We start from the raw sequence: 144,179 nt of genomic DNA, 5'->3' as shown, positions 1-144,179 counted from the left end.
CTGGTTTCTGTGACAGATCTGACTAACATATTGTGTCTTGCATTTAAATGTTGTTTATATTTTTAAAAAATTCAATATGTTATGGATTTAGGTTTTCATATTTTATAGGACAAGGTCTTTTGTGTCATTGAGGCTAGCCTGAAACTTGCTGTGTAGCCAAGGCTAGCCTTGGACTTCCTCAGTCCCCCTGCCTTAACCTCTCACTGTTGGGATTATAGGCATGTGCCAGCCATATCTCTCTAATGTAAGAGATTCCTTTCCCATACTTCCTTCCTAGATTTAGTGCTTCAGATTTATTTATTTGACTTAAGGTCTGTAGCCCAGGCTATCTTCAATCTTGTTATGTGTAGCCAAGGCTGACAGAGCTCCTGATCTTCCTCTCTCTACCTCTGAATGGCTGACTACCAGCGTGGGTAGTCCTGCCTGGCCAGACAGTGTTGTGGCACTTCTTGACCTTCAGCCTCCTCCACTCCTGCCTTTCCTGTCTCCCTTCTCCATCTCTGGTAATCATGTTGACATTCAGATTGACTTGTAAACACATCTTCCACGTGTGGAGACAACATGCTGTCTTTGGGTATTTTGTATTACTCAGAGCATAGAGGTGAACTGCATGAAGAAGGCGTGGCTTCTGTCATGTGCCGCTTGTGATTGAGTGTCCCCTGCTGCACTGCAGGTGGACCTCGCTGCTCTTGCCTGCTGAGCTGGTAACTTCTTCACTCTGAGCAAAGTCACCTCGTTTCTCAGATCTTATTTTTCCCCATAGGGAATATTAGATTAATATGAGCCAGTCTAACATTAAAACTAGGAAAGTATTATTTTCGGTTGATAGACAAAGTGCTGGCCATGTTTAATTTTGACTACTGTTAACACAAAAATATTTGAACATGCTAATATCTAAAATTGTATGTAACTTTTATTTAGTAATTAACTAATTAATTACAGTATTAACACATTGAATGATACTGGATTTTTTTGTTTTCTTTTTTTCTTTTTTGTTTATTTTAGATAAATTTTGATGTAAGAGAGCAGGAGGCACTGGGCTATTTGTTCCAGGAAAAGGTTGCTTTATTTTCTTTACTTAAAATTAATGTGCTTAAGAAATCATTTCTGCCTGTATTATTTCTTAATCATGTTATGTTAAAGCTGCTGGTTAAATATATGTTCTGATAAATAAATTGAATTTAATAATTTAAAAAACCTAATGTCCTGTTCAAAACAATAACTAATTTTTATTTTTTGATCCGTGTGTGTTTGTCTCAATAACCACTCCTGTATATTTTTGGTTTACTTGAATAATTGACAATATCTATGTAGAGACAAAAAATTCATTCTGTGGGCTCATATAGAGAGAAAGATATATGTATGTATATATGGGCATCCTTTTTATCTTTTATAATTCTTTATAGTTTTCTTTAAATTTTCTCAATTTTTTTATAGGTTTGCTTTAGAATTTTCTCTATACACTTTCTACCATTTGTGATTTTTGTTGTTGTTTTGTCTTGCTTTGTTTTTTGAGACAGGATGTCTCTTTGCAACAGCTCTGGCTGTCCTGGAACTTGCTCTGTAGACCAGGCTGGACTAGACAGAGAGATCTGCCTGCCTCTGTCTCCTGAGTGCTGGGACTAAAGGCGTGTGCCACCACTGCCCGGCTTTTTTTTTTTTTTTTTTTTTTTTTAAGACAGTTTTATTTATCCTTGGCTAGATTCGAACTTACTATGTAGCAAAAGATGACTTTCAGTTTCTGATCCATCAACCTTCTAAGTTCTGGGATCACAGCCATTGGTCTTCTTGGCCAGATATTGGGTGCTGGGAATCAAACCTAGCACCTCATGCAGCTAGACAAGCACTCTACCAACTGAGCTCCATTCCCAGCCCACATTTTATAATTTTTTGAAATCTATATTCACTTTCATATTGATTATTTTTCTGAGTACTAGTTAAAATAGAAAATTAATAACTAAGTTTAAGGCTAAAATTATTCTGACTTCTGGTATACTAAAAGAACTATTGGTGTGATCATTTAAAACTGTTTTTATGTGTATGGGTGTTTGGGCTATGCTATATGTGTACCATGTGTCCCTGGTTCCTGCAGAGGCCGCAAGGAGAGCGTTAGATCCCCAGAACCACAAGTGTGGATTTATTTCTGTGTTGTTTGAGCTGAAACCTAATTTAAATGCTGAATCCTGGCAACTTAAATGATGAATCTCAGTCAGTTGCAGACATAAACCCCTTATTTCAATGAAATCCAGAATTCTCATTTTTATACTTTTGTGGAAAAAGGATGTTCCAAAGCTCAGCTGACTTGAAGGAGCCTCTTAGCTATAGATAGAGAGATTTCCTTTAGGAAATGTCAGTTCAAGTAGTTTTAGAGAAAACAGTAACAAAGTGAGACAATTATAGACTGACATGACTTTGAGCTGAGAAGTAGAGTGATTAGGCTTTTTTTCCTTAGGGTCTTTCTGTGCAGCCCTGGCTGGCTGGGAACTCTATATAGACCAGGCTGGCCTTGAACTCACAGTTATCCACCTGCCTCTGCTTACCAAGTGCTGGGATCAAAGGTGTGCACCAAGACTGGCTGATTAGGCATTCTTATCTCCTTGAAGAAATCCAGTGTATGCCTTTTGACCTGTGTAGCTATGTCTCCCTCTCCCTCTAAAATATGCCAGTGCATGGTGAATTGCATTAGTTATCCTGGCTCTAGGTTACAGTTTATATTTCTTCTCTTTTCTTTTCTTTTTTTTTTTTTTTTCAGGGCTGAGGACAGAACCCAGGGCCTTGTGCTTGCTAGGCAAGCGCTCTACCACTGAGCTAAATCCCCAACCCCCAGTTTATATATCTTAATCATCAGTGAAGTGAGGATGTCTTAAAAAGAGACTCATGCTAAACAGATGAGGGCAAGAACATTTTCATCTTATGTGTTAGTAAGATTTAATCTTTCTTATATGAATGGGTATTTCCATGCTAAATGGTAACCCATGCTTTAATTTGGAAGAAAATATCTATCAAACTTTTAATTAGTAGGAGTAATGTAGTTTTAGTTTTAGATGTTTAAATTTTTGTTTTGTCTGAGTGAGAGAGTGAATATGTGTGTGTGTGTGTGTGTGTGTGTGTGTGTGTGTGTGTGTGTGTATAAGGTACTGGGATTCAAACTGAGGGACTCGTGCATAGTAGGTACCTTTCACCCATTTTGTCAATTTTTGCATCGTATATTTTAAACTTTCTGATGAATTGTTCTGATCTTTATTGTTTTAGATTTGTTTTTCTTTTTTTAATAATTTATTTTTATTTCATGTGCATTTATGTTTGGCCTACATGTAGGTCTGTGTGGGAATTAGATCCACCGGAACTTGTTACAGATATTTGTGAGCTGCCATGTGGGTGCTGGGAATTGAACTCCAGTCCTCTGGAAGAGCACCCAGTGCTTGTAACAACTCGGAGCCCTCTCTCCAGCCCCTAATTTGTTTTTCTTTTCTGAGGGTCTTCTCATGTAGTCCAAACCGACCTCAGATTTGTTGCAAACTTCTACCTCAGCCTCCTAAATGCTGGAGCCACAGGACTAGGAGACCACAGCTGCCTCTGGTCCTCTTGGTCTTAGTTTGTGTTGTCTGATATAAACGTTGTCAGAGGGGCTTGTGGTTGTGCTCTCTGCCTCCCCTTCCCCTTGTCCGTCTGCTTCAAGTTCATGTCTTAGAGACAGCCTGTTGTAGCATGTTTGTTAGCTAATCTAACAGGTATTTTCTATTCTTGTTCATTTGCCTTTAATGTCACACAAATGTGGATAAATTACACAGTCAGTGTAAAAAAAAAAAAAAGCTTAAAAAATAAACCATAAACACTCCATCAGAGTTCATCAGGGACCTTCCGGAATGTCTAATCTTCGCTCTTCAGGGGTCATGCATTCCCAGAGTAGGTCATCATGTCATGCCCTCCCCGTGGGCCTCCATTAGATGCCCAGTGTTCTCTTTTTCAGTGATGACACGTTGGACAGGGCCTTCTTGGTCTCCTGGCAAGGGCAGCCGCGCAAGCTTCAATTCAGTGGGCTCTCCTGAGCCTCAGGTCGGGTGGCGGGTCTTGCAGTTGCCAGATCTTAGCGTCTTTCCCTCTAAAAGCATAGACACAAGTGAGTGTGGGCTGAGCTCCCAGGCCTCAGCTAACCTGAGCTTCCTGTTCCTCCTTCTGCGCTTGCTCTCTTCTTCCTTTTGTGAAACTGGTTACCTCAGCTGCTCTTGAACTTATTATGTAGCCTAGGCTGGCCTCAAACTTGACGTTCCTCTTGTCTCAGCATCCAGAGTATCTAAAATTGAGGTTTGGCTTTTGAGTAGTTCTGCTTCAGTTTTTCTTTCAGATACCTTGAGAATGGGTGTAGCACAAATTCTAATTGATCTTAATAATGAAAACCCAGAGTCAGCAGACATCAGGGTGAAGGCTGAGAGATCAGAGAAGCAGAGCAGCAGCCACTAGAGACTTGTTACCTCTAGGATCCTCCACCCTGCCTCATCAGTTCCTCTCTTCACCCAGCCATACCTCCTCCTGTTTCTTCCTCACAAGTGCTGAGATTAAAGGTGTGCACCACTGCCTGGCCTCTAGTGCCTAGCTCCACACTCTGATCTCCAGGAAAGCTCTATCACCTCAAATGAGCTAGACCCTCTGATCTCCAGCCTGTCCTCCGCTAGTGTGTACTAAGTAAGATGCGGGTAGGCAGGGAAGTCTGGTGAGTAGGCCACTCACCCACAGCCCCCTCAGCTACTAAAGTTTGTCCTTTGACTACACAATGCACTGTAAATGGGAGTCCTGCATCTCTGCTTGGGCCTTGCCTGGGGTAAGGTGGTCCCTGGTTTTGCTCGCCTAGCAGAGGCACACATCTGGAATTCAGTACTTCCCGTGCGGAGGCACACATCTTCCAGAATTAGTACTTCCTGTGCGGAGGCACACATCTTCTGGAATTCAGTACTTCCCGTGCGGAGGCACACATCTTCCAGAATTAGTACTTCCTGTGCGGAGGCACACATCTTCTGGAATTCAGTACTTCCCGTGCGGAAGGCACACATCTTCCGGAATTAGTACTTCCCGTGCAGAGGCACACATCTGGAATTAGTACTTCCCCTGCAGAGGCACACATCTTCTGGAATTCAGTACTTCCCGTCTGTCTGCTTTTACACTGCTTTGATGTCTTCATCTTAGCTCAAAGACTGGGAAACAAATTTTGATGTCTTTTTTATTTTATTTTTGAGATTGTAATGTAGTTACATAATTTCTCCCTTCTCTTTCCTTTCTTCAGACTCTTACATATACCCTGTTCTTGCTCTTTTTCAAATTCATGGCCTCTTTAGTAGGCAGTCATGTTGGTGAAGCTTTCCCTTTCTGGGTTTAGCATCCGATGTTCCTAGGAGACAGGCACATCTTACTGCGAACTCCCTGGTCCTCTGGCTCTTACCCTCTTCCACATGTTGCCCGAGCCGTAGGAGCGGGAGTTGGCTTGTCGATAGATGCATCTGCTAGGCCAGGGCTCCACAGCTCACTTTGGTTGGAGTAGTTTTCTGTAATGGTCTCCACGTGTTCCAAACAGCAGTTAGTTTTTGTTGTTGTTGTTGTTGTTTACCCAATTTTTTTTGGGGGGGGGGTTCTTTATTGGTTTTTTTTGTTTGGTTTTGGTTTTGTTTTTTTGTTTTCTTTCGAGACAGGGTTTCTCTGTGTAGCTTTGCACCTTTCCTGGAACTCACTCTGTAGTCCAGGCTGGCCTCGAACTCACAGAGATCTGTCTGTCTCTGCCTCCCTAGTGCTGGGATTAAAGACAAAAAAAAAACTTTTTGTAAGTTTTCATCTCTAAATTAGAAGTGGAATTCTGGGCACTTAATTGTATAAATCTTTCAAACATACAGTAGGATAAATGTGGTAAACAGAATTTGGGAATAATTTTGAGGGTATTATTTTTCCAGGGTTAGTATAGCAGCTGCAGTAAAGAGTGAAGAGTCACCACCCGGTGTAGGAATAGATGGTGGTTTGCACCTTGTTCACATAAACTAAACAGCACTCCTGCAGCTGGAGTAGTGTGCTGGCTGTCACTGTTAGGTCTAAGCCATTTCTATGTCAGGCTGACTGACTTTAGGTATGCACTCCAAAGTAAAATGTCACAAGCGTTGAATGAGTGCTATCATGAACAGAGCTCTGTGTTAGGTGTATTTTAGAGCAGCTTTAAAAAAATAAGTGTATCATCCTCAGAGTAATTATTGTCAGGCCCCTTTTGTTCTCTTGGGGTATAATTGTGTGTTTGAGGGAAATATTTTTAGTTGGCACGTAGGTCCGTAAATTTTAGTTTTCTTCTATTTCAGGAAAAATTAAAAACATAAATCGTGACCCCGAAGTTAGCACACTGCACCCTACCCGTCACAGTAGCCCCTCATCTTCATTCAGCGGTCTGTATTTTGACAGTTAGGAGTCTCTGGACTTCGTTTTTGATTTCTGAGGAACCTCTCTTCTGAAAGGCCTTTAATTTTGATGAAACCTCTTTTATTTTCATGTTTCTTGTGCTTCTTATATCATATCTGACAGTTCATTGCTATATCTATGATCATGAAACTTCTATGTTTTCTTCTAAGATACGTTGGTGATGATAGCTCTCATATTTAAGTTATAATCTACTCTGGGCTAACTTTTATGTATGTTACGAGGTCAAGGTCGAGCTGTCCTGCTCAGTGGTTTGTTTGGTTTTTTCCAACTTGACAAAAGCTAGAATCATTTGAGATTAAGAAACCTCAATTGAAGTCGGGTGGTGGTGACACACGCCTTTAATCTCAGCACTCGGGAGGCGGAGGTAGGCAGATCTCTGTGAGTTCAAGGCCAGCCTAGGCTCCAGAGTGAGTTCCAGGAAAGGCTCCAAAGCTACACAGAGAAACCCCATCTCGAAAAAAAAAAAAAAAAAAAAAAAAAGAAAGAAAGAAAAGAAACCTCAATTGAGGAAATAGTTCCCCCAGATTAGCTTGTGGGCAGGCCTGTGGGCCTTTTCTTGATTGATGTGAAGGGCGGTGTCACTACTAAGCAGCTAGTCCTGGGTGTATAAGACAGAAGGCTGAGCAAGCTAGTGAGCAGCACTCCTTCCTGCCCCTAGGACCTGCCCCGCCTGCCCTCAGTAAGGGACTGTGACTAGACATGTAGGATGAAGTACATCCGTTTCCCTCCGAGCCCAGTGAAGACACCAGCCCCACACTTTTGCATGTGAATGTCCAGTTTTCTCAATACCATTTATTCAAGACTGCTCTATTTCTTAGGCTAGTCTTGGCAGGGTTTTCAAGAAGTAATCGGCAAAAGAGCAACAGAAAGTAATTGCATATCCCTGTGTGGGCTTATTTCTGGTCTCTCTTTAGTACTGCAGATCGAGTCCAGCCTTGTGCATGCTACCCAGGTCCTCTGCCACATCTTCAGCCCTTGCCTGGCTCTCAGTCCTGCTCCATTGTCTGGGTTTCTGTCTCTCTGCTGCTGTCATACTGTCCCATTATTGAAGCTTTGAATTAATTCGTGAAACTGGGAAGTATGATTCATCCAGGTGTTCTTTTTGATGATGTTGTATTCACAGCCCTTACAATTTCAGGAGAGTCACAGTCTACCCAGACTCCTCCTGAGTGTCTCCTTCTGAAAAGGAGTCAGCAGCTCTTATTCTTTCTTTTCTCATTTATCTGGAGCTTGGGACTTTTGTTTTTGTAGAATTCTGCCTTGAGTGAATTTATTCTCTAATTAAAACTATCTGTTGCTAAGGAACCAGTGGCTCTTTTATGCTACAGCTTTAGAGTATGATTTATTTTCAAGGTAGTGTTCTGTGTTCATGATCTGTCAAGAAATATCACACTTTGGAATGATTTTACAAATAATTTCCCCATTTTCTTCACAGGTACCTTTTTTAGCTCCTTTGGAAGGTCATATCTGTTTAAAAATCAGCTGTCAAGTGAATTCAAGTGTTGAGGAGAAAGGTTTCCTAGTGAGTACCATCCATCCCCTGCAGGAAGAGAGCCTGTGTGATTACGTGGTCAATTGGTTCTGTAAGGACTGCTGCCTTTCCCTCTAGGCCTCTCACTGCTGATGTTGGGGTACAGTCAACACAGAAAAGGGTCTCTCTACTTGCGAGAGCTTTTCTTTTCTTTTTTTTTTTTAGCTGAGGATCGAACCCAGGGCCTTGCTCTTGCTAGGCAAGCGCTCTTCCACTGAGCTAAATCCCCAACCCCTAAAATTTTTAATTATACTTATTTATTTGGGAGGTGCACATGTATTCTAGTGTGTTTGTGGAAGTCAGAAAACAACTTGCAGAGATTGATTCTCTACCATGTGGCTCTAGGGTCAAACTTAAGTCATGAGGCTGCCAGTAAGGGCCACCATCTTGCTGGCCCAGGAAGAGCTGAGTTTAGTGTGGAGGAAGGAAGTGAGCCAACCAGAGCTGTCTTCTTACAGGAGACAGCGTAGGGCACACTGCTGTGAGCTGAGGGCAGAAGCCGCTGGGTACTAACTCCTAACCTGCTCAGTAAGCCAGCAGTGTCCTGGGAAGGAGGAGAGAGTGCTGGGTATTTCAGGGTAGTAAAGGCCTAGCCTGGGGACCGAGGGGGAGTGAGGAGAAGACTGTGTGTGGTCAGAGAAACGCTCCAAGAAGTTTAAAGAGATTGGACTTCATCCGGAAGCCAACGAGTGCCTACTACAGAGTTTTACCAGAGACAATAACCACACTGTGACTGGTGTGCGGAAGGTAGACTAGAGAGCAGAAATCCTGAAAGATGGGCTAGCTCTTAAGTCTGAGCCACTCCACACGAGAGATGAGAGAGACCAGCTGGGATGAGAGAAGGCTAGCCCTGGTGACCTGTCTGCAGGGATGAGAAGGGAAAAGGCAGGAGAGTGCTCAGACTGATCTTGCCTTACACAAGTTGGGTGGTGGATGCTGCTGAGAAAAGACCCTGTGGGGACTGAACCTGCTTCTCTTTCTGACACTTGAAACAGAAGTGGTGGGTTTCTTTCGACATTTTACCATGAGCTGCCTAGAGATGTTGGCATCCTTTCACAAAGAATACACATTGGCATCTCAATTTGCCGTCACTCTCTTGTATTCTTGTTTGGTTGCTTCGTTTTCCTTTTGAAAGACTTCCATAGCACTAGTCATCCTGGAACTCACTAGGGGTCCGCCTGCCTGGGCCTCCTGAGAGCGTGCGCTAACACACTCAGCTCCATGCTATAATTTTTGCTGTCACTGTTTGATCGCATTTGATAATCCAACCATCCTTTAAACATTACTCAATCTCTTATCTTTTTTTAAACAATTAAAAATTCATTATAAAGACCTTGAAAAATAGACATCACATAGTGAGGTTCACCAGGTCTGAAGTCTGTACATCCCAGTGAACTTCTATACAGTTTGGACAACCATTTGGAAGTTCACACTTTCACTGTGAATTGTCTCTGAATAGCTCTGGCTGACCTTGAACTCACAGTGACCACAAGCACCAAGCCCGAGGTTTTTGTTTTTGTTTTGTTTTTTCCTTTTCTTTCTATTTATTTATTTATTTATTTTGGTTTTTCGAGACAGGGTTTCTCTGTGTAGCTTTGCACCTTTCCTGGATCTCGTTCTGTAGACCAGGCTGGCCTTGAACTCACAAAGATCCTCCTACCTCTGCCACCCGAGTACTGGGATTAAAGGCATGTGCCACCACCCCCCACCGCCCACCCCTGCAACCATGCCCAGCTTGATCTAGATATTCTTAAATGTATTTTGATAGGGACTATCTGACTTACATTACTGAATTAAAAGATACAATAAACTCATACAAATAGATTTTCACATAAAAATGTCACAGATATGGACATTTTTCTTAATTTTCTAATGTGAGTGTTTCAATTGACTTGTAGACAATATTTGAAGATGTTAGTGGCTTTGGTGCCTGGCATCGAAGATGGTGTGTTCTCTCTGGAAACTGTATCTCCTATTGGACCTACCCAGATGATGAGAGGAGAAAGGTAAATTGACAAGCTGTAGCTAGTCCTGCTGGGCTTTGTGGTGCTCCATGAACAAACTACTGTTCATGATTTCCTTCTGTACCCTCCTACAACCCAAAATATAAATAGTGATGATATATGCATCTATGAATCATTTTCCTTGTCCTATTCCCTCCTAACTGGTGCTGGAGCCTGAGCCTCAGCCTTGTATTAGTATACTTACTCACTGCTTCCCTGGATCCCCAGACTCTTCTTATAGATTTGTCTTTTTCAAACCAAACAAGCACTTTTATAATTAATTTTTATTTTAGAAGATATCCAGATATCTTCCTAAAGCAATAGACATAATGTTTTTAATAGTTGCTAAACAGCATTACATTATACTAAATAGCATTACATTAGTCATTAAAATTATCAATTTTTAGAAAGGATTTATTTATTTTATGTGTATGAGTGTGTTGCCTGCATGTATGTCTGCACCAGATGTGTGCCTGGTGCACATGGAGGCCAGTAAGAGGGCATCAGATCCCCTGCGACTAGAGTTGTGAGCCACCATGTGGGTTTTAGGAACTGAACCTGGGTCATCTGTAAGAACAGTGAGTGCTCTTAACCACTGAACCATTTCTTTAGCCTCTAATTAAAATTATTATTTAAAAAATATATAGTCTAAACATTTAAGAGATTCATGAAAGCATAAAAAAAAAAAATAGTCAACTCTAAATAGAGAGTCCACTCCTGTTACCAGTCTAGATGGGGCTTCCTGTATGACTTTCTCTTCTACTGGTGAGATTGTCCATGCTAAAAGTGTGGTGCACATAGCATTTTAGTTGTGTTATTATAACTGCGTGTTGTTGTTAAACATTATATGTATTATTGTACATCTTGCTTTTGGGGGTTAGCATGGGATGCAGAGCTAGTCTTGGTTAGCGAATGTTGCCCTAGTTTGTTCCTTTTCCTTGGAAGTGTAGGATTCTATTGTGAGAGTATGTCACAATGAATTGATTTATTCTGTTTGTGCACACTTAGATTTCTACATTGCTGTGTTTAAATGCACTTGTGTGGCTTTTAATAGGGCCAGTGAGGTTGAAGATAGAGAACATGGGGAACATGAACTATTATGGTTTTGGAGCCAAGGTCATGGGAGGTGAAGAAATTAATCTAAGCCACACATCACAGGATTGGCCTTTCTCAGCGAAGAGTGTATATGTGGAATGCACAGAGTATTATGCAAATCTAATTGGTTTTTCTTTGCTGCTAGGAATTCAAGTGATGCCATGGATGTTGAAATCAGTTTGTAGTTGCTGTCAGAGGTGTAGAGAGGAGCTAGGACTTGAGCCTTAGTAGGTGAATCAGAGTCAGGCGCACACTGAACATACTTTTCCTCTCTCGTTAGCTTTGTTGACAGTTGAGTCCTGCAGTTGGCACTACGTGCTCTTAGAAAAGCTTTCTGTTCCCACGAGCACTTGATATAGCACTAACTTTTGTCAGTATGAGTGGGCTGTGCAGACTGTTCTTTGTCATTTCTGTCTCGTTACTAGAGTAAGCATCTTTGCTTCTGGGTACGGCCATTGTGATGATTTGAGTGAGATGGCCCTCCCGTAGGCTCACATATTTGAATGCTTAGTCTCCAGTTGATGGAACTGTTTGGGAAGGATTGGGAGATGTGCTGGCTGGTTTTCATATAAGCTAAAGTTATCTGAAAGGAGGGAACCTTAATTGTGAAAATGCCTCCGTAAGATCTTGTTATAGGGCATTTTCTTAATTAGTGATTGATGGAGTGGCCACAGCCTATTGTGAGCGGTGTTATCCCTGGGCTGGTGGTCCTGGGTTTTATAAGAAAGCAGACTGAGAAAACTATGGGGAGCAAGCCTGTAAGCAGCACCCCTCCATGGCGTCTGCATCAGCCCCTGTCTCAGGGTTCCAGCCCTATTTGAGTTCCTGTCCTGACTTCCTTCAGTGATGAACAGTAATATGGAAGGGTAGGCTGAATAAACCCTTTCCCCCCTAAGTTGTTTTGGTCGTGGTGCTTCATCACAGCAGTAGGAACCCTAACTAGGACAGGAAGTGTGGCCTTTTTGGAGGTGTGTCACTTTGAGGTTTCAAAAGCCCATGTCATTTCTAGTTAGCTCTTGGAGATGAGAGGATGTAAGCTCTTAGCTACTGCTCCAGTGCCATGCCTGATTGCCTGCTGCCATGCTCCTGGTCATGATAGTCATAGACTCTACCCTGCGGAGTCATGAGCCCCTCCCCTCCAAACAGTTTTCTGTTATTAGTTGCCTCGGTTCTGTGCTTTGTCACAGGAGTAGAAAAGTAACTCAGCCAGCCACTTATAGACTTCTCTTACATTCACCAAGTTCCCTCTGTCTTTCTCTGGGACCCAGAGAGTCCTAGAACTTGATACCCTCATAGCCCCCAGACTGTACCCGCTGCTTCTGCTTTTCAAACTCTGGGATGGCAGGCATGCACCACCGTATCAGGCACTAACTTTATCTACTTTTTACCTTTTTTTTTTTTCTATCCTTTTTTTTGGCAAATTGAAATTACATTTTAGCAGTTTTTGGTTTGACTTACCTTTTGGGTTTCTGAGTGTTTTTCACAAATAACCTTTCACTCACTGTTAAGGAAATTGGATCTGTCAGTCTGTTACAACGCTTGCTTGTGCTTCTTTTGTCTTAACAAACAAAAAACAAAACAAAGACCACTCTTACCTTGCAGTCCGAAAAATTCCTCTTATACCGTATTCCTTCTAAAATCATGGAGTACAGGAGTCATGTACTTTAATTTACCTGGAACTGATTTTTTCGCCTGTCTGGATGACCAGTTGTGCCACCATTGTTGAGTGGTTATTCCTTTCTCCACCAATCACACTAGTATTTCTGATGTGTGTCATATTTATTAAGTTGAGCATGAGGTCCACATCTGTAATTTCAGCCCCAATAGACTGAGAGAACAGGCATTTGAGGCTGTCCTAGGACATACTGAGTTCCTGTCTAAGGGTAGTCATGTGCATCAGATATAATTCCATATAGGAAACAGGTGTAGCTTAGTTGGTAGAGTGCCTGCCTAGCATGCATGAAGCCTTGGGCATTCACAGGCAGTCCCAGCACTGGGAAAGTGGGCACAGAAGTACCAGGAGTTCAAGGTCATCCTTGGCTATTTTAGTGAGCCTGAGGCCTGAGTACAGGAACATTTTTTACTTTCAGGCCTTCTATTCTGCTTCCCTCAGGCTGCATCTCTAACCCAGTCTTTGTTACTTACTTACTTCAACATTAAATCTTAACACTAGTGATTCAAATCCTCTGATCTGTTCCTCTTTGGTAATTAGGGGTGTCCTTGGCCCTTGCCTTTTACACACATGCACACTGGGAATGTGTGCATTGCTTTTCAAACATGAACAGAGAGAACTGTGTCACAGCCCCATTCTTTATGTTCGTGTTCACTGACTTGCATGTTTGAACACAAATCCCAGGCTTCCGGGGTCATTCATCTGTGTGACCTTCTTCTAACCCTGGCAGTGCTCCAGCGAAGACAGTTTCCTTGGCTGCTGTTTGCCTTCTCTCTTCCTCTCTGACTTTAACCTTTGACAACTTCTTACTTGCCCTTTGAGATCCTGTGCAGTGAGGAGCATTATGTATTGTTTAGTTTGCAAGATTTGCAGAAAAATCACTGTTTACTGATGAACTCCCACAGTACTGTCATGTAGTGTTTTGAATTTTTAATGCTTATGTGTATATTCATGTATTTCCTTAGGATAAATTTCTTCCCGATGGAATCATAGGATCAGAATATGCTCACTTGTTTCTTAATTGCTGTTGTCATCTTAGCAACCAGTAATAGATCATTTTTTCATTATCTTTGCAAATACGTAAAACATATGAGCATATGAAGTAAAATAGTCCTTTTATTGAAAAGAGAATAGTGTATATAAAAGGTAATTAAGTTGAATACGTGTTCCTAATTGTTGAAACTGAAGTACTTGGGGGGAATGTTCATTATACTCTTTGGTTACTCAACTGTATGTGCACCACGTACAGCCAGGTGCTGAAGAGGCCAGAAGATGATTGGAATCCCTGGCTGCTGTGAGTCCCATGATGTGGGTGCTGGGAACCAAAGCCAGGTCCTCTGCAAGAGTGATAAGCACCCTTAACTGCTAAGCTATCTGTTGTTTTTTGAAGTTTTTCATAAAAGTATTGTACATTTTTTTTTTTTTTTTAGATGCATGGAATGGCTGACAAGGGCCATCAGTTGGTAATTTAGTTTCTATTTTTATACCCAACAAAAATAAAAGATAACAGTGAATTTTTTTAAAACATGATACAAATTTTAACTTATTTTTAATTACAAATCACTTTCTGGTTCTGTGAAAGATTGTTTTCAGGTCAGATCCAGTTCACGTCCTCCAAGACCTTTGTCCAGAGTCCATGGTATCTTCAGCAGTGGAGACTCACTTTTCAGCTCTGTGAGGCACCCAGGAGCAACCGCAATAGCCCATGTTGTTTTAGGAAGTCTCTTGGACTCCCCCGAACAGCAACTCCAGAGGAGATGCCTTGTACTGGGGCTTTTGTTAGATAGTCTCTGGCTTTTGGGAGAGGCGTTAGCATTTCAAATGGCATAACTTCTTTGAAACTGTCTGCCTGTCTTTCTGTCTGTCTATGTGTACATACACAGTAACATTTATTACATGCAGTTTTAGGTAGATATAGTATGGTTCTCTGGTTATTTCCCATATTCTTAGTGTTGTCTATGCTCCTTCCCCACCTGTTCTTCACCACACCCCCAATTAAACCTCCCGCCATTTGATCCCTCCCCCTTCATGTTACTTGCGTCTGCTATTCCTCTGTCTGGAGGTCTTTCCTCACTCCCACGATCCATCCCCTTTTACTTTCTTGGTTTCTGTATTTACTTCAGGTCATATGCTCACAGCTGGATTTAGAGCTAGGAGCCACAGAAGAGAGAGAACATACAGTGTTTATCTTTCTGGGTCTAGATTGCTTCACTCTATATTTTCTGATTCCATCCATTCGTCTGTGAGTCTTGTGATTTCATCATCTTTACAGCTAAGTAGTCTTCCATAGTATGTATGGACCACATTTTCATTATTCATTCACCAGTTGAAGGACATTTGTATTGTCTCCATTTCCAAATTATTGTGAATTAAGCAGCAGTGAACATGGCTGAGCAACTATCTGTGGATAGAACATTGAGTCCTTTGAGCACATGCCAAGGAGTGGTGTATAGCTGGGTCTTGTGCCTGATTTATCTGATTTATTTCTGTTACTCTAATATAATATCTTCTAGCTTCATTCTATCTCATCCTTCACAAATCACAAAGTTCTGGGGTTTGTTTTGGTTTGGTTTGGTTTTTCAAGACAGGGTTTCTTGGTGTAGTTTTGGTGCCTGTCCTGGATCTCACTCTGTAGACCAGGCTGGCCTCGAAATCAGAGATCTGCCTGCCTCTGCCTCCCAAGTGCTGGGATTAAAGACGTGCACCACCACCACAGCCTGACAGTTCTCTTTTTTAAAGGCAGAACAAGAACCCATTGTATATGTATGCCACAGTTTTTAAATAATTCCTATTTTAATGGATCCTTAGGTTTTTTCCATATCATAACTGTTGTGCATAATTCTGCAATGAGATTTCTTTGACACATTGATTTTATTTCCAGAGTAATCCCACTAATCCTAGTACAATGGTTCTCAACTTTCCTAACGCTGTGACCTTTTAATACTGTTCTTATGTTGTGGTGACCCCATCCACCCAAAAATTATTTCATTGCTACTTCATAACTGTAATTTTGCTACTGTTATGAATTGTTATGTAAATATTTGGTATGTAGGATGGTCTTAGGCAACCCCTGAGAAATGGTCATTCAATCCCTAAAGGGGTTGAGACCCATAGGTTGAGAGCCATTGCTGTAATGGGACTATAATGGATCATATGGTAATTCTAGTTTTAAAAATTTTGAGGAACTTTCTGTTGTCTAAAATGAGTTTTTCTATATTGGTTTGTAATGATATACAATGCTTTTGGATGTGCATAGTGTATGTATGAGAATGCATGTTCAAATGTGTGCACATGTATATATATGCATATGCATACATAGTCATAAGATGATAAATAGGGGGTTTCCTAAAAGTTTACATGGGGACATAGATTTATATTATTGAGCATGCACCCAAATCCAAGTGGGCCAGATCAGTCTGTTGCCTGTAGTTCCTGGATTGTTTTCTTTTGTGTTTGAATAGAAACTGGCTGTTAGCAAGTGTTTGATAAGGAAAAAACTTGTTCCCATTGTTTAAAGCAGATATATGTGCAGCCTGGTGCAGGTGAGGGTCCTAGGGCTGCCAATGGGTTATTAAGTTCATTGATCAGAGATGGGTGTGTGTGATCCAAGCCTGGTGAAGTCCCAGGTTGCTAAGCCATTTCCCATGCTTGGCTGCTTCATGCCTATTTGTTTCTGGTTGTTTAATATTAAATTTTAATTAACTTTCTAACTTTTTGCAAACTTAAGCACTGCTTAATGATTACTGATTTAAATAACCTTGCTTGTTTCCTACTAATACTTTCTATATTTTATTTTTAAAGAATCCCATAGGAAGGATAAATCTGGCCAATTGTATCAGTCATCAGGTAGAACCAGCCAACAGAGAATTTTGTGCAAGACGCAACACTCTGGAATTCATTACTGTCCGACCACAAAGAGAAGACGACCGAGAGACTCTTGTTAGCCAATGCAGGGACACACTCTGTGTCACCAAGTATGTACTGGTCCTGTGTTATTTCTGTCAACCAGCTTTATTGCCAGCTTTATTCTTAGGCTTGTGGGAGATATTGTTGATGGTCTGGTTGAAGGTCAGCAAGCTAAACAAAAGCAACTTGAGGAAAGGATTCCCGTTTCTCAGATGACCCTAGTTGTGCCAGGTTAGCAAAAAGACTGCCCAACACAGATGCCCAAGAGAAGCCTGAAGGTGGTCTTCAGTGAGCAGGTTGTGATGAGGAATGGAGACTAGAATGTGACACGGTCTACTCATCCTGTTGTTGCTGGATAGAGATACGCGGATGTGTATAAGAAAATCAAGAACACTAAGGAATGAGTGTGAGTTATGGTTAGTTCACCAGACCAAGAGCGACAGTGCTCTGTTGTGCTCTTCCTGTGGGGCTCCTGTCTTGGTTTGTAGGGATTTGTGTTTTCCTAGCAAGGATGTGGGGGCATGGAATGGTGGGAGGGAGGCTGACTGACCTCTGCTTGTCCTCGCAGGAACTGGCTCTCTGCCGATACTAAGGAGGAGCGGGATCTCTGGATGCAGAGACTCAACCAGGTGATGGTTGATATTCGCCTCTGGCAGCCTGATGCTTGCTACAAGCCCGTTGGGAAGCCTTAAAGTGTGGGAACTCCGCATCATGGAGAGGCTTCGATAGCTGTGTCAAAAAGTGTCTTAAGAAGACATAGTTAGGAGCATCAGATTTACAAGTTGTATTTTATGCTTTAAATATAAAAGGGTCTGTGCAAATATTCACTACATATTAGGCAGTATTTATATATTTTCTATGTAAAACTTCACCCAGTTTCTCTTGCATTCAGAAGTATTTAACAGTCAATTCATGAGTCTCATTTTCTAGAAACCTAATTAGCCAGTTATTCGTGACCAAAAAAAAAAAAATCTTAATCAAGTTCTGAGTTGTCCTTTGGAGCTTTGCTTTTGAGGTCTCAAGGTCTCCTGTAGGTCACACACAGAAACCTCTGGTTTGGTGATTTTTTTTTTCTCCAACCTCAGTGGTTTTTTAAAAAGGTTGTGATCATTCATGGCTCATGATATGGCTTGTTGCCATAGTACTGAATGCACTCTCGAAGGGTTTTGCAGAAACATGTTTAGTGATAGAAATGAGAAAAGACAACAAAGGCTTATTAGTTTAATATGGACTTGGGGCTACTTTCTGAAGAGATGTGGAGAGAGTGACACTATGTGATATTTGGAGCTAAGTATTTTGTATAGAAGCATTAAAAATCACATGGCTTGCATTCACTCCTTTCCTATTTATGCAGTGTGGTGCACATTTTCATAGTATTCAAGCTTTATTAAATAGTTATTTCTCACCTAGTTTAGGGATTCCTCATTAACATATTAATTTTTCCTCTTATCATAAGAACAAATGTAAATTGAAGAACATTTACATAAAAAGATTTAAACTTTTACCAAGCTGCTGTGAACTACTACTTTGCTTGCCAAAGTGCTTGTCTTTTTCTTTCCTTTCATATTCGTCTATGACAGTTTCTAGAAGTGTTTTGAGATCATTGAAAAAATAGTAAGCCATATTACCCCAAAGCCCAATACCTTCCTGCAATTTAGAAATGTTGAAATACATGGCTGTAGTTTTTAAATGCAGTTTGAATTTCTTCTCTGACTTTAATTATTGATGGTTTCATTTATAAACACTAAATCCTATCACCTGCCATTATATTTCTTACTCATCTAAATGTGGTTTTTCTTATGTATATCACAAAAATATTTTATGACTGCCTACATAAATAAATAATTGTAATTGGTCAAAAGAATCATTCATTTAAGAAATGCTGTGTGTGCTCTAATTGCTGGGTATGTCTTGGTTGTGCTTGGAGCATTGTGTTGACAGTACCCATCCGTGTTCTCCTCTCTAGCCTAAGGTCTCTTACTGAATGTATTTGGTGGTGGTGTTAAATGAGCAGGGATTCACAGAATGTGGTGATGGAGTGTGTTTTTGGAGAGGCAGTTGCTGTGGATGATTGATTGATAAATAAAGTGCTGATTGGCCAATAGCAGGCAGGAAGTATAGGTGGGACAAAGAGAGAGGAGAATTCTGGGAAGTGGAAGGCGGAGGCTGGACATGCTGCCAGCTTCCAGGAGGAGAAGCATGATGTAAGATATGGGTAAGCCATGAGCCACATGGAAACTTATAGATGAATAGAAATGGGTTAGTTTAAGATAGAAGAACAGATAGCAAAAAGCCTGCCACAGCCATACAGTTTATAAGTAATATAAGCATCTGAGTGATTATTTTACAAGTGGGCTTCAGGACTGCCACGCTTGGCAGGACCCGGAGAGAAACTCCAGCACTGTAGGCAGTGGATGAGACTGACAGTGAGCAGCAGCTAGAACAAGGAACAAACTGAATAGGACTGGTGAGGTGGTTCTTCATACTACTGTTTATTTTCAGTCACTGCCCACTGTGGTACAGAAATGCAAGAGACAGCCGGCGTTGGTGGCGCACACCTTTAATCCCAGCACTCGGGAGGCAGAGCCAGGCAGATCTCTGTGAGTTCTAGGCCAGCCTGGTCTACAAAGCGAGTTCAAAGCGAGTTCAAGGAAAGGCGCAAAGCTACACAGAGAAACCCTGTCTCGAAAAACCAAAAAAAAAAGAAAGAGAGAGAGAGAGAAAGAAAGAAAGAAATGCAAGAGAGACCAAACAGACGAAATGTCCTCTCGTTCTCAGACCCACTTCTTCACTTTGTAAGTGTGTGTGTTTGCTGGAGCCTGCCAAGGGTCGGCTGGGTATCTGGTTGAGGGTGTGCGGACTGCAGAGACAATGAAGACATAACAGAGTTGAGAGGACTGCCAGTCAATGCCGGACAGCCCCGAGTTTATTTCATAGCCAACTTATGTAGTCTTGAAGGACAGAGGTAGACAATGCACAGCACAGACGTCCAACCACCATCTATCCTGCCTTGCGTCAAGGAGCAGGCGGTTTCATTTTCTATCTCAATGTACCTCTGGCTGCCATCAGCAGCCTGCGCCTAGGTAGATAGTATATTCTTTCCATGGGCTAGTCAGGACTTTCTCACAGCCCTGAAGCAAACAAGCTTGAACTCTATTGACTCAGAATAGACTTCAGATTCAAACTGGGAAACTGAGTCAGTTGTGGGCTCCCACATGTATTGCATGCATATCCATTACAAATATGTATAGTCTTTTTTTTTCTGGAAAAAAAAAACCCAAAACACTTTAATTTTTAAGACAAGTACAAGCACCCCAAACAAAGGATTATTGTTACAACACTTGTTAGCTTTTCACAATCTAATTATTGCAAGTCATATGGATACATGTTAATGGACAAAGTCAAGAAAAACGAGGCACCTTAATGGATAAAAATTTTTTAATAAAGGACATTCAATCCACTGACTTCTAAGAGGCTAAATATATATTACATTCTAAAATTGTATTGCCTACTAATGGTTCATATCCTGGATTCTACAATTAATTTTAAGGAAATGCATAAACTAAACTGTATGCAGGCTGCATAGGGAAAATTATTTTCTCATTCATAGAAAGACAATGAAAAGGCATGTATAGTCTTTTGTACAGAAATGTTCCATATATACTGTTTATGAAGTAAAGAAAAACAAACCAAGTATGTCTTAAAGCTTGTCTGACTTTCATATATATAATTTTATGTATGGAATTCAGTTTTAGAAGTTTAGTGTATATGTTGGTTACTTTGAATGGTTAATGAAACAGTCTAAAATCACCTGAGTAGGGAGTCTTTTTGATTTTTCGAGACAGGGTTTCTCTGTGTCATAGCCCTGGCTGTCCTGGAGCTTGATTTGCAGACCAGGCCTGGCCTCAGACTCACAGAGATCCACCTGCTCTGCCTCCCAAGTGCTTGGATTACAGGTGAGTGCCACCACCTCCTGGCTTGAGTAGGGATTTTTTTTTTTTTTTAATTTGGTTTTTCAAGACAGGGTTTCTCTGTGTAGCTTTGCGCCTTTTTCCTGGAACTCATTTGGTAGCCCAGGCTGGCTTCGAACTCACAGAGATCTGCCTGGCTCTACCTCCCAAGTGCTGGGATTAAAGGCGTGTGCCACCACCGCTGGCTGGAAATTTTTTTTTAAATTTATTTATTCATTATATATACAGTGTAATGTCTGCATATATCCTTGCAGGCCAGGAGAGGGCACCAGATCTCATTACAGATGGTTGTGAGCCACCATGTGGTTGCTGGGAATTGAACTCAAGACCTCTAGAAGAACAGCCACTATTCTTAACCGCTGAGCCATCTCTCCAGCCCGAGTAGGGAATCTTAATGAAGAACTGTCTAGATGAGATTGGCCTGTGAGCATTCTATGGGGGACATTATTTTATTTGTGTGTGTATGTAGCTGGAGATCTCTCCAGCCCCCGCCAAACCCTGTTAGTCCAACAACCCACTTATAAAATAAACACACAGACGCTTATATTATTTAAACTGCTTGGCCATTAGCTCCAGGCCTACCATTGTCTAGCTCTTACTCTTATATTCAGACCATTTCTATTAATCTATACTTTGCCACGTGGCTCGTGGCTTACTGGTACCATACAGCTTCCTTGTCCTGGCCACTGCTGACAGTGTCCCCTCCTGCCTTCCTGTTTTCCCAATTCTCCTCTCTCGTAGTCCTGCTTATACTTCCTGCCTGGCTACTGACCAATCAGTGTTTTATTTACCAATTAATCATCCACAGCGCGCGTGCGTGTGTGCGCGTGCGTGTGTGCGTGTGTGTGTGTGTGTGTGTGTGTGTGTGTGTGTGTGTACATTAGTGTAAGTATGTGCGTGCACAAGAGAACATTTGATTCTCTGGAGCTGAGTTGCCAGATGTGAGTGCTGAGGATCAAACTTGAGTCTTATACAAGAGCAGCAAGCACTCTTTGAGGAAAAAAAATTAGAGATACATTTTACAATTGCAAATTGCTGACTTTGCTTCTGTAATCTTGCTTGCGTTAGACACTGACCCATCCTCTCCCTGGAAATAAGTAAAAAGTTTCAGAGCCCAGCCGTCGGCCTTGGGACAAGGTCTGCAATTATAGATTAAAATAATAAGTCCCTGTTTAAAAATTCCTCAAAGGGAACCCAAGATAAGGACCATCTGGCGAGTCAGCAAACTAGGTCAAATGTCCGCTAATCACAAGCCTGTAACTATGCGAACTCCCTTCCAGAGTAACGCTCCCCCTAGATCTCCCCTGAGCCAACCAGTTTGTGATGAATGTTACAAAATTTCCCGCGTAACAAAATGATTGCTGAAATATATGATGATTTTTAAATTGGGCCAAACCCAGGGCACCTGGTATCTTATGCTAAGTTTGTAGTTTCTGCCTTTAAAACTGCATGTAACCACTGCTCAGGGCTCTCTGACTGACCAGGACAGAGAGCCCACTTGCGCCAGTGCTGAATACATTCCTCATGCGCGTTGCATCTGCTGGTTTGGAATCTTGGTTTCTGGTGGGGCAGACGAAAGTATCCCAGGGGTCTGGGGTCTTTCACTCTTGACCACTGAACCATCTCTTTAGCCCTGCGAGTGTCGTTAATTTGGCTTAATTGAAGTGGAATGTGGGGCAGCACCATTTCACATACATGCTGGTCTCTGGACTGAATAAAAGAGGCAGCTGAGCCCTAGGGTTCAGGAATTATTTCACTGCGCTCTCTGCTCTTGACTGACTAGCTTCTTCAAGTTCTGCAGCCTTGGCTTCCTAGCAGTGATGGACTGAAACCTGGGATTGTGATCCAATAAATTCTTTCTCACTTGGGTTGCCTACGTCAGGCTGTTTTATCACAATAGGAAACAAAACCAAAACAAGGTGGTTGTGGAACATCAAGTTGGAAACATTAACAAGCAGCAGAAAATATGACTGATGATTCATTGTTTTCTGCTTAGAGGTTCTTTGTGAAGCAATTCAACAGACAAGAACATTCTGGAAGTATAATGTAGAAAGAGAAGCTATAAGAAAAGAAACACTGTTCTTCAGGTAAAACATAAAAAGGAACAGCCAACATTTGTTTTTTGTGAAAGAACAGTAATTGAGTCTGGAAGATGAAAAGCACCTCGAGGTCCTGACCAAACTGCTAAGGTAGGCTGATGGAAAGGAGAACTCCCTGAGCAGCCAGTTCAGTGAATGGTTCTGACAAAAGTCTGTTACAATAACATCCACAGACGGAGAGATGATAGACTTGATTGCATTAATAAAATACCTTTATGAGAAGTAGTGGAAAGGTAACAAGATTTAAAAAAACGTATGTGTGGTGTAAGTGTGTGTGTAAGAGAGGCCATGTATGAAAATAAGTGAAACCCGCTATTATATATGTTAACATATGCTAATAAAATATTTTAAACCTCCTTCCTTACAAATACCTGTTGATAAGGTAAACACAAAAGGTGATTATTCACAACATAATAAAGAATTAATATGCAAAATATTAAAGACGGGCTATCATTGAGCATTTATTGCGTATCAGATTATCCTTGGTGTTGCAATGCATTATTTTACCAACCTAAAAAATGAACATTAACACTAAATAAACATTTCTAGAACACTGCAAGTGACAGATATATGTAACCCTCATGCTCTGTTCTAGAATCCACATGATTCACTATTTCATTGTGATAGTTCTCAAATTAGTGAGGAAAAGAAAATTTAACCTAGGTAAATAATGTTATTGGTAAGTGAACATACACAAACAAAGATCCAACAAATGTAAAAATAATAAATTAACAGAAAAATACAAACTTAAATGGCCATTAGTTGGCTGTAAACTCTTACACTCCTGGTGAGAATAGAAACTGATAGAGCTTTCTTGATAAGAACTAGTAATGTCGGGTTAGAGAGATGGCTCAGAGGTTAAGAGCACTGGCTGCTCTTCTGGAGGTCCTGAGTTCAATTCCCAGCAACCACATGGTAGCTCACAACTGTGGTGGTATTGTGTTCCCCAAAATATTGTGTGTTCCGTGAAATAAACATATCTGGGGATCAGAGAACAGACAGCCACTAGAACAAAGCCAAAATTGGTGGCTAGAAAAATGGGAAGAGTAAGCTATAGCAGAAGTTGGGCGGTGGTGGTACACACCTTTAATCCCAGCACTTGGGAGGCAGAGCTAGCTGGATCTCTGAGTTCAAGGCCACTTTAGAAACAGCTAAGCATGGTGACCCACGCCTTTAATCCCAGAAACACAACCTTTAATCCCAGGGAGTGGGGGCAGAAAAGAGAAAAGTATATAAGGTGTGAGGACCAGGAATTAGGGGAGAAAAAAGCATGAAGTGAGTAAAGCATTCGGCTAGTTAAGCATTCAGGCTTTCGAGCACAGTTCAGCTGAGAGCCATTGGGATGAGGATTCAGAAGCTTGCAGTCTGAGGAAACAAGACCAGCTGAGGAACTGGTGAGGTGAGAAAACTGTGGCTTGTTCTGCTTCTCTGATCTTCCAGCAATCACCCCAATACCTGGCCTCAGGTTTGATTTTATTAATAAGACTCTTTAAGATTCCTACTACACACAACCATCTATAAAGATTCAAATTCAAAATAATCTACAAAAATTAAGAAATTAAGGTATACTTTTTCTGCAAAACACTGCATAGTGTTTTTAAAAAAAGACTGAATTAGGCCCATATTCATACTGATTTGAACATTTTTCCAGGACATCTGGAAAAAGGGGTATGTTGTCGACATGGAAGTGGGACACTGACAACCAATGGGAATATGGGGGACCCACTGCAGCTTTCGCATGGGAAAGGGTTAGGGATTTGATTCGGTATCAGGCTGTACTTCTAGGTTGTTTCATATAATTACAATGAGAATATTATAATTGTATTGAGTATTTCCATTGAATATTTTGTACATGGATTTGGAAACACTTTAGAAATTAGAATGAAAAATTGAGTGTAGAACCTGGCTCTGGCTCTGGCTCTGAGGGATGGAGCCAACTGGAATTGAGTGGGCAAACACTGAAGGAAGGCTATTTTTGGAAGCAGAAATGGCTGTTACAGTGGTGACAGGAGAGGACCAAAAGTAAAGGAAAACATGAAAATACTGTTGAAGGATTAATGTGGGATGCAGGATATAAAGAATGTTATGACTCGACCGGGTGGTGGTGGCAGCGGCAGCGGTGGTGGCGCACGCCTTTAATCCCAGCACTTGGGAGGCAGAGGCAGGTGGATCTTTGTGAGTTCGAGGCCAGCCTGGTCTACAGAGTAAGTTTCAGGAAAGTCGCAAAGCTACACAGAGAAACCCTGTCTCAAAAAAAAACAAACAAACAAAAAAAGAATGTTGTGACTTAAGAAGTAGGTAGAGTCCAGACCCAGTAGCCACCCTTTATTGAGAACTGGGTACCCACACTCAGAAGTCATGAGGGCCAGGCAGCTGTGGAATGAATGCTCTGTAGGCCCTACTCTTCCTGGCCCATGAAATGATGGGAACCACCTCGAGGCAGGGAGAACTGCAATGTGAGATAATGCACATCTGTTTGCAAGTACAAAGTCAGGCACAACCAACCTCAGCTGGTAAAGAGACTGCAAAGTCCTCTAGGTCAGAGATCTCCAGTCCCTAAAAGAAATTACACTCTCAAGAGACCCTAAACCTAAGAGACCATCTTCTACCTTCCTGTTTTTCCAATTGATATCTGAATCTTTCATCAAGCTGAGTGTGGTGGTGCTGAGACAGGGAGAACATGAACTAGAGAACAACCTGGTCTGCAAACCCAGCCTCTGTCACAAAAATGTAAAGATTTTAACACTTCAACATACCAAGTCATGTAGGATGTAATTCCATCGTTTTGGAAAATTAACATTAAACATTACATTCTTTTGCTCAAACTAAAGTAATCTAAGTGCAATTTCAATTTGATTGTCCCAGCACCTACTTAAAAAATACATAAATGGCCGGCAGTGGCTGTGCACGTCTGTAATCTCAGCACTCGGGAGGCAGAGCCAGGCAGATCTCTGAGTTCGAGGCCAGCCTGGGCTACAGAGCGAGTTCCAAGAAAGGCGCAAAGCCACACAGAGAAACCCTGTCTTGAAAAAAACAAAAACAAAATATCTCTTTCTAAAGAAGAAAGGGGATATCATAGATATAATAGGATGAAAGGGTAGATTATTGAACTTACTTTTAAAGAGCAACAACTTGTTTAAAATGTTTCACATTGGCATAGATTTTAGTCTATAGATACAAATTTAAAGTTAATTTTGTTATACTATATTATATTTCTACTCTTGTTTAAGGTAGTATGTTTGTGCAGCTCATTTAAATTATAATGGATAGTTAAGAAATATAGATTAATAATTAGTCTTCTATGATAGTCATGGTAGTTAAGTTTTCTAGGAATACATAGATATATTTCAGTTAGGTAGATATTCTTCAAACACTTCAAAGACGTACAGAATATGACATTTAAAATGTTTTAAAAACTTAGTCTGCTCCTGGCAACACTGATTTACTTCAGAGAGGAAGATGGGAATCAAAGACACTCCATATGGAGTTTATCTTCTTGGCAAAAATAGCCATTTGGGCAAGAAACTGTTTTTGCCTGGACTGCTTGACAAAATGTTATTTTGACATGCAGGACCCATACGAAGGTGACCACTGAACTTTGCAAAGCAAGATGGTCCTTCAGGTTCCTGCTTCACAGAAAAAACTGCCAGACATTCTACAGGACACAGAGAAAACTGACTGAGAGACTCTAGACCTGTGGGCTGAAGATGGATGCCCCAACGTTACAGAGGAATTTCGGATGACTGTCCAGGCAGGCAGCTGTCTCTGTCATTCTAGATTTGTGGAAGTTGCTTACAATGTTTTTCCTGTTTACTTAGGTACTGTTGTATCCTTCTGAGTCAGTCTTTGATGTAGTTGAAGATTAGATAGTTATAATTTTCCTTAGTTATGATAAAAGATAGATATGAAACCTTAGACTCACAAATATAGAATAGATAGAAATTTTTTCTTTAATTTTATAAAATACAAATAGACTAGATATTGTAACTAATTCTTGCTTGATAACTGTTTTGTTATATGTAATTTTAATAGGTTAATGTTAAAAAATCTTCCTTTTGTTTAGACAGAAGACAGGAAGTGATGGGGGATTGTCTTTCTGTACACTGTGAATCTGTGTTGCTCTGATTGGTTGATAAATAAAGCTGTTTGGCCTATGGCAAGGCAGCTTAGAGGCAGGTGGGAAATTCAAAGAGAGAACCAGGAAGAAGGCTTGTAGAGACACTGCCAGCCGCTGCCATGAGAAGCAAGATGTAAAATACCACATGGCAAAGTATAGATTTATAGATAGAAATGGGTTCATTTAAGATATAAGAACTAGATAGCAAGAAGCCTGCCATGGCCATAGTTTAAAAATAATATTAGCCTGTGTGTTTTTATTTGAGTCAGAGCAGCTGCGGGACTGGTGGGTGAGAGATTTGTCCTGACCACAGGCCAGGTGGGATGCAGCAAAACTTTCAGCTACACCCTGGAGACACTAAAACATGGATTGGACTGCCATTTTCTATTTCATCTCTAGGTACCCTTGTGATCCACTTCTGATTATTTGTGTTTATGTGGATGGTTCTGGGGATGAAACCTAGGGATTTGTGCATTCTGGGGAAAGTACTAGGCCACTGAGCCTCACCCCAGTCTTCCCAACAACAACAACACATTTTTATTCTGTAAAAGGGTCTAACTCTGTAGCTCAAGCTGGCCTTGAACTTGTGGGCCCACTTTAACTGGCCTGTCATAAGGATGGGATTCTAGCCCTGTGATTCAGACTCCAAGTCCTCATGAATTCTCATACTTCCTGATATCTTGAATCTTTAACTTCCCTAATACCAGTCTCCATAGAAATCCCATTTCTGTATTGGCTGAACCTACATAGAGGGATATCAAGAATTCAAGTTTTTCAAGCTCAAGTGTAGGTTCTTTATATTGAGAGAGCAGGAGCCAGACAGATCCTTGGCAGGGACAGGGGCTACAGATAAATCATAAAGATGACAAACTTCTACCTTCTTTACCATCCTGACCTAAGACAAAGGCCCTGCAGGCTTTTCCTCCTGGCAATGGGGCCTCCTTTCTGGCTTACTGGTCCAGGCCACTTGAGCATCCTAAACATGTTCAAGACCAGTCCTGAACAAGTTAATCTGATACTGTGGGCCTACCCAAGCCCCTTTCTTCTAAGTGAACAAGTTGGAAATGAGAAGAAGAGGATCCATTCAAAGCAGCTTAAAAACCTCCATCTGTCTGGGAAAATGGACTTTGGTTTCTAAGTCCCCTCTCTGCTCTGTTGGACTCTCTTTCTGTGTACTTTGCTGTGAGTGCATTTCTTGCCTTTTAACTCTTTAACTGGTGAGGAAAACAAACCCAATCAAGACTCCTAGATGGAAACAATAGCCCTGAACATCTGGTTCAACCTAGTTTATAATTCTGTGCCCCTGGGATGCCATAGTCTACTGATTCTCTAACACACATATTGGCACCATTAGACACTGTTCCCTGGCTTTCCATTGCCTGTACCATTTAGTGTTTGTCCTCTATACTTCAGAACCCTTGGTCCCAAGTTGCAGGGATCATCATATCTGGGTTTCAGGGTGCTGTAGCCTATATACTAGTAGGGCTATCTTACATGTATCACAGGAGCATCAAGTTCTTTTATGTTTTCCAACTACTTGAAGCCCTGTCTATATTTTGAGCTCTCAGTGACCTTAGAAGTCCCTAACATGGCCCTAACTCTTGGTGGTTTACTCACCCTGGTAGTAAGTCAGTTCTGGCCTGACCTTGTCAGGCCATCTTGAGTCCTGGGGACCTTAAGGATGTCACAGTTGATGCTTCTGGGAGCCCATGTGAATGCTGGGGTCTTCATCAGTGTCATGCCTGCCAGGGTACTCACTGAATAGTAGTAGAAAACAGCAGTTGCTGTGTACTTGGGCCAGGACTCGCAAGTACAAAGGACCTTGTCCTAGTTAGGGTTTCTATTGCTGTGAAGAGACACCATGACCATGGCAACTTTTATAAGGAAAACATTTAACTGGGGTGGCTGATATTTTCAGAGGTTTCGTCCATTATCATCATGGTGTGACATGGTGGCATGCAGGCAGGCATGGTGCTAGAGAAGGAGCTGAGACTTACATCTTGACTCACAGGCAACAGGAAGTGGTCTGAGACACTGGGCATGGCTTGAGTATATCTGAGACCTAAAAGCCCATTCCCCCACTATGAATGACACAATTCCTTCAACAAGACCACATATACTCCAGCAAAGCCACACCTCCTAATAATGACACTCTTTATGAGCTTATGGGGGCCAATTACATTCAAACTACCGCAGAACCCTATCTTCGATTTTTGTCCACCATGGAATAGCCAGAGATGGTGGCCAGGACTTGAAAGGCTGCCCATTGAACTGAGGGGACTGTGGTCAGCAAGGACAGTAAGGGGTACTTGTACAGAGTTTCCTCTAAATTTAACATTCCTTCTAGGATAGGAGGGAGGCTCAAGAGACTTGAAAGGTAAACCCAGCCAGTGAAAGAAACACTTTATCCCTGAACCCAGAAGCAAAGAAACATGCCCTGACTCTGAAACCAGTGCCAAAGAAACACACTTTGTCCCTAGAATCAGAACCAATGAAAGAAATATGCCCTTAAAGAAAGGCCAGTGGGAAAAGAACAGTTTGGCTCTGAGGTCAGGGCCATTTTTGCCCCTGACCAATGAAACCAACCAATCCCTGAGCAGGAAAATTAACCAATCTCTGAACAGAAAATCTTCTCCCTGGAGAACCTCCACCCCTAAGAAGCCCTATATAAACCACCCTGCCTCTTCAGTTGTGGGCTGTTCTATCCCACCCTGGTAGAGAAAGCCAGTCTTCTGGACTCCTCCTTCCCAAATAAATCTCTTTCTCAAAAGAATCTTGTGTGTGGACATCTTCATTTACCGGCACAGAGAAGACCCTTGCTAAGATGGCCCTTAGGGAACTAAGCAGAAAAAAACCTTGCAGAGACATTCTCTTAGAGGACTGAGCAAGGTGGAGCAGAAAAAGCAGCAACTTTTCTCCAGAGCCAGGGAGATTGCTACATTTCTAGCAGAGTGAAACAAAAGAAGCAACATCTTGAGCTGGAAAGAAGCAGAGCTCTACTGAGAAGCCCCCTTAAGTGGGGGCTGAGCGAAGCTAAGCTGTAGCGGCTCTCCAGGAGAGGAGCAGGATTGCTATATCCTGTTGGGAGACCATCCACCACTGCACCCCAACTCAAGGTATAGCCTGACTCCCTGAGCAATCAGGACACCTTTCCCTCCAGAGCAGAGTTGCCCCATTGCAGCTCCAGCCACCAGAGCTGCCCCATTGCAGCTCCAGCCTCCAGAGCTGTCCTAGCCTGACTCCCCAAGCAGTCAGGACACCTTTGCCTCAGAGTTGCAACACTCACTTACAGATTACCTCTCAAGACAGACAATAAAGTAATTGGTTTTTTCTTTATAACTAAAATTTACAGCCTGTCAACAAAAGGGTTGGCTGAGAAAATGTGCTCTTTGTTTGCTCATGACAAGCTACTTGATAAATATACTAGATATATTTCATGTGAGTTGTTGGGATGGCTCTTTTTTTAATCATGTCTTTACCTATAATCATTCACTTGAGAAATGGAATGTGACCTCTTTGTGACTCCTTCATTTCCTGAAAGAGTTTGTTGAGGGTATGTGAGCTATAAAAAGACAAGAGAGAACGGAACAATGAAGTAGAACAACAAAGATGAACAGAGAATAAGAAGAATCCATCTGGAGCGTGCGTGAGTGGCTTCTTTCCCTAAACCCCTCAGATAGGAAAGTCTCAGTCCTGCCAACGCTGTGGATTCCTTTCAGCCTGTGTGCTGCCTGGGGGCTGGTTCCCTCAGACCATGATAGTGCCTAACTTGAGATCTTCACTGGCTAGACTTGAGGATGTCTAGTTGCTTGAAAGCCTGCACCTAAAATCAGTTAGCATGTGCTTACAAGTGGAAACAGACAACCTGAAGAATTTAATAAATAGGTGCCCTCCTCCCAAAGAAAATAAATCAAATTGTAAGGCAATATAATATTATAATTGACTTTTTCTGCAGGTCATTTATTTTATATTCATTTCTTTTATATTTTGCCAGCATGTAAGTATGTATACCAAATACGTGCCTGGTGTCCCTAGAAGTCAGAAGAGAATGTTGAATACACAGAACTAGAGTTATGGATGATTGTAATCCATTATGTGAGTTCTGGGAATCAACCCCAGAGCCTCAATATCCAAGTTTATACTTGGAACATGTGAAAATGTGGGAAAATAATATGTGTTTTGATTTTCAAGTTTAGGGCACAGCCTTTGTTGAAGATATGTGGCTACTCATCTACCTGACCAAAAGAAGATGCTGTAGACATCTCACATAACACTTGTGACTCCTCACCAGTGAATGGGGCATCCCTTGTCTTCCATCCCCTCTTGAATGACCACAAGGGAAGGAGAAGCCTCTTGGGTTGGTTGAATTTACCAACCTAAGTGTGATTCCCTGTATCCTGTCCTCCTTCATGAGTGACCATGAGAAGTGAAGCTCATCAGACTAGTACCATTTACCCAGCTCTGATTCCATATCTTGAACTCTTCCTGCAGTTGCCTGAGAATCACAGTAGCATGCACTGCTCAGCTTGGAGTTATTCGGCAAAAACCAAGGCCCCAAAGTTAATGGGAATTGGAGTAGCATGTTCAACCTAACTCCAGAGTTACCTTGGTCAGTGAGGACTAGTGTTCTGGCTGTGAGGGTCAGAGCCTGTGAGGTTCCTTGACTGGTGTCATCAAGCTTTAACTTTTTTTTTTTTTCCATAGAAAGGGAATTTTTGCCTCTCATAAGATATGGCATTAATTTCCTTTCTGTAAAAAATTGGAATGATCAGAAGGAAACTATAAAGATGGAGGTACACATTCTGGCCATAAGACATTGGAGGCTCAATGGCTGCAGGGGAATCTGTGTTCCCTTCAGAACTCAGTAGATGCCTTATATAAAATAATGCCTCAAAATCAGAAGAACCGTTGTTGAGGTCAGCTATGACTTCCTTAGTATGATATAGGAAATAAAATGACCCTGTCACGTGGCAATGGGAATACTCAGAAAACATTATACAAGCATGGTCACCCCTTTTGGTAAAATAAAATTTAAAAAATAGTACCTGATTTAGGTTGGCCCAGATGTAGCAGGACAGAGAGGCACACACAGAGAACAGTGAGGGGCAGTGGGGCAAGGCACTGTGTGGTCCTAAGCCAGGGAGAGTCCACGCCTCCTTACCACAGCAGTGAAGGAAGCTCAGCGGCCATGGAGAGTTCCAACCATGTCATGTGGATCTCATTTTGATACAAGCTGCCAAAGGGCAGAACTGAGAGGGACAAGGAAGGATGTTGACTTGTATTGGTAGCTACAGCGGAACTGGGAGGGAGAAAACATCCAGAGAGAGGCCTTGTCCTCACGTGAGACTTGGGTTTAGTGATCTCATGTAACTTGAGATTGGATTATTTTACAATGTCCTAATCATATTCACTGTGTACTCGGTGGTTAGCAAGTTCTGGGGTCTAGGATGCTCTGTGCATGATATCTCTGTGCGCTGACAGCTTTGCCCATTGCTGCTGTGGTCCAGCCACAGCCTGGGTCCAAGTCCTAAGACAGGAAGGGGCGTCAGCACAAAGAAATGAAGTAGTGTCCGACCACAAGTGGCCAGCCCAAATAGCTTGAACTATCTTCATTTATACTTCAAAAACAAGCATGTTTTTCCCCACCCTCCAACATTAACCTCCGGTAAAAACAAATATGTCAATTATGTTTTTTCCCAACTTTTACATCAAGACATCTTTTAAACCAAAAACAATTGCTCAGCATTTTGCTAGCTTGGCTAAATATCAATCCAGGCACATCCTGTCTTTACAAAGCTAAAAGGTGACAAACATAGGTACACATTTCCAGGAACTACAATATTGTTCAAAACTTAACAAAGCGTATTTACAGAACTAGGGTGATTTGCATAAGCTGCTTACATACAGTCAGCTTGTATTGCTTTAACTGCCCGCTAACTTTTGCTGCCTCTGATCCTGTCAGCACTGAATCAGGGCAAGTCCCAGGGTCTACAGTGACAGCTGGACCGTGGGGCAGTGCAGAATACTGCCCGAACCGCCCAGCGTGTGTGTTCTCTTCTTTCTCATAACGTTGATAATTCTCTTGGTGGTTTTTAGAGTCACTTTGTCAGTCACGCACGGACAGATGTGATCATTCCTGGAAACCTCATTTTTTTTCTCGAATATTTTCTCCTAAAATTCACTGGGAACTGATGCTTCTCAGGTTTCTTATCTGGGGTCACATGCTTTGCAGGTTACATGAGATTTAAGAAACAGAAAATTTTTTAGATATAAAATTACTTTTGTAAAGTGTGGAGGTTTAACATAATGGGCTCCTTAATTTGCAAAGTATGTGGCTTAACACAATGGGTTCCTTAATTTGCCAGGTTGTTGCTCCTGTTTGGGTCTCACAATATCTGCGATGAACAAATTGTCATTCTGAAACCATGGGAATAAAGTTAGCGTTCTTGCTTTATCCACCCATGGATTGGTGCCACCTCCTGTCACTCAGGGTCTGAGCCGGGTGAGAACTGAAGCCCTGTCCAATCGACGGCGCCGGGGTGAGCAGCGTGCAATCAGGCGAACAGACCGAGGGTAGGGGGCGGGCTTTCGCCGGCTTGCAGGCGCCTTTGTCCCTGACGTGCCGGCGGACCACCATCTTGGGGTCTGGAGCCGGCCTTCCAGGTCCCGGGGACTCTGTCGGTACCGGCACGGTTCTGCGCCGCGCAGCGAGGACGCGGGGTGTCCGGACTCCGCCATGGTGAGCGCGGCGTCCCCGCGGAGCTGGTGCCGGCGGCGGCAGAGTCCCCAAGCCCGAGCCCTCGGTCCCTCCGGCTGCGGGGTGGGGGCGGGGCGGGCTCCCGGCATCCCGGCGTCCTGTGGCATCCCTGGTCCCAGCGTGGGGACTCCCCGCGCTGGGGCAGGGCTGTGCCAGGTCCAGGGGCGCAGGTCCTGGTGTTTGGACGAAGGGCCCCCGCGGGGCTTGGGGCCTGCGGCACTTCGCGCAGCCAGCTGCTCTGAAAGGACTTTTGTCGGCTGGTCAGTGCCGGCTCTCTGGCCCCAGTCTCTCGTTGCCCCAAGATTTTCCTGGACCTGTGTCGCTGCACGGCCCCACCCCGCTACCCTCTGCCCCGTATTCCTCTTGCTTTGTGTCTTATTCCCGAATCTCTGGATAGCTCTACAGGACTAGCTCTTTGACGGTACTGATTTTAGACATGTCTTTTCATTTCTCGCCATCTCTTCTTCTCAGGGCTTTTATTTTCTTGAGTCCGGCTCTCTAGGGCATGGGTTGGAATCCGGATTCCCACTTCCGCGCTGGGTCCTACCCTGCCCCTCTCTGTGATGGAACCTGGGGAAGGCATACCAGGGAAGCTCTCTGTCATGAACCCAGCCCCCATGGAACAGGAGTGTCTGATGCGGTGCCCAGCAGCCCAGGTGTCCAGGTTCTTCCCAGAGGCACACAAAGAATTGAAGTAGGGACTCGGAAGAGATGAAAACAACCATCTCTTGAAGTAGAAAGCAGGAAGGGTGGGGTCTCCAGAACAGGGAGACCTTGAAGTGGTCTTTGGGCTTGTCATCGGCCCCTGGGTTTAATCCCATCTCCCTGTGTTCTGTCTCTAGCCTAGGCAGCCTTGATCTGGATGGGGATAACCAAGGCAAGAGGCCCTGGTCAACGGATGCCTTGTTAAACACACACACACCAACCACCTTAAGTGAGACATTACCTCATATCTTCCCTGTCAGCTCTTCCCTGCTGGCCTGCCCCTGTCATCCCTGACACCCAGTCTGGTTGCTGTCTCTCACTGTCTCTGTTTCCCTCTCTGTCTCCTCCCACACACACACACACACCCACATCTTTTGAGGCAGGGCTTCTCAAGCTGTAGCCCAGGCTGACTACAGCTTATGGTGGCCCCACCCCTGCCTCTTGAGCACAGGAGCCACCCACCACACCCCTTTTCTCTCCACCTTTGTCTCATCCTTGTTAGCCTTTCTTTGAAATCCTGAAAGTGGGTGTGAAGGCCTGGGCTGGGAAAGGACTTTTGCGTCTCTGAACTCTAGCCAGGCAGATGGGGATGGGGGGCCAGGACGAGGGCTTCCAGAAGCAGCTGTGTACAGAGGGCTCACCCTTCCCTGCCCTCCTTTATGTACATGCTCCTCGGTGCCCTCTTAAGGAGAAAGGGGAGAGGGCTTTTAGACCTGGGCTCAATCTCACCTTAAAGTCAGACATGGCGGTATAGGCCTGTCATCCAAGCTACTCAGGAGGCTGAGACCAGCTTAAGCTACAGACTGAGTTCAAGGCCATCCTGAGCAACCCAGTTAAGCCCCGTCCTTAAGAAAAGAAAAATCAACAGGGAACCAGTTTAGTGGTAGAGTGTGTGCAGAGGGTGGGCCCTGGGTTCCAATCCCAGTCACCTCTTTGTGGGACTTCAGAGATGTCAATACTCCCTTCTTGGAGATTGGGGTGATGTCACCCCCTAACTCTCAGTATTGTGGGCCCACAGCCAGGCCACAGTGGGGGATTGCTTTGGAGAGACCATGCTGCTCAGAGCTTACAGTCCTCCCTACTGGGACCCTCAAACCTAAGGAAAGATAGGACAGGGCTCTGACCACTGTACAGAAAGGTAAGTTGAGGCCAGGGAATGGGGCTTAGTAGAGATGACTCCCTCATTACCTGTCACTGGGCAGCCAGGGTGGTCAGGGGATTGACCACCATAGGAATTAGATGTCAGTGTCTACTAGACTCTAGGAGGGTCGCCTAGGGATGGAAGCGACAGTGTTTGCTGATGCTCTCCAGTCTCTGAGGTTGGATGAGGAACTGAAGAGTCTGTAGGAGGAAGAAAGATTGAGGGGTGTGAAGGAAGAAGGCAGGGCGTGGTGCAGAATGAAGGCCTGACAGAGGAGGCCTGGGGCCTGAGGGAGGAAGTGAGGGTCTTCGGGAGAGGATGCCTTAGTCTGAGAAAGAGTTGAGGGAAAGGGTTTAGGATGAGGTCACCGGAAGGAGGTCTGATCATGGAGACCAGTTAGAAGGGAGGAGAGAAGTTTGAGACTTGAAGAGTGAAGGCATGGCCTGTGGATGGGCTGACCAGACAGAAGGGAAAATTAAGGGGGTATGAGACAAAGAAGGAAGCCCTCCCTCTGGAGAACCCCCCCACTCTGGAGGACCCCTCCCTCTGGAGAACCCCCCAACCCTGGAGAACCTCCCCACTCTGGAGAACCCCCCCACTCTGGAGGACACCCCCACTCTGGAGGACCCCCACTCTGGAGGACCCCCCACTCTGGAGAACCCCTCCTTCTGGAGTCTGATGGAAGTCTCTTGTCAGCTGAGAGTCAAGTAGAATGTTTGCTGTGAAGTTAACATAGAGGGTTACTGCTGTGTAGCAATATCTTCAGTAAGAATGTTAACATTTCTGGGGTGAAGAGAGAGATGGCTCAGTGGTTAAGAGCACTGGCTGCTCTTCCAGAGGACCCAGGTTCGGTTCCCAGCACCCACGTGGCAACTCACAACTGCCTGTAACTCCAATTCCAGGGGATCTGACACCATCACACAGACATACATGTAGGCAAAACACCAATGCACACACAACACAAACAAACAAATAAGAATGTTAACATTTTAATGAAGCAGTCTCTTTTGCAGATGCAAACTTGAGTTTTCCTGGGAAATCTTGGTGACACACTACTTTGAGAAGACCTTAGGGAAGACATTTTATCCCCTGGAAGCTGGAAATGGTGAGTCTGTGGTCTGGCTTCCAGATCAGGGGCGGGAAATCTGTAGCCTGCATAGTTAGACTAGTCTAGGTCCCCACTGTGCAACTTGACTGTGGGGTACTCTCCCCAGGGTCTCGACCCCCAGCTCTTGGAGCCTTCATATTCGGTTCTTGTAATCTGGGATTTCGATGCTTTTGTGTCTTTGCTTGGGACATCAGGTTCTGTTCTGCCCCCACAGCTACCCAGTACGAAGTCTGTGTTTGTCCTGAGCTCCATCTGTGGGTTCTGGTGAATTTAGGAAGCCAGCCAGCACCTGGCCCTGGCCTTCTGGAGGCAACTCACCCTGACCTGCCCAGGCCGTCAGTGGGCTTCTAGGACCACCAGTGTGTTTGAACTGCCAGACAACAGCCCAGGAAGACATTAGTCCTGCCAGTGACATCAGTGGCAGTGGGCTGTGGCTGTTTTCAGTGTCTGGGCATTGGCAGTTTTGTGCTGAAGCCTGTGAAGACGTTGGTCCTGGTATAAGGCCCTTTGTCTCTGCTGTTTCTGAGTCCTGGGCATGCGTGTGGGAGCTGGAAACTGTGTGGAGTGGCTTAGGAAGCTGAACTTAGAGGACGTTTGTAAGCCTGGGTAATGATGGCTGCGAGTTCACCCTAGGGCTTTCCTGGGCCCATGGCCTGGAAGGCCAAGCTGGTGGTGTTTGTCCTGTCCCTCCACAGGCTGCCTGCCTGTGCAGTCTGGGTGGTGCGTTTCTGGCTTGGTGGCTCTGGCTGACTAGCTCTGAAACTTGGTGACTCTTTTTGTCTTTCCAGGTCCAGGAGTGTGAGTGTCACTCTGGTTGTCTTGTCTTGTCACTGACCCATCTTTTTTTTTTTTTTTTTTTTTTTTGGTTTTTCGAGACAGGGTTTCTCTGAGTAGCTTTGCGCCTTTTCCTGGAACTCACTCTGTAGACCAGGCTGGCCTTGAACTCACAGAGATCCGCCTGCCTCTGCCTCCCGAGTGCTGGGATTAAAGGTGTGCGCCACCACCGCCCATCACTGACCCATCTTTACCTGGTGCCTCTTGGGTCTCTCAGTACTTCTCCCCCGAGGCCTTTCCCCTCAGGCGCTGGGGGTGCTTAGGTATAGACTGGAATCGGGATTCCCACTTCCTGAGTTGTTGATCTTGATTAGCACCCCCTCTCTTCCTCTCTCCCTTCCTCCCTCCCTCCCTCTGTCCATCTGTCCATCTGTGTCTGTAACTAGGAGTTGAACCTAGAAATTTCAGCACCCTTGACAAGCTCTGCCACTGAGCCATATCCCCACTGGGATTCTTGGTCTGTTTTGAGACATGATCTTGGAATCATGATCACAAGCCTAGTCTAGTCTTGAATTTGGGATTATCCTGCCTTGTACTCCAAAACAGCCAGGATTACAGGCCTGCTCCATTAGGGCTGGTTCCACGTCCTTTATAGCAGTGAAGAGAAAACCCCATTCAATGGCACATGGCAGGATCCTTGTGCAAAACGTACTTTTTTGCTTCCCAGGTTCTACCTTGTCCTTCTGGACATGCCTCCAGCAGCGGGCCGTGAGGTTGGGGTTACACAATGCCCGAAATATATCTTTATCTGTGGGGTCCATGCACCCAGCCCAAGCCCTTGAAGGACAAGATGATGCTTGTGGAATCCAGATGCATATAGTTACAGGGACTTGGAGAGGTGCAGATGTGCTGAGAGGCAGATGGAGACAGACACAGCAAGGGGCAGACAGGCCAGAGACCATAGTCAGGGCCCAGGCTCCGAGACCTGTGTGCTCTGACTCCTGCTTTGCAAAGGAACAAGCCACAGGGCGTGGGGACATGAAGCACATGCTCACATGGGGAGGCAGAGCGGAGAGTTCTTGTCTCTGCCCTGAGGTGGAGCCCACAGTTCCCGACTTTCAGTGTTTTCCTAGGGTTGATAACTGAGTCAAAAGAGACAGGTTAGGAGGCTTTGGAGACTCAGAGGGTAGGGAGATGCAGACTGCACCCCAGACCTGTAGGAGGAAATGCAGAGTCCTAATGTTAGTTACTGTTCTGTTTCTGTGATAAAGCATCAGGGCCACGGTAACTTAGAATATAGCTGAGAGCTCACATCTTGATCTAAAAGCAGGTTGCTGAGAGAGCTGCCTTGAGAGGGTGCAAGTCTTTGGGAACCCCAGAGTCGGCTCCTAGTAACACACCTCCAACTAGGCCACACCCAGTCCTTCTCAAACAGTTCCACTAATTCAAACTTATGAGCCTATGGGGGCCGTTCTCATTCAAATCACCGTGGCCCCTTGTGCATCCTGAGATCCCTCCCTCCTTCCCACCGTGTGTCTTCTTGTTTTTCTGCAGCTCAGGCTAGCCTCAGGCTTATGACGTCCTTCTGCTCCCGCTTCCTATGTGGTTTATAGGTGTGATCCACCAACCCTAACTCTCTGTACCCCTTTCTCTTCCCATCTCTGTCTGTGTCCTCCATAGTATCTTTCTGACACCCTTAAAGAGAGCAAGAAGACCTTGTCTGGAAAGGGACTTGGGCCAACTCCCAGCTGGGTAGATAATTACCCAGGATTCCAGGGCAGCAGCGCTGGTTTCCTCAGTCTTTAAGGTGGAGAAGGGGCTCAAGTGTCTGAGGAAGGAGGACCTGTGGGTCAAAGAATGACTTGAGAGATAAAAAGGGAGAAAACAGGGTGTGAGTGAGGAAGTGGGAGTCTGAGGGAAGAGTAATTAATATAGAACTTGGCAGCTGACGACACAGCATGCTGCTCCACTTCCTTTCAAGAAAGGATTTGTGGCTAGGTGTGTAGGTAGTCAGCTGCCTCCAGTAGCAGCATAGGACGTGTAGTCTCGCTGCAGGTTTCAAAAGCTGCACCATTGTGAGTTCTCTCTCTGCTTCCTTTGCTGTTTGAGATGTGAGGCCGCATTCAGCTCTCAGCATCCACATCTGCCATGCCTGCCTGCTGCCACATTTCCCTGCAGAGATGGTGGTAGACTCCTGTCCCTGTGGGACAGACAGTCAGGCCAACATGAAGTCTCTCTTAAAGTTGCCTTGGTTGTGGGGTTTTCTCACAGCAATAGAGAATTGACTAAGATGGCCTGCCTTCAGAGTTTGTTGATAAGTTCTTGAAGCCTTTGTTGAAAATCCTCTGGACAGGCCGGGTGTTGGGTGGCACACGGCTTTAATCCCACCACTCGGGAGGCAGAGGCAGGAGGATCTCTGCGAGTTCGAGGCCAGCCTGGTCTACAGAGTGAGATCCAAGACAGGCTCCAAAGCTACACAGAGAAACCCTGTCTTAAAAAAAAAAAAGAAAATCCTCAGAATGATGTATTAGGAAGCTTTTCATCACAGCGACAAAATGCCGAGGATAAACATCGTAAAAGGGGGAGTGGTTTACTTTGATGCATGATTTTCAGAGCTTTCAGTCAGTGGTTAGCTGGTCATGTCACACTGATCCTGCAGAGAGAAAGAACATCTTGGCAAGACAGTCGTGGTGGAGCAAAGTGGGTCACCTCATTGCAGCCAGGAAGCAGGGGTGGGGCATCGGGGTGGGGATGGCGGTGAGTCCTGACATCTCAGTCGCCCTTCTAGTGCATGTCCCTAGTGACCTCATTTCCTGGCCCTGGACTCTATCCAAAGACTCTATCCAATAGTTCAGTAGACTATTGACCAAGACTTTTGGCCTGGACTTTGGAGTGTGGTTCAGATCTGGACTTTCACCTGAGTGCATGTGCTTTTATTTTGAGGTGGTTTGTCCTGTACCAGTGGTGTTTGTGACCCTTGTACTGCTGTTTTGGTCATTATGTCCCCATGGTGCTCTTTGGAGGCAGGTATTACAAGGTTGTTTTGTCTTGTTGATTTTTGAGACAGGTCTCACTATGTGGCCCTAGCTAGCTTAGAACTTGCTCTGTAGACCAGACTGGGTTTAAACTCACAGAGACCCGCCTGAGTACTGGGATTAAAGGCATATACCACCATGCCAAGCTCAAGTATGCTCTTTTTTTCTTTTTTTAAAGATTTATTTATTATGTATACAGCATGTATGCTTGCAGGCCAGCAGAGGGCACCAAATCTCATTACAGATGGTTGTGAGCCACCCTGTGGTTGCTGGGTATTGAACTCAGGACCTCTGGAAGAGCAGTCAGTGCTCTTAATCTCTGAGCCATCTCCCCAGCCCAAGTATGCTCTTTTTAATCAAAATTACATTGACAGGTTGGGGCCTTTCGTACATACATACTGTCTAGGACAGCATTTTTGTAGTGACCGTCTTTTGTATTAGGATGAGTATTTTATTGAATTTTTAAATCTCTGTGGGCAATTTGGATTTCTAGAGTTAATTTTTACAATCTGTGAACCTGAAATCTGAGTGTGTGTGTGTGTGTTCCCTGAGGTAAGGTAGTCACTGAGTGTCCAGGATGGCCTTGAACTGACTGTGTAGCCCAAGCTGGCCTAAACGAGTAGCAGTCCTCCTGTCTTGGGTCCTGGGTCATGCAGTCTTTCCATTTTTGAATGGGGGTGGTGCCCTCTGACCTGTTCCAATGTTCTTGACTTTTCAGGACAGTCGTCTTTCGTGTGCTTCAGCTAGTCAATTATAAGATGAGCTGGGTGATAAAGCTCAGTAGTGAAGAGCTTACCCAACATGTGCAAGGCCTGGGTCAAGTCCCCGGCACTGCAGTACTCTATAGATAAGTAGATAAATAAATAAAAACCTCCAGCTCCATAATGAGTGAGTACATAAATAAATTAAAGCTATTTAAAAGAGTTTGAAAATATTTTAGTAGTTACTGTGAATTTAGTAGTTACTAGTTTTTAAGATAGAACCTCATCTTGTTATACCCACATCTCAGGGAGCCCCCCCCCCCCAAAGACCACCATGGAGTCAAATCCCATATGTAAAAGCAAAGAGCTTGGAGTTTGGTCTCTCTGTCTGTCCATGCAGCAATGAGAGCAGAGGGCCCCGAGCCCAGGCGGGGTGAAGTTTTTATCATAGCAGAGGTTGGGGTGAGAGGATTTCAGAGCTCAGGGGGTATAGGGACATTTGTCAGGGGGTATAGGGAATGTTTAGAATGTCAGGTATTTCCCCCTTAGATGCAGCCCTCCCCAGGTAGGGTCAGTTTATAGCTTTTTCTGGGGACCAGTGAGCCTGTCACGGAGCTGTGTCTGGGCCTCTAAGTCTATGATGGCAGCTGTGTGGTCAAGCTGTTTGGGGCCCCCACAATGTAAACCAGGCTGGCTTTGAACTTACTGCATAGCTGAGGAGGACCTTGAACTTCTAATCCTCCTGCTTCCACTTCTCCAATGTGGGGATTAATCATGGATGGCACTGTACTCAGCTGTAAGGCTAGGTAGCAAATCCAGATTTCATGCATGTGGGGCAAGTCATCCACCAACTGAGCTGCATTCTCTGTGCAGGAATGTTGTTACTGATGCATACACAACCCTGTATTTGGTACACAAGTAATTTGATCCATTCCCCCTCTCTTTGAAGTATGTTTTTCTCTTTTTAAAATTTTATTTTACTTATTTATATTGATTGTGTATATGTGTAGACAAACGTGTCACAGTGGACAGAGGTCAGGGGAAAACTTATAGGAAGAAGTCACTTCTCTTCACTCTGTGGGTCCCAGGGTTTGAATTTAGGTCATCGGGCTTGGCAACAAGGGCCATTACCTCCTGAGCCATTTACTGGGCCTTTTTCTCTTTATAAAATCGTTTGTCCTGCAAATAAAAACACTTTTACAACCTTCTTTTGATTGAGAGCCTTTGTTTATGTCCCTACGTCCATGGCTGAGACTTCTATGTAGTGCATCGAAGAAGGTGGGGGGATACTGTTAGGGTCCGAGAATCCGAGAAGAATCCACCAGGAAGACTTGGTTCGAGTGAACAAAAACTTAATGGAAAAGGCTGGTATCTCAGGGAGGTGGCCCATGTTGGGATGGAACCAGATCCCCAGGGTAGGGGAGGAAGCAAGTACTTTAAAGGAAGAAGAAACCCCTGCAACTTCAACCAGTCATAAAGAGCAGGGGGGGATGTGGTGAGGGACTTTCCAGGGCAGCAGATTCCCAGCCTATTTGGGGGAATTTGGGGTTTGTGGTTCTGCCCTAGCTTAGTACCAACCAATCAGGGTGACATTTTTGCAGTTAGGCTATTTCCTGGACATTTGGTGTTAGGCCATTTCCTAGACATCTGAGGCGAAATAATTTTTAGGGGAGTAGTCATCTCCCTCCGTTGAAATTGAGGCCTAAGAGAAAATGGAGTCCCTGTTGCTAGATTGGACCTGATAGTACTAACTACGTCTTTGTCTTGTTGTAGACCTTAGAATAAGTTTCAGGCTTTTGTCATTCATAAAGTTGTAGGTTGTGGCTTCATTAATCATTACTATATGCAGCTATGATCTTGTTGTCTATTTATTGAGAGATTTTATTTCTTAAAATAGGGTATTGAAATTTGTTAAATGCCCTTTGAGAATCTGTTGTAACCTTCATATGCCTTTTATTGTTTATGTTGTGGATCTGGTGTCTTATACATGTGAAATTTTATATGGTAAATGTTGCAAACCCTGATATGTATCACATGATTATAGTTTATAATTTTCTTTCTTAAAGACAGTGTCTCATGTAACCTGGACTGCCTTTGAACTTTCATATTGACAGGATGAAGCAGAGCTTCTGATCCTCCTGCATCTGCCTCCTACTGGGTCCTGTTTGCATAGTGTCTTAGGGTCTCTATTGCTGTGAAGAGACACCATGATCATGGCAACTCTTCTAAAGGAAATCACTTAACGGGGACAGGCTTACAAGTTCAGAGGTTTAGTCCATTATCTCATGGTAGGAGGCCTGGTAGCACACAGGCTGACATGGTGCTGGAGAAGGAGCCAAGAGTTCTATATCTGGATCAGCAGGCAGCAGGAAGAGAGAGACACTGGGCCTGGCTTGAGCGATTGAAACCTCAAAGGCCAGTGACACTCTTCCTCCAACAGGGCCACACCTACTTCAACAATTCCCCACCTCCTAATAGTGCTACTCCCTATGAGCCCTTAGGGGCCATTACATTCAAACCACCACATGTAGTTTATAATCTTTTTTGTCTTTTTTCTTTCTTCTTCTTCTTCTTCTTCTTCTTCTTCTTCTTCTTCTTCTTCTTCTTCTTCTTCTTCTTCTTTTTTTTTTTTGAGACAGGGTTTCTCTGTGTAGCTTTGCGCCTTTCCTGGAACTCACTTGGTAGCCCAGGCTGGCCTCAAACTCACAGAGGATCCGCCTGGCTCTGCCTCCCGAGTGCTGGGATTAAAGGCGTGCGCCACCACCGCCCGGCAGTTTATAATCTTTATGTGCTGTTCCTCTTGATTTTTTGTTTTATTAAAAAGTTTTAATAATAACTTTTTCCCCATTTATTTATTTATTGGGGAGATGGTGTGTATGCTGTGGTGAATATGTTGAGGTCAGAAAACAACTTCTAGGACTTGGTTCTCTCCATCACATGGGCCTCAGACATCACATCAACTTAGTCATCAGACATGGTGGCAAACGCCGTTCTCCACTGGGCCATCTCTCCAGCCCTTGTTAGGAGATTGACATGTGTCTTCATCAGTAGTACTGGACCTGTGATGGGACTACAGACAGTTGTGCCCATGACTTATTTATTTATTTACTTACTTATTCACTTATTTATTTGTTTGTTTGTTGGTTTGTTTGTTTTTGAGATAAGGTCTTACTCTGAAGCATAGGCTGGCCTGGGCCTCGATTGTGTTGCATGGCCTGACCTTGATCTTGCAGTCTCTTCCCTCAGCCTCCAGAGGGCTGGGATTACTGGCGTGTGCCGATACATCCCCCAGTGTGTACCCTCGCCACCACCCCAAGATCTTAGGCTCTATGTCTGTGTCTGCCTTCCTCACCAGGATCTTGCTGGGTAGCCCAGGTTAGCCTCAAACACGATGGAGCTTCCTGAATGTAGGCATTACAAATGGATGCCCCACTCTGGGCTTGAGACAGGACTTCACTCTTTGTCCAGCCTGGCCTTGAGCTCAGTTTTCTGTCCCAGCCTCTCAGGGAGCTTGAAACAGGCACACATCACTGCACTCACCCGAGTCTCCTTCAGCACCCGGTAGCCGCCAGGATATCCCTGCCCCTCTGTGACCACAGTGCGTGCCTTCTGAAGTGTGAAGCGCTTGCTCTCTCGTTCAGAACCCATGCCTTGTTTCCTTTCTAAGAACTGGCAGATATTCGTGTGCCATTAGGGAGCCTGCATTTCCCTCTGTTTCTTCCTCTTTTGAAACTGTCTCCTGTAGCCCAGGCTAGCCTTAAACTTACTTTATATAGTTTTAAAAGCATCAGGCAAGCCAGGTGGTGGTGGCGCACATCCTGTATTGAACCCCTGCCCCCAAGACAAAAGCATTGTAATGCTGGTTGTAAGGTTATAGCTGGGAAGCCCAGGGCCCCTGCTTGCTGTTCCTTTGTAAGGCGCTTTAGGCTTACCTCTTGAGGGGTATAGAGTCCTCTAAGAAGAAGTTAGTTAGTTTCGATGTCTGGCAGAATTGTGCAGATCTACTGAGGATCCTTGAGTTTCTTGAGTCTCTCTGTGTATATCTCTCCTATGATGGTAAAATGCCCTTGCCGAAACTCTGTTTGCATGTGCTTTCTCTTCTGGAACATTCCTAGTGTGTGCTTCCTTATCGTCGATTATTATATATCAGAAGGTCAGTTACTCCTCCTGTGTTTTCCATTCTGAATCTGCTGAGGTATTTAAGAGTAAAGTCATTTTGCTTTGGAGTTTCTCTGTGTCATCGGCTCAGCTGTGGAATCTGCTCTTCACTGGTTTTCTTTGTGTGTGTTGCTTTGGAAGGTTGTTCTTCCTTTTTTCATTTTTCTTTGGAGATGGGTTCACGGGCCTCGAACTCACAGAGATCTGCCAGCCTTTTCCTCCCAGGTGCTGGGATTAACGGCCTCTGTCACTGTGCCTGGCTTTGTTTTTCCATTTTTTAAAACTGAGTTCTTTGCATGCAAGTTTTCTCATTTTTTTTCTTTGTAATTATCTCTTTCTCCTAGTTCCATGTGTCCTAATGGAGTTGCCTGTCCAGTTGGGTTGTATTTCCTCTTTTATTACCTCCTGCTGTCTTAAAGGGTCTCTAGATCTTTATGTGGGGTTGTTTATCATGCTGTTGACTGGCATTGAGTGTAATAGTCCAGTCGGTGAACAATGTGAGTGAAGGCTGTCTTGTGAAAGTTCCTGATTCTCTTGTCACAGTGCTAAGTGAGGCCACTTAGCACATTAGCAAAACTGATGTATTATTTCCCATTTGCAGGACAGTGCATGACCAGACCAGAGCACATCTCTAAGTGGGAGCTTAGATTCAGGCCATGGACCACAGCAGAAGCCTCAATTCGATGCCTCCCAGGTCAGTCTGCAAATGGCACAAGGGGTATTAGCAAGAAGAGAGCGCATCAGATATGGTTTTGTGGAGGGGTTTTTGTTTGTTTGTTTTTGTTTGGTTTGGTTTTTCGAGACAGGGTTTGTGTGTAGTTTTGGTGCCTGTCCTGGACCTCACTCTGTAGCCCAGGCTGGCCTCGAACTCAAAGAGATCCGCCTGCCTCTGCCTTTTGATTGCTGGGATTAAATGCGTGCACCACCACTACCCAGCAAGTGTTGAGGTGTTTTTATACCAAAACTGTTCCTATAGATAGCTAGTCCTGTGACTCAGACATGTATTTTATGCAATTTCTGAAGAGGGTTATCCATGTTAACACATTGCCCAGTTTCTGTTATTGAGGTATATTTTCTTAGATTTGTTAAAATTTCAATCCTATATACTACTTAGATCCAGTGGTTTCCAACCTGTGGGTTGTAACCCCCTGGGGATTTAGTCACCCTTTCACAGGGGTTACCTAAGACCATTGGAATACACAGATATTTACGTTACGATTCATAACAGTAGCAAACTTACAGTTTGAAGTAGCAATGAGATAATCTCCTGATTGGGGGTCACCACACCATGAGGAGCTGTATTAAAGGGTCACAGCATTAGGAAGGGTGAGAACCACTGGCTTAGATGTTTTTATTGGTTAGTCACTCTATCTAAATTCTCTCTTTTTTAATTTAAGCAGTTGCTGTTCTTTTAATACTTGCTTTTGATCCTGATTATTCTTTATAACTGTGGTGGTAACACCAATAGTAATCACACAGACAACTCTTTTTTTTTCTCTTCTCTTCTCTTCTCTTCTTTTCTTTTCTTTTCTTTCCTTTGAGACAGGGTATCTCTGTATAACAGCACTAGCTGTCCTGGAACTCACTCTGTAGACCAGGCTGGTCTAGAACTCATAGAGATCCACCTGCTTCTGTCTTCAGAGTGCTGGGATTACAGGCGTGCGCCTCCATGCCCATAGATGACTGTTAAAGTTTTCTTACATTCATTGTAAGAAAAGTGAATCAAACCTATGAGGATTATGGTGACATAGAGCTCAGAATATTTACTAGGAGGAGAAAAAAAGTAGGTATGAGGTTTTATTTTAAGAAGAGTGTAGGGGTTGGGGATTTAGCTCAGTGGTAGAGCACTTGCCTAGCAAGCACAAGGCCCTGGGTTCGATCCTCAGCTCCAAAAAAAAAAAAAAAAAGAAAAAGAAAAAGAAAAAAAAAGTGTAAACTGAACTCGGTGTTAAGGAGTTGTTTATTTATTTCAGTTGGACATAACTATTCTCCAAATTTGGCACATCATGCCTGATTCTTGGGTGGTAGTATTTTTAATACCATTTTCTGTGTTTATAAAGTGAATGCCAGGGTTGACACCAGCCATGAAAATCCAGAAAAAGACTTGTGGCAAATAGGAATCAATCAAGCAGTACATCAAATGAAGACTTGATTTAGGTGGAACATTTATTGTGAGCTCTCTAACCACATTTCAGATCTGAACACAAAGAATGGAAACTCTTGAGGAGCTGCAGGCTGGAGAAGAGCCAGCCTTTTTCTTTTTTAAACTAGTTGGAATGAAGTATAGATTGTAAGCATGAGGGTGAAGAGAAAGGAACCTGGGAAGAAAACAAGACAACTGAGAACGTGTGATTGGCATTTCAGAGAAGCGTCACCAAACCTGGCACTTTTATAGTCAGGAAGTCCTCTGACATCCTTACCATCTTGGTCTCCATAGCAAGATACAAGATTCAGGATGTTATAATCAGTATATTTGATGAGGGATATCCATCAAAATCAGTGTAATCTTACACATCAAGAGAGTTTATATTCAAGATGCCTCTAGTAGATTCAATAAATGTTAGAAGTCCTTTTTAATGCCCCAAACATGAAAAAAATGTAAGGAAGCAAACCATTAAATTTAATGCGTGAGGGATAATGTTCTATTACCAGATGGAACTGAAAATGATAAGTACGAATGTGAGAGAAATAGTATAAATATAGTTATTCTGAGAAATCTTTTATTAAGTAGTTATACTTCAGAAAACATTAGGATGTATGTACTAGGAAAGGCCCAGTGAGTGCAAGGAATATAAATATTCTTTATGTTTCAAGGCAAAACTAAAAGTTCAACAAAAAATCCTCTAAGGGAGAAAATCCCATGAGCATAAAGCATGTGTGAAAATGTGTAACCAGATGTCACAGCTCAGCAAGAATCAGAAATCTTACACTGTCTTTATTCTGAGACAGGGTTTCTCTGTGTAGCCCTGGCTGTCCTGGAACTAGCTCTGTAGACCAGGCTGTCCTCAAACTCACCAGAGATCCACCTGCCTCTGCCTCCTGAGTGCTGGGATTAAAGGTGTGAAATTCTACACACTTTAAAGAACCTTACATATATATAAATTATAGGAAAGCTTTCTATTGTAAGTCAGCCCTCACTCAACATCAGAAATCTCAGAGTGGGGAGAAGTCTATGAATTTACAAATTGTTAGGAAACTATTCGATTTGAAGTTGGTCTTCATTTTTCATCAGAGAACACATTCAAGAAGAAGCCTTGTAAATGTAAAAATGCAAGAAAACTGCTAACTTCAAGTCATAATTCACTGTACATTAGAGAATTCACACAGGTTGGAAACCTTAATATTGTGAAGACTGCAAGAAAGCTCTCTCTTGCAGGTCATAGCTCTGTGCATCAGAAAAATCACACGGGTCATAAACCACATGAATGAAGCTTTCTTGAACAAGTCAGACATCATTTGAATTCAAAGAATTCATAGAGGTGAGAAGCCTTATGAATATGAAGAATGTGAAAGTCTTCATCCACAAGTCATGTATCTATACATCATGGACTGCACATAGGTGAGAAACTCTGAATGTCAAAGATGAAGGGAAGCTTTCTCTGTAAGTCAGAACTCATGCATCAGATAATTCATAAAGGTGAGAACTCTCTTGGATATAAAAGGTGCAGGAGATATTTCTCTCTCGGGTCAAAACTCTATCAGAGGACTCATACAGGTGAGAAACCCTATGAATACAAGGACTGCGGGGAGAGATCCTACCAGAAGACAGGCTTCACCCTACATAGGAGAATATGTACATGGGAGAAATCCTTTACTGTAAGGAGTACGAAAGCTTTCTGCTCAGTCATAATTCACCTCATATCAGAGAACACACACAGGTACCCTTTGAATATAAATAAGAAAAGCTTTCTTTTGCAAGTCACAACTTACTGGATATCAGAGATCCCATACAGGTAAGAAGCTTAATGAATATGAAGAATTTAAGAAAGCCTTCTACAGCAAGTCCCAACTCACTGTACTTCAGAGAGCTCATATTGGTTAGAGACCATATGAAGCAGAATACAGAAGGCATCCAGCTCAGGCCAGGCCCAGTGTCTCTTTGTTCCTGCCGCCTGCAAATCCAGTTGTAGAAATCTCAGTTACTGTGTCTGCCTGCGTGCTGCCATGCTCCCAAACTTAATGGGAATGGACTAAACCTCTGAAACCGTAAGCAAGCCCAAATTTAATGCCTTTATAAGAGTTGTGTTGGTCATGGTGTTTCATCACGGCAATAGAAACCCTGACTAAGACACCACTCGAGCAAAGAGTATGAAAATATTTAATAACATTTGCATGCAAAGGAATATGCAAGAATTGTCAGATAACATGAAAATGCCCTATTTTCAAATTATAGGCTTAGATGAAAGAGAAGAATCCCAGGTCACTGGCATAGACCAGATCTTCAACAGGATCATACAAGAAAACGCGGCCAAATTAAGGAAAACCACATTCATACAGATACAAGAAGCACACACACCACCAAACAGACATGACCAGAAAAGAAGCTCCCTATGGCATATTACATTTCAGACATTAAGCATACAGCACAAAGAGAAGTGGGTACTGAAAGCAGCCCAGAAAAATTACAAGTCATATATAAGGAAAGATCCATCAGAAAAACAGGTGGTTTCTAAATGGAAGATTTAAAAGCCAGAAAGAAAATCCTGGAATAATGCACTTCAGTTCTCATGGATCACGAATGCTAACCTCAGTTACTCTATGCAGCAAAACCATGTACTATAGTGGAAGGGAAAAACTCCATGATATAAACAGGTTAATGGAATTCATCTCCACAAAACATGTCCTTGCATAGAACACTGGAAGCAAGACTTCACACTGGAGAGAGGAGTGAGCAGAGCCAGGGACCACAGAACGAAAACACACAAAGCTATAATGACTGAAGCACAACATAGAACTCACAACACAAATAGAAATAGTAACAACAAAAAAGTGTAAAAACCCAGCATGACAGCAGTCAACACACCATAGAAAAATAACGCTAAATATTAGTGACCTCTATTCCTCAGTCAAAACACACAGGTTAGTGCTGGAAAGATGGCTCAGAGCTTAAGAACACTGGCCGTGCTTCTAGAGGTTCTGAGTTCTATTCCCAGTAACTATATGGTGGCTCACAACCATTCTGTAGTGGGATCTGGTGCCCTCTTCTGGCATGTATGCATAACACTGTATAAATAATAAATAAATCTTCAAGAAACAAACAAACAAAAAACACAGATTAGTTTAGTGGATTAAGAAACAAACTGTGGGGTTGGGGATTTAGCTTAGTGGTAGAGCCCTTGCCTAGCAAGCGCAAGTTCCTGGGTGCAGTCCTCAGTTTGGGAGGTGGGGGGTGGGGTGGGGTGGGGTGGGGTGGGGTGGGGTGGGGTGGTGGTGGTGGCGGCGGCGGCGGCGGCGGCGGCGGCGGCGCACGCCTTTAATCCCAGCTCTTGGGAGACAGAGGCAGGCAGATCTCTGTGAGTTTGAGGCCAGCATGGTCTACAAAGTGAATTCCAGAACAGGCTCCAAAGCTATACAGAGAAACCCTGTCTCAGAAAAAAAAAAAGAAAGAAAAGAAAAAAAAAAAAAAAAGAAACAAACTGTTGATCTGTTGTCTACAACAAACTCATCTTACCTCCAAAGATAGTACTGGTAAAAGTATTCTAAGCAAATATGATCAAGAAGCAATCAGATGTTGCTCTGCTAATATCTGGCAAATAGACTTCAAGCTAATACAAGCCAGAAGATATAAAGTACTCTACATGTCAATCACTGGAACAATTAACCAAGAAGACGTTACATTCTTGAACAGAAATGCACTGAACACTGGCACACCACACACAGTTTCATAAAAAGCATACCACGGAACTTAAAGATTAACTCCATTCAGAACACCACTTTCTCCAGCAGACAGGGTGTCTTGCACAAAAATCAACAGAAACACCAGAATCAAATGACAGCAGGCATCATATGAACCACTCAAGCACCAAAGAATAGACGTGTCCTCAGCAGCTCATGGAAGCTTCTCTAAAATAGACCACAGTGCAAACTGACACATCATTGAGGAACTGGAAACAGTGAGGAGAAGTCCTCTACAAAAGAGAAGCCCAGGCCCAGATGGGTTCACAGCAGGATTCTATCAGACTTCCGAGGAAGAGCCACAGCCGGTCTTTCTTTCTTCACCAGCTCCCCTTCGAGACGGGGTTTCTCTGTGCAGCTTTGCGCCTGTCCTGGAACTCACTCTGTAGTCCAGGCTGGCCTCGAACTCACAGAGATCCACCTGGCTCTGCCTCCCGAGTGCTGGGATTAAAGGCGTGCGCCACCACCACCTGCTCACAGCCAGTCTTTCTTAAATTAGTTTTTTAAAAAAGAAAGGAGATGGGAGGAGCATTACCAAATACCTTCTAGAATGCCAGTATCACTCCAGTTCCCAAACCAGGTATAGACACAGCTTCCACGCACTCACTGTACAGCAGTTAGACAGCTCCCGACCACATTAGATGATGTCAAAACAGAGCAGTTTAACTGAAATGGGAAGAGTCTGACCAGCATGAAAACTCCGAGCAGCAGCTCACATCTGCTTCACTAAAGAGAAACCCACGAGAAATGCTTCTCCAGCAGTTTCTGTCATCTGTACTTTGCACCTCTTCAATTTTTTCATCTTTCCCTTCTCAGCAGAAAAACTCCCCCAAGTTTCCAATCCTGGAGCAAGGATAAAGCCTTGAGCATGGGCACAGTGTGCAAGGTACAATGGGACTGGCAGGAGGGGTGAAACTGTGTTGCATAGTAGGAAATGGTGAAACTGTGTTGCATAGTAGGAAATGTTGAAAATGTTGGACAGTAGGAAATGGTGAAACTGTGTTGCACAGTAGGAAATGGTGAAACTGTGTTGTACAGTAGGAAATGGTGAAAATGTTGGACAGTAGGAATTGGGTGAAAGTTTGTAGGAAAGTGGGAGAAGGGTGGAACGAATGTTCTACAGTAGAAGTGGGATGAAAGTTTTGAACAATAGATGTATGGAAGTGTGTTGTAGAGTACAGTGGGTAGAAGTGTATTAGAGAGTAGGGGTGGGTAGAAGTGTATTAGAGAGTAGGGGTGGGTAGAAGTGTGTTGTAGAGTAGGGGTGGGTAGAAATGTATTAGAGAGTAGGGGTGGGTAGAAGTGTATTAGAGAGTAGGGGTGGGTAGAAGTGTGTTGTAGAGTAGGGGTGGGTAAAAGTGTGTTGGAGAGTAGGGGTGGGTAGAAGTGTGTTGGAGAGTAGGGGTGGGTAGAAGTGTGTTGGAGAGTAGGGGTGGGTAGAAGTGTGTTGGAGAGTAGGGGTGGGTAGAAGTGTGTTGGAGAGTAGGGGTGGGTAAAAGTGTGTTGGAGAGTAGGGGTGGGTAGAAGTGTGTTGGAGAGTAGGGGTGGGTAGAAGTGTGTTGGAGAGTAGGGGTGAGTAGAAGTGTGTTTGACAGTGGGAGATGGCTGAAAGTGTATTCTACAGTGGGAGAGGGTTAAAGTGTTGGAGGAGGAGGAGATTGGACAGAAGGAGATGCATAAAAGTGTTGAATGTAAAAAGATACTAAATTTAGTACTTCTTGCTGCATCCTCTTCAGAGAGGTGCACAAGAAGAGAGTTCTGTTTTCTATATCTGTTTGAAAATGAGAGGCCAATTTCAGTGGGGCAATGAGAGTCATGTCAGGGCTTTTTCCTGAGGCATTCCAAAGGTGGTAATAGTAGGAACAGTGATAATTTTGTGAAGCTGAGCCCACAAGTGCTGCAAACCACAGAAATATAAAGTAGGAATTCAGCTGACAATGGCAAAAGCTATTACCTGGAAGAGTCAAGAGCTTTTCTAGAGGATAAAGTCAAAACTCAAGGAGTCTTAGCGATACTGGATTTTGAGTATATTAGCTGTTTCCTGCAGTGAGTCTCTTGTGTGTATTGTAGCTTTCCCATTTGATTCTTTTCCCAAGAACTTCTAACAGTGTGGTTGATCATCCATTGGGCACAATTTCCTCTATACTATTGGGGTATTTGAATAACATCCTCCAACTATGTTGACAACGGTCACACAGTGAAGACCCCTTTTTTCAAGCCTTTTAGCATTAGACTCAGAAGTCTGCCTTTCTGTAATTATCTTCATTAGCAAACATCTGGCCAGGGCCATCTCTGGACAAAAGTATGTTATCCGAGGTACTTCTCAAACATCCAAGGACAGACTACAGATAGATGAGCATTCAAACCATCTGCTAGTTCCTGAGATAAAATAAATATTTTCACTGAGACAACCACCAAGGCCAGGCAGATGTTAGGTACAAAGCCTTGTTTCTTGTGCAAATTAAGCTTAATGCCTTCTTTTCTCCATAGCCCAAATGTTATCCTTAGTTCTAAAGATTCCCCCTTTAGCATTAGCTCAGAACAAAAGGGCTTTTACAAACTAGGTGCATCATGCTGTGACACAGGTTGCCTAGCAACCCAGAACACGTCCCCTGCCAACAGATAGGAAAATGCTGCCTCAAACTAACCTTGAACTGACAAATTCTTAACTCCTTTTACTTTCACCCTGGTTGACTAATCAGCTTACTCTCTAACCACATGCCCCCCCCCCAGCTGAGGCCCAAACCCAGGGCCTTGCACTTGCTAGGCAAGTGCTCTACCACTGAGCTAAATCCCCAACCCCAATTATCTAACCACATTTAGGAATGCAGTATTACAATATGGATCCCTCATTTTCCCTTCTTGGCTTTTCCCTTTAAGAGTTCATCCTTGAGTCATAAAGAAAGCCTGGCAGTCATTGCCTGGTGTAAACACTTGTCTGCTTTTATGACCCTGATAGAATTCAAGCCTTATGACCTTGCTTAGCCAGAGAATTGCTGATTGTATGGGTATGTAACTGGAAACTTCAGAGACTAGGGGACAGAGAGAGAACTAAGAGCAATGAGAGAGAATAACCTAGATAGGACAATGAGGGAACAGCAGAAGGTGGTACAGAGAATCAGGCAAGAGAGGAGCTAAGCAAGAGAGCAGAAAAGAAGCTGTGTAGAGAGAATTGACTTAAAAGAATAAAGTGAATGGACTAAAGAGCTTGATGTACTTAGAAACATTTGACATCCCTCAGATTAATTCTTCACTGCTGGTAGTGTCTTTTCTGGAACTCTCGGGAGAATCCCCTCAGGGCAGGTACCTGGGGAGAATCTGATACCAGAAAAAGGGAGCTGCAGAAATATGAAGTAGGAATTCAGCTGACAATGGCAAAAGCTATTACCTGGAAGGACTCTTCCACACAAGCAGGCTTTGAGGTAGATGTAGTTCATAGCATCATTTCCAGAGCAGTAAAGACTCTGGAAGGTTGGGCTCTAAGCACAAGAGAATGCCAATGGATTGTTGGAAGTAAGCTAGAATCTGTCAGAATGTATTGAAGTTGATGCAAGCACAGTACAAACTAGCTCTAGCCAGTTCTGCATGGCCTGGTGGGAAGAAACAGGGCTGTAACTGAATGCAGGGAGAACAGTCTCACTACCATTTCCCACTCTGGCCAGAGGTTGTTCTCCTTGATGGTCACTGGAGAGAGGAACCTGGAGATTTCCCAGAGGGTGCAGTGGCAACAGGAGGTTGTGTGTCTGTACTAGTGAGGGCTCCAGGGAGTCAAGACAGGCTTCTTCTCTTCCCCCAGTTATAGGCCTCTACACAAAGCCAACATGGAGTCTTCCTCCAGTCCTTCCCTCTTTTGCCATAGTGCTTAAGATGACTCCATTAGAGAGACCAGAGGAAGAGACTTGAAGATCGGGGCTCAGTGTGCTTTGGGGCTAGAAGCAGTGATTTGAATATGTAACACTGAGACATGTTAAAATATTATCATTGGCCAGACAGTGGTGGCACACACCTGTAATCCCAGCACTCAGGAGGCAGAGGCAGGTGGATCTCTGTGAGTTCGAGGCCAGCCTGGTCTACAGAGCTAGTCCAGGACAGGCTCCAAAGCTATAGAGAAACCCTGTCTCGAAAAACCAATAAAAAGGGTTGGGGATTTAGCTCAGTGGTAGAGCACTTGCCTAGCAAGCGCAAAGCCCTGGTTTCGATCCTCAGCTCAAAAAAAAAAAAAGAAAGAAGGAAAGAAGGGAGGGAGGGAGAAAGAAAGAAAGAAAGAAGGAAAGAAAGAAGGAAAGAAGGAAAGAAAGAAGGAAGGAAGGAAAGAAAGAAAGAAAGAAAGAAAGAAAGACCAAAATTATCAGGAAGGGGCTGGAGAGATGGCTTAGTGGTTAAGAGCATTGGCTGTTCTTCCAAAGGACCTAGGTTCATGGCAGCTCACACCTTTCTGTAGCTCCAGTTCCAGGGGATCTGACACCCTCACACAGACACACATACAAGTAAAGCACCAATATACATAAAATAAAAATCATTAAAATATTATCATGGACAGTAATAAGGGCTCTTGGAATTCTGTTACTGCAGCCATGTGGTGAGAGATTTGGAGGCAGATAGCTGTGGGTCCTAGTGACTCCAAATGAGACACCCAGATGGAGGGTCCAGGAAACAGGCTAATTAAACATCAGTTTAGCCTTTGGACTTTCAGTGCTCATCATTACACTACCCTGATGGTTCAGAGTTTCACTGTCTTTTGTGGCATCTTCTTTACTGCTGACCTGATGATGCTGAACACTGTCATGAATGATTATGTGGGTATGAATGATGCTGGGATCAGCAGCTTTGGGACAGTAGCTGATTGCTTGGGAGCAGGGCCACTACACTGAGCCCTTGAACTCAGCATGTGGAGAACCTCCCTTCACAAGGACTGAACTAGGATCAGGAACAGTCAGGTCATTTTATGAGTCATAGTTTTGACTAGTGATGCTGCTGAGCTGTGTGGAGAAGAGTGTACTTAGGACCTGCCTGGCCTACCAGAAACATGAGTCACTAGTACTCTATCTCCCATCTCAGCTTGCCAGTTTCTGGGATTATAGGCATGTGTCAGGCAATGCTTCCATCTTTTCCCAGGACTTGAGACCCAGAAACCTTTATCTAGGGCTGCAGGTCTGCTAGAACCAAACCCTCAAATCCCCAAGGAAGCTGGAGACTATTGTACCTCCCATTTCTGCTAAAGGCCAGACACCCAGCCTTTTTCACCTGCTCAACTTGTAGAAATCTAGGGGCCACCTTGCTTCACCATTGCCATGTTATCCTGGACCCCAGAATGGAAGAAGCCTGATGGGGTATGGGCACCATCAGCGATATGAAGGGCTGGCCAGCATGGGATTACTTTTGAAGTATCCTCACATTCTGGCCACCTCTCTTCACCTGCCTCCTTCCACCATAGAGCAGCCACCATTGGCTTCTTCAAGGATTGTTACAACCCTCTCCTCCTTGGCTGGCCTCCCATCCCACCTTCCCATTGGCTCTTCACAATGAATAGAAGGATCCTTTCTGATCTCACCTCCTCCAATCCAAAGATGTGATGTCATTTCACTGTATTTAAAGACATGGCATCACTGTAGCTAAGGCGGCCTCAAACTCAGCATCCTCCTGCCTCTGCCTTTCATCTGTGTCTTCTTGCTTCCATGTCTTCTGCCTCCTTTTGCTGCTGTCCACGCTCTCTTCACTTTGCTCTGGTGACATAGGCCTCAGTCGGAGTTCTTTATACTTACTAAGCATGATTGTTTCCCATGGCCTTTGCATAGGAAACCCCCAGCCTGCAGTGGTCTTGCCTAAATAGCTGCAGGGCTTGATCCAGTCAATTCTGTGTCTACTAAAACTCTCTGGCCTCCGATCCCTTGCCACATTTTGCTCCATATCATTCATTCATTGTGTGGTTCTCGTGTAATCTGTAGGGGCTTTCTGTCCAAATTGGCCATGCCAAAATGTTTCCTTCCTTCTCAAAGTCTGATGAATGTAGACTTCATTCTCTCATTGGTACCTAGAAAACAGTTGATACATTGTATGTGTTCAGTGACCGTTAGCCAACTGAGTGAATTCAGCTCAGTAGTCACCCTGTTGTGAGCCATGGCTCTCTCCGCTGTGAAGTGAAGGATGGGAACTCAGTGCCGTCAAGGTCTCTGCCAAATGCACGCCAAAGTCAGTCTCCAATCCAAGACCCTCGAGGGCTATATATGGAGCACAAGCTTTGGCTGAAAGGAGGAAGGGACTAAGTGGGATGGAGACATTGCTCTAGTCCTTTTTAGATGGAAGGGTTAATCTCCCAGCTTTTGGAAAGGCCTTTGATTTCAGACAACCTGGGAATCACCCTCTGTTGAAGACAGATGTTTGCTCATGCATGCCTGTGCTGTGGGATGAGGGCAGCATCTTTACAGTGCTACCCAGAGGCTGGTCACCACCAGTCTCTTGACTCTCACTATGAAAGCTATATATATGACCCCAGCATTCCCTGTGGGGCAGTTGGTTCCCTGTTCAGTTGACAGTCCTTTCATTGACCCCTTTTGCCCACTTCCAAATGATCCCAAGCTAGAATAGCCATCCAGGGTCCGTAGCAAAGCTGAGAGCACTGTAAGTGTGCATTAGTGGGTGTGGAAGCACGTGGTGGCCTGGGGAAAGAGCCGAGCACAACAGTGTTGACTTTACACGTGATGCATGGCCTTCATTTAAAGTCACTTAACCATGGCTGGAGAGATTTCTTAGTGGTTAAGAATGCTTGTTGCTCTTGTAGAGGACCCGGATTCAGTTCTCAGCACCCACATGGTATAACCAACCACCCATAAATCCAGTTCCTGAGGCTCTGGCATCCTCCTCTGATCTTTGAAGGCATCAGGCACACATATAATGCACACACACCACACATATGCACAAAGAAATAGTTAAAAGATACTTTAAAGTTGTCTAGCCTGGTATGATGGTCATACACCTGTAATCCCTAAATTTAGGATCCTGAAGAAACAGTATTGAGTTTGAGCCTGTCTTTGGCCATGTAGCCCTACTTTGCCTCAAAAACAATTTCAGACATAGCTCAGTGGAAGAAGAGTTGCCTATAATTGAACATTTAGGAGCAGGGGGCATGGCTTGGCAGTAGAGCACTTGGCTAATTCTTGAAAGGCTTGTGTCCCATCTGTCACTGCACTAGAACAATGAAGAACTGACTGTCTCACCTGCTAACTACCCTTCACTAGCCAGATTCTTGCTAAGGCACAAGCTTGTAATGATAATCCAGAGTATAGTTCCAACCTCCCGTGTGATTACAGTGGCAAAATCCTGGGACCAAGGGACCTCTGGAAGGGCTTATTCAACTGTTTTAGGATTACTGTTACTGTGATGAAACACCATGACCAAAGAAACTCGGGGAGGAAAAGGTTTATTTGGCTTACATTTCCACAGCACTGGTCATCATTGTAGGAAGTCAGGACAGGAATTCAAACAGGGCAGGATCCTGGAGGCATGAGCTGATGCAGAGGCCATGGAGCTGTGCTATTTACTGGCTTGCTCTCCATGGCTTGTTCAGCCTACTTGCTTATGGAACCCAGGACCACCAGCCCAAGGATGGCACCACCCACCATAGCCTGGGACACCCTTCCCCCCATCAACCACTAATTAAGAAAATGCCTTACGGCCGGATCTTATGAAGGCGTTTTCTCAATTGAGGTTCCCTCCTTTCAGATGACTTTAGCTTGTGTTAAATTGACATAAAACTAGCCAGGACACCAGCCAAGGATGCAAATTGGACAGCCACACTGCTTAGCAGGGTGTCAGCTCAAAGGTGATATGAGCTCCTTTTTGTCTCCAGTAAAGTAGTGGGCAGTTGCACTACATGCCAGTACAGATTAGGGCAGTTCAGGACCCTGACTTGAGTTCTGATTTATGGCAGCCAAATGGAAATACTGGGGGAGGTCCGCTCCTCATTTTGCTATGTCTCCCTGGACCTCACCTGCAGTCCTCTGAGGGTGGGCGGTGTTTATGGAGGGCAGAATAAGCCAGTGATTTCAGAGAAACCCTCCACGTTAGATGCCTGTGACGGAGCAAGCAATGGGACAGGCTGGAGCAGGAGAGCTGGGGGCCTACAGCTCAGCCGACCCATTAGGCATCTAGTAAAGGATATAGCGGAAGGCCCTCTGTTTCCTTCTCCTAGGGAAGGAACCCACCCTGCTGGGGAATGTATCTGGCCACAACAGCGCCCCAACTTCTAACCTCCAATGGATTAGGGAAAAGATAACCCAGCTTGAAACCTGCCTACTGGGGAGAGGGAAATCACCTCTGGAGTTCCTCCAGCTGGTTCCTGGTTCCCTTTTCCTGACATCCATAGCAAGGTCCCCTGGGACCGTGTAATACACTGCCGTAACTATATTATAAGAACAAGGACCTCTCACTTGGGCAAAGTGAAATATTTCTATAGTCCGAGCACTTGGGAGTTGAAGGTAAGGTTCATGAGTTCAAGGGTAATTCTCAGTTCCATGGTGAGTTTGAGGTGCCAGTGAATGGCTCAGGGGTAAAGGCACCTGTCACCAAGCCTGATGACCTGAATTAGATCGCCTGGACCCGCATGTGGAAGTAGAGACCTGGCTTCCAGGAACTGTCCTCTGACTTCCTTGGTTGGGTTTGTCTTATTCTTCCCTGAGCACCTCTCTCCTCCCTCCCCCCCAGCTCTCCCTCTCTGACTAACCCTTGTGTTGAAGGTCTGTGCAAACTGTCTTTTAATCAATCTCTAGGTCTGCTTCATATTGGCTCATCCTGGAATTCTCTTTTGTGGTTGGTGTGAATCCCAGTTTTGAATCCTAGTCTTGCCCGAACAGAGTCCCCTGACTGTTAAAGAGGATGGAGCTGTGCCTCTGTCCCTGTCACAGGTGACATCATCATGGAAGGTCTTTCTGGGATTTCATCTGAAGCACTGTGGTGAGTTTCCTCACTGTGACTTGCTTGGTCTGCCCTGTTATGCAGGGTGTGGATGTTAACTTGGGTTTTCCGCTTCTGTTTTCTGGCTGGAGAGCTGCATAATGTTGAATGAGGGCCACTGGCAGCAAAGTCAGAAATGACCTGGTGTCATCCATATCTCATTCCTGGTCAGATCTCCATGAGGTCTAATCTACCAGTGTCCCAAGCCATGCTAGCTTGCCATCAAGATTAGCAGCCAGAGTCCCTAGGAGAGCTATGTGTAAAAGCCGCACATCTGTCTCAAATTACCATGGCGGCTCCTATACTCTCCATCCTAACGGCCTCCTTGATGGCACTCTCTACGGTTTCTTATCAGCTGCTTTCTAGTGGCTCTTTGTTTTCCTGTCTTCTTTCTAAGGACCCTTGCTGTTGCTCACCATGGATATTTGAATTGGTCTTTGTAAAGTTTGCACACGGCCCTACAGTCATCGGTTACTCTTGTTGGAGCAACAAACACTATGCATCCTATAAGTTTCCAGAATCCAAAATATGTAGTTTTTCTCTCCCTCCACCCTTCCTCTTCATCTCTTATTTTTCTCATTTTGCACTCCTGGGTCTAGAGTCCAAGTTCCTGTCCAAGCTAGGCCATCACTGTATCGGGCTTTTTCCTCAGCCATTATTAGAAATGAATTTCTGGTTGGTGATTTTTGAACGAGTGTGTTAGGAAGCATCAGAACGTAAAAATCCTCAGATACTCCGAGGAAAATAAACTCCTGTTTCACTGACACAAGGAAATACAGTAATGGTTTCCTTAATGTTTAGATGTAGATTAATAGTATTAATATGCTCAAGAAGTTGGATCAAAATTCCTAATGCATTTTTATAGTAAGCTGTTTATTCACATTATAACACACATACTCTTCAGTGTCTGCCTGTAGTGAGTACGGTTAGATGGTTTTCACTTACACATACTCATCATCAAAGCCAACTTCAGAACATTCTCTTCACGCAAAACACAACAGTGTACTGTAACCATCAGCAGTATCTACATCACCATCTTATTTCCTTCACACCATAAACACAAATCTGCTTGCTCTCCAGATGTGATTCCTCTGTGGACTTGTATGAAAGTAACTAGATTGTTGTGGACGTTGTGGCAGGAATCCTAAAGAGTCTTATTAATAAAACAAACCTGAAGCCAGGTATTGGGGTGAATGCTGGAAGATCAGAGAAGCAGAACAAGCCACAGCTTCCTCACCTCACCAGTTCCTCAGCTGATCCTGTTTCCTCAGACTGGAAGCCTTTGAGTCCTTATCCAAATGAATCTCAGCTGATCTGTTGCTAAAAGCCTAAAAGCTTAACCAGCCAAAAGCTTCTAGTTCCTGGTCCTCAGCCTTATATAGCTTTCTACTTTTTGCCATCACTCCCTGGTATTAAAGGCGTGGGTCACCATGCCTGGCTCTTTCCAATGTGGCCTTGAACTCACAGAGATCCAGAGGGATTTCTGCCTCTGGAATGCTAGGATTAAAGGTGTGAGTGCCACCATTTTCTAGCCTCTGTATCTAGTGGCTGTCTGTTCTCTGACCCCAAATAAGTTTATTAGGGTGCACAATATTCTGGGGAACACAATACCACCACAGGACATAATGGTTGCCTTTATTCAGTGGGCATAGGTTTCTCAAGTGACATCAGTATTGTAACAGGTATCATTATTATTGTTCATGATGGAGAATATTTAATTCTGTGGTAAGCCACACTTTTAATCTAATCAACAATGAATACTTTACCTTTATATATTCCTTTGGACATCATAAATAAATGTTTTCTTAATATTCAAATTAAAGTTTAATGACAACATGTGATTTATATTTCTCTTGAGTCCAAGAATCTAAGGTCCTCTTAGGCAAAATCGAGACAGAAATCCTTTGGCGGCAGAGGAGCTGAAAGAGAGAATCTAAGCCGTGAAAATGATTGCAGTGGGCTGGGCAGAGGGCTCAGTCAGCGAAAGCCTGCCACAAAAGCACGAGAAACTGAGTTCAGATCCCTAGCTCCCACGTAATAGGGACACCAGCACACATCAGTAATCCCAGCCATGGGGAAGGCGGTGATGGGAGGATCCCTGGAGCTTATTGACAGCCAATCTGCACAAATCAATGAGCTCCAAGTGCAGCAAGAGACCCTGCTTCAAAATACACATTGGAGAGCAATACTGGAAAACACTCCAAGTCCATCTCTGGCTCCATATGCATGCACCTGAGTACACATACCCACATGAACACACACACACACACACACACACACACACACACACACACAAAATGGTCCTTTCACAGATATCACTGACTATAGTTTCATGGGTTTAGGTTAACTTTATTGGTGAGAATTCATATTAATGTTAATGACATATTGAGTTTCATAGAATTCGGTGCAGGTCAAGCATGGTAGCATATGCCTATGGTCTCTGCATTTGGGAGGCAAAGGCAGGAGGATGTCTGAGTTCCAGGCCAGTCGGAACTATAAAGTGAAACAAAAACCACCAGGAAAGGATCCAGTACAGAGAAATTTCTCTCTTTTTTTTTTTCCTCACTTTTAAAATTTATTTTTCTATGATCAGCTTGATACAGTATAAATTCTTATCTTAATTGTGCAATGTTTCATTGGGGCTTGCCCAGTAATTGAGTAAAACCAAAACTTATTATAAGCCACAGTCATCCTAGGGTCCTCGCTGCTATGTAGCCTCCCTGGATCTGTGGGTTGCAGTCTGATTGCTCTTTGCTTTATATCTAGTATCCACTTATGAGTGAGTACATACCATGTTTGTCCTTCTGGGTTTGGATTACCTCACTCAGGGTGATATTTTCTAGTTCCATCCATTTGCCTGCAAATTTCATGCTGTCATTGTTTTTCTCTGCTGAGTAGTATTCCATTGTGTATATGTACCACATTTTCTTTATCCATTCTTCAGTTGACGGGCATCTAGGTTGTTTCCAGGTTCTGGCTATTACAAATAATGCTGCTATGAACATTGTTGAACATGTATCTTTGTGGTACGGTTGAGCATTCCATGGGTATATGCCCAAGAGTGGTATGGCTGGGTCTTGAGTAGTTTGATTCCCAATTTTCTGAGAAACCGCCATACCGACTTCCACAGTGGTTGTACAAGTTTGCATTCCCACCAACAGTGGAGGAGTGTTCCCTTTGCTCCGCATCCTCTCCAACACTGACTGTCATTAGTGTTTTTGATTATAGCCATTCTGACAGGTGTATGTATTTTGAATATTAAAAAATATTTCTAGAGCTGGGCAGTGGTGGTGCACACCTTTAATCCCAGCATTCGGGAGGCAGAGGCAGGTGGATCTCTGAGTTCAAGGCCAGTCTGGGCTACAGAGTGAGATCCAGGAAAGGCCCAAAGCTACACAGAGAGACCCTGTCTTGGAAAAACATACATATATATGAAAGCTATGGATGTTTTGGGAAAGCAAGAATGCAGTTTTTAATACCATACAGTAACACGCCTGAAAACATACTGACAGGCAAGCAATGTGCATGATGTGAAGAAAGGCTTGAGCTTACCGGGGGGAATGGCCACTGCTTTCACCCCAACAGAGTTCTTTGTGACTGTTACATTGGTGTCAACACCACAGTCACTGGGTGTCGGGGGGGAAGAAGGAATTAACTTGAATTGAGCTTTTAGATGAGTTAGGTGTCAAGATGAAGTAAGTCCATGCTTCATAGACTATCCCAAGCCTGGAGTCTGCCATGACTTGCCTCAGGACTCATTAATGTTTCCTAACTACAGAAGTGCACAGTCTACTGAGTCTCAAACACTTTCCTTTTTCTTTTTTTTTTCTTTTTTCTTTTTTTTGGCTGGAGCTAAGGACCAAACCCAGGGCCTTGTGCTTGGAAGGCAAGTGCTCTACCACTGAGCCAAATCCCCAACTCAAACACTTTCCTAAGTAACAAAGCTAGAAGGGGTAATGAGTAAAAAAATCTGATTTAAAAATCACAACATTCACTTGACTCTATGGCAGGAAAGAATTGCCCTTGGAAGAAAGAACACAAGATTTTTCTAGAGGTTATGAAATATTTTTAAAGGTTTATTTATTTATTATGTGCACAGAAAAGGGTATCAGATCTCATTACAGATGGTTGTGAGCCACCATGTGGGTGCTGGGAATTGAACTCAGGACCTCTGGAAGAATAGTTGGTGCTCTTAACTTCTGAGCCATCTCTCCAGCCTGAGGTTATGAAATATTAAATGTTTGCATACCTTAGTTTGTTCTGTTTCAAGGTGAGCCTGGTTAAGAAGGTGCCGGGCTCACAAGTCTGTAGTTTCAGCACTGAGAGGCACAAGAAGGGAGAATCACTTGAGGCCAGCCTCTACCTGGCCCACAGTGATGCTGCAGGCTGTCCAGAGCTGGGAGCACTGACTTAGATAACTGAGACAAGAACTTGTCTTTCTGGGTTCATTCCCCCATGAGTTTGTGGCGTCTGCTGTTACTCAGAGTCTGAGGGGGTGAGGACCGAGATCCTGTCCAGTCCAGCACTAAGGTGAGGGATGTCCAGTCTGGGGTACCGACAGCCCATCATAGCCTTTGTCTGAACAAACCATCATGTGATCTGTCATCAGGGTCATCTTGGTCCAGAGGCTCTAATGCTGCTTCTGCTTCCCAATGACATGCTGCTGCTCCCTTGAGAACCACAGTGAGGACGCTGGGTGTCCTGGAACCCGGAAATGGTGAGTCTGTGGCATGTGCCTATTGAAGAGCACAGGTCTGATCATTCTGTGGCTTTCTTGGGTCCATTACACAAAGGATAACATTTCATCGTGGTTTAATGAATAAATGAAATTTGGAAAATCGGTCTTCTTTGGGGTGGGGCCCCTGGTAGGTTACCCCATGCTCCAGTGGTGGTACCATCACCATGCACATTGGGAGTCAGTAGGTTATTTAAGAAAACAAAGGACATGAAGTTGGGATGGAGCATTCAAGGGGATTGAAAGGGGTTGTCTGGGGGTGGATAAAATACGTTGTCTACAGCTATGAAATTTTCAGAGAATGAAAATATTTTAAAACTTAGGTAAAAAAGGTAAGCTGGTTTATGTACTTTTCTAGTCCATGAAAAACAAATCTCTAACTTCACAGAAAAGACTCCAAGTGATTGATCATGGCTTGGGAACATGGATTCAGCTTCAGGCCTGGTCCAGAGCACATATTTATACACCATCCCAGCCTGACAAATCCCTGGAACCTTTGCCATCCTCAATCCTTAGACCTTGCTTTAGTCACACAGCCTGTATGCCAGCCTTACGTGCAAGCGCCTGTCTTAGGATATCTACAGCTGTGATGAAACACCATGACCAAAAGCAGCTTGGAGAGGAAGGGGTTTATTTCAGCTTACATGACCTGATCACAGTCCATCATGAAGGGAAGTCAGGGTAGGAACTTAGAGAAGGAACTTAGAGACAGGAACTGAAATAGAGGCTGTGGAGGAAGTTTGCTTACTGGCTTGTTCAACCTGCCTTCTTGTAACACCCAGGACCACCAGCCCAGAAGTGCCACCATCCTCAGAGAGCTGGGCCCTCCTCCATCAATTATCAGTCAAGAAAATGTACCACAGTCTTGTTCACAGACCAATTTGGTGGCAGCACTTTCTTAATTGAGGTTCCCTCTTCAGAAATGATTTTAGCTTGTGCCATTTGACATAAAATTAGCGAAGACACTTGACTCCTTGTCAACCTGACATATAAGCACACACTGTTAAGCTATAACCTTTCCAAAGTGTTAGGTTAATATGACAATAGAAAACACTCTGCCTTTTTTTCCGAGGCAGGCTTTCTTTATGTAGCCCTGGCTGTCCTGAAAACTGGCTCTGTAGATCAGGCTGGCCTTGAGTTCAGAGATCTACCTGCCTCTGCCTCCCAAGTGCAGGGATCAAAGGTGTGTGCTGCCACATCCAACCCAATATGACTTTTTAAAGTTCTATGGTCTTTACTAATTCAAACACCTTTAAGTCTAGCCTTTTTCAAGTATCCTAAGCCTCTAAAATATGCAAAGTCTCTGTGGGCTTCTGTAAAAGAAAAATGAGTTAAATACTTTCTTACTCCAAGAGGCAAGAACTAGAGCACAGTCACAGTCCCATCAAAGCAAAGCCGAAGTCCAACAATACAAAGCATTTGGTGCTTGGCATCTGGGATTCACTCACCATCTTCTGTTCTCCAGTGGGCCATGGCATTGCCCAGATCTAACCTTCCACAGCAAACACAACTTGTTTCCTAGGCTTAGCTTGTCACCTGGATGTAATCAATTTTTAGTTAAAAAAAAAAAAATCAGAAGTAATAAAACATCAGAAAGAATTAGCACAAATAAATCACTTAATTATGCAACTCAAGGATTTGGAAAAAGAATAACAAACCAAATCCAATTAGAATCAGAGCAGAAATTAATGAAACATAAACAATGAAAACAGTATGAAGATAGACAAATCTAAGAGCTGATTCTCTGAGAAAATAAATAAGATTGACAGACTCTTGGCCAGTTAACCAAACAAAACAGGACCCAAATGAGCAGAATCAGATTGAATGGGACAACATTCAAACAGACACCGAAGAAACTCAGAATATTGCACTTTAGAAACTTGTACTCCATTAGGTTAGAAAACCTAAAAGAATGGATAAGTTCCCAGATTCATCTAAACCACCAAAATTAAACTAAGAAAAGATCAGAGAACCTAAACAGACCCATAAAATTAGGCGATTGAAAGACATTAAAAAGACATCAGACTGAAACATGCCCAGGTCCAGATGGACTCTGGTGGTTAGAATGAGAGAATGAGAATATCCCCCATCGTCTTGGCGTTTGAACACTTGGTCTCTGGTTGGCAGTGGTCTTGTGGACGTGGAGGTGGTGGTGTAGCCTTGCTAGAGGAAGTATGCCACTACCTGCCTGCTTCGAGTTTCCTCTCTCTGAAGATGTGAGCCCTCGGGTTCCTGCTTCTGCTGGCCACCATTGCTGTCCTTACCGTTATGACCTCTAACCCCCTGGCACTGAGCCAAACTAAACTATCTGTATGTTGCCTTAGTCATAGTGTTTTGTTACTGCTGCAGAGAAGTAACTAATACAGATTAATAGCAAAATTCAGCTGGACTTTTAAAAAAATCTACAACTAACACTTCTTACGACTTTTTTTAAAAAGTAGAAGCAAAAGGAATGCTTCCATACTTCTTCCAAAAAGCCGGCATTAATCTGATCCTAAAACCAGGTAAAGAAACAGAAAAGAGAAACCTACAGACTATTATCTCTGATGAGCACAGACACAAAACTTCTTAATAAAATACTTGTAAACTGAAGGCAGACATATATTAAAAGATCATCCACCATGATTAAGTTGGCTTTATTTCAGAGATCTAGGGATGGTTCAGCATATATAAGTTAATAAGTTCAATAAGTATGTAAGTGGATGGATCATCTCAGAAGATGCAGAGAGGCCTTTGACAGTAGCCAGCATGCCTTCAAGATGCAAGACTAGGACGAGCGGAAACATGCCTCAGCGTGAAAGCTGTGCGTGACAAGCCCACAGGCAACTTCATTCTGATGGATTGTGGGAGCAGAAGGAGGATACAAAGTTAAAGGGATATAAAGAAGAAAAGTAGTCAAAGTATCCTTATCTGCAGATGATGTGACATAACACATAAGAGACACCAAAAATTCTACCAGAAAATTTCTACAGCGATGACACTTTCAGCAAAGTGGCGGGAAGCCTGGGGTCCAGGCTGCAACCTGTGTGGCCTTGTTGGTGTCTGAGGGCCGTGCTGCCACTGGAACCACACTGGTCTGGTGGCCTGTGCTGCCACCCAGAGCTCTGGTGTCATCCATGCCCAGGCTGTTGCCGAGGACCATGTCTGGGGCTGTGATCCTACCTACCGTGGCCGGGGTCTGTGTTGAAGGAGGCTCATGTTGCTACCAAAGGTCACATGGAAGCCCCAGGTAGGCACTGCAACCAGTGGCCTTGTTGTCACCTGGGGACCATACCTCCACCAGAGCCATCCTCATCTGAGTGGCCAGTGCTTCCACCTGGAGCCAGGATGCTATCCAGGCACAAACTGCTGCCATGTCTAGGTCCATGGTCCAGCAACTGGGGTCTGTGTTGATATCTGTGGCCTGCGTCACCTCAGGGGGCCATAGGAACAATGTGTGATGAAATCAAAGGGCCATGCTAAGCCAGACCACCCTTTGATGGCCCTGGGAAAGCTGGCCCCTGTACTTGGGAGAGATTGCCCCACCCTTCATCAAAAGCAAAGGAGAGCTCACCCTGATGGCATAGGTGTAGGGGAGCTAGCCCTGCCCCCTCCCCTGAGGTTGGCTACCACCCAAGCCCATAGCCGGGCCTTGGGTTGGCCCACCGTAACATCTAGGACCTTCTAGAGCTTGTGAAGGGACTGGTCTTGTTGAACGATACCCACAGGATCTCCATGACGCAGGGCAGCTGTGGGATGTCTGCGAGGAGTTTCGGTGAGGATCCAGTGATGATGGTGTACCAGAAACCAAAGGCCTTGAACCAGACCAGTGACTCATGGCAATGAACACTTGCTAGTAAAGCTGATCGGACAAACGGGTCTACTATATGACACACCACTCCCAGTGCCACCAGGGCGAGTGAAGAGGTGTGGAGAGGAGGGAAAGATGGAGATGTGAAGAGGGTTTTATTTTGTTCTTGTTTTTGTTCGTTTGGTTTTTTTGTTTGTTTGCTTGCTTTGTTTTGTTTTGTTTTGATTTTTTTATTTTGATTTTGGAGGGCACTGCAGGGATGAGGGGACTGGGAAGTGAGCAGGATTAGGGTGCATAATGTGAAATTCCCAAAGAATCAATAAATAAATTATGCCTAAAAAAACCCCAGTAGATTCTCTACATACCCACCACAAAGAAGCCAAGAAGGGGTAATAGAAATGCCCCCATTTACAATAGCCTCACAAACCATATAAAATATCCAGGAATAAACCTAACAAGGAAGCAAAAGACTTCTACAATGAAATCTTTAACAAAATCTCTAAAGAAAGACATTGAAGAAGACCCTAGAAAAGCGAAAGACCTCCTATGCTCAAGCATTAGGAGAATGTAGCATGAATCTTAAAGGGTCTTATTAATAAAATCGAACCTGAGGCCAGTTATTGGGGTGAATGCTGGAAGGTCAGAGAAGCAGAACAAGCCACAGCCACCTTTTTTTTTTTTTTTTCTGAGTTAAAAGCCCAAGAGATCAGAGCAACAGCTAAGAGCTGAAACCCTTTCTTACCCTTCACTGCCACTGCTGTTCTTCCCCTCAGCAAGAGACCCACTTCCTGTGTCTGTCCTTTTATGGACTTGCTGTTCTGTCTTCTCATTGGTTGTAAACCCAACCACATGACCTGCTTGTCACTGCCTGTCTGTACAGACCTCCAGGTCTTCTATGGTTGGTATTGAAACTGTGGAAATGACCATTCTACCAAAAGTAATTTATAGATTCAGCACAATCTCAGTCAAAAATCCCCACAGCATTCTAACACACACACACACACACACACACACACCAAAACCAAAATCAAAATCCTAAAATTTACAGGGAGCCACAAAAAACCTAGATAGGCAAAGTAATCCTGAGCATAAAGAACAGTTCTAGATTTCAAGCTATGTTACAGAGCAATGGTAATGAAAACAGCGTGGTACTGGTACAAAACAGACCTACAGGTCAACAGAACAAAGCAGAAGATCCAAACATGATTACATGTAATTACAGGCATCTCTTATTTGTCAGAGATACCCAAAAGATGCTTTGGAGAAAAGACAGCATCTTCAACAATGGTGCTGGGAAAACTGAATGTCTACATAAAGAATAAAATTAGACCCATATCTATTACCCTGCATGGAAATCAACTCTAAATGGCTCAAAGGTGTCATGTGGAGCCTGAAATACTGAAACTGCTAGAAGAAAATCCAGGTGGTACCCTACAGGATATGGGTATAGGAAAGGACTTTGTGAATATTTCATTTCCCAGGGACAAAGGCTAACAATTGACAATGATTAATATCCATACTACACAAAACTCTCAAAAACAGAGAAAATAAAATGGATCTGAACAGAGTTTTCAAAAAGAGAAATAAAAATGGCAAGGAATACCTCAAAAACTGTTCATCACCCTTAGTAAGATGCTATTTAAAACTTCTTTGAGTTTTTATCTCACTCTGGATCAAGGAAACAGCTGACAACAAATGCTGGCCAGGAAGCCGAGAATGGGGAATCCCAATTTACTAGAGTGGAAATGCAAACTGGTGTGACCAGTATGGAAGTCAGTGTGGTGAAGTCTCAAAAAGCTAAGAGCAGATCTCCTAGATGACTCAGTTATCCCACTCCTTGGCATACATCCTGAGGACTTATATATTATTGATTGAGTTATCATTAGGCTAAGAATATCTCTTTTGGAAATTTTGTTGGCTGTCTGTAAGTTTGTGACTCCCTGACAGAATGCAGAGCGAGGGCCTTCTTCTTCCTGTGTCTGTGAATCCTTCGTCTTTTTGTGTTGCCCCACTTCTCCCCTGTGGCTCGCCTGTTTTCCCCTGGGACTTTCATATATGTAGGAGGCAAGCTGTCAAATGCAGAGCTCTGACCATCAGCTCTAGCACTTCCTGTGTCCGGGAACAAAATCCTGAGATTCTACCTCCCTGCCAGCATTCCCATGCACTGACTCCTTCTTCCCACATTATTATCAAGTGTTTGTTCTTCCTGGTGCATTTTATACAGTTGATGCTTTGTCTTCATTTTCTCAGCACTGGAGAAAAGGGCTTGGAAAGAATGTTATAACTGCTCATGAGCATTCCACATGAGAGCCAAGCTGAGGACATTTGTTGGCTTCCTTCCATATAGTCTGTGCTTTTTCCTTCCATAGACTCAGAACCCTTGTGAGAAAGCCTGTTGATTGAGTTCCCCCTTCAAACCTTGCAGGCATCACAACACCACCATCTGCAACATTCACGTTCAAGACCCACACAACTGAGCCACCAAAGAAATCTCAGTGGTCTATGTCATTGTCTCCTTTTCAGTAATACTGCTAGGGAGTTGAGACCATGGAAATGGTTACATGATCCCCTGAAACCATCTGTTTCTCTGAGATCCAGGGAGATTGGCATGTGCTAGGTCCCTTTCCTCCAGAGCTTGGGGGTTTAGCCTGTATCCCCTCAAAGTGGCTCTGGTAAACCCCACCTCCTGTTTCCAAAGCTGAAGACTTGGGTTGAAGAGAAATGTGTCATTCTAGGTGCTGGTGTCATTTGAGGACGTGGCCGTGCGCTTCACCTGGCAGGAGTGGCAGGGCCTGGATGCTGCCCAGAGGACCCTCTACAAGGACGTGATGCTGGAGACCTACAGCAGCCTGGTGTCCCTGGGTGAGTGGCTCCTGTAGTTCTCAGAGGTACCAATTGTAGAATGGTTGCTTCCTTTTAATGCTAATTTGATATTGTACATTTTAATTGACATGGCAATGATATACATTTATGAAGAACAGTTTAGCTTGGTAATGCTCACAGTGTATAATGATCTGATTGGTGTTAGCTGATGGTGTATCAGCTATGGAATCACTTGTTTGTATTGGGAGCATTTACAATCTCTCTGGTATTGCTTTGAAATATTCAGTTGGTGTCATCCGTATGTGGACAATAGTACTGTAGAACTTATGTTATTCCTCACTTCCTAATATGCCCCGTTAATACTTACCTTCTCTTTTCCATCTCTCCATCCCCTGCATCTTTTCCTCACAGTAGGAGCTATTGTTTAACTCTGAAGCCACCTTCAGTGTGTAAATATAATGAGAACATGGAAGACTTTTCATTTTGTGCCTGACATATTTCATCTTCATATTGCAACTTTCCTGGAAAGACATAGGAAAAATGTATTTGCTCCAAATATGGATGGAGTTTTATTACCCAAAGAAAGATTTAATCAGTGTTTGGTGAATATATGAGTTTATTGGGTTTATTTAGATAGTAAATGTGATTCTCAGATATACAAAAAACAAAAGAAAAGAACCTCCAACCCTAGTTAGTTTTTACTTATAGTTTTACCAGCCTACAGTTGGCAAAAGTGCCCTCAGGTTGGCTTCTGAGCAGAGACATTCATGAAAGTCTTGTAAGGGAATGTTCCCAATCCTGTGCCATCCGTAGCCCTAGAGATCTGCTGCATAATTTTCATTACATTGCCATGACTTTGTGCCAAGATCATCCTGTGTATTAAGATGGTGCCAATCATTTCAAGCCAGAATAATAGCCACAGTATAGCATAACAGAATGCCCTGTGTGCCTGTCCCTATGACAGAATGTACTGTTATTTTTATTTTATATGTGCCACATTTCTCTACTGACATTCCTTTGTTGGAGAATGCTTTTGTAATGAATTCCACCCAAGTGCCTGCCTTGAGGGGATTTCTAACTGGGTCCAGAATAGAAGCTACAAGCAGCTAAGGATTCTAACCTGAGGGATATTCAAAGAATCTAAGCACACTGAGTTCTTTGGTCCATTCACTTTATTCTTCTGAGTAAATTCTATCTGCAGTTTCTTTTCTGCTCTCTTACTTAGCTCCTCTCGGTCCCTCCTTATCTCAGTCCCTCCTGCTGCTCTCTCATTTCTACCTAGTACTCTCCATCTCCGTCCTCATCTTTGTTCTTCTCAATCATTTCTCTCCAGTGCTCTCTGAGAACCAGAATATATACATATGCAGTCATTCTTTGGCTTGCAATTTTTCAGGGTCACAGAGAGAGGTGATAAGGATCCACACATAAAGCAATAATTGTCAGCTTCCAATTACACCACAAAAGGCCAGTGACTAAAGGGGAGTTCTCTGGCAGGGTCAACTAAAGGCCAAGATCAATTAGGGAATCTAAGAATAGCACCTGGCTGAGGAGAAATAAAAACTTAGTTTGCACAAGAAAGAAGCTTGGCACTATCGCCTGCCTGGCCTTGTAGGCAATCTCCTTGGGTCAGTGGGAAGCAAGTGCCTTAACTCAGTAACTAGCAAGTGGCTAAAACATCATCCTAAGAATGTGAGCAGTAAATCTCTTAAATTAGAGTCTTGTGTAAATAACCAGGGGTGAAGGTAAGGAGTTGAGGGTTTAATTGCTAGTGGTTCTTTTCTTTATCTATAAGTGAGAGGAGCTAATGTTTATCTATGTTCAGTTTTGTCCCTGGAAAAAGGTATCTTTGCTGAAACACTTTTGTCCAGAGAATGGCCCTGGCCAGATATGTGTTATGAAAAATAAACACAGTTGGGGACAGTTATCCAATTACTCCAAATGTATTGGGAAAGTTGTGCCCAAGATTGAGATGCAATCGTGAGATTACATGTACACTAACATGGAGATGCACGGTAAATGGGGAGACTCATATCTGTTATAGCACAAGAAGTTTACAAGAGTCAGCCAGTTCAATCAAAAGGCGGCAATTCCATAACACCTTGTGTGATGAATTCCTCTAACAGAACCTTAGTTCTGACAGGTTGACCTTCTGAACACTAGCTGTCACTGCTGGGTACTCCATAGACTTCTGCTACCAGCGGCTCTCAATACTTTTGTGCAGATTTCCCTGTTACACGATGTCATTTTTTTGGTATATGGCCCAGAAGTGGGACAGTGCTGATGTCATTCTGGGTCTAGTTTTTAGGACCACCATTCTGTATTTTCACATGGCTGCACTAATACATATTGCTACTGATATGAAGTCACAACATGCCCACATTAGTTATTTCCGGTTCCAAATAGCCATTTCCGGGTCAAAACATCTTGCGTGACTCGGACTCCGTGGCTTTGCATGGTTGGGTAAAGCGCGCACAGCCATGTAATCTACGCGCATGCGTGGAGTAGCCACATGCATTCCTGTACACATGCGTGGCCCACCCTTTAAAAAGCCAGCGCTATATTTGCACCGGTCTCCTCTCTTCTCCCCTTTCTCTTGACCACGTGTGTTTCCTACCCTCTGTTTGTGTAAGTCTTTAACATGTTTTATTTTGTATCATAAAAATAACATTCTCTCTATAGTTCAGTGATAAGTCATTTTGGGAAAATCTCTTTCGTTTTTTTACTTGTAAACATATTTGTATGCTATGTTTGGGAAATATCAATTTAGGTATTTGCTCAGAATTAAAGCGCTTCTTTTCCTTTTCTGTGTTTAGTAAGATCTGTATATATTCTAGAAATCAACTGCTTGCTGAGTAAATACTTTGCCAGTATTCTCATTAGGCATGCACTAGTCATGACATTTAGTCTGATGTAATCTCATCTGGTGATTTTGCTTCTGTAGGCTGGATTGGCATATATTAAAAGACTCCATGAGGGCTGGAGAGATGGCTCAGAGGTAAAGAGCACTGACTACTCTTCCAGAGGTCCTGAGTTCAATTCCCAGCAACCACATGGTGGCTCACAACCATCTGTAATGAGATCTGGTGCCCTCTTCTGGCCTGCAGACATACATGGAGGCAGAACACTGTATACATAATAAATAAATAAATCTTTTAAAAAAAGACTCCATGAGCATCATTGTCCTGACTTTTAGTTTCAGGTCTTAAATTTAATTCTATCATCCATTTTTTAGTTGATTTCTGTCTATGGAATGAAAGGGGTCTGGTCCCTTTCCATAGCATGTAAATACCCAGATTTCACAGAATGATTTTTTTCAAGAGAACTTTCTTTCTGAATGTAAGTTCTGAAGACTCTGTTGAGAATCTGGTGACAACACATGCTTGTCACCTTCCCAGCCCACTGATGCTGTTGGGGAGGAACTTGAAAGGAGGAAGGATGCTTTTTAGCTCCAGGAGGTCAGAGGTTTCTTTGACATTCTTTTTTGGCCTTTTCACTTGGAGCCTCTATGGAGGAAGAGCCTGGCAGCTGGGAACACATTGCAGAGCAAGACTTCTCTTTAGTAGGAGCACAGATAGAGGCTGACATCTCAGTACCCTTGCCAAGTGTGTTCCAGTCAGCTCGTTTCCTTCTCCTGAACGTTTCCTGCTAATTGCATGGCAGACCCGTGACCAGCACCGCCCCACCTGGTCTCAGGAGTCCATTTTTGGTCCATACTAAGTATGCATAGATTTTGTTTTGATTCTAAATTATGTGTACAGAGTGTTGGATGCTTGTTCATTTCTATGTGGAAGTACTGTGTCTCTGGTCTGAGTCATACATGGTTCTATTTTGTAACAGTTATGTCCTCATCTGCTCCATTTTCTATTCTGTAGAGATTATGTAAATCTTTATTTGTTGGGGATGTTGGATCTGTCATTCGCATCTGTGTCCACGTCTGGATTTGAAATCATTGTTATGGCCAGTGTGTAAAGTGACAGGTGAGAACCCAGCTGTCCTTGTAATATAGGTGTTCATTTAGGAGAGACTTTAGATTTCCTTCTTTGTGGTTTAGGATTCTCTTTGTCTTGGAATTTTGCTAGTTTGGATGTAATGTGAGACAAAATGATTTGTTGGTCTAAGTCTATTAGGGCCCATTGGATATGCCTATCTATATTTTTATTTTTATATCCATTCTCTTTTCTTCTGGAACACAAATAATGCAAATGTTTGTTTTTTTTAAAAGGATCATGTTGCCAGGCAGTGGTAGCACATGCCTTTAATCTCAGCATTTGGGAGGCAGAGGCAGGTGGATCTCAGTGAGTTTGAGGCCATCCTGGTCTACAAAGTGAGTTCCAGGACAGCCAGGACTGTTATACAGAGAAACCCACTTGGGGACAATATTCCAATCAGTGGAGGGATACGGTTCAGTTGACAGCATACTTTCCTACCATGTGCAAGGCCATAGGTTTAACCGCCAATCTATCAAGAAAGGAAGGAAGGAAGAAAGAAGTTTCTAATCATTCAACATTGCACAGTTCCTAAGATACAGCTGTTGTCTTCCATCAGTGGTCTTGATTAGCACTTTGTCACAATCTGTACATTATTTCTCATTCGCAGGGCACTGCATGACCAAACCTGAGTTGATCTTCAACTTAGAGCATGGGCTTGGGCCGTGGAGCACAGCAGACACTTCAGTGTGGAACCTCTCAGGTCAGTGATTGCTACAAATTGAGAGAAGACAGTACCACAGAGACCCTCAGATGTTGTTCATACTGGACTGTTCAACAAGTTTCATTGAAACCCAGACTTGAGGACAGCCAGCCTCAAGGACCACACACTTGTTTCATCCAGTTTTCCCCAAGTTCTGTGTGTTCAACTACCAGTTTCTTGATGTTGAGGAATATCTTCTCTTTGTCCGGCTGCTCTTTGGAATAATTCAGTTCCTTTCCCTGGGTCTTCACTTGTGCTTCCTCCCTTTATTACCATCTGTTTCCAGTTAGGAACTTGTTGACATTATTTCAACACTGACTTTTTGACCAATGCCTGTCTTTGCAATTATCATGATACTTAGTCACACACAAACGCCTCTCCTCTTACAATACTTCCATTTAGTGTGTGGAAAGTGAAGCAAAGGAATGACGTATCATGAGGATGAGCAGCACAGAGAATGTTTATCAGGAGCAGTGGGAAGAGTATGGGGCTTCAGGGGGGGAAATACTAAAGAATTTTTCATTTGTTTCACTTTTACTTTGCGATGACTGTTTTCCAAATTTGCCATAAAATACACATGTGGATTTAAGCTTAAGACTAGATAGAGAAGCTGATTGAAAATCAGCAGCAAAGCAAGAGTTGGGCTGTAGTTGTGTTGTCTGTGGAATCTTTAAGAAGAGTGAGAAAGAGGATGTTGGAAGCACATGAGCACTTCTTTCCAGGCTGTGTGACTCTGAAGTCAGGGTTACAAAGGTGAGTGTATAGTGTATAGTGATCAGAAGAAGAGCACCGAGCAATTACCAAACACCAGAGAAATAACTCAGAAGCCTAGAGTATTCAGATGGACAGGTGAGTGAAGTCAAGTGCCAGAGAGAGAACTTGGTCAGTGAAGTGCTAGCCTGCAAAGGCTGCATCCACAAATACCGAAATTAAAACATGGCTTGGTGGCCCATGATTGTAAACTTGGTGCTTTGGAGGTGGAGACAGGCAGATCCCTGGGGCTCAGTGGCCAGCTGTCTCATAAATTGGAGAACCTCAGGTGCCACTGAGAGACATTGTCTCAAACAAGGTAAACAATACCTGAGGTTCACCCTCTAAGCTCCCCACGTGTGTGCACACATGTTCATACACACACAGTGCGTGTACATCCATGTGAACCACATGTACAAGGTCAATTTAACTCTTTCATGGAAAATTCAGCTTCTTAGGTGAGAAATTCAGCTGAGTGATCCTGAAAAAAATATACACTCTCAGATCTTAGAAGAGAAAATCTAAATTAAAAACAATAACAACAAAAACACTCTTTGGAAAGTACACAGCGTGGAAGAAAGAGTACCAGGAATTTGTCTGAAGACAACATTGAGCAATTGTAACAATTACATAGTGATAAGGGGAAATAATAACAGAACAGTTATAAGCACTCCTAGACTGAAGAGCTCTTGGGTAGTTTTATGAGATCTTCAATCTGTGAAAGCATAAATGGAATAACTCCATGAATACTAAGACACTATTACAGAAGATATTTAAAACAAAGTAACAAAATTCTTTTTGTAAAGGCAAGCCACAAGCAACATATCTCATAAAAAGATCATTCCCATAAAACCCTATGGAGGATCCTGCTGTTCTTCATCAAAGCAAAGTACACTCATTGAAACATAGTAACAATCTTTTCCCGGATCTGTGGTGTACTAGGGAGAGAGAATACCTAAGGTAGCTAGTAGAAGAGAGTTTCCCTGTTTCATATCTGAAGGAGGCGTGGCATTGTACATTCAGGTAACAGAGCCAAGACAGGTAGAAGAGTGGGGGGAGACATGGACATGGAACCCACAACTGAGACGTGTGGGCGTTTCATTGCCATGTGTTTCAACAGTGCAACAATGCAAGAGAACCGCAACATCTCTTAGTGTTTTTCTAATTCGTTAAAGACTAGGATGTGCAGGGCTTGGGGATTTAGCTCAGTGGTAGAGCGCTTGCCTAGCAAGTGCAAGGCCCTGGGTTCGATCCTCAGCTCAAAAAAACCAAAAAAAACAAACAAACAAAAAAAACACCACTAGGATGTGCACAGTTATACAATGATATTTTAGAAGTTCAAATATAAGCTGGGTGGTGGTGGTGCACTTGGGAGGCCGAAGCAAGCAAATCTCTGAGTTCAAGGCCAGCCTGATCTACAGAGTGAATTCTAGGGCAGCCAGGTCTACACAGAGAAATCATGTCTCTAAAAACAAAAACAACAAAATAAAACAAAACAAAATAAAAAAATTCATATGTGATGATAAGAAGGCACTATTTTACTTTTGTGTTTGAATTATATAGAGCTTGTGTCCAATTCATGATAATGAAAAATTTTAATATTTTCAGGTGTCAGCAAAATGATTGAGACCAGCCGGAAAAATGGAAACAGACATTTCTGGCAAATTGAAATCAACAGCAATACATCAAATGAAGAACTTGTTGAAGTAGGTAAAACTGATGTGAGCACAAACTATGTCTTGATTGGGTTCATTTTCTCTGCCAGTTAAAGAATGGAAAAAAAGGAAAAAAAGGGGGCAAGGCAGGAAGTATTGTATGTGCAACAACCAGCTTCAAGGAAAATATCAGACAGATCAACGGGTGAAGAAAGCTGTCACTAGGTTACTAGGGGTGAGGAAACACACAAGGCACACAGAGAAGGCTCTGTAGAGCCAAGGGGGCCCCAGGAGCTTGAAATCCAGCTTCTTGTTAAGAACTTGGGGGTTACAAGGCTGTTTGAGGGATCTTTGTCCCCTAATTTAGGGTCAGTCCATTTGAATGAAGACCGAGTGGCCAATAGACCATAACTTTGGTGTAAACATGTACTGATACATCCTTGAACTTATTGGAGATCCGGCACCAGGCTACCCAACTGGCAGAAGAAGCTCACCAGGCCTTTCTTTTAAGCTGCCAGGCTTTTATCTCAGGTCAGGAGTGTGAGGAAGAAGCTGCTACTTTCAACATCTTTTTCCCTAGTTATGACCCTCTTCCCATCTGTCTACCCACTAGAGATCCAATACCAAGTCCCTCAAAACCATATTTCAACTCCAAACATGAAGAGCAGAAACTATTTTAAGAATGTTTCTTCAGGAACTTAATCTATGCAGGACAAACTTCTCAACAGTGAATCTGGTGAATGTAGGCTACAAAAGAATCTGACCATTTTAAAGTAATTGAAACCCTGTTACCCTACACTTCTGAGTATCCATAATATAGTCAATCATGTCATTTTTGAATCAGGAAAAGCTTACAAAGTTGGTGTTATTAACACAGAAGTTTTCATTTGTGGAGGAGCTCTAATGAGCTCAATGAATATAGGAAATCCTTTGATGAGGCATGACTTATTCAAGTCACGGCACAGATTAGGATGCAAAATTTCTAATAGAATGTATGTAAGATAACATTCTTTGACTAAATTCATTCAATGAAGTAAAACAGATAGTGGAGAGAAATATTTCAATGTAGTAATTGTTAGAAATGTCATTAGGAAACTATGATAAGCAAAACATCATAGTAAATTGTATAAATTCTCCATGTGAATATGAGAAATTTAAAAAATCCTTCTGTCTTTAGGCAGAACTAAAGATTCATGAAGCAATCCACCGAGGGACAAAAGCCTATGAATGTGAAGGATGTTTAGAAGCATTTTACCTGAAGTCACATTATAGCAAAACTCAGAGGTATCACACATGCGAGAACCCTTATGACTGTAAGGAATGCAGACAAGCTTTCTATTCTAAGTCTCCCTTCAGTCAATATCAGCGGCTCGAGAGAGGTGAGAAGCCCCATGTGTGTCTTGAATGTGGGAAGACCTTCTACTGCAAGTCACACCTCACTGTGCATCGGAGAACTCACACAGGCGAGAAGCCCTATGACTGTACAGAGTGCAGGAAAGCTTTCTACAGCAAGTCACAGCTCAATGTCCATCTGAGAATTCATACAGGGGAGAAGCCTTATGAATGTAAAGACTGTGGGAAAGCCTTCTACCGAAATTCTGACCTCACTGTGCATCAGAGAACTCACACAGGTGAGAAGCCCTATGAATGTCAAGTATGCAGGAAAGCTTTCTACTGCAATTCACAGCTCACTGTACATCACAGGACTCACACAGGTGAGAAGCCGTATGAATGTCAAGTATGCAATAAAGCTTTCTACTGCAAGTCACAACTCGCTGTACATCACAGGACTCACACAGGTGAGAAGCCATATGAATGTAAAGAATGCAGGAAGGCATTCCAGTGCAGGTCAGACCTCACTCGACATCGGAGAACTCATACTGGTGAGAGACCATATGAATGTAACCAGTGCAGGAAAGCTTTCTATCGCAAGTCAGACCTCACTGTGCATCAGAGGACTCATACAGGCGAGAAGCCCTATGAATGTAAAGAATGCAGGAAAGCTTTCTACTGTAATTCACAACTCACTGTACATCAAAGACATCACACAGGTGAGAAGCCTTATGAATGTAAAGACTGTGGGAAAGCCTTTCAGTGCAAATATGAACTCACTCGACATCAGAGAACACATACAGGTGAGAAACCTTATGTATGTCTATTGTGCAAGAAAGCTTTCTACACCAAGTCCGATCTCACTCGACATCTGAAAACACATGCAAGTGACAAACCCTGAATGTAGAGAGTACAGAAAAGCTTGACACAATAAGTCAAGCCTTGACTGGCATCAGAGAATGCACATAAAGTCTTTTTATCATATAATTGGACCTTACTTAATATCAGTGAATTCCTACAGATGCAAAAAAAACCCGTGAAAGGAAAGTGAGAAAGCGCCCAGCTTTTGCTCATTTCCATGTACAGACCAATAAATTTAGGGAACGTGAGAAGACTTTATGTGGTTAAATCCCATGTGACATCAAGTAGTATGTACAGGTGAATGGTCCTTAGAATATAAAGAATGCTAGAACACTTTTTTAAACCATAAAGTGCGTTCAGTGGGCAGGAAAGCTCCTACAGGTAGACTTTATCAATATGTATAACACAGAAAACTTTGATACCTAAGTCAGACCTCAGCCTATATCAAAAACCTCATAAAGATGCAGTGGTGTACAGAAAGTGAGTTAGCCAGGTATAGGTTTTCATCCTGACCCATGTGGGTGATCTTTGCAGAGACTTATTTGGACTTGATGTTTAACTGCATAGCAAGACACCAAACCAAAAGATTGGGAAAGCCAGGTGTGGTGGTAGATACCTTTAACCCTAGCACTCAGGAGGCAGCGTCATGTGGATCACTGTGAGTTTGAGGATAACCTGGTCAACATAGTGTGTTCTGGACTAGCTAGGGCTATACAGTGAATTCCTGTCACAAAAAAATAAAAAAATGAGAAAATCTTAATGACAGTAGATGCCACATTGTTGTTAAACCATCAAAAAGTAAAGCATGACAGAAGCTTTTTAAATAGTCCTTGAAAGTCAACTGACATCAGAAACACGGCAAAAAGATAATAAAGCATAAGAGCGTGTGATACAGGAGTATGGGTGCTACGTTTCATCTGGCTCTGCATCAGTATAACAGTTTCATTATTCAGCTGTGTACACACATAAGAATTCCCATCTGTCTACAGATTACAGAAGCTCACATGTTAGCAAGCATGACATCACTTGCGAAGTTGAGAACATGTTTGAATTTTTTTTAATGAGTTGAACCGAGGACGTGGCTCAGTCATGGTGCACTTGTGAGGCATAGGCATTTCCTCTGTTGTATTTGAGACTTCCCACCTCTCACTCAGATTCTCGGCGTTCATGCTTATGAGTCAGTTGTGGAAAGTATGAGCAGTTGTGAGGAAGCTGTAACAAACTGACCCTGTGTTACTGTGGATACTGTCAGTGCGATCACACCTTTCCAGAGAAGGAGGCACACTCTGCAGGCCAGGATGACTTTGAATCCTTTGTGTCCTGGGCTCTTCTCATATTCGAGATCATACTGCCTCGTGCTCTTGAGAGCTTGGATTAGAGGAATGGTCTTCCATGCAACCATGTATCCCTTTAATATGTGGAAAATTTTCAAAGTTCAACATTTTATATATCATAAATTTTGGGGAGAAAATTTCAGTTTATGTAACTTGCATGTTAATTTCCAGGTGGAACTGTTTGAAATGGTATTGGAAATCACACATTCAACTGTATACTACCAAATAAACACAATGATATTTCCAGCCAGTGTATATTAATCAAGCTTGTTCTTTGGGCATTTATTGTTCTCATAACCAGAGTTTGGTAGTAGTTAATGGATGTAGTAGACAAAGACCAGCAATGCTGATAAACATCTGGTGGTACACAATTACTTCTCACAACATACATTTTTTTTTCTGTATGTTAGTATTTTGTGTTAAAACTTTGACTATCGGGGCTGGAGAGATGGCTCAGAGGTTAAGAGCACCGACTGCTCTTCCAGAGGTCCTGAGTTCAATTCCCAGCAATCACATGGTGGCTCACAACCATCTGTAATGAGATCAGGCACCCTCTTCTGGCACACAGCAGAACACTGTATACATAATAAATAAATAAATCTTAAAAAAAAAAACAACTTTGTCTGTCAAATACTAAGCATAACAGTGTAGGAAATATGTATACTTTGTATAAAAAATACTTAAGGAGGAAAATGGAAGTGGTAGAATACACACCTTTGTATGTATATAGTCTTGATTGGAATTTTCAATATACTGAAGTGAGATAGATGATAGATAGATAGACAGACAGACAGTCAGACAGATGATGGATGGGTGGGTGGGTGGATGGATGGATCAATAGATAGGTAGGTAGATAGGCAGATAGATATTGTGACTTACTCTGTTGATTATTTTTTGTTATTGTGACTAACTTATCAGCAGAAACAAATTAAGATCGAATTAGTTGTTTTGGATTTTGGATAATGGTTACTTTGCCAAAGACCCATGTGAAGGACATTATGGTGACAGGTAGGTGTGGTAGAAGAGTTTCCTCATATCATGACAGGAAATGGACCAAAAACAGACCATATACAATATTACATCTTCCATGGCATGACCCTAATGACATAAATTCAATTTAACACTATCTCCTAAAGTTTGTATCATCTCCAAAATCAATGTCCCCATTTGAGTTCAAGTTCTGTGGGAGAAATTTCATGTCAAAACCAAAATACACTAAAAATATTCACCTTTAATAAAATTCCATGTGGTTCCTAAATCTTTACATTTTACTATGTGTCTTTTTTTATTCTTTCATAGCTAAATGTTATAAAACTATCCCATAAGTGAGAGTAAGAATTTATTTTTTAATGTGTTAACAAAACCAAGCCAGTGTGACTAACAGAGAAATTTTTTAACTGTTAATGAATTTTTTTTTTTTTTTTTTTTTTTTTTTTGGTTTTTCGAGACAGTGTTTCTCTGTGTAGCTTTGTGCCTTTCCTGGACTAACTCTGTAGACCAGGCTGGCCTCGAACTCACAGAGATCCACCTGGCTCTGCCTCCCGAGTGCTGGGATGTTACTCTGGTTTCTTTTCAGATCGTATAAGTCTTTCACCTGTTACTGAATTTTTTTAAATGAAAATAGTTTTCTTAAGCATAAAATATATGTGAATTATAGTTCCCACTCTCCCAACTCCTCCCATCCTCCCAAATCCACATCCTTTCCTGTTCTCTCACTAGCAAACAAACAGGCATCTTTAAAAATGAAAAAATAATAAAGTTAAAAACAAACTCTAAAAAAAATCTTAAAAAATTAATTACTTAATTAATTAAAAACTTGAATAGGAGAACAAATGAGCGTAAAACCATCCAAAGAAAGAGACAAGAAACATATAGAGATGCCCAGATACACACGTTGGCACACACCAAAATCCCCTAACTTAGCTCCCAGCTGTCAGCTAAGTTAAAATTGTTGACATCACAGCTAGATGCAAGATTGTAAAACATCAGAAGCGGGATTGGGGATTTAGCTCAGTGGTAGAGTGCTTGCCTAGCGAGCGCAAGGCCCAGGGTTCGAGCCTCAGCTCCACAAAAAAACAACAACAAGAAAAACAAAACAAGAAAAAACATCAGAAGCGAACTTCTGCCAACTGGGGTTCCCCCATTGTGCTGTAAGCCTGTATTTAAGACCCCCTCCCTCCTTCAATAAATGACATTCGGCATTCAAAAAAAAAAGAAGAAGAGGGGGTCAAGATCATGATGGGGAAACCCACAGAGACAGCTGACAGGTCCTAGTTGGAGCTCACTGACTCTGGACTGACAGCTGGGGAACCTGCATGGGACTGAACTAGGCCCGCTGAATGTGGGTGACATTTGTGTGGCTTGATCTGTTTGTGGGGTCCCTGGCAGCAGGACCAGGACTTATCCCAGGTGCATGAACTGGCTTTTTGGAGCCCATTCCCTGTGGTGGGATACCTTGCTCAGCCTTGATACAATGGGGAGGGACTAGGCTCTCCTTCAACTTGGTATACCAGACTTTGTGGGAGGCCTTACCCACTCTGAGGAGTGGATGGGGGTAGAGTGGGAAGGAGGTGAGGAGGCGGGAGAAGGGGAGAGAGGGGGAACTGGGGTTGGTATGTAAAAGGGAAAAAAATTAATAAATAAATAAATATATATATTTAAAAAACAGCACTGGAAAAACACAAACAAACAAAAATTGTTGACGTCAGCCCTTCTCATTTCATCCAATTGAACGGAATGCTGACTCAGCAGATGTTTCCCCTTTGTTTCTTATTCCTTGTGTGTTTAAGTAGCACAAAAACAATGTTAAAAGTACATTTACCAATGTTATATTCTGAAGATCGTATAATATTTCCTAGTGCAGTTCTGCCAAGGTGTACCTTGAACAAAAGAGGTGAAATGTCATGTTGATGTAAAATTTTAAAAAATGGTATATTCTGGTCCTAAGTGATATTATAAGGCATGCATATGTATGTGTATATGAGACATAATTCCTAATGTTTCTAAAGAGGCTTATTTTATTTTATTTTATTTGGTTTTTCAAGACAGGGTTTCTCTGTGTAGCTTTGGAGCCTGTCCTAGATCTCACTCTGTAGACCAGGCTTGCCTCAAACTCACAGAGATCCACCTGCCTCTGCCTCCCGAGTGCTGGGATTAAAGGCATGCATCACTACCACCCGGCAAGAGGTTTATATTTTAAAGAAGGCATCATTAAATGTGTCCTTAGGCCAGGCGGTGGTGGCACATGCCTGTAATCCCAGCACTGGGAGGCAGAGGCAAGTGGATCTCTGTGAGTTCAAGGCCAGCCTGGTCTACAAAGCCAGTTCCAGGACAGGCTCCAAAGCTACAGAGAAACCCTGTCTCGAAAAACCAAAAAAAAAAAAAAAAAAAAAAAAAAGTCCTTAGATGTGGTAACTTAATTGAAATGCATTGGATATTAAATGTTATATGGAAAACATGTGCAGCAGTGACCATGACCATTATAATTTATAAAATTACTCTTATTTCCAGAGGCTGGACTGCCTCAGGATATTTATCTAAGGAAAAAAAATAATGTTCTCTTTTTTTTTTTTGAACTGAGGATCGAACCCAGGGCCTTGTGCTTGCTAAGGCAAGTGCTCTACCACTGAGCTAAATCCCCAACCCCAATGCTCTCATTTTAGTCAGTCTTAGCTTGGTGGTGTCACCCAGGTCTACATGAAGTTATTTGGGGATTTATCTTGATTGAATCTTTATGTCTATATCATGCTGATATTTCCTCTAAAGTCCTTTCAGGACTGTATGAATATATCTATTGATATACTGGTGTGGTTTTTCAGCAAGTGTGGGAATATGTCCAAAAAGAAAGACACAGCAGAAATACCTGGAGTGTGTGAGTGTGTGTGTGTGTGTGTGTGTGTGTGTGTGTGTGTGTGTGTGTGTGTGTGTGGGTTGGATATTATGCCCTCATGTGAAATGTCTGAGTTTCTCAGGGAGGAGAATGATGATTGAAGGTCTAGTGACCACATGCATTAGTTACTTTTGTAGTGGTAAGACGCCATGACTAAGGCAATTTATAGAAGAAAATGTTTATTTCAGCTTAGCATCTGTTATGCCAGGGCAGAATAGCATGGTAGCGGGAACGGGATACTGAAAGCTCACATCTTGAACTGCAGACATGAAGCAGAGAGAGCAAACCGGAAATGGTGAAAGTCACTCTCAAAGCCTGCCTCCAATGACACACTTCCTTCAACAAGGCCACACTTCCTAAACCCTCCCCCAAACAGTGCTACCAACTGGGGACCAAGTGTTCAAATACATGAGCCTTTGGAGAACATTCTCATCACCACATGTTCATTGCATGAACTTTATGCTTGAGGACACATAGGAAGTGCGTTAGCTGCCTAATTGTATGAAGGAATACCATTGTGCCAACTCCAGACAGCATTCTGTTTCTGTCCTGTAACACTGGTGCTTTAGGAGACAGTCCTGAAACTTCTGTCCCCCAACTCCAGACAGCTCCATGGCTCTGGGGACTGCTATATCACACCTTCCAATGCTGTTAATTGTACATAAATCTCTAGTGCAAAGATGTGTAGAGATGCATGGTCCAGAAATAACACCTATTTTACTGAAAAACAATGAACACAGACTAGTTCATGCTTAACTGAGAGTTAATTGTAGAGCAAAAAAAAATTCATTCAACGTATAATGTATAAGGACAATATTAAACTACTATGATGATATAATTCTATTCATATTTCAGTGAATATATACCTGTATATACCTATGTACAGTAAAAAACAAAAACAAAAACATGGAATGGAATGCCATACACAGTATCTGTTGTAAATACTCTGTTCTATCTATTGGCTTTGAAAGAAGGAAAGGGTATAGAAAGTAGGAATTAAAAATGAGAATGTGGATTGAAGTAACCAATGGCTACAGAATCACCTTGAGCTGGGCAGAATGATGTCTTGACTTATGATGTAATGTGACATGCAATGGAATGAATGAGCAGCATATTTGTTTTCTTTTTGAGAAATTTTCAGGGAAATGAAGGAATCCTTCTGAAGGACTTTCCAAGCTCTTCCTCACCAGCACTGCTCAGAATCAGACTCTCATTTAGAACACAATAAAAACACAGACACCTATGCAGTATTACAGTCGCCAAGGGTACGTACACACATAAAGGCTTGTACCCTGGCTCCAGCAAACTTGTAGATTCTAGTCAGGTAAATGTGTGGGTAACGTGAGGTGTAAGAAGTGGTTGAAATGAGATGTGTAGGTCAAATTACAGGTGATTTTTTTTCAATGTGAATAAAGTTATGTTCAAATAGTTTAAAGAGAAGAATGGATGCCCTTTTCAATGTCAACATTTGTGTGACATTGAAAAGACATTTGTAAGGCGATGTGACATTGAAGAGACACTTGTAAGGTGGTGTGACATTGAAGAGACACTTGAGGAAACTGACAGCTTGAAAGACACCTAAGAGGCCTGGAAAAGGGCACTGTGGTTAAGAGCATTTGTTGCTCTTGCAGAGGACATGGGTTTGGTTCCCAGCACCCATATGTCAGTCAACAACCATCTATAACTCTAATGCAGGGGATCCAACACCCTCTTCTGGCCTCTGTGGGCACCAGGCATGCATGTGGTAGTGTCCATATACACACACAGGCAAAACACTGATGCAAATAAAATAAAAATAAAACTTTTTTCAAGAATCAGGAAACCCAAGGAGCTACTAACAAAAACAAACTCTGGAACCACCCACCCACTGTGCCTACCTGAGACCATGTGGATTCCTAACCAGAGTCTCAACCAGAGCTCTTGATAGAAACCCACAGAACCCACCTGTCTGTTAACCACCCCACCCAGCCCTGGGCTCCAAGACCACATGAAAACCAGCCTGGAACCAGAGAGTGAACCCTAGACTGAAGATTAAACATTATTCATTTGATCCACAGAATGCCACATAGGGGGAATAGCAAACAATTATCCACAGTTCCAATGAAGGCAAGACCAGATATCCATGCCAATAAATGTCACCAATAACCCACCTCTAGCATCTAGATCCCATCACAAAAACACAAAACAACATGAATGACCGATATGTCTTTTCCAGAAACTATCACCTCCAACATTATATTACCTGAGAAAACAACTCAGCTGATGCTCTATAAACCAATGACTTCAAAATGGGAATTATCAATATGTTCAAGGAATTCAATGAGGATATTCAATGAGGGTATTGAATGAAGACTGCAAAAACACAAACAGTTGAATGAAATAATTAAAACCACTTAAGATATGAAAGTAGTTTCAATAAAGAACTGGAATCTCTGAAGAAAAACTGAGCAATTAAAACTGGAAATAAAAAACTCAGAAAGTTAAGCAAAAATCTCAGTGCAAAGCCTTACAACAGATTGGGTCAAGTGGAAGAGAGGACTTCAGGTCATGAAGACAAGGTAGATGAAAAGATCACTCAGTCAAAGGAAGTAAGAGATAAAAAACAACAACAAATTCCTACAGGTGACAAATACATTCAGCAAAGTAGCAGGATACAAATATTAACACACAACGATCAGTAACCTCCCATATAACAACAACAAACATACAAAGAAAGAAATCAACAATACCATTTTCACAACAGCTTGAACAACTGTCTCAGAATAAATCCAATGAAGTGAAAGACATGCATAGTAAAAGCTTTGGGACGTGGAAAAAACGGTGAAGAAGACACCAAAGATGCAAAGCCCCACGCTCATGCATTGGTAGGACTAGTATTGTGAAAACTGACATTCTACCAAAAGCAATCTACAGATTCAACACAATCCTCATCAAATTCCAATCCAGTTCTTCACATAAATTGAAAAATGACCAGAGACGTCATATGGAAACACAAAAAGAAACCAGGATAGCCAAAACAATCCTGAACAATTAAAAAAAGAAAAAAGCCTCTGGAGGCATGAATATTCCTGATTGTAAGTTATTCTACAGAGCTATAGGAAAACAGCATGCTGTTAGATAAAAACAGATACCTTGATCAATGGAATAGAACTGAAGACCAGACATGTGCTTACACTTACAGACACCTGATATTTGACAAAGAGGCCAAAAAGTGCACACTGAAGAAAAGACTACATCTTCAACAAATAGTGCTGGTGGAACTGGGTAGGTGTATAAAAACTAGATTCTTACCTCTCACACTGACTGAACAAAACTTCAACTTAAGACCTGATACCCAAATCCAATAGGGGAGGAAGGAGGGAATACACTTGAATATAGGAAAGGAGTTTCTAAACAGGACCCCAATAGTACAGACATCAAGACCAACAACTGATAAGTGGGACCACTTGAAACAAAAAGGCTTCTGTACAGAAAGGACAGCATCATTCCAGTGCACAGGAAGCCTGCAGAATGGAAAAAAATCTTTACCAGCTCTCCATCTGACAGAAGGTTTAGATACAAAGAACTCAAACTAAACACCAAGAAATCATGCAACCAAATTTAAAAATGGGGCATGGATCTAAACAGTGTCAAAAGATGAAACACAGTGGATGAGAGTTGTTGTTCTTTTTTTTAATGTTCATTACCCTTAGCCATCAGGGAGATGCAAATTAAACCTACTTTGAGATTTCATCTTACCCAGTAGGAAAGGCCAAGACCAAAGAAAAATTTTAAATGACAGCAGATACTGACAAGGATGTGGGGAAAGGGGACTACTTCATCACTGCGGATGGAAGTAAACCTAGTGTAGGATATCAGTGTAAAGGGTCCTCAAAACCTGAAAATACATCTAGCTGCCACTCCTGGGCACAGAGTCAAAGGATTCTGTATTACAGAGATACATGCTCGTCCATGAGCAGTGGTGCTGCTCTATTCCCAATAGCCAGATATTAGACACAGCCTAGGTGTCCATCTACTGATGAATGGATAATGAAAATGTGGTACCTTTACACAATAGAATATTATTCAGCTGTTAAGAAAAATTATTAAATCCAAAGGTAAATGGATGGAACTGGAAACGGTCATCTTGAGTGAGGAAACCCAGGCCCAGAAAGGTAAACACTGCATGTTTTCTCTCAGATATTAGCTTTTAAAAATAAATGTGTGCTTCCTTTGAAATACCTATAGAAGTGGCTAGTAAGGTGCCGCTGGGGAGGAGTGTTAGTTATTTGGAGGTGCTCTTAACCTGCCAGGAAATGTCACGAAACACGACAGATCCACTAACAAGAGTTTTATTAAGAGAGGAAGGAAAGAGACAGATGTGAACAGGCCTGTTGAAAACACACGTGGTCAAGAGAAGAAGAAAGAGAAAGAGAGAAAGAGGAGCCGGGAAATATGGCGCTGGCTTATAAAGGCTGGGCTGCGCTTGTGTACATGGATTTATGTGGCTACTCCACACATGTGTGTAGATCACATGGCTGTGCTGCACACTTTATGCAACCACGCAAAGCCACAGGGGCAAAGCCACAGGGTCCTGGTCATGCGAGACGTTTTGACCCAGAAATAGCTATTTTGAACCGGAAATAGCTAGGCGGAAGTGTCTAGGTCTGCCGGGCATGCCCAACCATGGGGGCATGTTGTGAATACATATCAAGGGGTTCTTTCAAGAAAAGGGAGAGAGAATCCAGGGTTATAAAGGGAGATGGTGGAACAGGGGGATTACATCAGATGGAGCATTCGAGGGCAAAGCGGTGTAGGAAAGATGGGGCAGGGTAACTAACACTAAAGGCCTTTGAAAAAGCCACTCTGTAGATAAACTCCCTAAACACACACACACACACACACACACACACACACACACACACACAAATTGCTTCTGTGTAGCTCTTCTGTGTCATGCTAATTGTTGTGGCACTGTGCATAGAGAGAGCCTCATAATCTATGTAAACCTTCTAAAGATCAATAGGTATTAAATAATATGTATGTGCATATAGTCACTTAATTTTCAAAACAACTTTACTTTTGTTCATTATGATTTTGAAAAGCCTTATAACTAAATTGCTGTAGAAGTTTGTAACTAAATTCTGTAAAACATTTGTAAGAGAAGGACAAGCAGAATGGACTCCAGTGCCCTAAGAGCCACTACTGTATCTCATATGCTTAAACTGGCCTAAGGGGTTTACTGGGACTAATTCCTTGATGTCTGCCACTTACCCTCTCCAACCAGGATCAGTCTTTCCCTGGCACCTGGGACAGAGGAGAACAAACCACCAGATGGTCCATCAGCAATGTCTTCAGAGAATATTGCTCAGAGACGGGGTGGGAGGTGGGACTGGCATGATGCTTTTGCTTGTAATCCCAGCACTTGTGAAGCTGAAACAGGATTATAAATTTGAGACTACAGCATAGGCTTCATGATGAGACCTTTTCTCAAACCAGCAAGTTGGAGTTGCTTATGTCCACATTTCCAAAGGAAACCAGAAGACAAGAGATTGCCGGGCGGTGGTGGCGAGAGCCTGTAATCCCAGCACTCGGGAGGCAGAGGCAGGCGGATCTCTGTGAGTTCATGGCCAGCCTGGTCTACATAGTAAGTTTCAGAACAGGCAGGGCTACAGCCTATTATCTCCTATTTTGGGAGTGGGGGGGAGGGGAGTCACTATACTATTTCTATTTATAAATACATATTAGATAACATAACCTTCCGACACGGTTCAGTGTAACGCACTGAGGGGTCCGGTTTCTCCGCGGGAAGCCCTGCCATAAAATACTCGCAGTCAAGAACTTGTCAGTCTTTAAACTCCCCTATGGTTGGTGGCCTTTACTGTCGCTTAGGGTCTGAGAAGGTGGGACGGGAAGCCGGGTCTCCGAGCCAATCAAACACACCGGCCGGAGCAGGGCGGGCTTCCAGCCCAGCGCAGCCCGGGGGCTAAGCGCACCTGAGCCACCTGTCGCCATCTTGGGTCCTGTCCCGGTCCCCTCCCCGCTCCCAAGTCCCCTTCAGAACCACAGTGAGGACTCTGCGTGTCCGGGATCTGGAAATGGTGAGTCTGTGGCAGGGGGTCCCCAGGCCCGCGTCCTGCGGCACCCCGGGCGTCCTGGGGCGTCCCTGGCCCCTGCGCGGGGACTCTGCGCAGCTCTGGCCCTGAGCGTGCTGGACGGAAGGGAAGCGATAGCCCAAGTCTGCACCCTGCCCCAGCTTCTCATCTCTGTCCCCTGGCTCCCGCCGTCCAATTCCAGAGACACCATCCATATCTAGGGTTTTGTGAGTTCAACCTGGAGTCAAGATGATCTCCTCTCTGTCCCTGGGACGTCAGGCTCCATCTGTCTCCCAGGTACCTGGAACCCCATTATTTGTGTCACGAACTCTTATCTCTCGGCTCTGGTGACCTTAAGTGGTCCCTCGGTGGTAAAGCGCCCCTGGCCAGGAAATACTATGGGGGCCTGCCCGGCTGCCCGGCTGCGTGTTGGTGCAGCTGGATAGGTGTCCAGGGGTGCCGCCGGGTGGTGGGACCCACAAGACCGGGCGGCATCGTTGTGGTGTTATGCCTAGTGAGCAGATCAGGAACCATAGCAACCAAAGAGCATGGAGTGGCTAGGCCTCTGGAGATTGCTTTTGCCAGACTGCTAACCCAACTGGCTAACCAAAGGTTTTTTTGTTTGTTTGTTTGTTTTTATCAGCCTCTCCTCCCTCCGAACCAGCTCTCCAGGCTTTTACATACTCCTTCACCTTGCGCCTGGGTAAACTAAGTCAGGGCTTGCGTCTCTGGCCCTCTGGTTTTCTGTGATCTGTTTCTGAATCTCTGTGATCAACTAACTAACTGTGTGCTGGTCTGAATCCTGACATTCAAATATCACTTGGCTTTGTCTCTGTTGTCGGGAGGCCATCTTACCCTCGGTTCTCTGGGTCTCTCACAGTCTCTTCCTAACAAGGGCATTTACTTGAGGTTGTGAGGCTGCTAGAGATTGTAATCCTGATTCCCACCTCTTTTATTTTTTTTATTTTTGTTGTTGTGGGGTTTTTTGTTGTTTTTTTTTGTTTTTGTTTTTGAGCTGGGGATCGAACCCAGGGCCTTGTGCTTGCTAGGCAATCGCACTACCACTGAACTAAATCCCCAACCCTATTTTTGGTTTTTTGAGACAGGATTTCTCTGTGTAGTTTTGGTGCCTGTCTTGGATCTCGCTCTGTAGCCCAGGCTGGCCTCGAACTCACAGAGATCCGCCTGCCTCTGCCTCCTGAGTGCTGGGATCAAAGGTGGCGCGCGCCTGGCTTGATTCCCACCTCTTTTACTGGGTAACGTTGACTAGACATTTAACCATTTCCACTCATTAATGTATGTGTGGCACATGTTGGGAAGTGTCTGCCACCGAGGCTTCACCTGTGTAGAGTTCTCTGAAGAAACAAAAATGAACAAAAAGCTAAACTGCTTGGGGTAGGAGAGACGGAGAAGGAGGAGCTTAGGCCTTGGAACTAGTGAGGACCTCAAGGAAGGAGGAAAAGGCAGTCAGGAGTTAGGCCTACCCTGTAGCCGTCTCCGTTCCTAGGATGTTCTCCAGTACCCGGAATGGAGACTATGGAACCGAGATGGCCTACTCTCTCCTGTCACTTTTTCCCACAGGCCCTCAATTCCCAGCCGAGCCTTCCAGATGTGCGGAGAGCAGGGTTTCACACCCAGAACTGACGAACCCCATCAGTTCCTCCGAGGTCTGGCAACCAGTTGCTAAAATCCAACCTCCATGCAAGCATCCCATGTATCAACTTCTCCGTTCCACAGCCAGATCAGCTCTTTATTCATCATGATATATTCAAACGGACAATATTTTGTCATTTTCCCTGAGTCCTGGAGCAATGGTATTTTTAAGAATGAAAGTCTGATTGTTGCCGGGTGGTGGTGGCGCGCCTTGAATCCCAGCACTCAGGAGGCAAAGCCAGGTGGATCTTTGTGTGTCCGAGGCCAGCCTGGTCTACAGAGCGAGATCCAGGAAAGGTAAAAAGCTACACAAAGAAACCCTGTCTCAAAAAACAAAAACAAAAACAAAAGAAAGAAAGAAAGTCTGATTGTAAACATTTCAAGAAGATCCACTTGACCCCCTGAAAACCATGGTTGTGCCTTTCCTCTCTAGACTCAGACACAGAATCGCCGTGCCTTTGGATGGAGTTTCCCTTAGAAGTCGCTCAGGGTGGTGTGTTCCCATTTCAAACTCTGCACTTCCTGGCCCCAAGTGTCAGAATGGCCTGACACTAAATGCCAAGTGGCCCTGCCTCTGCTCTCTTGGGTGCCTAGTGAAAAGCCCCTGGTTACTTCAGCAGCAGCCTGAGGTGGGGATGGAGCCCCAAGGAGGGGCAGCTGGGTTCCCTCCAGCTGGGAAGAATGTCCTTTTGTGCCCCATCTAAGAAGCACTTCCATTTTCCATGACTGAACTGTGTCACGGTGAAAAAATATAGGAAGCTATTTCCCTGCTGTGTAGCCCTGGTGAGCAGAGTGGGCTAGCCTCAGCCTCAAAGAAATCTGCCTGCTTCTTCCTCTGCCTCCCCATGCTGGAATAAAAGGCACGGACCACCACACCCAATTAAAAGTCTTTTTTTGTTTGTTTTTGTTTTGTTTGTTTGGTTTGTTTGTTTGTTTTTTCTTGGTTTTTGAGACAGGGTTTCTCTGTGTAGCTTTGCGCCTTTCTTGGAACTCACTTGGTAGACCAGGCTGACCTCAAACTCACAGAGATCCGCCTGGCTCTGCCTCCCGAGTGCTGGGATTAAAGGCATGCACCACCACTGCCTGGCTAGACCACAAGGATTCTTTTGGCATGCTTTTTTCCTGTCAGCACTTGTAATTTGTCTTTTTCTTTTTTTAATAACTTTTTATAATTTAGAGTGCAGGCGTCCTGCTGTTTGATGCATTCGCTATCTGGTGTGAGTCTGTTAGAATTCAAGCTGTCAAAAGCCACTGGAGGAGAGCGTTCTGGTGTTGTTGGTGAATGGACAGAGTTCTACGTTTTTCTCCCCTTTAACTACTTTACTCCGGAAGTAGTTAAGTGCTCCTGTGTTCTTAGATCCAGGGAGAGTTGCACGAGCCCAGATGCCTTTGTTTTTCTGTATTCAATAAACTGAGGTCCTCGGTACATGGGCCAACTGGAAGATTTAGAGGGCTGGAAGCCTTCATTGGGGGAATCACAGGTGTAGCTGTCCGTGTGCAGTCCTTTGGAAAACTGCCATGTTTCCTGAAATCCTTACATGAACAGATGTTTGGATTGATTTTTCTTTCTCCCATGAAACAAATCAAATGTCACCTGCTATGAGACCCACACACAGAGTGGAGTGAAACCCCACCCCCTGTTTCCAAAGCTGAAGACTTGGGTTGAAGAGAAATGTGTCATTACAGGAGCTGGTGTCATTTGAGGATGTGGCGGTGCGCTTCACCTGGCAGGAGTGGCAGGGCCTGGATGCTGCCCAGAGGACCCTCTACAAGGACGTGATGCTGGAGACCTACAGCAGCCTGGTGTCCCTGGGTGAGTGGCTCCTGTAGAATGCTCAGAAACAATTGTTTTCTTTTTTCAGGTGGTAAGGTAGGAATCATTGCTAATTTAATACTAATTCTATATTACACATTTTAGTTGACACATTGTAATAGCATGCATGTTTTTGAGAACAGCAGTTTTACAGTGCACTTATGTCATTTCTAATGATCAGATGAACGTGAGAGATAAGTTTATCAGCTCGGGCTTTACTTCTTTCTCTTGTGGACAGTTGAAATTTATCTGATAAATATTTTGAAGGGTTTAATTGCTTTTCGATCATATTTGCCATTCTGTAGAACATAAGTTACTCATCACATCCATACACATCCCAGCAAATACCATTCTATCCCCATTATGCATTTCTCCATACTCAAGAGTAAACACTGTTTTTAATCTCTACTTCTTTGCAATGATCTTTATCTTGGAGTTTGGATAACATAAAGGTGTCTCTCTGTGCGCGCACACGCACGAGTGTCTGTGTTTGTGTGTGTGTGTGTGTGTGTGTGTGTGTGTGTGTGTGTGTGTGTGTGTCTGTGTGTGTGTGTGTACATGTGTACCTGCACTTTTCACTCATGTCTTTGACTTTTCTGGGAAATGTCCACTCACTACAAATATGGAGGACCTACTGTTGGGGTTGTTGGGGTGTTCTATGTCCTTATATGTTATGGAAATTAACGTCATGTTAAATGAGTCGTTTGACAGTATTTTCTTCTTCTGTAAGTTGATTTCTTCTTCTAATTGTTGCTTTTTCTCTGTAGATGGTTTGGAGATTGATGTCTTGTGTGTTGATTCTGGCTTGTGTTCCTGTTCTCCACATGTATTAAAATGCTGATGCTGCCCATATATTCTAGGAACTTCATGGTTTTCAATTCTCATATTTAACTTTGGGTTCATTTTTAGTGGACTTCTATGGTGACAATGAAACATCCATTACCTTTCTCTACTTAGCTGCTGGATGCCTCCGTTTCTTAGCACAATTTACACATGAGAACTTCCTTCATGAACGTGAGTTCTCAAGACTTGTTGAAAATCAGTCAGTGATGACTACTGGTCCATTGCACTGACAAAACACTGGAGACAGGTATTTTAAAAGGAGGAACGGTTTACCTTTGCTTGTGGTTTTGTTTTTAGTTGATTTATTTTACAGTTACAGATGCATCTTTATTTAAAAATCTGAACTACCTAGTTAGCGTTTTTCCACTAACTAGGGGAGCAAAGACCTTTCACAGGCTCGAGCTCTTTTGCTTGCTTGGCTGCTGTTCTTGTGTGGGCTTGGGCCGGGTTGGCCCTTTTAGCTTCCTTGGCAGCCTGATAGTGGCTATCGCTGCATTCTCTCCTCTTGGCCCCGACATCAGCAAGAAACCCGCCAGTGACGGCTGCGGGGATTTGACTGCATGGTGGACTCAAACTTTTTTTTTTTTTTTTTTAGAGAGAGAGAGGACAGTCTATCTTGTCTTGTCTGGCCAGGAATTTCTCAGAAAGGAACTCGGGGTTGCATTTTGCATTAAGAGACACGAGAGCCTTCCCTTGGGTCCTGGTGTACTGTGGTAGATTTTGGGCTAGTAGAAGGGCAGAGGAAAGATGGCCAGGAGCTTGGAAGAACATTGTGGCAGCATATGATGTTGCAAAAATTGCTCACCCCACTGCAGCCAGGAAGTAGAGTGGAGCTGACGTCCCTTCTAGGGTAATGGTCTGTTCAAATAGTTTATCTGGTCTTCATTTAACTTTGGCATGTAGTACCTATCCAGAAAATTGTCCATTTCTTTCAGATTTTCCAATTTTGTGGAGTAGAGATTTTTGAAGTATGACCTGATGATTCTCTGGATTTCCTCGTTGTCTGTTTTTATATCTTTCTTTTCATTTCTGATTTTGCTAATTTGGATGCTCTCTCTCTGTCTTTTGGTTAATTTGGATAAGGGCTTGTCTATCTTGTTGATTTTCTCAAAGAACCAACTTTTTGTTTCATTGATTCTTTGTATTATTCTCTTTGTTTCTATTTCATTGATTTCAGCTCTCAATTTGATAATTTCTTGGCGTCTATTCCTCCTGGGAGACTTTGCCTCTTCCTGTTCAAGGTCTTTCAGGTGTGCTGTTAAGTCACTACTGTGAGATTTCTCCAACTTCTTTAGGTGTGCATTTAGTGCTATGAATTTCCCTCTTAGCACTGCTTTCATAGTGTCCCATAAGTTTGGGTATGTTGTACTTTCATTTTCATTGAATTCTAGGAAATCTTCAATTTCTTTCTTTATTTCTTCCTTGACCCATTGGTGATTCATTTGTGCATTATTCAGTTTCCATGAGATTGTAGGCTTTCTATAATTTTTGTTGTTGAGATCTAACTTTAAGCCATGGTAGTCCAATAAAATACAGGAGGTTATTCCAATTTTTTGGTGTCTTTTGAGATTTGCTTTGTGGTTGAGCATGTGGTCAATTTTAGAGGAGGTTCCATGGGGTGCTGAGAAGAAAGTATATTCTTTTGTGGTAGGGTGGAATGTTCTATAGACATCTATTAATTCCAATTGAGTCATAACTTCTGTTAGGTCCCTTATTTCTCTGTTAACTTTCTGTCTGGCAGATCTGTCCAGTGGTGAGAGTGGGGTGTTGAAGTCTCCCACTACTAGTGTATGGGGTTTGATGTGCAATTTAAGCTTTAGTGAGGTTTCTTTTACAAATGTGAGTGCCCTTGTATTTGGAGAATAGATGTTCAGAATTAAGACTTCATCTTGGTGGATTTTCCCTATGCTAAATATGTAATGTCCATCCTGATCTCTTTTGATTGATTTTATTTTGAAGTATATTTTATTAGATATTAGAATAGCTACACCAGCTTGCTTCTTAAGACTTTTCCAACCTTTTATTCTGAGGTAGCATCTATCTTTGAAGTTGAGGTGTGTTTCTTGTATGCAGCAGAAGGATGGATCCTGTTTTCATATCCATTCTGTTAACTGTGCCTTTTTATAGGTGAATTGAGATCATTGATATTAATGGATATTAATGACCAGTGATTGTTAATTCCTGTTATTTTTTTGGTGGTAGTGTTGTGTGTTTCTCTTCTTTGCTATTTGTTGGTGTTGGATTATCTATTGCCTGAGTTCTCATGGGTGCATCTAACTTCCTTAGGTTAGCTTTTTCCTTCTACTGCTTTCTGTAGGGCTGGATTTGTGAATAGGTATTGTTTAAATCTGGTTTTATCATGGAATATTTTGTTCACTCCATCTATGTTGATTGAGAGTTTTGCTGGATATAATAGTCTGGGTTGGCATCCATGGTCTCTTAGTGTCTGCATAACATCTGTCCAGGACCTTCTGACTTTCAGAGTCTCCATTGAGAAGTCAGGTCTTATTCTGATGGGTCTGTCTTTATATGTTACTTCGCCTTTTTCCTTTGCAGTTCTTAATATTTTTTCTTTATTCCGTATGTTTATTGATTTGATTATTATGTGGCGAGGGAACTTTTTTTTTTTTTTGGATGCAGTCTATTTGGTGTTCTAAGCTTCTTGCATCTTCATAGGCATTTCCTTCTTTAGGTTGGGAAAGTTTTTTTCTATGATTTTGTTGAATATATTTTCTGTGCCTTTGAGTTAGTATTATTATTATTCTTCTATCCCTAATTATTCTTAGGTTTGGTCTCTTCATGGTTTCCCAAATTTCCTGGACATTTTGTGTTATGACTTTTTTGGCTTTAGTGTTTTCTTTGACTGATGAATCTATTTCCTCCATTGTATCTTCAACGCCAGAGATTCTGTCTTCCATCTCTTGCATTCTGTTGGTTATGCTAGAATCTGTAGTTCCTATTTATTTACTCAGATTTTCCATTTCCAGCATTCCCTTGGGTTGTGTCTTCTTTATTGCCTCTATTTCAGTTTTCAAATCTTGGACTGTTTCATTCACCCGTTTAATTGCTTTTTCTTGCCTTTCTTTAAGGGATTTATTGATTTCTTCTAGTTTTTTGTTTGTCTTTTCTTTGAATTCTTTAAGAGCATTTTTCATTTCTTCTCTCAAGGCCTCTATCATCTTCTTCCTAAGTCATTAAGTCATTTTTAAGATCGATTTCTTCTGCTTCCTCTGCATTGAGATGATGTAGAACCACTAGCTTCTGATGGTGCCTTATTGGTCTTTATGCTGTTGACTATATTTTTGTACTGTTGTCTACCCATCTGTCTCTTCCTCCACTCTGTGCAAGTGGTATCTGAGTCTGAGGGAGCCTCTGTTGGTCTGATTGATACTCTTGGTCTAATCTGGGCTCTTGGTCCAATTGGTGCTAATGCCTTCTGTGTCTCAGGGAGCAGCTACTCCCTATCAGTGCAAGGTGGGCTTATGACTCCAGTGGTCTCTGGTGTCACTGGGGGCTGTTTTCTTAGTGAGGAGGTGGGTGGGGAAAGAGGCAGCTGCTGGTCCCTGGGGCTCCAATGGCTGGGCTTTTTTTTTTTTTTTTAAGAAGGATTGTCTTAATTAGATTAGTTGTTGTGGGAAGACCCAGTCACATGTGGGTGGCACCATACCCTTGGCAGAGGATTGGAAAATTTGAGCTGAGCACAGCTGGCAACCAGGTGAGCATGCATGTATTTACTTCTTTCTGCTTTTGATTGTGGATGTGACCAGCTGCTTCATACTCCTGCTGGTGTTGAAATTACGTGATTTTAAGATGTCATGACAAACACTTCTCTAAGATTTAAAAAAAAAAAAAAAAAGCAATCTGAAGTTTATTTAAATGATAAAGATTTTTTTACTGGATTCTTGATTGTCACTTTTGGCAACTTAACCCAGGCTTGTAGGCAGAATTTTTCATTGGGACTCCAAATAACCATACAGAGACTTAATATTAATTATAAATTCTTGGTCAATAGCTTAGGCATGTTACTAACTAGCTCTTACAACTTAAATTAACATTTCTTATCTAAGTTTTACCACATGGCTCATGGCTTCTTACTTCCTTTTCTACACATCCTGCTTCCTCTGTGTCTGTCTTGAAACTCCTGATACTTCACCCTTCTTCTTCCCAGGTCTTCCTGTTCTGGCCCACATAATCTCTTCCTGCCCAGCTATAGGCAGGCCAGTTGGGTCTTTATTAACCAATGAGAGTAATGCATATTTATGTTGTACAAAGATTGTTCCATGCACAGCCTGGTGGAAAGTGGTGTGCTATATGGTCAAAAGCCTGCCCTGTGTCTCACCAGAGCCTTGTTAACTGTAGTTATGCACTCTGACTCAAAGTAAGGAAGTAGTGTTAGCAACAGTGTTAGTTAGCCACATGCCTTCCCATAGCGCCTTGGGCCTTATGTTTAAACGTATTCCTTAAAAGCATTCTCACCCTGCATCAAAGATGTTTCTTATACTGGGAGGAGGGGAGTAGATGACCACATGCATTATATAAAAGCTCATCACAATAAAAGTTCCAAGTTCTATTTTGTATTTTGAACCTACCCATAGTAATGTTCAGGCTATTTCATTCCACAAAGTTCTCCATACTACAGTAAGCAACTTAAAAAAAAAAAAATCTACAGATGTTTTTGCCCTCTTCCTTTTCCTAAACACAAGAAAGGTATGCTCCCTAAGAAGTAAATGAGTGACTGTTTGCTATTTCATGTCTGATTGTGATGATGGCTCCCTCCTTGTTGTACTCCTTTTCATCAAGAATATTCAAAGCAGTTTCCTACATACTGCATTTGGAGGTGTCATTTTGATAATAAAATACATGTAAAATTAGATTTTTGGAAAGCTGCCTTTATTAATCAAAGTATTTGTTTGCAGTCATTTATTTGAAAATGTCTTAAAGTTCTCACAAAACTTGGATTTTATTTCCATAAAGTTAACTTAAAAACTTATTGCTGTGTTGCTGGGCAACTGCTGAGGTCTCCCTTGCGCTCCTCCAGCTCCACGAGAAGAGCCTGTATATAGGCCTCATTCATCTTAACACTCTGCCCCGGGCCTTTCATGAGGAGCAACTCTGGTACTTCCTGGTGTCCGGCTCAGCCAGCAGCAGAGCTCCCACTTTAGAATGTGTTTATATTTCACGGGGGCTCAGGCAGAAGGCTGAAGCCAGTCAAGAATTTCTGCAGAGTGGTAAGGCTTTGCAGGGATAGAAGGGACTGGATTCTTTCAGGTTGCTGTGCCTAGTATGTGACCAGAGGAAGCTGATCGTACTGAGGTGCACTGGAAAAATTGGGATGCCTGACTGAGTTCTTTTATTTGTGTGATCTACATAATAGGCTTCAAATTCTGATGACTCCACTCACTCCCACCCAGGAGGAAGTCTTTCTCATTCAAGAGGATGAGAAGAACCAACTAGTTGTGTTCATGTTGTGATCTATGTACTATTTTCTCCCTCTTCAAGTGTGTTGTCTCTAATTTCATTATGCTTTCTTGTCACTTCTGTTTTCTTCAAATCATCACTTCATGTTATTTATCATGCAGTGTAATGACACTGAAGATAGTATTCCAGTTAACAAAGAAAGTGAGAAGAGTAAACACTAAGTCATTGATCTGAATCATTGACCACAGCACCATCCGTGAATTAAAGCTCTTTGTTGTCTTGCAGACTTGATCCAGCATGCTGGCATCATTTGTCTATTGCTTCACACTTACAGGACACTGCGTGGACAAACCTGAGTTGATCTTCAAGTTGGAGCAAGGACTTGAGCCATGGCACGTGGCAGAAGCCTCACCCAGGAACCTCCCAGGTCAGCAAGAAGAAAGCTCATCAGTTATTGGCTGCATTGAGCTTTCCCACTGACCTTTTATCTAAATTCACTCCTGATGAAGAAAGTGTTTAGTATTAACTTGGTAAACCAGAATGCCTCTAAGATGAAAGGAGACATTCAAACCATACTTCAATGGCACCCCTTAATGTAAGTCCCCTCAACTTTCCAATCAAGGCTTACAAAAGCAAACTAAATCCTTAGAAACACCTGCATTTGTTTGCTTTTAGAAGAAACCTGGCTAATGAAAACACAGACTGTACAGATGGAAAATGATATTTGAAGCAAACTAAATGTGAAAGGAAGAAAAACTAAGTTTTCTTATAATAGTTGAAGCATATGAGAAGCCTAAGGAAGTCTGTTTATTATGAAACTATGGACTATTTCATTATGAAGAGATATCAAATATAAATTATATATGCCCTGAACATTTGTGAGCCAATGTTTTATATAAATAACATGCCTCAAAGTGTCAGGTTGTGTGTGTTAGTGTCAGTATCCCATTCATGAAGGGATAGACTACACAGACAACCAAAAGTAACTCTCTTCATGTGCCAAGCAAAGCATTTCCTTTAGTATAAGCAATGATATAGGGTGTTCATTCTTTTTCTTCCTTCTGGTTAAAATAAAGTTTAAACTGGGTGGGCTAGCATTCGACTTCCATCTCAGCACTCTGAGCTTGAGGCTAGCCTCCTCTACATAGCAAATTTCAGGCCAACAAGAGCTACATAGTGAAACCCTGTCTAAAACCTATGACAGAATTTCTTAGAAGCTCATGGACTAACTAGCCTGTGGTATGCAGTACAGAGGAAATAAGAACCTGGCTCCACGGGGTAGAAAAAAGAACTAACTGGAAATTTGTCCTCTGACTTCCAATTACACACATATATATTATATTCATGCCTATATTCACCCCACCCCAAATAATAATAGTAAATTTAAAAGTTAAAACCTTACATACAATTTTCGATAATGTGCAGTTGTCCATTCATTTAGGAACATTTTTTTGGTTTTGTTTTTGTTTTTTGGGGTTTTTTTTTGTTGTTTTGTTGGTTTTTTGTTTTTGTTTTTGTTTTCTTCAAGACAGGGTTTCTCTGTGTAGCTTTGCGCTTTTCCTGGATCTCTCTCTGTAGACCAGGCTGTCCTCGAACTCACAGAGATCCGCCTGCCTCTGCCTCCTGAGTGCTGGGATTAAAGGCGTGCGCCACCACTGCCCGGCTTTTTGTTTGTTTGTTTGTTTGTTTGTTTGTTTTTGAAACAGGGTTTCTCTGTATAACAGTCTTGGCTATCCTGGAACTCACTCTGTAGACCAGACTGACCTCAAACTCACAGAGACCCACCTGCCTCTGTCTCCCAAGTGCTGGGATTAAAGGCATGCGCTAATACCACCTGGCTCATTCAGGAACTTTTTTATTTGGAAATGAAATACAGAATCACTATACGTGGCAGCTTTCCCTTGCCTGTCTATATGCATGGTGGAATCACAGTAAGGACAGAATACATAAATCTGTAGGCCCATGTTTACTGAGAAATTACTCCCAGTAACCACGGCATGGTATCACCCCATGTGCTCATCATTAGACTCAGAACGTTGTATATAAAAAGTGTGTTACTCAGCTATCAGTAGGAGTCAGGCCGTGGTCTTAGAGAAACAGGGATGGAAGTGCACCTTGTGTTAAGTGAAATAAGTTAGAGTTGAAATAGAACACATATATTTGGTAACATGCACGGAATATAGAACTAACGTCAAGAAAGTAAAATTGGGTGGGCTCAATGGAGTAATGAACTAGCTGAAGAGGAAGAAATGGGGGAGTGTCTTGTACAATTAACATGTGGTAAGTAAATTTTTAAAGTTTGCATTTGAGGGTGTGGTGGTGTATGCTTTTAATCCCAGCACTTGGGAGATGGAAGCAAGTGGCCAGTCTGGTCTATATAGCAAGTTCTAGGCCTGCTAGAACTACCAAGTAAGACCTTGTCTCCAGTATGTTTAGATTTTTCATTTGAAATTGTCAGCTATGCACAGAAAGATGCACTGCTGTGAGAAAACTTCTGGTAGCTATTTTATTTTTATGAAGGTGTTTATTGTTGTTTTAGAAGGTGAAGAAGATGTGTAGAACATGCATTAAGGAGAGAATTTGGGAGGAGGTGTCTTCTACTTTTGGAGGAAGATGCTTTACCTTATAAAACCCATGGGATATCCTATTGCTTTTATCCACTGTGAAGTAACCCTTTCAAACACTTATATGTAGGGAGCTTTTCCCTAACATATATTCCTACTTAGGAGTGAGAACATTTATCTACATCCTATATATAATTACTTAAAAATACACCTAGCTGGGCAGTGGTGGCACATGCCTTTAATCCCAGCACTCAGGAGGCAGAGGCAGACGGATCTCTGTGAGTTCGAGGCCAGCCTGGTCTACAGAGCGAGTCACAGGAAAGGCGCAAAATTACACAGAGAAACCCTGTCTCGAAAAACCAAAAAAAATAAAAATAAAAAAATAAACCTATTTCACATGTGGAAGGGGTGTGCTGCAGATGATATTATATGTATAGTTAATATCATAGAGAAGTGGGGCAAGCAGGACTTAGCAGGTGAAAATCACTGTTGGAACCTACAGCGGACAGAGGTGAGTAGCTCACTTTCGTGCTTCATCAGAAGAAAATGCAGCAGTAAGAGACATGACCTAGCCTGCAGTGTGTGCGAATCCTGTTTGTTGTACAATCCATGGAGTACGAAAATGTTCACACTCATTACTAGTCAATATCGGTTTACAACTTCCATGAGGAAAAAGAAAAACCCACTTTATTTTAGAATTGCATAAAACGACTATAATGTGATTCATAGATAGGGACATTTTTAATCTAATTTCAGATCTTCCTATGTGGAGTATCCCAACTGTAACCAGCCAGGAAAACCAGAATGTGCATTTGTGGCAAGTTGGAACTATGCAAATCAAGGCATCAAGTGAAAAGATTGTAAGTAAAACATTATATTTGGGTACTTAACGATTTCAATCTGACCCTAAAGAGGGGAACCTATCATTCATAAGAATTTGGTGTGAGGCCGGCAAGACGGCTCAGTTGGCGTAGTACTGCCTTGGAGGACCTAAGTCTGTTCTCCAGCACTCTTGTAAAAAGCTGAGAGTAGCAATGGGCAGCTGTTACCCAGTGTTCAGGAGATTGAGAAAGAAGGGTACCTAGGACCTGTTGGACATCCTGACTATTCAAGTCAGCTAGCTCCACCTTTAATGAGAGACCCTTTCTCAAAATTAAGGTGGTCAGTAATGAGAAAGGCATCTGATGTCAACCTCTGGTCACCACTTGCAAACACACACATGTGCATGCACACTTGCACATAGGCAGACACTCATGCATAAACATATATGTACACTTATCTTCCTCACACTCACAGGTACTTAACTCAGGCAAGAACGTACTGTTTCTCAATATTTAGCTTCTCAAATTGCAGGGTGGAGAATAACTCAAAAGTTTTCATGCAGTTGGCAGACCTCTCTTGCATCCAGCATATCTTCTCCAATACACAATGATCTTTAGGATATTTGACCAGGAATATCATTCCAAGCTAACTTGATGTGTTTGATAAATAAAGAAACTTCATTTTAAAGATTTCTATAGTAAATACAGTAAACATTGGAAATTCATTTAAGTGACACTGGTATATGTAGCCCAAGACATGAATCATGTGAAGTTATCTAACCACTATTAATATATTTGGGATTCTGTGCTGTAAAAGTAAACTCAATACATGACAAGATGCATAAGTATGAGAAATGTAAATGTGACTGTGGGAAATCATACCTCACCAAGCCTCAAGAGCTAAGCCAGGAAAAAGAACTCTCTGTAGGTATAAGAAATATAACAAATGCTTTTATTTCAAGGTAGAGCTACAGGAGCAACAAAAGACCCATCAAAGGTCAAAATCTTGTAAAGCTGAAGCATGTAAGAAGAGAGTGTGCCAGAAATCACAGTGTGCTAGGGATCCAGTGTTTCATGTGTGTAAGAAAGCTCTCCATTGTAAGTCAACTCTTGCTAAAGGTCAGAGGCTTCGGAAAGGGGAGATAAGCTGTGAGTGTGAGGAATGCAGGAACACTTTCCTCCAGAACTCACGTGTTACAGTATGTCAGAAAGCACCTACACATAGGGAGCTTTGTGAATGTACAGAATGCAGAAAGGCTTTCTTCTGCAACTCAGAACTCACTAGTCATCAGAGAATGCGTACAAGGTGAGAAGACCAATGAATGTGCAGACCGTGGGAAGGCCTTCTCCCACAAGTCATATCTCACTCAACATCAGAAAATTCACACAGGTAAGAAGACTTTTGAGTGTTCAGATTGTGGGAAAGCCTTCCTCACTAAGGGAAAACTTACTCTACATCAGATAATTCATACAGGTGAGAAGCCCTATGAGTGTACAAGATGTGGGAAAGCCTTCTCCTTCAAGTCATACCTCACTCAACATCAGAAAATTCACATAGGCAAGAAGCCTTATGAATGTGCAGAATGTGGGAAAGCCTTCTACCGATTAACACACCTTACTTTGCATCAGAGAACTCATACAAATGAGAAGCCCTATGAGTGTACAAAATGCCAGAAATCTTTCTACTGCCAGTCACAGCTTACTCTGCATCAGCGAATTCACACAGGTGAGAAGCATTTTAAGTGCATGGAATGTGGAAAATCTTTCTACTGTAAGTCACACCTAACTCGACATCAGACAATTCACACAAATGAGAACAAGGCCTTTGAATGTATAGAATGCGAGAAGTCCTTCTACTCCAAGTCATACCTCACTGTGCATCAAAGGTCTCACCCGAGTGAGAAGCTCTATGAATGTATAGAATGCGGGAAATCATTCTATCAGAAGGCAACACTCTTTCTACATCAGAGGAATCATATCGGCGAGAAGACCTATGAGTGTACAGACTGTGGGAAAGTTTTCTATTTCAAGTCCCATCTCACTCTACATCAGGTAATACATACAGATACATGCCCATATGTGTGTACAGAATGTGGAAAATATTTCTACTATAAGTCACAACTCATTGTGCATGGACGAACTCACACAGGTGATAAGCCCTATGAATGTGGAGAATGTGGGAAAGCCTTCTCCCGAAAGCCATACCTCACTCGACATCATCAGCGTACTCACACAGGTAAGAGCAATTTGAATGTAAAAAGTGTGGAAATGCTTTCTACTGAAAGTCATAGCTCAATTAACTTCAGGGAACATGAGCATGTGGCAGTATTTTGAAGGAAAAGAATGCAGGATTCCTTTCTACTTCAAGTCACAAGTAGCAACAGTGGACACCTCAGATGAGGAGCCCTGAGCATGGGATGAATGAGAGAACTTTACACGTGAAGTCACCGCAGAGAATGAATCCTGTGACTGCAAAGTGCAGAGTAGTTCATGCAAGTCACAGTTCTGTGGCATCAGAGAATGCCAACAGCCCAGAAGCCCTATGAATGTATGGAGTGAAGTTAGGTTTCCTCTAAGGCCTCACTCGGCACATTTGTGCTCACATCCAGACAAGAAGCCTTACAAACGCACAGTGAGGAAATTCATTCTCAAGTCATATGAGAGGCCACATGGATGAGAATGTAAGGAGTATTGGGATTTTTTATTGTTTATTGAAATCTAAAACTCAGGGATAAATATTAAAGAATAAATCTGAGAAACCCACAGAGTGGCTGAGAAAGATCCTCCCTTCCGACTTCCTCAGTCTAAGCGCATGCCACCCCTTGGCCCCACGCCTTGGCCCCGCCCCTTCCTTCCCTGTCTGCCGCTGTCTCCTCTTAGTCCTCCAGAGAGCTTGACAGCCTGTTCTTGTCAGCTGAATGTGGACTTCCCTCGAAACTGAAGTTGGCTCCGTTGGTAGTGGTCTTGGTGCAATCTCCCCCAGCAAAGAAGCACAGCAAAGCTTAGGACAACCATTAGTCCTCACCTGACAACAGAGTGCAGGCATGCCAGAAGACTGATAGACATAAGGATGCATAAATTTATAATAAATCAATCCTTACTAAGCATCAGTGGACACCTACAGAATCAGGACATCTGCCTGTGAGGAATTCTGTATATGTGAAAGCCTAGGAATTTAAGGAATGTAAGAGGAAATTTATGAGGCAATAGGAGCCAAGGTGGCCAAGGTGTTCAAGACTCCTGCAGTGGGCAGTCAAGTCTCCTGAACCTCCCCTCCCCCATACCAGAATGCAGCTGACAATCCACAGATGAGAGACACTTTGCCGCAGCCAGTGACCCCTCCCACCCTCCCCATCACTCCTGCAGCCAACATGGAGGAGCGGCTGCCACCACCACAGCCAAAACCTAAGCCCAAGTCTAGCCGTGCCCTACAGTGAGGAACTTAGAGAAGAGCATCAGAGAGAATGGCCGTATCTTCAGTAAATGTGTCCTGGCACATCTGTAATTTCTTATCAGAACCTTTTTAAAAATATTGAAGATTGATTCAAGATGGTGTTGGCCACTGACACTGGTAGGACCACAAAGCAGTTTGTAGGATGGATCCTTGGTTCCCCTCTTGGGACCTGCCCCACAGCATGGAGCTGCCATTGCAGTGGCTTGGAGCGCTGTCAGATCCTGCCCCTGGACACCCTGCCCAGCTGAAAGATCACTGACTGGGCAACAGCAGGATATCTGAGATGAGTCTCAGTGACGGTCCAGTATTTATGGTGCTGCACAAACCAGAGATCTTGTACCAGACCAGTGACTTGGTGCAGTAAGTGTTTGCTGCAGTTTGCAATGCCGCTTTGATGACTAAAGGTTTGGTGGAGAGGCAGGAAGGATGATGGAATGGAGCGGCATGTGAAGAGAGACAGAACTAGAGACATGGGGCATAGATGTGGGCATGCAACTGCATAGGACAGGGGAGCATGTCCTTGTCAGGTAGGGCCAGCAGGGTGGTGAGCAGCAGCCTGGAGTTCATGCAGGCTCTACTGCTGAACTTGCTACCCAGCCCCAGGATCACCCTGGCTCTGAGCAACGTCAGGATGTACACAGAGATTGGTTCATTTTCTGGATTGGATCTTCTCAAAAATCCTCCATGGTCCATGCTGCCACCAGAGGCCATAATGTTGCATGAAGTGACCATGCTGGGGTCTGTGGTCTGGGCTGCTGGCATAGGCTGTGTTAATGCCTTTGAACTGTGTTGCTACCAGAGATCATATAGATGTCTGTGGTCCATACTCCCACCGTGTAGGGCCATGTTGATGTTGGTGGTCTGTGTTCCTGCCAGAGTCCATGTTGATGTCCATGGTTCATGCTACCATCAGAGGTCATGTTGGCATCCATGGTCTGTGCTGCCTCTTGAGACCATGCTGATTTTCTTGGTCTGTATTACTGCTAGAAGACAAGTGGATATCTGGAATGGGCTGCTGCCTGAGGCCATGTTGACGTTTGTGGTTGATATTAACACCAGATGTCAATGGTCTGAGCTCTTGCTGGAGGTCATGTTGATGTCCATGGTCTGCCCCGCCACAGGGGACCATGTTGCTATCTGTGGTTAAGGTTGCCACAGGAGACCTTGGTGATGTCTGTGATTTCTGATGCCACTGGAGGCCATGCTGATGTCTGTGATCTGGGCTGTGGCCTGGGGGGGGCTGTGTTGCTGTATGTGGTCTGTGCTGTCTCCAGGGACCACATTGAGGCCCATCTTCCATTGTGCAGCCAGAGGCCATATGGATGTACATGGTCAGTGCCCATGGAAACCATGTTGATGTCCATGATCCATGTGGGACCTAGTTGATGTTCGTAGTCTGCTGCCATGGGAGGCCATAATGAGGTCCATGGTCTGTGATGCTGCTGGAAATAACGTGGATGTCTGTGGTCTGTGCAGCCTTGGGAAACCATGTAGAAGTTCATGGTCTGGACTGCTGCTGGCTGTTGTGGGCAAGGAAGCATCTGTTGGAGTAGTATCAATGACTCCAGACTCATAATTGAGAACAAGAGATAATGAAGGCTTCTGCAACAGCTTTTACACACAAACACACACACACACACACACACACACACACACACACACACACACGGAAGTCTAGACAGGAAGCTGTTGAAGAGAGTTGTGATAAAGATGCTAAATTGTAACTCATCACAGCTGTTGACTTCTGTCGGAGTGATGGGAAAGGACTCAGTCATCTTTAAGGGGCTGACCCCTGGGAGTATTACCATACTCTAATGAGTATGGGCAACACAAATTGTATTTGGTGCATTTGGGGGGTAGGGCATAAGGTGGGAGGTTGGACCTAGGAGGAATGGGAAATGAGTGTGATCAGGATGCATTGTATGAAATTCCCAAATAATCAGTAAAAAATATGTTGGAAAAAAATCTCTATTATAAAAAACAGAAGAGAATTTTATAAAATCTTAATGTCTGTATATACATGTCGATGAGGAAGTCTATAAATGTGAAAAACAGAAAAGGTTTCCAATGTAATTTTGTGTCACTTTGCATCTGAAATCTTATTCAATTGAAGGACCGCATAAAAGTAATGGACATAAGAAAACCAAGAGAGTTGACAAGCCATCCTTTACACCAGAAACCTCTTGCAAGTGAGAAACTGCAAGGAAATAGTTAGCCATGTAGTGACACGTGCTTTCAGTTGCTAATCAGTTTATGTCCTGGTGCTACAGCTTTATTGAGGTACAAGTGTTGAAGGCTAGTCTCAGCAAAGTACCAGATCAATGAAACAAAGTCTGGCTATAGCAGCACAGGCCTTAAATCCCAGCAGAGAGGGGTAGTTTTGAGTTTGAGGCCTACGTAGTCTACAACATGAGTTCCAGGCTGGCCAGGACTAGGTGGTGAGACTCTGCCTATAAAAAGAATAATCAGCCAAACATTCACGCACATGCATACCCTTTGTCACAATCTGAGAAAAATGAGAATGTCAAGAGAGCCGAAGTTGTCCTCGTTGAACTTGGAAGACCCTACTGGCACCAGAAATTTGACAAAGGTGAGAAAAGCAATGAAGAAAAATACAGATCCACAGTCACCTGGCTTTATTATCAAACATTTATCATGAAATCTTACAAATGTAAGGAATATGTTATTAGAAAAGGATTTTAGCTTCACTCACCTCATTGGACATCAAATTACTTACAAAAATTCGGGCTGTTGGTTAATCTCAGTTGTCAACTTGATCAGCTCTAGAGTAACCTCTATGATGATCTTCCAGGCAAACCTGTGGGGGAATATTTTTGTTGTATTCATTATGGTGGGATTGCATACCCAGCATAGATGGTGCCTTGACCTGGGCTAGAATTCAGGGCTGCATACAGAGAAGAAAACTGATCAAGGCAATATTGTTCTTTGCTTTGTGACTCTGGATACAGTATTACAAGCTGCTTCAAGCTCTGATTGTCTTGACTTCCTCTTATGGTTTGAATCAGGAGTTTCCCCCATGGGATTATGTATTTGAACACTTAGTTGGTGGTGCTGTTTCATGTTATGTAGTCTGTTGGAAAATGTATGTCACTGGTGGTGGGCCATGAGAGTTTATGCTCTCACTCCACTTCCAGTTCTCACTCTCTGCCTTGTGTATGCAGTTGAGATGTGATCTTCAGATTCCTGCTTTTGGTGCTATGCCTTTCCACCAGTATGAAAATCTGTCCTCTAGAATTATAAGCCAAAATAAACTCTTCCTTAAGTTTGCTTTGGTCATGGTATTTTATCACTGCAACTGAAAAGTAACTAATATAGAAGTTGGAGCCAAGAAGTGGGATTGTTGCTGCAAAGAACCTGAAAATGTTGTTTATTTGGAGGAATGTGGAAGACTCTAAGATAGAGCTAGGGAAGCATGTGACTATTGTAAGCAGACATTAACAGACTGTTCTCGTAGGAGTCAGGAAGAAAACAATGCAGAGAGTAGAGGCCTGCCCGGCTCATGAGGTTTCAGAGGGAAGTAAGACTGTTAGCACTGGACTAGAGTCCATTTATGTGATGCTCTGGCACAGAATCTGCTGCCTTGTGCCTGTGTCCCAAGAACTTTCCTGCAACAAAATTAAACAAGTAACAAATTCATTTCTTTGCTGTAGGAAATTTCAAGACTACATAACATTGAATCTGTAATATAGTTATGACTGATAATTCTTATGTAGGTCTTCATCATAAAAGAAACAAAAAAATAGCTTGGAGAGCAGAGGAGCACTAAGAAGCTTAATGTTACAGCTAGGTCATGTGGTGAAAGAGAGGCTGTAATTGTTAGGAATATTAGTGCTGTTATTAGGGAGAGCTCTTGTACTCTGCACTGGAACAACTGGATGAGTACCATCCAGACAAGACACCACCCAGCTAAGCTTTGAACGTGTGAAAAAAGTAGAGCTGGGAAGTGTTCTGCTCCTGGAAAACAACAGCATACCAACACTAATGCTAACTGTGTTCTAAGGGAGCAAGTGCTGGTCCCAAGTGGCACTGTTATCCTCACAGTTCTGGCCTTCGAAGAATGAAAGATGTAAGAGGGAGAGGATCATGGATTTGTCTTCTGTGGTTTCTGATAGCTGCGGAGGCCAAGTAATGTGTGGGAGGGCTGGTATCCCTGACTCTTGCATGAAGCCACTAGTGGAGCCCAAGTTGCAGTGAAGACCCTAAGCTGCTGGAGATAGATTCGAGAGCCACAAGACATCTGCAAAGAGCTGCATACAGGGAGTGGAGCCAGCCTAAGAGAAATAGGTTAGTGTAATGAGTCTTTCTCTGTCCTGCCAGCCTGCTCCCAAACAATCACATGGAGACTTACTAGTTATGAAAGCTTGGCCTTTAGCTTAGGCTTGTTTTTAACTAATTTTTACAACTTAAATTAACTCGTATGTATAGTAATGTATGTACTACCATGTGGCTTTACCTCTAGCCCATTCTATACTTCTGACTCGTTCCATGTCTGGCTGGCGTCTCCTGCCCACCTTGATTCTTCCTCTTGCTTTCAATCCTCAAAACCCCGCCTATCCCTGCTGCCTAGCTATTGGCTGTTTGGCCTTTTATTACACCAATCAGAGCAATACACCTTCACACAGTGTACAAATACCCCACATTTCCCCCTTTTTGTCTAAATAAAAAGGAAAGGTTTTAACTTTAACATAGTAAAACTATATACAATAAGAAAAGTTATCAGGGCCGGGCGATGGTGGCGCACGCCTTTAATCCCAGCACTCAGGAGGCAGAGGCGGGTGGATCTTTGTGAGTTCGAGGCCAGCCTGGGCTACCATGTGAGTTCCAGGAAAGGGCGCAAAGCTACACAGAGAAATCCTGTCTCAAGAAAACAAAAAGAAACAAACAAAGAAAAGTTATCAGGTAAGGATTACATTTACAATGTCCATTTGTATTTGGCATATATGGAGAAAACACTCTATTATCCATCCTATCTTAGTGAGTCCAAAGTTTTGTATCTGATTTATTTTTTAGCAAATCTGAGGAAAACTATAACTTTAACTATCTAATCTTCAACCCCATCAGAGACGCAAGAAGGATATATTACCTGATTATACAGGAAGTGCAGAGCCAGCATCTTCCAAAACTAAGAAATGACAGAAGCAGCTGGCTGCCTGGATAGTCACCCCAAGGTTCTTCTGTAACATCAGGGCATCTATCTTTGGCCAACATACCTAGAATATCTGACAGACTTTTCTGTGAGGCAAGAATTTTAAAGGACTGTCCTACCTTGTCTTGACAAAGTTTGGCAGTCACCTTTCATGTCCTGCTCATCCAGTTTGGACAACATACTGTCAACAGTGGAGGCAAAGGCAGTTTTCTTGCTTAGATGGCTAGCTTTGCCACACTGAAGGCAAACTCCATGTGAAGGTTTTTTGATGCCCATCATCCTTTTTTTTTAAAGTAGATTGGTGCTGTCAGGAACAGATGTGTCTCACTGTCGTGAAAAGCCTTATGTTATTAAAACATTTTAAATGCCATATTCTGTAGGTCTTTTATGTCCATCTATTTAAAATATGTCTCTGACCTTGAAAACATACCTAACATGACTGTAAATTTGATTGTTACAGATGACTATTAGCTTGTCTTTATTATCCTAAATAGCTTTCAAGTACTAGAACTTTACATTTTTAATGAGCTGTATAGATGCAGTACTTTAAATAAGAAATAGAAATATATAATACAATATAACAAAAATAATAACAATAAAATTCATATATACAATATACAAAACTCCATACCATTGTAAAATAGTTGAGATTGGGTAATTGCTTTTTTTAGATTGAAAGTAGATTCAATAATCTACCCTTTTATCCTATCATTTTTATATCCCCCTTTTCAGAATGAGATCCCTCGATCTAATTTCCTTTGCTTAGTTTCCTCCCTGACCATGACCAATAACAGCTTGTAATCAACCCCACTAAACAATGATAAACATCCATAATCCACCAAGTGACCAAAAACCATTCACCCCAACTCTTAGGAATGTGGGCATCCTGTTTTCTAGATTACTTCCTGCTGTCTGAGGGTGATGACAACTTTAGGGGACCTTGAGAAAATTGGGATAATGGTCAAGTCCTGAGAGAGCTGGCTGTGTTTTGTTTTGTTTTGTTGTGTTGTGTTGTTGTTGTTGTTGTTGTTTAGTTTCTGTGTGATGGCAAAGTATAGAGCTTATCTGAAGTCTTAACTGGATATCTATGATACTGGACCATCTCAGCTAGGAGCTTTGAAGTTCTGGATGCAGAATTTGAGAAAACTGTAACAGAGGCATTCTGAGAGGTAGAATCACCTGGGCTACTTGTCTTTATTGGTGTCTGGTCCTTTTTTTTCTGAAAATACACAAACTTTTAAAGGTAACATATATATCGGTATTAACACAAATATGGAATGTGCAGTGTGCACAAGTCAGTTAAAGATGACTTCTCTTTTGTTTTATGTTTAAGCAGATAAAAAAAAAAATCTGCCAATTTTACAAGCTTGTTTGGAGTATATAACCAAACCTCTATCCATGCCATATGAAAGGATGGCATGTAAGAATAAGTCATGAGGACTCTGTAGCCAACAAGATATATCATGTCATCTAGTCTCAGAGCTGTTCCCACAGTAGAGGGATCAGCATATCTGTCACCTGTCCTGCAGTTTTTTTTAGTTTCTTTCTTCATGTCTGTAGCCAAGATTTTCAGGAAGACTCACCCAATCAAATTTAATCTTCATTAATTTTGAAGAGAACCATAAGTTTTGTTTCCTGTGGGGAAAAAAGGCATAACCTTTCCTCCAACACAACACATTTCCTGACTTCCATTCTGAAGTCTCTAACATATATAGGCTGGTTTAATTCAGCCATCCCTTCCATACTCCAGTGTCTATCCATAGCTGCCATTTACTCATCAGCATTCAAAAAATTCAAAGTCAACAAAGCACTATGCAAGATCCAGATTCCTTGTGTATTTGCTATCTTTACATGGCTTTTTTCTTTTATCTTACTTATTCTCTATTTAAAGACTATTGTTTTTAAACTTTTTTTCTCTATGACTGTCTGAAAATTTTTTTGCTGTATCCATTTAAAGGTTTTCTTAGTCTGGACCACTTTACTGCATGCTAGCAACCTTCTGTAACCACATGAGCCAAGCTTTAAACCCGCTGCGCAGCTTTGCACATGGTGCTGGCTGGTTCAAACCTGCGGGCAGTGTCCAGGAGCCATATCTCTATATGCCATAGCCCACCTGAGGGACTGCAGGACTAGGAAGCTGTGTTTGGCTCCATATTTGTGTGTTTGGAACTTTTTGAAAAGCTTTCTCAGGTCCTCTGTTGAAATACATGCTCCACATTAGATGCCATATGTAACGAGTCTTTCTCTGTCCCACCGTCCAGCTCCCAAATAATGACATGGAGACTTACTATTAATTGTGAAAGCTTGGCCTTTAGCTTAGGCTTCTTTTTACTGACTCTTCTAACTTAAATTAACTCATGTTTTTATTAATCTATATTCTGCCATATGGCTTTTACCTCTATCCTATTCTGTGTATCTGACTCATTCAGTGTCTGAGTGGCATCTTCTGTGACCCGATTCCTCCTCTTCTTCCTTTTCTACATCCAGAAACCCTGCCTATACTTCCTGCCGAGCTATTTGCCTTTCAGCTTTTTATTACACCAATAGCTTTACTGGCTTTCAAATGTATTCTGACTCATTTACTACGAGCAACACAAAACAAAAAGGCTGTCTTCACTATGAACCTGCATAACCTTCAACACAGTTAAATTAGCTTGAAGAAAAGGGTAAAATGTAGGAGTTTAGCAGAATCACTGTACTGAGGTACATATTAGAATGAACAGCCATTTTTTTAGAAGTACTTTGACCTTGCAGAATCCTTGTGGAAAACAGGAATTGTTTACCATGATCTGTAGAATTGTTTTGCTGAAGGGGCATTGTAGCCATCTCATAATTTGGCCACAAGATTTTGGCAGGCACACTTGAGGCTCTTGTATTATTATGTATTGGCAAACAGTACATAATAAAGGACTAGAAGGGTTGGGGATTTAGCTCAGTGGTAGAGTGCATGCCTAGCAAGCGCAAGGCCCTGGGTTCTATCCTCAGCTCCCAAAATAAACAAACAAATAAATAAAGGACTAGAGTCATGGAGGCCTGAGATACTCTCCTTTAATAAGACATGTAAATCAGATTACAGACCTTGGTATGAGGAAATACTTTATGTAACTTTCAATAAATATGCTTTTGTATGGCTGTTTGGGGTTCAGTCTATCAGAAGAGGCTGGACCATCCTGATGCCACATAGGCCTTAAAATTTCGTCTCGAGGTGCCTTCTTTCTTCAACTGACCTGTGATACATGGTGCACCATGACACATTACCATGAAGATGAATAGAATTCTTTCTAAGAAAGAAATCATTCACTGTAGCTTAAGATCATATCTTGGAATGAACCTGACTAAAGAAGTGAAAAACTTCTATAATAAAACATTTGAACGGCGGTGGTGGCGCACACCTTTAATCCCAGCACTCGGGAGGCAGAGGCAGGCGGATCTCTGTGTGTTCGAGGCCAGCCTGGTCTACAAAGTGAGTTCCAGGAAAGGCGAAAAGCTACACAGAGAAACTCTGTCTTGAAAAAAACAAAACAAAAAATTTGAAAATTGAAGGAGGAAATTGAAGGTAGTGGAATTGGATGCTCCTGGGTCAGAATAGTTAGTATTTTATAAATTACCATGCTACTAAAGTGATCTATAATCTAATACAATCCCAAACAAAATTTTAGGATTAGTACGAAAGCACAAATGACTGAGGTTATTCAAAGTAATCATGAAGACAAAGAATACTGCTAGAGGTATCACATACCTGATTTCAAATTATATTGTAGACCCATAGTCATAAAACAGCATGTCACTGGCACAAAAACAGACATGTAGAGCAGTGGTGTATGATAGAAGACCCAATATGCATCCACATGAGTACACTACTTGATTTTTGACAAAGAAACAAATATACATTGGAGAAAAGAGATTTTTCAACAGATAGTGCTGGGGATCCTGGATTACAACATGCAGAAAAATAAGAAATTATGCCCTTATCTCTCACCCTCCACAAAACACAACTCCAAATGGGTCAAGAACCTCAACATAAGACCAGATACTCTGAAACTGCTAGTGAAATAGAGTATGGTTCAGCACACAGGCGCAGGGCCTTATGGACTTTCTGTATAGAACTCTGGTAGCACAGGAAAGAAAATCAGCAGTCAGCAAGTGGGACTTCTTGAACTTCCAAAGCTTTTGTACAGCAAAGGGAATTGTCAGTTGAGAAGAGGCTGCCCAAAAGCTAGGATGAACTGTCAGTCATGCATCTGACAGCATTAGTATCAAGAATATCCAATGAACTAAAAAAAAAAAAAAAAAAAAAAAAAAAAAAAAAAAAAATGAGCTTGCCAGGTCATGGTGGCGCACGCCTGTAATCCCAGCACTCGGGAGGCAGAGGCAGGTGGATCTCTGTGAGTTCCAGGCCAGCCTGGGCTACCAAGTGAGTTCCAGGAGAGGCGCAAAGCTACACAGAGAAACCCTGTCTTGAAAAAAAAAAAAATGTAAGCCTTAAAAAAGGGGGGGGGGCAGAGAAATAGTGCAGTAGTTAAGAGCATTTATTGCTCTTCCAGATGACCTGGGTTCTGTCCCCAGTACTCAGATTTGGGGGCTTACAATCACCTGTAACTCCAGATCCATGGATCCAACTTCTTGCCTTTGAGAGCACATGCATTCTCATGTGCAAGCATGAACACACACACACAAACACAAAATTTTAAAATATTTTTTTAAAAAGCTATTTGTGCACACAGGTGTGTGTGCATGCACGCCTTTAATCCCAGAACTGGGAGGCAGATAGAGGCAGATCTCTGAGAGTTCCAGGCTAATCCGGTCTACATAGAGAGTTCCAGGACAGCCAGGACTACATAAAGACCCTTTCTAAAGAATAAATAAATAAATAAATAAATAAATAAATAAATAAATAAATAACAAAAAACTGGCTCACAACCTGCCAGCAGAAGATTCTTACTCTTCCAGAGGTCATTCCAGTACCAAGAACCCCAGAGCCTGCCCAATAGCACCTCCTCCCCTGGGCTCCATATCCCAGCCCCAAACCCAGCAGATGATTCTGCTTTATTAGAAGCCATACAAGTATTTGGAACTCCAGAAAGACATTTGTTCTACTGGAGGCCAAGCTGGTATTAGGAACTCCAGGAACCTGAAATACTTGGAACCCTAGAGACCACACTGGTTCCCAGAACCTCAGATGCAAAGCAAGCACCCAAAACCCCAGAGGCCAAGCAGGCCACTAAGACCCTAGTCTTACACATTACTGGACCTGAAGACTTGTTGGTCACCAGAACCACAGTCCACTCGGGCCAGAAGACCATAGAGGAAACAGAAAGCAAGTGGTGAAAACATCCAAAAAGCACCCATCCAACAAATATAAACTCAGAAATCAGCACCTAAACTGATAATAACCCCAAACCCAGGTGACTAGAGGCCAGTTTGAGAACACAAAAACACCCAGGGCAATATGGCATCAGCAGAGTTCAGCTATCCTGCTTCAGCAAGCCCTGGACATTCCAACACAGAAAATGACCTTATGAAGATGACAGAGGCCCTTAAGGAGGAAATGAACAAGTCCCTTATAAAAATTGAGGGAGGGGGGAATGGGTGAAAGAAACGAGTAAAACCATTCAAGACCTGAAAATAGAAACAGAAGCAATAAGAAGGCACAAACCAAGAGAATCCTGGAGATGGAAAATATAGATAAGTAAACAGAAACTATAGACACACACATCACCAATAAAATGGAAGAGAGAATCTCAGGTGTAGAACATATGATAGAGGAAATTGATACATCAGTCAAAGAAAATGTTAAATCTAAAAAGTTCCTGACACAAAACACCTGTGATGCTATGGAAAGACCAAATCTAAGAATAATAGGAATAGAAGAAGGAGAAGACACCCAGCTCAAAGGCACAGAAAATATCTTCAGCAAAATCGTACAAGAAAAAAATTCCTAACCTAAAGAAGGACATGCCGATAAAGGTACAAAAAGCTTACAGAACAACTAATAGATTGGACCAGAAAAGAAAGTAACCCCACCACAAAATGATCAAAACCCTAAATGTACAGAACAAAGAAAAAATATTAAAAGCTGCAAGGGGAAAAGGCCAAGTAACATACAAAGGCAGACCTATTAGAATTATATTTGACTTCTCAATGGAGACGCTAAAAGCCAGAAAGGCCTGGACAGATGTACTGCAGACTCTAAGAGACCACAGATTCCAGCCCAGACTAGAATTCTCAACAAAACTTTCAATCACCATAGATGGAAAAAACAAGATATCCTGTGATAAAATCAAATTTGAACAGTTTCTATCTACAAATCCAGCCCTACAGAAGGTACTATAAGGAAAACTCCAACCTTAGGAGGTTAACCACACCCATGAAAACTCAGGAAATAATCTCACACCAGCAAAATCAAAAGAAAAGAAACACGCACACACATGCACTACCACCACCACCAACAACAACAAAATAACAGAAATTAACAATCACTGGTCTTATTATCTCTCAATATTAATGGACTCAATTCCCAATAACTAACAGAATGAATGCAAAAACATCCTTCTGCTGCATACAAAAAACACACTTCAACATTAAAGACAGACATTACCTCAGAGTAAAGGGTTAGAAAAAGATTTTCCAAGCAAATAGAGCCAAGAAGCAAGCTGGTATAGTAGTTCTAATACCTAACAAAATAGACTAATATTTAGCTATTAGACTAATATCTAACAAAATATTCAACCAAATAATCAAGAGAGAGGGAGAAGGATACTTCATACTCATCAAAGGGAAAATCCAGCAAGATGACATCACAATTCTCAACATCTATGCCCCAAACACAGGGTCATCCATGCTTGTGAAGAAAACACTACTAAAACAAAAATCACACATTGACTCTCACACACTGGTAGTGGGAGACTTGAATATCCCATTCTTACCAATAAACAGATCATCCGGACAAGAACTAAACAGAAATACTGGAGCTAACAGACATTATTAACCAAATGGATCTAACAGGCATCTACAGAACATTTCACCCAAACACAAAAGAATACACTTTCTTCTTGGCACCTCATGGAGCATTCTCCAAAACTGACCACATATTTGGTCACAAAGTGAGTCTCAAAAGATATTTCGAGAAAATTGAAATACCCCCTGCATCCTATCAGACCACCATGGATTAAAGCTGGATTTCAACAACAGAAACAACATAAAACCTACAGACCCATGGAAACTGAACAACTCTCTACTGAATGACTACTGTGTCAAGGAAGAAATAAAGAAATTAAAGACTTGCTAGAATTACATGAAAATGAATGTACAGCATACCCAAATTTCTGGGGTACAATGAAAGCAGTGCTAAGAGGAAAGTTCATAGCACTAAGTGCCTTCATAATGAATTTGAAGAGATCTCACACTAGCAACTTGACAGCACACCTGAAAGCTCTAGAACAAAGAGTCACCAAGGAGGAGGACATGACAGGAAAGGACTGAACTGAGAGCTGAAGTCAATAAAAATAGAAGCAAAGAGAACAATAAAAAGAATGAAACAAAAAGTTGGATCTTTGAGAAAATCAACAAGATAGACAAACCCTTATCTAAACTAACTAAAAGGCAGAGAGAGAATATCCAAATTAACAAAATTAAAAACGAAAAGTGGGGCATAACAGCAGACAAAGAGGACCTCAGAGAATCATTAGGTCATACATTAGATCCTGAAAAAGTTTTGACGTAATCCAAAACCACTTTATGGTAAAAGTCTTGGTGAGATCAGAGATACAAGGGACATACATAAACATAATAAGTGCAACATACTGCAAACCGACAGCCAACATCAAATTAAGTGGAGAGAAACTCAAAGTGATTCCACTAAAACCAGGAACAAGACAAAGCTGTCCACTCTCTCCATATCTATTCAATGTAATACTTGAAGTCTTAGCTAGAGCAATAAGACAACTGAAGGAGATCAAAGGGATACAAATTGGAAAGGAAGAGTTCAAAATATTACTATTTGCAGATGATATAATAGTATACAAAGTTCTACCAGGGACCTCCTACATCTGATAAACACCTTCAGCAATGTGGCTGGATACAAGATTAAATGAAAAAAAATTAATAGTCCTCCTATTTACAAATGATAAACGGGCTGAGAAAGAAATCAGAGCAACAATACCCTTCACAATAGCCACAAATAATATAAAGTATTTGGGATAATTCTAATCAAGCAAGTGAAAGACCTTATGACAAGAACTTCAAGTCTTTGAAGAAAGAAATTGGTGAAGATATCAGAAGATGGGAAGACCTCCCATGCTCACAGATTGGAAGAACTGACATAGTAAAAATGGCCATTTTAGAGACCTTGAAGAACAATACTAAGCTACATATGGAAAAACAAAAAACCCAAGATGACTAAAACAGGATAATTCTGTTCAATAAAAGAACTTCTTGAGGTATCACCATCCTTGATTTCAAGCTCTATTATATTACTACAGTAATAAAAAAACAACAACAACAAAACTTCATGGTTGTAGTAGGAAAGTTTCTCTGGGCATGTAGCCCCCACACTCCTGCAGCCCACTTATTAAATAATCACTCAGGCTGGACAGTGGTGGCACATGCCTTTAATTCCAGCACTCAGGAGGCAGAGGCAGGCAGATCTCTGTGAGTTCGAGGCCAGCCTGGTCTACAGAGTGAGTTCCAAAAAAAGGCACCAAAGCTACACAGAGAAACCCTGTCTCAAAAAAAAAATCACTCAGAAGTTTATATTACTTATAACTGCTTGGCCATTAGCCCAGGCTTATTACTGACTAGCTCTTACACTTAAATTAACCCATAATTCTTATCTATGTTTAGCCATGTGGCTTGGTGCCTTTTCCCAGTTCTGCCTTGACATCTTGCTTCTGTGTCTGGTGACTCCTGACTCAGCCCTTTCTCTTCCCAGAATTCTCCTTGTCTGCTCACTTCACCTATACTTCTTGCCTGGTTACTGGCCAATTAACATTTTATTTATCAACCAGTCAGAGCAACATATATTTACAGTATACACAAAGACATCCCGCAGCACATGGTATTGGCATAAGAACAGATAGGTAGATCAATGGAATACAATCAAAGACCCATATGTAAATCTACACACCTTCAGACGCTTGATTTTCAACAAAGAAGCCAAAAATATACAATGGAAAAAAGAAAACATCTTTAATGGTGCTGGTGTAACCGGGTGTCAGCATGTAGGGGAATGCAAATAGATCCATGTCTATCGCCCTATACGAACCTCAATTCTAAGTGGAACAAAGACCTCAGCAGAAAACCAGATACACTGAGCCTGACAGAACAAAAAGTGGGGAATAGCCTTGAGTGCTTTGGCGCAGGAGACAACCTCCTGAACAGAACACTGACAGCACAGGCACTAAGACTGACAATTAACAAATGGGACCTCATGGAACTGAAAAGCTTCTGTAAGGCAAAGGACACTGTCCTTAGAACAAAACGGCAGCCTACAGAGTGGGAAAGGATCTTCACCAACCCAACATCTGACAGAGGGCTAATATCCAAAATATATAAAGAAATCAAGAAACTAGACATCAACAAAGCAAATAAATCCAATTTAAAAATTGGGCACAGGTCAAAACAGAGAATCATCAATTGAGGAATCCCAAATGGTTGAGAAACACTTAAAGAAATGCTCAATATCCTTAGCCATCAGAGAAATGGCAATCAAAACAACACTGAGATTTCATCTTACACCTGTCAGAATGGCTAAGATCAAAACCACAAGTGACAGCTCATGCTGGAAAGAATGTGGAGCAAAGGGAACTCTCCTCCATTGCTGGTGGCAGTGTGTCTTAGTTAGGGTTTCTATTGTTGTGAAGAGACACCATGACTACGGCAACTCTTATAAGGAAAACATTTTATTGGGGTGGCTCATTTACAGTTTCAGAGGTTCAGTACATTATCATCATGATTAAGAGTATGGCTGCATGCAGGCAGACACGGTGCTGGAATAGTAGCTGAGAGTCAGTCCTACATCTTGCAGGCAACAGGAAGTGGATTGAGACACTGGGCAATATCCTGAGTACAGGAGACCTTAAATCTCACTCCCATAGTGATACACTTCCTCTAACAAGGCCAAACCCACTCAAACACAACCACACCTTTTAATAGTGCCACTCCCTATGAGCTTATGGGGGGTTAATTACATTCAAACTACCACAGAGTGAAAACTTGTACAGCCACTTTGGAAACCAATATGGCTGCTTCTCAGAAAACTGAGAATAGATCTACCTCAAGACCCAGCTATACCACTTTTGGGCACAGACCTAAACGACGCTCCATCATACCACAAGGACATTTGCTCAAATATGTTCACTGAAGCTTTATTCATAAAAGTCAGAACCTGAAAATAACCTAGATTAACACAAACAATAATAGGTCCAGCCTATATTGTTTGCTCCCAGGGTCAATGGAAGAGTCTAACAACCAGCTGAGGATTCTTATCTGAGGGATATTCAATGAATCTAAGCACACTGAGTTCTTTAGTCCATTCACTTTATTCTTCTAAGTCAATTCTATTTGCAAGGTTATTTCTGTTCTCTTACATAGCGCCTCTCGGTCCCTCCTGCTTTCAGTCCCTTCTGTTCTCTCATCTCTATCTAGTTCTTTCCATCTCGTCCTCTTCTTTGTTCTTCTCCATCCATTCTCCCAGTGCTCTCTGAGAACCAGAATATATACACATGCAGTCATTCTTTGACAAAGCAATTTGAGGCTTGAAGTTTTCAGGGTCTCAGAGAGAGGTGATAAGGACCCACACATACAGCAATTAATTGTCAGCTTCCAATTACAACCCCAAAGGGGAGTGACTAAAGGGAAGTTCTCTGGTAGGGGCAACTAAAAGCTAAGATCAATTAGGGAATTTATGTGCTCACTATAATCTAGAAATGGCTAGGCAGGATATTAGGGGTCAGTAAGTCACAAGAAAGTCAACTGTCTTTGGCACCACTTTTCCCGCTCGTCCCAGCTGCTCCTGCTTTCTGCTAGGAAGGGGACATAAGTTAGGTGGCTAAGCAACCTGTGTCAGAGCGTGTAGCATTTGGTTAGGCAATCTCCTTGGGTCATTGGGAAGTAAGTGCCTTAACTCAGTAACTAGCAAGTGGCTAAAACATCATCCCAGGAATGTGAGCAGTAACTCTCTTAGATTAGGGTCTTGTGTGAATAACCCGGGGTGAAGGTAAGCAGTTGAGGATTTAGTTGTTAGTGGTTCTTTTCTCTATCTGTGGGTGAGAGGAGCTAATGTTTATTTCTCTGCATTTGTCCTTGGAAAATGGTATCTTTGCTGAAATACTTTTGTCTGGAGAGTGTCCCTGGCCAGATACATGTTAATAAAAACAAACACAGCTGGGGACAGTTTCATTCTATTGGCTGCTCTCAGTAATCAATCACCCTGTCCCCTGATGAATTAAATACAAAGATATTTTTTAAAATTTATTTTTATCTTATTTGCATTCGTGTTCTGCTGCACGTATATAGACTGTGTGAGAGTGTCAGAACTTGGAGTTACAGAGAGTTGTGAGATGCCATGGTGGGTGCTAGGACTTGAACCCAGGTCCTCTGGAAGAGGAGTCAGGCTCTTAGCCACTGAGCCATCTCTTCAGTCCCAAATACAAAGATTTTTAAGATGTAAAGCTTTTATAAGTATATTAAGGCTTAGATATAAGGGATGTTAAAAAATAACTTATGATATGTAAATTACACGTTATTGAGATAGGTAAATATAACATATAAACATCTAGAAATGTTATGAAAGTTAACATGAGTCTGAGTAAATAACCTAGACCTGCTGAGGATACATGCCTAAGTTAGGTCTAAAGTGATTGCATAACTCATAAAAGTTTGAATATGGATAAAGTTTTTATTGAGGTCTGAGATATATAAGCTTTAGGAATGGGCTTATGTTTCACCTCCTTCACAATACTAACACCTGATTCCTCAACAGTATGCCTTAACACCAGAGTCTATGGACCTCCCCCAGAAGGGACACGGGGGCTAATCATAGGCCATAGTCCCTCTGCTATACAAGATATTAATGTTGTCCCAGGAATGATTGATCCTGACTTTACTGGAGAAATTAAGATCATTGTACAACCTCCTACAGAAACAACTCAGATTCGTGTAGGACAGGGCAAGCACAGCCGCTCCTGCTCTCCTTTCAGGTCATGGCAAATACAGCCTCAGCAGCTGCAAGGGGAGCTCCTGGCTTAGGTTCCAGTGACATGGCTTTTTGGATTCAGGAAATTAAGAATTCCAGACCAACTAAAACTCTTAAAGTACGAGGAAAGAAAATAGCCGGTTTGTTAGATACTGGCCCAGACATTTCTTGCATTTCAGGAAAAGAGTGGCCATGTACTTGGGAGACGGCTATTATTCCTTCCTCTCTCATGGGACTAGGTCAAGCTAGTAATTAGCCAGAAGCTCAGGAATATTTAGATGGTCATATAGAAAAATTATGGTATGTTCCCTCCATATCGCATCCCTTCCATACCTAACAGTCTGTGGAGGAAGAAGCATGCTTCAACAAACGGGTGTATCGTTCATCTCTGCTATAGACTAATATCAGCTCAAGTGTTATAGATGGGTTTTAAACCCGAAAAAGGCTTGGGTAAACAAGCCCAAGGCAAAATTGAGCCCATTATTCCAGAAATTAATAATGACAAACATGGCCTAGGGTATCAAAATTTATCCCAGAGGCCACTGCTCAAATCACCGCTGACCCCATATTGTGGAAGTCTGATGCTCCTATCTGGGTTGTACAGTGGCCCCTGAGTGCTGAGAAAATTGGAGCTGCTACCCATCTGGTAGAGGAACAACTGAATAAAGGTAATTTAGAGCCATCCACCAGACCTTGGGACACCCCAAGGAATTGCTCAACATCCCTAATTATCTGGGAAATGCAAATCAAAACAACTCTGAGATACCACCTTACACCTGTCAGAATGGCTAAGATCAAAAGCACAGAAGACAGCTTATGCTGGAGAGGATGTGGAGCAAGGGGAACTCTCCTCCACTGCTGGTGGGAATGCAAGCTTGTACAGCCACTTTGCAAATCAATATGGTGCTTCCTTAGAAAATTGGGAATCCATCTCCCCAAAGACCCAGCTATAGCACTCTTGGGCATATACCCAAGGAATGCTTAATCATACCACAAGGGCATTTGCTCAGCTATGTTCGTATCAGCTTTGTTTGTAATAGCCAGAACCTGGAAACAACCTAGATGCCCTTCAACTGAAGAATGGATAAAGAAAATGTGGTACATATACACAATGGAGTACTACTCAGCAGAGAAAAACAATGACATCATGAGGTTTGCAGGCAAATGGATGGATCTAGAAAAAATCATCCTGAGTGAGGTAACCCAGACTCAGAAGGACAAACATGGTATGTACTCACTCATAGGAGGATATTAGATGTAAAACAAAGATGACTAGACTGCTACACAACTCCAGGGAGGCTACCTAGAAAACGGGACCCTAGGAAAGACCCAAGGATCACCCAATGACAGAGAAATGGATGAGATCTACATGAACAACCTGGATGACAGTGGGAGTAATGGAGGGCAAGATTTGAGGGAAAGAAAGCTTAGTGGAGCAGGAGATCCCAGCTGGATCAAGAACAGAAAAGGAGAACGAAGAATAACAGACCATGATAAATGAAGACCACATGAGAACAGGAATAGGCAGAGTGCTGGAGAGGTCCCCAAAAATCCACAATGATACATCCTCTGTAGACTGCTGGCAATGGTCGAGAGAAAGCCTGATCTGACCTAGTCCGGTGATCAGATGGCTAAACACCCTAACTGTCGTGCTGGAACTCTGGTCCAATAACTGATGGAAGTGGATGCAGAGTTCCTCAGCCAGGCCCCAGGTGGAGCTCCAGGTGTCCAACTGTCGAGAAAGAGGAGGGACTGCAAGAGCGTGAATTGTTGAATCCAAGATTGCAAAAAGCACAGGGACAAATAGCCAATCAAATGGAAGCACATGAATTATGAACCAAAGGCTGTGGAGCCCCCAGCTGGATCAGGCCCTCTGGATAAGTGAGACAACTGAATAGCTTGAACTGTTTGGGAGACACCCAGTCTGTGGGACCAGGATCTGTCCTTAGTGCATGAGCTGGCTGTTTGGAACCTTGGGCTTACACAGGGACACATGCTCAGCCTGGAAGGAGGGGACTGGACCTGCCTGTACTGAATCCACCAGGTTTAAATGAATCCCCAGGGGTGCCTTGATCCTGGAGGACATGGGAATGAAGGGGAGGGGCTGGAAGGAAGATGGGGTGGGGCAGGAGGGGGGAGGACAGGGGAACCCATGGCTGATGTATAAAATTTAAAACACATAATAATAAAGAAAAAAAAGAAAAAAATAGGCAAATGGAGACTATTGCAAGATCTTAAAAAATTAAATGAAATCTTGAAATGATTTCTGTACAATGAAAACTGTACAGCCTGGCTTGCCATCTCCTACGGCCATCCCTAGAAATCATAATATAATTGTCACAGATTTATAAGATTGCTTCTTTACCATATCTCTACACCCTAAAGATTGTCAGTCTTGTGCTTTTAGCTTGCCTTCTCCAAATTTCACAGACCCTATCAGAGATATCTGTGGAAAACCTTACCCCAAGGAAGCAAACTAGCCCAACCTTGTGTCAGTAGTTTGTGGATACCGTACTTTCTCATATGAACTACCTGATCATTATCTGTTAAAATTAATATGTTTACATCCTGTAATTTTTCCTTATAGAACTAAATAGGATTTATTGCCTCCTCCAGCAATGTTAATATTCACAGGTCAAGCTACCAGTCTGAGTACAGTCTGTTTACCGCTACATTTTTAATAATTGAATCTTGACCTTATGAATAAGTCGATACAATTCCAGGTCCTTTTAATGAACTCTGTTCATCTATGATGTCAAAACTTATAGGAATATAATGAAAAATGATAATTCTGTTCTGAATATAATTTATAAATTTTGACCAAAAGATGTACAAGATTTTACATAAATATAAATGACGCATTTCAAATTTCGTTCCCTGGCATTCCTGCTGTTTTGTTGATACTCCAAAGGTTCATAATTTTGCTCTGACAAAGTATCACCACTGTTATCATGTTACTAATATGTCTAAGGTTTTTGTCTCTTTAAGAAGGTTCTTATAGGGGCTGGAGAGATGGCTCAGCGGTTAAGAGCACTGGCTGCTCTTCCAAAGGACCTGGGTTCAATTCCCAGTACCCACATGGTAGCTTACAACTGTCTGTAACTTCAGTTCTAGGGGACACCTTCACATAGATAGATATTCATGCAGGCAAAACACCAATGCATACAAAATAAAAATAAACAAATTATACACAAAAAAAAGAAAGAAAAAAAAAAAAGAAGGTTCTTATAAACTTCAAGACATCTAAGTTCACCATCACCACAAGCTGAGAAAGATTTGAGAGGAATACCACCTGACTACATTTCTTTTTGGAGTGGGGGAGCTTTCCCTCTTTCCCTGCTCTCATCTGTAAAACTATATATTTAATATCCCAAATATACACCTAAGAGAAAAAGTTTCCTCTCTTTGACTTCATGTTCTGCCATTAGCATATATTTGTTCCAGCAGAAATTCTGATCATTTAAAGAGTTACAGGTTGCCATCCTCTGGACCACGGACATGCTGTCTAGCTGCAGGTCTACATTCCGTCCTAGCCCTCCAGCCTACAAACCAAGGAGATCTGCTGCACTCTCCAGGTTACTTCTCAACAGAGACCAATTCAGCCGCCCACCTGCATGGATGACACATGAAAAGGCCAGCTCTTCTGAGTTTCCACTGTGTTCCAGGCTTCCGAACTCCCAACTTCACCCAACGACAGCATGAAGTAACCACGAGTGAATTCTACACCCCCATTCCTTTTTGCTATATGAAACTTTCTTACCCAGAAACTGGACTGCCTTTTAAAAAATTTTTCTATTTGGGGCTGGAGAGATGGCTCAGAGGTTAAGAGCACTGAATGCTCTTCCAGAGGACCTGAGTTCAATTCCCAGCACCCACATGACAGCTCACAACCATCTGTAATAAGATCTGGCACCCTCTTCTGTGTACATAATAAACAAATAAATCTTAAAAAAATGTTCTATTGCCTGGGGGGGTGGGGGTGGCACACGCCTTTAATCCCAGCACTTGGGAGGCAGAGCCAGGCAGATCTCTGTGAGTCTGAGGCCAGCCTGGACTACCAAGTGAGCTCCAAGAAAGGCACAAAGCTACACAGAGAAACCCTGTCTCAAAAAAACAAAAACAAACAAAAGTTCTATTATTAATTGTATAAATTCTGCCCATGGTCCTGAAATGAATGTACTTCAGATATTCCCCCATGTACTTCTGACAATTGTTCTGTATGTAAGTCCTGCTATGTACACCTTGACATATGTTGATACTGCCCTCATAGCTAAATGGTTAATTACTGCCTTGATCACAAATTTAAATTATTTGGTCAGCTTCAACTATAGCCGGGGTCCCACCGATGCTCATGACTAATTCAGGTCACTCTTTATCTAACAATGCTTAATTAATACACAGATTAATCAAATTAATACCACTAATCAAAGATTGTAGAGTTATTATCCTAAACTAACCATCTCTTTTTGATAACTTAAAATAATAATATTTAGACACACTTTACCACATTATGTAATACTAGCTAAGGACAGAGTTTATATTACTCCTCTGCTCCCTTTTTGAGCCAGATATTTTAATTATATACAACTATACCTATTAGATAGTTAAACTAATTCTCAGCTTGCCATCTATATTGATTGATCACTAATTGTAAATACAGATTAGTGATTATGAATATTAAATATTATCTTTCTTTTCTTTTCTTTTTTTTTTTTTTTTTTTTTTTTTCAAGACAGGGTTCCTCTGTGTAATTTTGTTGTCTGTCCTGGACTAGCTCTGTAGCCCAGGCTGGCCTCGAACTCACAGAGATCTGCCTGGCTCTGCCTCCTGAGTGCTGGGATTACAGGCATGCGCCACCACAGCCCAGCCGAATATTAAATATTGATCACAAACATATTTTATTGGTTATAATTATATATTATTGATATAAATATTGATTAAATATCAATATTATTTACTGATTATTAATTTCAAAATCATTACTTATCAATTTTTCCAGTCATTCCTAAACTTTTAATTTATCCACATTACTCACTGCCCTAGAAAGAATTATACATTCCTTTTTATTTTTATTTTTTTATTAAATGAAAAAAGGGGAGATATTGAGAGCCGCTGGTAGCAGAAGTCCATGGGAGTACACAGCAGTGACAACTAGAGTTCAGAAGGTCAACCTGTCAGAACTAAGGGTTCTGTGAGAGGAAACCATCATATAAGATGTTATGGAATTGCTGCCTTTTGATTGAACTGACTGTCTCTTGTTGTAAACTTCTTGTGCAGTAACAGCTATGATTCTCCCCATTTACCGTGCATCTCCATGTTAGTATACAGGTAATCTCACAATTGCATCTCAATCTTGGGCACAACTTCCCCTATACATTTAGGTAATTGGATAACTTCCCAGATGTACTTATTTTTTCATTAACATAAATCTGGCCAGGGCCATTCTGAGACAAAAAATATTTCAGCAAAGATACCTTTTTCCAAGGACAAATGCAGAGAAATAAACATTAGCTCATCTCACCCACAGATAAAGAAAAGAACCACTAACATTAAATTCTTAACTCCTTACCTTCACCCTGGGTTATTTACACAAGACTCTAATCTAAGAGAGTTACTGCTCACATTCCTGGGATGAGGTTTTAGCCATTTGCTAGTTACTGAGTTAAGGCACTTGCTTCCCACTGACCCAAGGAGATTGCCTCCAGGCCAGACAGGCGATAGTGCCAAGCTTCCTTCTTGTGCAAACTAAGTTTTTATTCCTCCTCAGCAGGTGCTGTTCCTAGATTTCCTCCTCAGCAATAACTCTGAGTGAAAGCGCTTTTACTAACCAAATCTACACGCTCTGACACAGGTTGCTTAGCCACCTAGCATATGTCCCCCTCCCTATCAGAAAGCAGCTGCACCTGGGATGAGCGGGAAAAGCAGCGCCAAAGACAGTTCACTTTCTTGTGACTTACTGACCCCTAACATTCTACTTAGCCATTTCTAGATTATAGTTTGAGCACATCAATTCCCTAATTGATCTTAGCCTTTAGTTGCCCCTACCAGAGAACTTCCCTTTAGTCACTCCCCTTTGGGGTTGTAATTGGAAGCTGACAATTAATTGCTTTATGTGTGGGTCCTTATCACTCTCTGTGGCCCTGAAAACTTCAAGCTCGAATTGCTTTGCCAAAGAATTACTGCCATAATTAGATAGATAGATAGATAGATAGATAGATAGATAGATAGATAGATAGATACTGGTTCTCTGAGAGCACTAGAGAGAAATGATGGAGAAGAACAAAGATGAGGACTGAGGCCGGGCGGTGGTGGCGAACGCCTTTAATCCCAGCACTCGGGAGGCAGAGGCAGGCGAATCTCTGTGAGTTCGAGGCCAGCCTGGGCTACAGAGGGAGATCCAGGAAAGGCGCAAAGCTACACAGAGAAACCCTGTCTCAAAAAACAAAAAACAAAAAACAAAACAAAAAAACAACAACAACAAAAAAAAGAGGACGGAGATGGAAAGAATTAGATAGAGATGAGAGAACAGCAGCGGGGACTGAGAGCAGCTAAGAAAGAGAACAGACAAGAAACTGCAGATAGAACTGAAGAATAAAGTGAACAGACTAAAGAACTCAGTGTGCTTAGATTCACTGAAAATCCCTCAGGTTAGAATCCCAGATGGTTGGTAGACTCTTCCAGGGACCCTGGGAGCAAACAATATAGGCCGGACCTATTATTGTTTACATTAGACTTAGAATATATACTAGTAAGCAAGGTCACCTGTGGAGGCCCAAATTACTCGGGGTCAGAGAATCTGAGCTTGCTTTACCCAGCAGGGCTGCATATGAGGATAATTTGACCACTGGCATGGTTACCAGGTATTTGGAAGGGTTTATACTTGGCTGTGCAGTGTGCTTTTTGATCTAGCAAGGGGGAAGTCTTTTGCCCTGCCCCTTGTTATAAAAAGTCCTTTTGAAGAGACAGAAGGGGTCATTGGGTTTTGATACAGGCCCTCCTGAAGCTATCTGTGTTGTCTGTCTCCTCTTCACTATCTTTCTATCTAAAAGTTTCTTATCCCTCTTTCCTCCTCATTGGAACCCTTTTAAAAGGTGGGAGCTTGCCTCCCACAGTCACCCAATTTCAGAAAGATTGAAACATGTTCTCCATCATATGCAGATCCTACCTTGTAATATACACAGAATAGCGACACATGAGTCATGAAAGAAGATATTGTTTTTCTAGTCTTAACTGTCATAGATTTTCATTTTTGTTTTGTCTTTTGTGGCTAATTGATAGTGAAAGTGCAAAAATCCAAAGTGGAATCTCCATGGCCTCCGAATGGCTATCCTAACTAAAGAACTTAATTGAGATAAATATGTTGTGCCCTGGTTGCAAGACACCCCCCCCAAGAGACCACCAGAGACAAGAACTCTTCAAAATGCACAATCCAGGTTTATTAAAAGCAGTACAAGCTATGGCAGGGACCTCGTCAAGCACACCTACGCAGTGGAGGCCAGAGGAGGTGCCTGCCCCTCTGCAAGCTCAGTTTTTAAAGGCAAAAACCACAAGGTTACATCACTTAAGGGTGCTAGTATGGGTACAATTCTGATTGGGCTCAAGTTTTAGGGGCTTTCCAGAATTTCTGTGTTACCTTACTTCGCAGTTTAACTAGTTGATTGTCAAACTCTTTATAGACTATCTCCAGTGTTGGGACATTCTGTTTAATCGGTTGTTACCGGATGGCCCTTCAGACTTTGTGCTTTTGAGTTCCTGGGACCTATGTCAGCAGTTCTGAGAATTTAAAAACTCAGGCCTGTTTCAAGCTGGGGGTAGGGGCTTGCTTGAAATGGGGGTGCTTTGGTTCTTCAAAATAGACTTTGAGTCTGGCTAAGCTCACGGTGTGATGTTTTTAATTTGCAAGTTATTTACAATTGACTTTGAATTTAAAAATTAAAAACTAGGAATAAGTTTGTAAAGTATAGTAATATTTGGATTTCTATGAACTTGCTGTAAACTTAGATTTTTTTAAAGATTTATTTATTATGTATACATTGCAGAACACCAGAAGAGGACACCAGATCTCATTACAAGTGGTTGTTGGAAATTGAACTCAGGACCTCTGGGAGAGCAGTCAGTGCTCTTAACCTCTGAGCCATCTTGCCTGCTATGAACTTTAGAAGGACACATTCCTTCTAAACTGTCGGGCAAGCTACATTCCTAACATCTGAACTCTTGGGAGCCTTTCTTCCTTAAGTCAGGAATACCACAATGTACAGGAAAACACTGGATTTTACATGCGGTTCTCACTGTCCAATGTTTGAATGTCCATGCTGTCCCTTGATAATGTCAGGAGATCCACCAGGTACACCCTGGATATTGTGTAGAGTGATGTGCTCCTTGTGAACTGCTTTCATTTCATGCAAAGAGAATAACTTCCCTCTGACCTATGACTGCTAAGTGTGGTTTCGTGTTACACAGCTCTGCTATGTGTGTATCTTAGTTAGGCTTTCTGTTGCTGTAAAGAGACACCATGACTGTGGCAACTCTTACAAAGGAAAATACTTAATTGGAGCTGGCTCACAGTTCAGAGTTTAGTCCATTATTGTCAAGGTGGAAAACATGGCAGCATGCAGACAGACATGGTGCTAGAGAAGGAGCTGAGGGTTCTACATCTTGTTTTGTTTTGTTTGAGACAGGGTTTCTCTGTGTAGCTTAGCGCTTTCCTGGAACTCACTTTGGAGACCAGGCTAGCCTCAAACTCACAGAGATCACCTGCCTCTGCCTCCCAGTGCTGGGATTAAAGGCGTGTGCCACCACCGCCCGGCCAGGTTCTACATCTTGATCCTCAGACAGCAGGGAGAGAGCTGATTTGAGCTTCTGAGAGCTCAAAGCCCACCCCACAGTGACATACTTCCTCCAGCAAAGCCACACCTACTCCAACAAGGCTTCCTAACAGTGCTGCTCCAGATGGGCCAACCATTCAAACCTATGAGTCTAGGGGGGTCATTGCTATTCAGACCACCACAGTGTATTTGTTTCTTCTGCTAGATAACAAAGTACCTCAGTGTGAAAGGCCCCAAAGACCATCCTCCCAGAGGTCTGATTTGATCATGGGAGTTCAAAAGTGAGATGTTCACTGGCCTACACATCCTGTGAGAGAAGATAAAGATTGACTCCCCATTTTGTGCAATTGGGAGGGCATTCAATTTAGTAATGTTTGGGTTAAAGCCACACCACTACAATCTCATCTCTTTTTATCACACAGTGAGTTTCTCTTCTTAATTGAATTCCATAAATGATTTAGGAGCCACACTAGCTAGCTAACTCTTTACTTGTGAACTCTAAGTCTTTAGATAAGGCTTAACATAGATTAAGATTCGAGCAAATGTGGAGGAGAAACAAATTCTTGCATTAAAGTAGATGGCCTTGTGGGGAAGATGCTAAGTTTATATGGTATTTTCAGAAAATAAATTTCTTGCCCTGCCATATTGTTACTGACATCCATGGAGTCAAGGCACCATGTAATGCTCATTCAAGTAGCAATGTTAAACCTCATTTTAAACATATTAATTTTATGAAGCCTAATGTCAAGTTATCATAATCATTATAATACACATACAATTATTGTTTAAATGTTATATTTACTTTTTTCACACACACAAAAAAAATGTGTGTTATTCATTGCTTGTTAACATGTCTGTACTTCTATATTCCCCAGCTCAGACAAGGTGCTAAGTGGCTGAATAATGTTGGGTTTTTGTTTCTTTTATTTTTAAATGTGTGCGTTTGTGTGCATGCATGTGTGTACATGAATGTGGTGCCCTAGGAAGCCAGAAGGTGGCATCAAATCACTGGAGTTGAAGTCACAGGCAGTGGAGGCAGCCACCTGATGTGTGAACTGGTCTAAATTCTGGTGCTCACTAAAAGCAGTTGTCTTAATTAGGGTTTCTATTGCTGTGAAGAGACACCATGACCACAGCAACTCTTATAAAGGAAAACATTCAATGGAGGCTCACTTATAGTTCAGAGGTTAGCCCATTATCATCACGATGGGTGGCTTGCAGGCAGACATGGTGCTGGGGAAGGAGCTGAGAGTCCTACATCTGGATTCTCATGCAGCAGGGAGAGACTGTGTTTCACACTGAGCACAGCTTGAGCATATATGAGACCTCATGGCATGTTTCCACAGTGGCACATGTCCTCCAAAAGGCCACACCTCCTCATAGTGCCAATTATTCATACTTATGAGTTGGTGGGGGGCATTCTTATTCATACCGCCCCAGCAGTGCACAGTCTTAACCACTAAGCAGTCTCTCCATTTCATGGTTATTATTATTACTATTATTATTATTATTGGTTTTACTTCTGAAGAAAAAGTAGTCAGTATCAGTTTTAAAGTAATAACTAATAGAAAGTATACTGTTTTCCCATTGTCTTAGTTCAGGTTTCTATTACTCTGAAGAGACACCATGACCACAATAAGTCTTATAAGGAGAAACATTTAATTGAGGAGGCAATGTATAGTTTCAGAGGTTCCATCCATTACCATCATGGTGGGACATGGCAGCATTTGGGCAGTCATGGTGCTGGAGAAGGAGCTGAGAATCTTACATTTCGCAGGCAACTGGAAGTGATGTATCTTGAGCATATCTTAGACCCCACAGTTACACACTTCCTCCAAAAAGGTCTCCCCTACTCCAAACAAAGTCACACCTCCTAATACTGCCACTTTTATGGGCCATTACACTCAAGCCACCACGCCCACATATCCCATTTACTCTACCATCTTCCCACTTTCCCTTTGAACAGTTTGCTTTGGTGTGGCTCTTGCAAAGACTGATGAGTCAATACTGGTACATCATTATTTTCTGCGGCACTAAAGTTCAAATCTAGAATTTGTGCATGGTAGGTAAACACTCTACCACTGAGGTACATCCTCAGCTCTGATACCCACTATTTATGAGAGCTCTTTAGAGTGTGTTCAGTTGGTTCTCTATCTCTGTCTTTCTGTGTGTGTTTACTATAAATACGGAGTTGTAAAAAATATATCAAGTCAACCTATCATATATAAATATTTTCCTTTCCTGGGAGTTTTTATGTTCCAGAGCTATAGAAATCTGCCGGTGTGACCTATGTCAACAGTTTGTCAACAGCAATATAGCAGTGCTTTCCAGAGCTTTCCAGTCAGAAAGTTCCATATGGTCCATATTTTCATGAAAGAATGGAAAATTAAAGAACCCCACAGTTGGAGGTTTAGAAAAGAATCCATTTCCATGGAAGGAGCATGGGGAAAGAAATCAAGGAATTTTTTTTTTTTTTTTTTGAGCTGAGGATCAAACCCTGGGCCTTGTGCTTGCTAGGCAAGCGCTCTACCACTGAGCTAAATCCCCAACCCCTCAAGGAATTATTAAAGTGAGTTTTTTCTACTTCTCTATTTTCCCCTTTTTATGTGAAATATTTCCATACAATGTTTTTATTGAAAATTCATAAAACATATTCTGATCATGGTTCCCTCTCCCCCATCTCCTCCCAGATCCTCTCCACCTCTAACTCCATGCCTTCTTTCTATCTTTAAAAGAAAATCAGGCAACTTTAAAAAGAAAAGCAAACAAAAAAAAAACACAAGAAACACACATGTTCATACACAGACACACCAACCACACCCCTAACGATACACCAGGAACCATAGTATATGCACAAACACCTGTAAGACAAAAATGCCCAAAGCAATATGAAACAAAAGAAATCTACAAAATCACCATTGAGCTCTTTCTGTGATTGACATCCTCTACTGCTGGGCATGGGGCCCACACTTGAGTGTGATTGTATACCCAGTGAGACTTACTGGAGACACAGGATATTTTTCTTTGCAAGTGGTTGTCTATTGCAGATAGTTTCCTGGTTAGAGATGGGAGCTCATGTCTATTTGCCCCTCTCAGCACTAGGATTCTGTCTGATTTGTACCTGTGCAGACATTCCACATATTTCCAGGGAATCTGTGAGTTCATATGTGCTGCAGTCTCCTGTGTCTTGAAGACACTGTGTCTTAGTTAGGATTTCTATTGCTGTAGAGAGACACCATTATTACGATCAATCCACATGAGTCTATTAAATGGATAACAGAATTTATTAAGCTATAAATTGAGGAAATACAATCACGATTACAGAACATAGTAGACAGTGGAAGTCGTCCTCTGATCTGACCAGGAGCGAATCTACATCATAGGCAGGATCAGGAAGAAGGGCATGTGACTCTTCTCCAACTCCTTATAAGAGGTTACACACAATGACAGGAAGTACTGCCTCCTTTGGGCTGTATAGCCCAAGGTCATGGGCAGAGCAAATACCACTACACTCCATGACCGACCATGGCAACTCTTTTTGTTTGTTTGTTTTTTGAGACAGGGTTTCTCTGTGTAGCTTTGGAGCCTGTCCTAGACTAGCTCTGTAAACCAGGCTGGCCTCAAACTCACAGAGATCCACCTGCCTCTGCTCCCGAGTGCTGGGATTACAGGTGTGCGCCACCACCACCCGGCTGCATGGCAACTCCTATAAAGGAAAACATTTAATTGGGTCTACCTTACAGTTCATTATCATCATGGTGGGACATGGCAGAGTGCAGGTAGATAAGACATGGTGTTGGAGAAGGAGCTAAGAGTTCTAAATCTTGATCCTCAGGCAGCAGAAGTGAACTGAGAGACTAGATGTGGTTTGAGCATATCTGAGGCCTCAAAGCCCGCCTCCATAGTGACACACTTCCTCCAACAAGGCCATCCCTCCTAATTGTGCCACTCCCTATGAACCAAGCATTCAAACACATGAGTTTGGGTGCGGGGGATATCTATTCAGACCACCACACACTGTTTCCTTGGTGTTATCCTTCCCTTCTGGCTCTTAGAATCTTCCTACTTTCTCTTCCACTTATCTTCCTGAGCCCCGAGGCCAGGGGTTTGATGAAGACATCACATTTAAGACTGAGTGTTCCAAGGTCTCATGCTTTCTGTGCATTGGATGTGGGCCTCTGTTAGTTCCCATCTACTGCAAGAGGAAGCTTCTCTGATAATGGCTGAGCAAAACAGTGACACTGGGTATAGCAAAATGTCATTCCGAGTCATTTTATTGTTGTTTTTTTTTTTCCCTTAGGGAAATGATAGTACTTGGTTTTCCCCTAGGCCCATGGCCTATCTGATCTCAGTGTCAGGCGTAGGTTCCAGCTCATGGAGTGGGACCTTAAATACAACTAGTGGTTGGTTTTCCCACACGCTGTATCACCACTGCACTAGCAAATCTGGCAGACACGTCACCACTGTAGATGGAAAGTGTTGTAGTTGAGTTGGTGTTTACCTTTCTCTTCTGGTGGCACCCAGAGTTCCAGTGCCATAAACACTAGTCAGTAGAGGGAAGGCTCTAGTTAAGCACTGGCTCCACTTCTCCATGTTCAGTGAATTATTATTCAGTAGTAGGGACTTCCCCTCGGTTTGTGGAGAGCAACTGATAGCCTTGGCAAAAGCCCGAGTTGTTTGGGGGCCAACAACTCAATGAGATGTAACCCATTCCAGACATTTGGTGACAAGAAATGTCTAGTTGGAGCAGTCTCCCCCATTATTTGGGGACTCTATTTAGATTTATTTCACATATGTATATAGTCGAAGACACTTCTATCAGTTTCCATATGATCCCTCAAAGGGTGGTTAGTGTTAGGGGTCCCTCTCTTAATCTAGCCCTTCTTTAGCTCCTGTTGTGTCCTGTGTTCAGTTCACTAGGGTCTGTGGCAGAGTCAAAGGTCACTTTAGGATGAATTTTAGCCTTTGCAGCCCTAGGGGAGTCAGCCTCTGGTGAACCGAATGACTGTAGCTTTGCAAAAGGCTTTTTTTTTTTTATTGTTATACGATTTATACCTTTAGCAAGTCAATTTCCACATAGCAAAACCTCTTTCCTGAAGCTCCCCAAAGAGACAAATGCCAAAGCAATTCCCAGGCACAGGTCATCTCAGTTTTCCGAGTCTTCCAACAACCAAGTCTTGCATAGGCTTTGCAAGTTTAGGGAACTCTCAGATAAGATTTGCATACTTCAACAGAAGGTAGCAGACACAAGGGTAAATCAACCCAGGTGCCAACACTCCAGAATCAAACCAGGTGCTGAGCTGTGGGATCCTCCTGTTCTAGTCTGCCCTCCCACCCCCCACTCTCCATTATCTCCTGTTTTCCTTCCTTGGGTCATCCTCCTTTCCCCTCTTCCTTCTCTATACCTCTCCTCTGTGTTTATACAAATTGTAGCATGCCTATCAAAGGCTTAAAAGGTAACATCCACAGATAGGAGAATACATACCATATTTGTCATTTTGGGTCTGGGTTACCTGAGTAATGTTTTACTGGCTCCATCCCCTTTACCTGTGAATCTCATGATTCTCTATAATACTCCATTATGTAAATGTGCCACAATTTCCTTATCATCAGTTGAGGGACATCCAGGCTGTTTCTAATCTCGAGATATTCGAGCAGCAATGAACATAGATGAGCAAGTGTCTTTGTAGTAGGGTAGAGTCCTTTGGGTATATGCCCAAGAGTACCATAGCTGGATATTGAGGAAGATCTACTCCCAACCTCCTGTGGACCCACCATACTGCTTTCCATAGTGTCTAAGTCTGTGCTCCTACCGACAGTGAAGTGTCCCCTTCCTCTCACAGCCTGACAAGCAAGAGCTGTCATTTGTTTTGTTATCTTGGCCATTATGACTGGTGTAGACAAAAATATAAAAGCAGTTTTGATTTGCATTTCCCTGATGACTAAGGATGTCGACCATTTCTTCAGGTGCTCCTAGGCCATGTGTTGAATACAGTATAGGTGAGTGAGAATTTGTAGATAAGAAGCAAGACTAGAAGACATAAGGACTTTTCAAAGGTAACATGGAGTAAGGGAGAGTATTCTAGGTGCCGGTTGTCAAAGGTGACCTCTGGGGTACAGTGAAGGATGACAGGTATATTAGTTCTATTACTGTGACAAAACACCACGACCAAGGCAACTTATAAAAAATAGAGTGTTTATTTAGGTTTATAATTTCAGAGTTAGAGTCTAAGATGGCAGAGCCAAGGCATGGCATCAGCAACAGCTGAGAGTTCACATATTGATCCACTAGGAGCTGAGATTAGTTCTGGGCTTTTGAAACCTCAAAGCCCACCTGAGTGACACACCCACTCCAATAAGGCCACGCCTCCTGATCCTTCCCCAACAGTTCCACCAAATGGGGACAAGGTTTTTAAACCTGAGCCTATGGGGGCCAATCTCATTCAAATCGCCACAGTACAATCAGATACTCTGATCAGATGTTTATAAAAATAATTATAAAAAAAGAAGTATGTATATTATCCCTTGCAGATAACCCTATAAGCAGAAACTGTAAGTACACTAGTTGAGTTCACTGGAGGCAAATTAACAGGGATGAATTTTAAGCTTTTATTTATTGTGTGTTAGGGTCTGAGAGACGCCTCCAAGACCAACAGTCACGTATGCAATTTAGCAAGAACATTTTTTCCAGCATGTTGGGGTGGCAAATAGCGGCCCTGGAGGGAGGTCAGTCGGGGTATTTCCAGGGAGGAAGGATTAATCTGGTTGACTGATAGAGGAAAAATTAGTCTGGGAGTTGATTGGTGAATGGCTGTAGTGTTTAGGGGCCTATTGGTGGTGTTGGTGAGGCAGTGTCTAGGGGTTTATTGACAAGAGGATAGGGAAAGCTACCTTTAGCTAGCAGAAGGGGCTTGGGGTTTGCTAAGCTGGCAGGTGTCTGGGGGGACGGGCACCTGTTGGTTGGTTGCCCCTAAATTGTGGTTTTCCTGAAAGCTGCTTGCTCAGCTCCAGCCAGTTCCAGTAAACTGAAACTAAAGCCTGGTCCCTGGCCAGGCTGTGGGAAACCTGCCAGGGATCTGGCCTGGTCCCTGGCCCTGAGTGTGTATATATGCACATGTTGAAGACGGCAACTTTCTGGAGTCTAAAACGAGTGGGACTGCATATTATTTCTTTTCCTGACTTCTCACCTATGCAGGTGAATACTGAGTTGTGGAAAGAAGTTTGTCTTTAGTCGCTATACTCTATAAAATGTCTGTCTAGTCACCTCTTTCCACTTTCAGGTGTTCTCTATGATAACGCTAACCGTGGTTTAACCATAAAGCTGTGTCCCTGCACTGGAGATTTGTGCCCCAGGAGTAGTACCCGGCAGCTCCGGCAGGGCCAGTGGGGCTGTCTGCAGCGGTGGGGAATGGCAGTGGGTCACCATCATTTCCAGCCAGTAAAGAATACTTAGTACTTTGGAAGCTATGCCTCACAAACAGAAATTTCACTATTCTGTACATGTCCTCAGGCAGTAATGTTCATCTGAGCAGACAGTTCATCCCCATTCACGTCTGTCGCAAGACTGTCAGGACATAAAGCTCTTAGAATAAGTGTGACTAGGGATGAAATGATCAATAGAAGTGAGGTATAAAAGTCAAGACAAATCCCCAAATGACTGTGCAGAACTGGCTGACAAACCCAAATTGAGATTCAAAGTGAGAGGGTTTTGTTGTACAGCCAGGAGCTGAAGATAACCTTGCCTACATACGGATGAAAAAAGGCAAGAAATACCTGAAGACCGATTTCACAGAGAGTGCGATAAAGCATCAATTAGTTGCAATTTTTCACACAGTTAATGGCTTGTTTGTTTTTTCAAGCAACAGAATCAAGAGCATAAACATCGACAGTGCAGACAACCTGGAAAAACTTAATATAAAAGATCAGTAACGCGCATGCTCAGTACGCGCACCACCACTGAGCCATTCCCAGATGGGTTATCTGAAATGCTGATGTGTTTCTTAATTATGAGATTTGTATTTTTTTAGCATGAATCTCGGATGAATAAGCGGGGGAACTGCAGCAAGCCACTCCCCCACCTCTACTTTGTTTCAGCACCCACACACTGTTTTTGCCTCATTTGTGGATCCTGTGGACAGCTTGCAGCTGTCTGCCCAACAGTGCAGGTTCTAGGGACCAAGCACCTTTACGCAATGCACCATTTCACCATCCTCTGCTTTTGGTTTTTGTTTGCACGTGTTTAGATGTGCACCTAAACTCAGAAGCCAGAAGTAGGTAATGAGGGTCCACTCCACCTCTCTCCACCCGTTCCTCTCATAAAAGACCTCTTCCTGAACCTGGGGCTCATGTCTCAGCCAGGCTAGAAGTCAGCAAGTTCAAGTGATTGCCCCCCCCATCTCCACCCTTGTCAGAACTGGGGTGACAAGTGTTTGCAGGGATGCTGACTTATCAAACAGAACTCTCTCCGGGCAGTGGTTGTGCACACTGCCGAGGGCTGTGGGCGTATACAGCAGGTGGTAACTAGTGTTTGACAAGTCGACCCACTAGATGTAGAACTCACTCCCTGGTGGGGAGCCCCACCTGGCAAAGCCGGGGAGTTACTGCTACTGACCTGTCTGTTACTTTCTCATGTGCTACTACATTTCTTTCCTAAAAACAGTGATGAGTGTTTTTCCACTGCATGTCAAGAAAATATTACATCTTGGGGAACACATTTAGTTGTGGATTTCTGTTTAAGCTGTATAATTCTGATGTATAGAAATAACACCAGAATATTCTTTACTGACCCAGGAAAGTAACAGCATTTTCCATCTCAAAGACAGCTAATTTTAGACTTCAGAACAAATTCAAAACAGACTAAACTGCCCCTGTAGAAAATCCACACAGACTAATTCCCAGGTGTTGTTTATTGCTCAATCCAGGCCAGGCTGTTTACACTGAGACAGAGCTCCCTGCAGCAGCTCTCTTTCTGCATGTACCCTGACTGCTCAAGTTCAGCCAGTTGTTTACTGTCGGGGATCCCTCACCAACTTAGAGCTGCATCATGGGTCAATGTGACAGTACTAGCCCAAGAGAAACTACATGACTTATCTTGTTTTGAGAATGGGGATGGCCCTGAAAATGTAACTTATAACTGTCCAGAGTTTGGTTGTGGAGCAGCAGCTGTGGTGTGGAGAGACGGCTGTGTAGAGCTGGGTGAAGAGCTGTGCCATGAAGGAAGAGCTGTGTGAGGGAACTGTGGAAAGAGCTGGGCAGTGAGAGAGAGAGAGAGAGAGAGAGAGAGAGAGAGAGAGAGAGAGTCTGTGTGTGTGTCTGTGCGTGTGTCTGTGTGTGTGTGTGTGCGTGTGTCTGTGTGTGTGTGTGAAGAAGGAGCTTAGGGGAGAACATGAATAGCTAGGCAGGAGAGAGAGCAAGAGAGATTTTCAGAGAGAA

The 144,179-nt window shown here is 42.7% G+C and overlaps 3 protein-coding genes across 7 annotated transcripts in view; all 3 read left to right on the top strand.

The window, feature by feature from the left end:
• Positions 1 to 18,508, top strand: part of Anln (anillin actin binding protein) — a 63,904-nt gene extending 45,396 nt beyond the window's left edge. For 4 of the 5 annotated variants that reach the window (XM_036192135.1, XM_036192138.1, XM_036192136.1 and 1 more), the window contains 4 exons: positions 7,883 to 7,969; positions 9,877 to 9,984; positions 16,550 to 16,722; positions 17,223 to 18,508. In XM_036192135.1, the coding sequence (XP_036048028.1) occupies positions 7,883 to 7,969; positions 9,877 to 9,984; positions 16,550 to 16,722; positions 17,223 to 17,346 (492 nt within the window). In that variant the 3' untranslated portion in view covers positions 17,347 to 18,508. The remainder of the gene's footprint in view (positions 1 to 7,882; positions 7,970 to 9,876; positions 9,985 to 16,549; positions 16,723 to 17,222) is intronic. The other variant, XM_036192139.1, reaches the window with a different exon arrangement.
• A 14,937-nt stretch (positions 18,509 to 33,445) lies between these two features.
• On the top strand, positions 33,446 to 82,283 carry LOC118587381 (zinc finger protein 14 homolog). Its single transcript, XM_036193312.1, has 8 exons — positions 33,446 to 33,580; positions 36,458 to 36,549; positions 45,822 to 45,914; positions 64,674 to 64,781; positions 71,325 to 71,451; positions 76,009 to 76,101; positions 78,460 to 78,557; positions 79,684 to 82,283. The coding sequence occupies exons 4-8, from the start codon at positions 64,779 to 64,781 to the stop codon at positions 80,737 to 80,739; spliced, it is 1,377 nt and encodes a 458-aa protein (XP_036049205.1). The 5' UTR covers positions 33,446 to 33,580; positions 36,458 to 36,549; positions 45,822 to 45,914; positions 64,674 to 64,778; the 3' UTR covers positions 80,740 to 82,283.
• Positions 82,284 to 91,969: 9,686 nt separating this feature from the next.
• Positions 91,970 to 107,442, top strand: LOC118587380 (zinc finger protein OZF-like). Its single transcript, XM_036193311.1, has 6 exons — positions 91,970 to 92,002; positions 95,336 to 95,462; positions 102,058 to 102,150; positions 105,044 to 105,147; positions 106,071 to 106,407; positions 106,499 to 107,442. Exons 1-6 carry the CDS (start codon positions 92,000 to 92,002, stop codon positions 107,440 to 107,442), a joined length of 1,608 nt encoding a protein of 535 aa, XP_036049204.1. The 5' UTR covers positions 91,970 to 91,999.
• Positions 107,443 to 144,179: the final 36,737 nt, after the last annotated feature.

The sequence above is a fragment of the Onychomys torridus genome, chromosome 7, assembly GCF_903995425.1.
Source record: "Onychomys torridus chromosome 7, mOncTor1.1, whole genome shotgun sequence".
Taxonomy (NCBI): domain Eukaryota; kingdom Metazoa; phylum Chordata; class Mammalia; order Rodentia; family Cricetidae; genus Onychomys; species Onychomys torridus.
The sequence above is the reverse complement of the archived record's forward strand: the minus strand, read 5'-3'. Positions and strand labels throughout refer to the sequence as shown.

What these genes read in the sequence shown, in the direction of transcription:
- LOC118587380 (XM_036193311.1), top strand. An exon ending in CAGCAGCCTGGTGTCCCTGG is followed by an intron (nt 95,463 to 102,057) that starts GTGAGTGGCTCC and finishes TCACACTTACAG; the next exon opens with GACACTGCGTGGACAAACCT. An exon ending in AGGCATCAAGTGAAAAGATT is followed by an intron (nt 105,148 to 106,070) that starts GTAAGTAAAACA and finishes TTTTATTTCAAG; the next exon opens with GTAGAGCTACAGGAGCAACA.
- LOC118587381 (XM_036193312.1), top strand. An exon ending in CAGCAGCCTGGTGTCCCTGG is followed by an intron (nt 71,452 to 76,008) that starts GTGAGTGGCTCC and finishes TCTCATTCGCAG; the next exon opens with GGCACTGCATGACCAAACCT. An exon ending in TTCAGTGTGGAACCTCTCAG is followed by an intron (nt 76,102 to 78,459) that starts GTCAGTGATTGC and finishes TAATATTTTCAG; the next exon opens with GTGTCAGCAAAATGATTGAG.